The sequence below is a fragment of the Cryptomeria japonica genome, chromosome 5 (genome assembly GCF_030272615.1).
Source record: "Cryptomeria japonica chromosome 5, Sugi_1.0, whole genome shotgun sequence".
Taxonomy (NCBI): domain Eukaryota; kingdom Viridiplantae; phylum Streptophyta; class Pinopsida; order Cupressales; family Cupressaceae; genus Cryptomeria; species Cryptomeria japonica.
In genome coordinates this window covers 36062234-36189141 of record NC_081409.1, presented here as the reverse complement: position 1 = coordinate 36189141, position 126908 = coordinate 36062234, and the positions used below count along the sequence as shown (strand labels likewise).

Sequence of the window (126908 nt, the reverse complement as noted above, 5' to 3'; positions counted from 1 at the left end):
TGGCAATAGAATTTGCAGTAAATCGTGTTAGTCCTTATGGAGGCCACCAGTTGCCCTTCCTTGCCGAATGGTCCTTATGGATTTCCAATGCCGATCTAGGGTTCCTTTGTTTCCCCGACCACTCAGTATCTACTACAACAGATGCAGAGATATCCTTATTTATTATAAATTTAGATTTATTTTGGCTGATTGGGGGGCCACTCAGAACCCTAGCCGCATCCTTGAAAATTTGATTCAGAGTAATCGGGATCGAATTTACTCCCGTAGCGCAGGATTGCAAAGATGAAAGGGTTTCAAATCTGTTCGTTGAACCCACCTTGTTTTTGTGGGCATTCTGAGAAAATGAATTACCTTGCCTTGGGGATACCCTCTTTGTCCCTTGGATATTTTTAGGGTGAAGGACAAACTTCGCAGCTGGATGCGATTTCTTGATCGCAGGATACTGTTTACCACTTGTCGTGGTTTGGACGAAATTTTGTAGAGCCATATCACGTTTTTCTTAATTTTAATTATTTCTAATACTTATTACTATTATTAATATGATAATGTTAAGTTAATTAAAATAAATTTACATTCTTAAATCAAAGGAAGATTAAATTAAATCGATAAATTAGTTATATGGTTGGAAAAACCAAATAGACATTTTAAAATACATGTAATTTGAATTTGAAATAAATAAATTAAATTAATAAATTTAATAGTACAATTTTTTTTTAAAAATATATAGTAACTTTCTGAAATGAAAACTCATCGATAACAAAAAATTTCCAAAAATAGAAAGTTTTTGGAAATAGAAAGTGTTCAAAATAGAAAATTTCCAAAAATAAAAAGCATTTAAAATAGAAACTTTTTGAAAATAGAAGCTTTTCAATGGAAACTTTCTAAAAACTTTTGCATAAATTCCCCAATCTCTAATTTTGACAAATTGACTGGCAATTTTAGGGTCCATGGGCCTCTTGAGCACGATGGTGACCTCTGTTTTGCTCCAATTTGCCCATAGCTAACCCCAAAATTTGCCTCGATTTTCATGCCCTTAACCAATTTCAACCTATTTTTCAACTGTTCGAATTTTGATGAAAAAACTGTCAATCTTAGGATTTTTTGACGTTGCAAATGCAATGGCAACCTTTATTTGATCTCAAAGTGCATAGAAAATTCACCCCAGGTTGGATCCCTCAAGCATGCAGATAGGAACTTAACAGATTTGATGCTCTCATACCGTGTAGAAGTAAAGATTGAGTTCTAAAAAAGTTGATGATCAACCATAGGAGCCAAGAATCATCTACAAGCAAAAAACCTATTACATGAAAGAGTTCAAACAGAGATTGTATGATCTATAACAACCAAAGAATCCTCCAATATTGTATCTCCAACCATTCATTGTGCAATATTACCAAATTATCTGGATGTTAGAGAGCATACAATCTTTGCTTTATCTCCTTTGTATGATAGGTGTTTTGCTTGCAAATGATGCTTGAATCCTATGGTTGATCGTCAACTTCTACAGAAAGACCTCTCTAGAGGTTAGTCTCAAGCATCAGAGCCCACACTTTATGAGACCATCCCATGTTTCAATAGGTAGATGAGTTGCTCAACACGGGTGCATACTTTGTTGATAACAACACCATTGCAAATGTTTGAGTAAATAAATGATTGAGAAGCAATAGCAAGAGGAACATAGTCAAATTTTCTCTAATGACCAATATTCAAGGAGTTTATGAACCATAAGCATTTGAGGAAGGTAAAAATGAAAACTTGAATGAGAAAAGGCTATGGCAACTAAACACAAATCATGAAAAAGTAAGATTTGGAACCTCACAAATCTTCCATCAGAGACCTTTTCTCCTATGGTAAAGATGAGCACCATTTAAGAAGCTCCTCTATCCATCAAATTGATGTAAAGAGCCTTTCTCAATGAGAATTTGGAGGAAGAAGTGTATGTGTTTCAACAATAAGGTTTTCATGTCACAAAATAGAGAATCTTGTATGTTGACTAAAGAAAGCTTTATATGGCCTAAAACAAGCATTCAAAGCATGGTACACCAAAATTGAAAAATATTTGATTCAAAGGGATTCTAGTGGAGTCTTTTAAATTCTAATTTGTATGTTAAAAATATAGGTAATGATATCATTTTACTAGTCATATATGTAGATGGCATCATTATTACAAAAAGTGAAGCAGTTTCTATTGAACAAATTAAATCTAATATGAGTAAAGCTTTTGACATGAGTAATATGGGCTTCTTACATTACTCCTTATGTGCAAAAGTTTAGCAAATAGGTGGAAATATTATTGTCTCATAATCCAAACACACTAAGAGTTTGCTTGATAGATTTAGAATGATAAATTATAAAATATCATCTAAACCTATAGAGAAAGGGTTTGAAGTTTATCCCAAAACCAACTCTAAGACAATTAATGAGAGCCTATAGGAAACTAGTGGGGACCCTAACATATCTTACTACCACTAGATTTGATTTGAACTATGCTATAAGTTTTATTTCTAAATTCATAATAGAACCAAAGATAAAACATTGGACTACAATAGAGTGTTGAGATATGTGAAAGAGAACTTTGGCAATTTGTACAATTAAAGAAAAAATCCTAAACTATATAGATTTACAAATTTAAATTGGGCAAGTTTTGTGGATGATTTAAAATCCATTTGAATATTTTTTCAACCTTGGTGTGGATAGTCACATGGACCAACAACAAGTAGCATGCAATAGCTCTCTCCTTGATTGAATTGAAATATCGAGTAATAAATACATCATGAGGTAATTTCGTTAAAAAGAATACTTTCAAGCATGAAGATGCTACAAATTGAGCCTAAATCCTTGTTCTATAACAATCAAGGGGTGCTCAAATCGGCCAAGAACCCAACATTCCACAAGCATATAAAAAATATGGAAATACATTGTCATTTCATCAATCAACTTGTAGAAAACAAAGAAATAATATGTTGCAATATTCTCTACTAGAGGATCAAACTATGACATTCTTTTGAATGTCTTTGGGTCTTTGCAAATTTGTAAAATTTGAGGATAAGCTTAGTGTAATTAATAGATTAACTATTATGGGAGGGCATTAAAATTATTTTTATTTCGTAAGGGTCTTTAGTTGTTAGTTGTAAGCTCCGATATAGTTGTTTCAACTTTAAGATACACTGAATGTTTTATTTCCTTTTAGTATGTTTTTTATATGACCCACATTTATAATGTAGTTTCTCATTCTTCATTGTAATCCTATATAAGAAAGCTTTTGTTTCTTAATTAATTAATAAATATCTTGGCCATTTTTATCTACTTAATTTTCATAATATTGCACACATATTTCTAGACACACAATTTCCAGTGTATTCCACCCATATTTGGTCTAAGTCAAGTCCATAGTCACAAGGTGGACCCAAAACATTTAAACTTGATCCTTTCAACTTCAATTTTTTGGCTAGCCCTTGCCTATAGCCTTACTACGTATGGTTGATTAAACACAAAAATATGTGATATGTTATGTACTTATATTTAGAAGCATCTAATGCATTCATTTCTTCATTAAATATCTACGATAATTCATACTATAGCATTTGGATTTGGTGAAGAATCAAGATCTACATGAACATCCTAAAAAGCATATAGATGACTAATGAATGTTGTTTTTCACTTTGTATACACATTTCTATAGGTTGACCCATGCTAACATGTCTCTTTATGACACAATGATAGTCCTAATAAAATAATTATAGATGCCACCAGCCCTCAGATATTAGATTAAGTGGTAGACACTAAGGCAATTCATTCTAACTGAAAATCAAAGTTTTGCCATTTACTAAATCAAGGCTACAAGTCAAGGACAAATTGATTTTTTTGGACTCAACCTTTATCCTCAAAATTCTTGTTACTTGGAGGAAAACAAATATTGTAATCTCAAACATATTAGATTGCCATTTATCATTCTTAAACCTGAAATGAATATCACTTTAACATATATTGTTCTTGATTTTTAGACTTCAAAGATTCAAAACATTTATTTGGATCACCCTTTTGACAATAGAGCTAAGTATTATCATTTATTACAATTTGTATTCTATAAGATAACAATTACAAATTATCAAGTTGCCAATCCTGACTAGCATTCATTAATTGGTCTAGATTAATTGTACTCATATGAATGCATGTTATTGAATTAACCTAGGCTAAACATAAGAACACTTTATTTTCCTTTGTAATTATAGATACACTTCTCTCAAACTTGGTTTGAAATCCACCCACCAAAGCAGCTTGCAAATTGATTAGGTAGACTTTAATTGCTCTAAACATTAAAATATTGTTACTAGTTGGCATGTGAATATCACAAGCATGCATTTCCAATAGGAAAGGCATCAGTAGCATTGAACTCAAAAGTAGTATATTTATTTACAACTATCAACAATTGTGAATCATGTTAATATTAAAATATAATCATTTTTTCCAAGTTGTTGAATAGAGCTATGCGCTTAATTAAACTTGGTAGTGCTTAGCATGACTTTACTCATTTCTTATAACGTCACCTTTTACAAGTAAACTAATCACACAAGCAAATTTATTGAATTTCCAATCATTAAAATTTATGGTGTTTTCACTTGGAATAAGTCTATTTTCTCATGCAATTAGTATACTTGACATGTCATTGAAATTAAGGGTGATTTTTTTCATCTATGCGAGCATCACCAAATGTAATGAATGTTAAGTGGACCATTCATTCTCATTAGAGATGGATTCCTGTGAACCACTACTCATGAAATATAGGGGAGAGAGACCAATAGGTGATAGGGGTACCAATAAATGTTATAGTACATGGACACTTTTAGATCAATAGTAGTGCCTTAAAAATGTCATGTCGATGCTTATCGCCAAAAAAGCACCTCTAAAATTTTTTTAAAAAAACAATGATATGATGTCACATTAGCGCACAAGTAAACATGACTTAGTGCACACCTATAGGTCTTATGACAATTTAGGACCATTTTGAACACCTTCACAAAAATGCATGCTGATGTGAGATCATATTTGACCATGTGGGCTTGAAATTATGTTTTTAAGTAGGGGACTTACAAGTAAGTAGTTGTGTAAATTTTTTATTTTTTTTTGAAATGTTCACAAATGATTTAGAGAAGTGTGAAGTTACGGTGAGCATGTAAATGATTTAGAGAAGTGTGAAGTTACGGTGAGCATGTACTGGCTCCTCTCCTCTAAATCAATGAATTCAACTAAAAAACTATGCAATTGAATCCTAATAAAAAACATCATAATTTAACACACTGCTAAAACACCTCCTACTAATCAATTGAAATAGTTTATTATCTATGTGAACATAAAGAGAGATAGTCTGCAATCAGGGTTTTCTTGGTTTTGTATGGATTGCATTTACGCAGATCAATTTATTTTAATGTATAATGATTAAAATAAAAGCTAGATAAACTATATGAATCTGCAAAATTCAATAACAAAATAATATAAAAAAATCACAATTGACAGTGGATTATATTCAGAATTACGACTTCGTGACTAAACTATTTGTATGGATTGCAATTTCGCAGATCAATTTGTTTTAGTGCATAATGAAAAAAATAAAAGCTAGTTGAACTATATGAATCTGCAAAATTCAATAACAAAATAATATGAAAAACCACAATTGATAGTGATTATATTCCAAATTATGACTTCCTGACTGATGCCCTACAAATTTCTCATGCCTTCTTTACACACTCATATCATACTTCCCAATGGGTGGTATGATAACGACGATAGAGTTGTGTCCTGTTTTCGTTTCTAAAATAGTTTCAGTACTTCCGCTTCTTTTAACTGCTTAGAAACATGCAATTGGTGATGATCTAAAACCGATAAAAAGAGCGGACATATATTCCAAAAATATCTCTGAAAAGAATATACATATAATTATGATGTAACATATCACATTGAAACATCCTTTACACAAATTTCATTTTGGAAAGAATGCAGCCGTATTAATGCTACAACTCGAATCTGATTCTTCAAGGCATTTGCAAAAACCATCTCCATCAATAGGTAAAGCCATTGGTAGTGGTTGATCTGGAATCACTCCCACCTAGGGCATAAGAAAACATTTTAAATAATTGATACAACATAACCAAAACAAACATGTAAGAACTTTAAAAAACACATGAAATTAGCAACTACGCTTTAGAAGTTTTTGTCTACAACCTCACAAAGTATCGCCCAATATGCAAAGTTTTCAGATCTTACGACATTGGAAATATTTTGCAATTCTTTAAGAAAGGAAATGAAGCATTTCTAATCCATTATGAAAGAATAAAAGTGTACGTACTTTATCAATGTTGATATGTGCAGGAGTTTCATAGCGAGCAACAGTAACGGCCATGCCTGAGCCATCGGATAGCTCAAATACTGATTGTATCTTCCTGGGAAAGCACAAACATATTAAATCTATCAATGAGTGCATTAAACAAAAAGACAACAGTAAAATTTATATTTTTCTGATGTATTTACTGCTACAATTCCAAAGAACATGTCTAATGGACCCTTACATGGGTTACACAGATAGCCCCGATAGCTATTAATTATCTGGCCAATGAGAGGGAAGTCAATAGGCATTGATTTCCTTCTGCAAGGATTTTTCAAAGTTGTTAATTATTGCATTAGTGGGTAAATTATAGCATTGTGATTCTCAGAGGGCTTATTATGTAGAAAAATTTATAGATGATGCGATGTATTAATGCATGATCAAATGCATCTATTATGATTTGGTGATACACTGTTCACCACTGATCTTTGTTTTGCTGCTTCTTTATAATTGGCACTCTCATGAATCCGCATAGAGCAGAGACTAAAATGGCATGAGCAGGAGAAATAAATACGCCCTATGGCAATGTGTGACACTAAGGCTATCTTATAAAAAAGTGATGTACAGATTGGAAGAAGGTCTATCTGCAACAGGCAACAAATTGACGGTTATTGGGTTGGATAGGCTCAACTTTTAAAAAAAGAATTAAATTTTGCACAGCTATTTAATATTATTGGTGCTCCGAAGTGCAGGTTCGCACAGCTTTTAAGTGGCTGTATCCTCTAGACCATGGTAAAGAGAATAAGCTTGAAGCACCAGCCACTCATAACAATGATGCTTAGTTTCTTTTAACCACACAAATTTTTAAGGAAGCATGCAGTTTTAGAAGTTAAGAAATCCTGTCGTAACTTTTTTCAATGTTGAAATCTCAGTAAATAAGTTTGGTGATATTCCTAAATTATTTTCCCAGGTTCTTGGAGGTTAAAATGTTGGTGAATTCTTCCACCTCACCTCTCCAACAAGAAAAGGAAACTATTTCCAAAAATTCACGTGAATCATCATTTTCAAATGATGAAAATCTTTGGAAAATATTTGACAACAGTCACTGATTGAGTATAGCCACTAAAATTTGGCCTAATTCTAACAGTGAACGAGGGTTAGACTATGATATTGTTCATGCATATGGTAAGACTAAAGAAAAGGCTGAGGATTGGAGACAAGAGCAAAGGGCATGACAGCAAGTAAGTAGCGGCAGAATGAACAAACAGGAGCAAATAACAACAAGATCATGAGGGCATAGAAGGAAGATGGGCAAGGGTGATGGAAAGATTCAAAAGCATGAAAAGACTCAGGGAGATAGTAACAATAGCCAGGGAGCTTGGGAGTGAAAATTTCCAAAAGAACAACTCAATGCATAAGTAAAAATGTAAATAGAAAATCAGGATCAGGAACAAATCAAAAACCTTATGGAACAACAGGGCAGAATGATTCATGGAAATCAAAGAGAAAGAACCAGAGATGTTGGCATCTAGGGCTTTCAGAGGCAAGTATGAAGGATTATCACTGGCAATGAGAACAGTAGCAGATTGCTTAAGAGAGGCTTGGAGAGATTATAACCCAATGCAATGAAGTTTCTCTCAAAGGGCTTCTCCACTGTCATTTTTCCCATCCATGGAAGACTTAAAAAATTGGTGATATAATTGGATGGCCCATGGAAACTAGGAATGATAGGCCTAAACTGAAACGGTGAAGCCCTAATTTCAACCCATAAAGAAATTGTAGAATTATACCCCAGCCTGTGTACGTTTTCACATACTACCAACAGAACATTGGGATACGTCTTGGGAGAATTTATGGCAAACTTAATAGATTGAATTTGAAGATGCAACTCTTTCTGTCAAGAAAGTTGACAAAACAGTTGTATACCTAGTTGTATATAAGGATGCTTTGTTCATAACAATCAATAATGAAAAATACACCACAAAAGTGAAAGGAAAACTATTGAAAGGTTTTGGAAGGATAAATTCGGGTCATCTTTATTAGTATTTGGCTATTGAAGTGATTCAAAAATCCAAGTACATTTTCATCACACTACAGAAGAATATTGGTGAAAATTTGAGCAAATTTGGAATGGTAGATTATAAATCACTTAGCACACCCATGGAACAAAATCTGAAATTGACATCAGACAAATTATAGGGTTTGAAGAAGTGACTAAGTACAAACAATTCATTGGAAGATTGATCTATTTAACCACAACTAGACCAAACATTTCATTTGCTGATGGTGTTCTTTCTAAATTCATGCAAAAGTCAAGAGAAAGTCACTGGCTAGTAGCGAAGCGGCTTCTTTGATATCTGAATGGAACTCAAAATTTTGGGCTTCATTACTCAAGGTTAATAGATTTCAAACTATTTGGATATTAACATTCAAGCTATGCAAGGGATTTTGAAAATGGAATATCTACTTTAGGGTTCTTGATGAATTTAGGATCAGCAGTCATCAGTTGGAGGTTTGCCATTCAATCTATTAATGTTATTGTATGTAACACCTGGCTTATCATTGTCATACATTAAGTAATTGTGATATTCATTTCCCTTTGACATCAATTATAATCTTGGCATTCGATCTTGACTATTCACTTTGACATCAATGACAACATTTCCCACATAGTCTTGTTTATGATTGGTACTTCTAGAAATTATTTGATGTATGATACCGTTACATTGAATATTAATCAGGATTCAATGACTTCTACAAAATTTTGTACTATTCACATTTCATTAAATTCTATATTTATTCAAGATATAATATCGACTAGAATTTGACTACAGACTTGAGTAATGTAATCATATTTCATTAACAAATCAAAATGGCTGCTCACTTGTTAAGTCATAAGGTACACCTAAAAAAGCAATGATATTAATAAATTAAGTTATCAGCTTTGCCTCCATCCATTTTATGAACATTGAATAGTCTCTTGCTGTAATGACATAAGGCTTCCACCCACTTTGCCCTTTCTAGGCAACATTCGACATATTATGTTTTTTTTCCTAACAGTTGGTTGTTTGCTATTAATAGGCATAAGTAAATCAATGATAACTAATGACATGTTCACATTACAAAATAGAAGAGACACCCTTTATTTCACTTCAAATTTTTCAAATGTATTTCCTTTTAAACCTAGTGGCATTCACTATCAAAACACACATATTTGTATTTCTTTGAAATATATTAGTAAGAGCTTAGTATGACGATTCACAGTCACAACTCACACATATTCATTGACTTACATACCCCTCATGGCATTTGAAGACTGATATGGTAAGTTTAAACCCTCATGATGCCTGAAAGACTGAAACAACTTGCAGTCATGACATCTAAAATGGTCAAACTGTCAATAGTTAATATCTAAAGCATGTGAAGGTTAAATGATGAAATTGTGTCACATTTATTTAGTTTTTTTTAGGTGAGTCAAATACTGATTCAAGTTTTTGATAAGTTTCCACAATTTTTCGCCTGGAGTCACAAGTTTTTGCAATAATTCAAGGTTGAGTTTTCTTGTGAGCCCAATTTTCACTCACAACTACTCATGAGTCCTATGAGCAATCATAGAGTTTTTAATATATGGTTCAAGGTGACCTGATGTTACTGTTGAAATTATAGCTAGCTCGGATTATGTTTCAAATTTAAATGTTGCATAAATGCAATTCAATTTTGGTGTATAACTTGTGCGATTAAATTACTATTGGGCTGGGCCCAAAATCACACCATGTAACTTGTGATTAAGTTAAATGTAAGGGAGACTCATAATGTAACTTGTAATTGAGTCCAGCCCCAAATGAAACGTGTGATATGCAATTATTTATATAACCTGTAATCAAATTATTGGGTTGGGCCCAATTGGAAAATGTAACTTGATTTGGGCGCCAAACTTGTCAAAAGGAAAATAATATGAAGAAGTCGGCCTAATGAGGCTAGGCCGACCTATGTAAGAGGATTACAAGACTCAATCATGGCAATCAGAGATATACATTCAATCAATCATTCCTAGCAATCAAATATTCTGCCCTAGCGAATATCCTCTATGCTCTTCTTTAGCAAATTGGTCTTCACAAAATCAACGAATTGCTTCATAACAGCTGGGCGAATTTGTATGCCAGACCAGGCTGTAGATCTCCTTCACATATGTGCTAAATATTGTGCATGTCAAGCTCCATTCCAGTTCGGATATGTGCATCTTCAGGTAGCAGACTTATTGGCAAATTTGTTGGGTGATATCAAGCTGTGACAATCATCTACCTTACAGCCGAAACCCTGCCTGTGCATCTTTAGATTAGGGTCTGCACATAAAGGAATTCATATTGACAAAGCACTGCCCTAGATTGGGAGTCTTATCAGATAAGTGATCTGATCGTTATTGTAATTGTAATTTGCTCATACTAAAGGGTTTTGATTTGGATCTTTGATGCTGGGTTTTTCCTCCAAGAGGGAGGTTTTCCCAGGGTATATTGTGTTTTGTGTCTCGTGTGTTTACATTTAAGTTAATTTCAGAGTTTACTTAATCTAATCACTAAAATTAACATGGTATCATAGCCAGGTTCCTTCTATAAGGCCTAACAGCTTGAAGAAAGAACATGTACTTATTCTTTTGCAGATTAGGGTTGAAGAAGTCTACGGTGAATCAGAGAGTTCAACAACAATGTCTGCTTGACAAATTGAAGGCATCAATGGGACGATAGCAAGAATAAGATTTCGGGTGTTCTCAGTCCTCTATTCTCAATTGTAGGGTCCACTTGGTTTGGAGATTTGCATCTGATTGCCTTATTGTTATTGGTGTCTTAACTAGTGCACAAGGTTCTCTTGCTTGTTAACTACTTCATCTGAGGGTGCTTTCATATGTCGGTTTGTGCACTTGTTTTCAGATCTTAGTATTCCTTTAAGAGCTGCATAACTATCTTCCTAGGGTTTGTAACAATCACCCTAGTTCGAGCTTTGTTCTTGTGTTAAGAATTTGTTCTAATCCAATTCGAATTATTGAAGTTAGTATTTGGTTATGCCCTATTCTCTATTTTGAGTATGTTTATCTCTCAACCTATTTGATGTGGTTTGCTATGAATATGTAATTATCCGGATTGATGCATTGATCTAAATACATCCTTGGCACTTAAGATTTCAACATCAGTATTCAAATATAAAACTAGGAGTATTATGATGGATATAACAGCAAGCACAAATAGGAAGATTGAAAGATGAATAAATTTATAGGAGATTCAGAAATATGGAACTTTAGTTGAAAACATATAGTGTCCTCTAATCATTGGTGTGGTAGGTATGTAAAGGTAAGATGCCTTAGTCATCCTATTTAGTATCTATGCCCAATGATGACCTTACTATCTTCTTCTGATGATACTTGTTGCATACAACTAATGCATCATATTCTATCTAAATCTTGAAATGCTTAATAGTCTTGCTGCTCTAGCATTACATACTATCTCGGTGTGTCTCCTAACATCATACGGACTGTATTCTCTGTTCTATAATAAGGTTGGCATGTAGGACTGGGACTGAGTAACACTTGGTTCTCTTTAGCTCTTCATAAAAGCTCTCATGTTCTTTGTTATACATTTATTATAACCTTGCTCTGCTCCTCGTGTAGAGGATTGCCTTTAGCTCTAATGCATTTCCAGTTATGGCTTTCACTATCCTCACATAATATTCATTGTGATATTATCTCTTCAATTTGAGCATACTCTGCCTATTACATTTTTTGAAGTATTCTCTTGATGATCAAACCTAAGATGAATGAGGTATCTAACTTATTGAAGTTGTCTTTTGATCATACGCTTGTACTCAACTACAATGTGTATCCTTTTGAGTGGTTGATACTCATATCTGATTTTACGCATTGGCTCGAAAGACAATTTGGCTTATATACCTTGCTTATGGATTTTGTAAAATGTTAAGGTTTTTTGAAGTCATACACTTGCCTTAGTTTTCTGATATGATCAGGCACAACTAACTCTCTGTTATTCAACTATGGAAAACAATTTTACATTTAAAGAATGTTGTGTAGCTTTACACTATGATTGAAGTTGATCATAGACTGGCAATATCCTTTAAAGCAATCTTGGCATATGTTGTCAATGGTGGAAGTCTAGTCAATAAAGAGATAAGTTATTTTACATGTTAATTCATTCTATTTGGATATTTAATCATGTTGATGTTTCTCTTCAAGATATTCTTGAATTACCATGCCTTCAAGCTTAAGAGGGAGTTTGGTTTCTTCATTTGAAGGCATGCCATGATCATAATGATTGTGCTATGGGTCCATTTTGTAAAAGTGAAGTAAGGAAAAGATTGGCATTTCTCATCTTTGATTTATGGTAACTTATGTTCGATGCCTTCCTTGATTGATTCTTATATTATGCAATCTTCATGAGACTTGGTTACCACAATTTTATATTAAGAATCAAGAGGGAGTTCCATATGGAAGTTTTTGAGAAAATATGAAGCTAGATGTGTAGCTCATAGTTACAAGGAAACATTTGCTCTTGCTACTAGATATACTAATATTAGAACCATTATACCTAATGCTGCAGGCTGGAAATTGGATATAAAGATTGTTTTCTTAATGTTGTCTATACTGAAAAACTAGAAGGTTATGAGATTCAAAATAGAGAATCTCATGTGTGCAAATTAAAGAAAAGCTCTTTACGGCCTCAAGCAAGCTTCTTGAGCTTGGTATGAGAAGATTGACAAGAATTTGATTAGTTTAGGATCTTGCAAGAATGATGCTGATTCTAGCCTTTACTTTAAAAGTATTTTTCGGTGAAATGCTAATTCTAGATGATTTATTTCTAACTGGTGAAAATAGTCTCATCTCTACATGATGAAGAAAGAATTAGCTTCAGAGTTTGAAATGAAGGACTTAGGCTTAATGCATTACTTTCCAGGGTTAGAAGTATGGCAAGATCTAATGAAATTATTCTAAGTCAAGGAAGTACACTAAATAGATTTGGAATGATGGATTGCGAACCTATGTCTACTCCTATGGAAACTAACTTGAAGAAACTGAGTTCATTTTTGCAGATCCATCAGAGTACAGACAGTTGATTGGATCCTTGATGCATTTGTTATCAGCTAGTTTATGAACAAACCAAAGCATGTTCATCTTGTTGCAGCCAAGCATATTCTGAGTTCTTTGCCAGGAACAGTTGGCTACAGACTGAAATATCCAATCAACACTGTCATCACCCTAGAAGGCTACCCAGATTCTGATTGGGCAGGAAGTGTTAGAACACTTCAGGAATTTGCTTCAACTTGAGTTCTGCTTTAATCTCTTGGGCCACCAGGAATCAATCCTCAGTTGCATTGAGCACTGCTGAAGCTGAGTACATTGTGAAGCAGTGTGGCTTCACAAAGCTTCTTGCTAGGTTGTTTGGGCAAGCTTGGGAACCCTCACTCATTAATTGTAACAATTAGAATTGTATTGAGATGTTTGTCAATCTTGTGTTTCATGACAGGCCAAAACATGTGAAAACTCATTATCACTATCTTCATGATATGGTACAGAAAGGTGCCATTCAGCTGAATATGTCAGCACTGCTGAGCAAATTGTAGTTGTTCTCGCCAAGCCTCGTGTTCGAGTGAAGTTTGTGTGCTTCAAAAAGAGACTTGGAATTGTGGAGAACACAGCCTTGCCTGAGAGGGAGCCTCAGTCCTATGATGCATTAAGTTGCATCTTCCACCCTGTGCGGACAATGCAAGGTGACATTGGATCCTTCTCTGGGAGAAGGTTGAGGTGAAAGACCTCCTCCACCCTTTGTGGGCAATGCAAGGTGGAACAACCCTCTGCGAAAAGCAAGGTGGCAGGTTATTCTTCTCAGTAGAGAAGTTTTGAGGTGTAAGACCTCCTCTCACCCTCTACGGGCAACGCAAGGTGGATCCATCCTCTGTGGGCAATGCAAGATGGATATCATGAATGAAGTTCATGATATATATTTGTATATTCTTCTTGCAAGTGTGCACTCATCCTCTGCAGGCAATGTAAGATGAATTTCATAGAAAAGTCCATGATGCATGACTACACTACGACTTGAATAGTTGGTTGAATCCTCCCTAGCTAAGAGGGAATGTTGAAATTATAGCTAGCTCGGATTATGTTTCAAATTTAAATGTTGCAAAAATGCAATTCAAATTTGGTGTAAAACTTGTGCGATTAAATTACTATTGGGCTGGGCCCAAAATCACACCATGTAACTTGTGATTAAGTTAAATGTAAGGGAGACTCATAATGTAACTTGTAATTGAGTCCAACCCCAAATGAAACGTGTGATATGCAATTATTTATATAACCTGTAATGAAATTATTGGGTTGGGCCCAATTGGAAAATGTAACTTGATTTGGGTGCCAAACTTGTCAAAAGGAAAATAATATGAAGAAAGTCGGCCTAATGAGGCTAGGTCGACCTATGTAAGAGGATTCAATCATGGCAATCAAGGATATACATTCAATCAATCATTCCTAGCAATCAAATATTCTGCCCTAGCAAATATCCTCTCTGCTCTTCTTTAGCAAATTGGTCTTCACAAAATCAACGAATTGCTTCATAACAGCTGGGCGAATTTGTATGCCAGACCAGGCTGTAGATCTCTTTCACATATGTTCTAAATATTGTGCATGTCAAGCTCCATTCCAGTTCGGATTTGTGCATCTTCAGGTAGCAGACTTATTGGTAGATTTGTTGGGTGATATCAAGCTGTGACAATCATCTACCTTACAGTCGAAACCGTGCCTATGCATCTTTAGATTAGGGTCTACACATAAAAGAATTCATATTGACAAAGCATTGCCCTAGATTGGGAGTCTTATCAGATAAGTAATCTAATCCTTATTGTAATTGTAATTTGCTCATACTAAAGGGTTTTGATCTGTATCTTTGATGCTGGGTTTTTCCTTCAAGAGGGAGGTTTACCCAGGGTATATTGTGTTTTGTGTCTCATGTGTTTACATTTAAGTTGGTTTCAGAGTTTACTTAAATTTGATCACTAAAATTAACAGTTACAATGATTGGATAATCGAGGTTTAATATTCATTTCCTCATATGGATGAAAAACTCTTAATGAGTAGGAATTGATCAAAGGAATAATTTGATAATTAATATTTCATCTTTAAAAGTTATTATTAGTTAAGATTTGACTAACCAATTTCTTTCATGCAAACAAGTGGATAAAAGATGCGCCCTACCCTCGGAAGGGACAGAGAGTATCATCAAGGAGAGGGTTGCAAATATTAAAAATGAGCATTGCCAATTAGTCTTGGGTCCAGATAATTGGACGTACATCTTGAGCATCTTGGCCTAGGTAGAGTAAGGTCCGTCTCACCTTACTGATGTCAACCCTGAGTCAATTTGTCACCCTTGTTTCGTTAGGTAGTCAGATATCCTAGTCTGAGTTTATTCTTTTGATGTGATGGATATTTTATTAATGTCTCTCTCTTTTGATTATGGCTTAGGGTTTAGGGTTTAGGGTTTGTGAGAGAAAAGAACAGGAAGACATGTCAAAATAACTTGTAATAGGGAAATAAAATCCCCTTTACAAGTTTTAATGACTTAACTTAAAAAAAAGAACTTGCCATAGGGAAATAAAATTCCCTTTACAAGTAACTAAAAACATTAAAACATGTAATAGGGAAATAAAATCCCTATTACATCTCAAAATTACTTGAGTAGGAACTTTTGAAAGAGATTACAAGTTCTTTTTAACTTATAATTTTAAATCCACTTGTAATTTGTCCAAACAGTTCCTACAACTTAAAAGACATAAAAAGAAAGGGGCAAATAAAAAGTAAGTTACAAGTTTTAAATAAAGTGCACTTGTAATTGTTTTAAAATTTCCCTACAACACTAAGACGAGAAAAATAAAACTTGAAATCGTAGTCAAAACGAAAAACCCGAAATTGAAGAAAAAACATAGCAAACGAACTCAGAATGCGATGGAATTTGAAATGTGGATCTAGGATGCACTAAGGATTAAGCCACTCCAAGGGTGAAGGAAATTTTGCCTCGGGAAGCATGCATTAGAGTAAAATTTTCATTTTTTAACAAAAAATTTAAAGAGGTTGTCTATTTTTGTGAATACAAAAATACCGACAAGAGCTAGCTTTGACTAGGGAATTCATTTCACTTACTGTGAAAGAATAGAAACTAGATCTGTAAGTGCCTTCCTCCTTATCCATTGGGCCTTCCTCCTTATCCATTGGGCCACAAAGTCAATCAAAGCGAAAAACAAAAACAAAATTAAGAAAAAGACTTGAACATTATTTACAAAAGTTCAACTCGAACCTTATTCGAAGTAATGCTTCAGGTGCTGGCCACTATAGGGCAGCACAAATGGTGTACCATCATGATAAGCCAAGATAAAGCTATCTTCTCCACCAACACGGTGAATGGTGAAAGGTCCACACCATAGAGAATCAAATTTACCATGCAAGCCTTTAGGTTCTTTGCGCTTATCCCAAAGCAACACACGATCACCAACTCGAAATCCTCTTTGCTTAGCTTTTTTTGTCAAAAAGGATTTTGACTTGTTTCTAATGCTGAGCAATTCGGTCTACCATTTGTGTCCTTTGCTCTTCCAGCTGGGAAAGATACATGATTCTTTTGTCTAAAGCACTCTCAAAGGTCTCATCTTCAATCACTTTAGCCAATTTAAGAGCAGGAAGTTCTAAAGTGATGGGTATTTCTACATTTATTGCATAAAGAAGCTAAAATGGTGACATACCAATAGCTCTTTTGGGTGTAATTTTGTCTGCCCATAAAGCATCATAAAGAGCCTTATGCCAAGACCTTTGATTTTCCTCAACAAGCTTGCGTATGATAGTAATCAAGTTCTTATTACTTGATTCTGCCTGATCATTACCCTGAGGATAATAGTCAGATGAATGAGCCAATAAGATACCATATTCAAAACAAAATTGTGTTATCTCAAAAGAAGAGAATGTGGCTACATTATCAATCACAATCTTGTGTGGAACACCAAACCTGGAGATGATGTTCTCCTTTAGAAATCTGCATACCACCTCAGAAGTAGCATGTTTCATTGGTACTACCTCCACCCACTTGGTGAAGTAATCTGTTGTCGTGAGAACATATGAATGACCTGCACTTGAAGAAGGATTGATAACACCAATGAAATCAATACCCCATTGCCGGAAAGGTTCTTCAACAATCACAGGTTTTAATGGCAAAGCTGAAAGCTTTTGTTTGCCCACAAACTATTGACAATGAACACACTTTCGCACCCATCTGAAAGCATCATGGAACAATGTTGGCCAATAATATTTATCTCGCAAAATCTTATGAGCAATTACTGGTGCGGAGAAATGCCCACCACGGGCCTGATTATGGAAAGATTCTAACAATCTAACTTGTTGCGCCTTATTAACACAACGAAGGAAAGTTCCATCAATAGCTCACTTGTACAAACTGCTATCTTAAAGAACAAAGTTTGCAGACTTGAGCATGACATTCCTCTTTTCTTTAAATGGTAAATGTGCTGGACATTCACCATAAGTCAGAAAATAGGCCAAATCTGAATACCATTCGTCAATTGTATTGACGAACAAACTCTAGGGAGATCTTCTGAATCATCATTTTCCTGATTATCAAAACCATTTTCAGCTATAAGCTGACAAAGACCCTTACCACGAACAAGTTTGGTAGGCTTAATCTCTAAATCATATTCCCGAATATTTGCAATCCAATTACCTCTCTTCGTACCAAACTCTTGCTGAGTCAAGATTGATTTAACTGCTATATCTGGAACCAGAACTACGGTATGAAAATTCAGAATACTATAGCATAAGCATTCTTCTCAACTAAGGAGTATTTAAGTTCATGAACCTTCAACGGATAGCTCATGAAAGCAATGGGAGATTCAACTCCCTCTGAGTTTTTCTGCATTAGAATGGCAGACAGAGTATGCTCAGAAGCATAATTGTACATGATAAAATCCTTGGTTTAATTTGGACAAACCAGCACAGGTGCATGAGCAATGGCTTCCTTAATCTCATTGAATGCAGCATTTCCTTCCGAATTCCAACGAAAAAACGGTTTTTCCTTTCATCATATCAACAATATGACTAGTCTTTTCTACAAAATCAAGTATGAACCGACGTAGAAAATTAACTTTGCCAAAGAAAGAATGGACAATTGTCTTACTGGCAGGCATAGAAAGAGACTGAATTGACTTCACTCTTTCTGGGTCGATCTTAATACCTTCTTTGGAGACAACATGACCAAGAAGCTTTCCCCCAGTCACTCCAAAGACTAATTTCTTAGGATTAAGAGAAATGTCGTGCTTGCGGCATCTTTCTAATACATCTTGCAAGTGAAAAAGATGATTCTCACGGTCTTTTGAAAAAACGGTGAGATCATCAAGATATACCACAATATACCTTCCCAAAATACCACGAAAGGCTAAATCCATGGCTCTTTAAAAGGTAGGTCCTGCATTGATTGAACCAAAAGGCATCCTACGGTACGCAAAAGTACCCAAAGGAGTAGTAAATGCAGTTTTATGTTGATCAGATTCCCTTACCTCAATTTGGTTATACCCCGAAAATCCATCTAACATGGACATCATCTGGGCACCTATCACTGTTTGCAACACCTAGTCCATTATCAACAGAGGATAATTATCTTTCAACAACAACTAATTAAGGTTTTGAAAATCTACATAGATACGTATTTCTCCATTCTTCTTACGCACCGGAACTATATTTGCTACCCACGTTGAATGGTGGATAGCAAAGATAATCCGAGCATTTAGCATTTTCTGAATCTCGGAGTGGATTGTATCTGAAATTTTTGGATTGTATTGACACCGCTTTTGACAGAAAGGTGTTACGCCAAGCTTCAAAGGAATATCATGTTACATCTCCTTTGGAGGAAAAGATTTAAGGTCACCATAGGAATAAGCCAATACATCCATGTATTGACGCAAAAGCTGAATGAACTGCTCTTTCTCTTCTGGAGTGCAATTATTGCCAATATTGACAAATTTAGGATCTTTTTTTGAACCAATATTGTACTTTTCAAATCCCCTAGAAGATTCTGAATTTTCTTGTTGTTCCTTCTTGATAAAGCGATCATGCTTATCAAAGAGTTTCTTAAGAGAAACCAGTCCTTTTGGAATTCTATTTCCTTTTAATTGATGAATTTCATCATCTGCTTCAGACAATGCATCTGACATTGAATTTAAAGAGGAAGAAGAAGATGAGTTGCTTTCTTCAAAATACAGATTGTTAAAATTGTCTTCAATCTGAAAAAAATTTATAATCTGCTTATCATCATTGAAAATTTGCCAATGATCCCAATTGTCAGGCACACTAGGTCTGCAAATTAACTCAATAGTGTATCTATCTTGACCAAAATCAAGATGTGGAATCAGTAAAGTAGCTGTGAGACTGCGAGAGAATCAGCTCTATCATTGAATTCACGGGGTACAACAGAAACACTGAAAGCATCATAACTTTCAATATTATCACATACTAGATTCCGAGAATGCTTGAGCCGGTCGATCCTTGTCTGATAAATATTTCGGACTTGACAGACCACCAATTCTGCATCACCTTGAGCATGTAGATTCTTAATTCCTCTTTTGTGAGCAACATCCATACCCAACAAAAGTGACTCATATTCAGCCGTATTGTTGGTATTAGTGAACTGCAACTTAAAGGAATAAGGGAAGATCTCTCCCTTGGGAGAAATGAGCACAACACCAACTCCGGGTCCATTTGCAGCACAGCTACCATCAAACTCAAGAGTCCAGACGTCATTTGAACTACTGGTGTCATCAGAGTGGCTAGTACTACCCTCATCAAGGACGGGTGCATTATGAAAAGAAAAAGTATCATCTTTATCAATAGAAGAAGATGAAATTTCTTCTTTAATAGGAGAAGACTGAAATTTTCCTTCTTGAACAAGTAGTTGAGTATTTTCATCAGCAACAAAAGATGAAGCATCTTCCACCATAATGTATGAATCGGAAGAACCTACTTTTGACGCTTGATCTTCTTCAACATCGGCAAACCTTTCACTGGCTGAAAGTAGCGAGGCATCGGAACCACTGCTTATCTTCAGCAAATTTAGAGACTTCATCTATATGGAGATAATAATTCCCAAAACCAACAGATTCAAAAAGAATTTGGGCATGGGGATCATTTGACTTAACAACGGTATATTTGATCTTTTCAGGAACTAATTTCTGCACAACACCTTAAACAGGTATCCTGGCTTCAGTCATATCCATATTAAGCTCACCGCCTACGTCCTTGCAGAAGTTACGGCCAAGCAACATTCCATAAGAGGCAGAAACATCAGCTACCAAGACAGTCATCTTTATTTTCTTTGTTGGAAAAGCTGCAAATGCAAATTGAGCATCTTTGATTTGCCCAATAAGAGGCACTTGTTTGTTCTCCATGGAGTAACAATGACCAAAAGTATTGGTCAAGGTCAGCCCTAAGGATTGAGCTACCTTAGCAAGCATGACATTATCAAAGGCACGAGAATCCAAGACACAATTGCTCAGCTGAAAACCATTAATTAGCAAGGAAATATAAAAAGGTTCTATCTTTCCTAGGACAGCAGATGGGATGGTCACTAGATGATTGGGCAAATTCTTGGGTTCTTGAGGAATAGTATTTTCAAGTATAGGATGAGTGTCCTTACTCTTAATAAAGCTAGCTAACCTATCAAATTGATCAGAATTAGCTTGTAAATATTCAACTTTAGACATTTGAATCTTCATTTTCCTAGCATGGTCAATAATATCAAAAGCTTGAAATGAACCAGCTAGAGACGGATCAACATTGTTTGACTGAGATTTAAGGCTAGGCACACTGATCTTAGGCTCATTGGAAGGAATAATAGGAGGATTATGATCACTTGATTCTTTGTTGTGTTCGTAGGAAGAGTAGGCAGCAGTGTTCCTCTTTTAGCAATAGTAACAGGCGAATGAACATCACCTACCACTTTTGCTGCTTCTTCTTGTTGAGCCAACCTTGTCTGGGATCGTGTCATAACAACATATGCATGACTATGACTTCTTTTCGGCAGTTGTTGAGTCATCATAATGCATGTACCTTATAGTAGAGTCACCAACCACTTCTTTTTCAGGATGGAGAAAAGCAACTTCTTCGGGTTGATAATCAAATGACGAATCATTTGGATCAGCTTCATAATATCGAACTATTGCATTTTGTGGTGGTGGTTCAAGAGCAAGCCTCTCAGGCAAAGGAGGCAACTTCAACTGATTTTTAGCAGCATAACCGGATGTAGAATTAGGATATGTCCGCCTTGGAATATCCTTATATGGTGCAGCAAACGAATTTTGGGAAATTTGTTTCTTCAAAGAAATGATTTCATTTGCCAACTTTTGCACCATAGGCTCTGTAGTGCCTGAGGTAGACACTTCAAAAGATGAATTCCCTTAGACTGATTAGAGTCTTTTGATTTTACTAGCCAAGATCAAATCATCTTCAATCTCAGTGGCCATTGTCTGAGTAGCAGCTAGGTCCGTTGGAGAAGCTCTTCTCAGAAGAAACTAACCTCAGGAAGCTGAGTGTTTATGAAGAAACACTTGAGGTTCTCAGGAGTAGGCTGAGAATTTGTAGGAATTTTGTTTGCAAGTTTATTAAACTTAGCAATGAATTCACTTATGCCTTCATGCGTGTCCTTCTTCATTTGTGTCAATTGAGCTAGCAAGGCATGCTCATCTTTTGTGGGCTTGAAACGTTCCTCAAACTTATCTTTCAATGAAGCCCATGATACGATTGAACCAGTAGTAAGGTTATAAAACCAATCAGCTGCAATACCCTAAAGTGTTTCCACGAACAGCCGGACAACAACATCTTGATGTTCTACTCCAAGAACACCACAAGCCATGTAAAAAGACTTGATATGTTCATCGGGATGCTACTTGCCATCTCCATAAATTTAGGAAGATTTTTGCGGGATCCTTGTGGAAGAGGATGAAGCGGTGGTGTTAAAGCCAAAGGACCAAAGGCTGCCCCCCCAAGGACCAACAAGAGGAGGACGAACATTACCAACCACGCTAGAAGAGGAAAATATCAACGGTTTGAAAAAGAAAGGAGAATTTTCACTTGGGACAAACTTCTTTTTCTTGGATGGCGAATAGCTTGTGGTTCGTGAAAGGGAGGATGTACTAGTGAGCAATTGAAACCTGGCTTGTTCACCAAGAGATATTTCTTGAGAACTTTCACCCTTCTTACGACGAATGTAGAAACGAATTCCTTCCAGCTTAGAGAAATAAGAAAAACCCAAACAAAGATATTCTAAAAAATGGGTAAGACACTAGACTTCAAATGAAAGCGTGAGGCCCTTGAATGCGTTCGATTCCCCAGCAGAGTCGCCAAAAAACTGTTGGTTGAAAATTTTGTACACCTGGGGAATGTACAAAATTGTGGTTTCAGCCACAGCGTGTGAGTATGATACTCTCCTAATTAAGCCAAGGCTCCCCCTACCTATAAACTATTTTTAAACTAAAAACAGATGAGACAACAGTTTTTTCTTCTTCCTTTAAGAAAAACTATATCCTTTTCTCTTCACAGAAAAGTGATAGCAATTGAAAATAACAGCAGTAACAACTTATAAAACAAAGTGAGAGAAAGGAAATGAAGTTTCCTGAAAGAACAAAGACTTTCGTCACTTCCTTCGAGACGGGACAGCAATATTAAGCTCAAAGTCTTGAATATGTGAAATCCTATCTACCATTTTCTATATTAATGATAACAAGAACAAAGTATGGCAGCACAAAGTCTAAAATATCTTATTCTTCTCTACATAAAACAACAAGAACCAGTGTGAGCTCAAAGTCTCCCAACTATTTCTTATCACAGAATCTACTTCTACTTTCTCTCAAGAACAAGTGTAGACACAAAGTCCTACAGCTTCTCTCAACAAAATATCTACTGTAACTGATATTAGTCTCCAATACTTGCAACACAAAGTCTGCAAATCAAATTTGATTAAGCTCTTATAGAAACACTAGCAAGAAAGATAATATTGAACACGCTCAAGATATTTAGCATAAAGTCTCAATCCTTGAGCAATCTTCTTCTATTTCTTTCAACTTCAATTTACATTTAAAAAGCACAAAGTCTTTCTTGCTATAAATTTTAGTAGAGTTTACTTGCTTCCTTTTCAAAAGATAAAGATTACAATAGACCCCCTCAAGTATTTATAGGAGAGGAGTCTTGAGAAAAAGGTGGGAGGATGTCAACTAACTTGAGAAATTCTCTCAACCACCATGACTTATTCAACTACTAAGACTTATTCAAAATTACAAGTCCTATTCTAATTTGACTTGTAATTACAAAAATGCAAGTTATGACTTAGCTTGCAATTTACAAAATTGCTTTTACAAGTAAGCTTGTCAACAAGAAAACTACAATACTGAAATTACAAATTTGAGACTACATAGGTAATTCTAAAGGAATCTGAGGGGGAACTTCATGAGGTGACTCCGAAATGGGTGACTCGGGAGCATTATCTAATTGTAGTTCCTCCTCTAGATCTTCACCATCAATTTACATGAATATGAAGCTGAGGCTTTTCTATCCCTCCAACTGTCACTTCTTCATGAGGAAGTACCATTGCTCTGCTAACCCTCAACTTGATTCTCGTGCTCGAAGATGATGCACCTTCCTTGTTGTCTACTTTGATTTCAAACTTGAGTTCGACAGGTCCTGTAGAATCATCTTCTTTTCCAATCTTGATCTTGATGAGTCTAACACTGTTACCCTTGAGCCAAGTATTGGTATTGGCTAAGATAGGCTGAAATCTATCAAGAATGGAAGTACATTCCTTATGTGACCATTGAATTGATGGAAGTGGTGCTTCATCAACTCTCTTAGGAATGTTTACCAAGTTCAGGTCAACAATCTGCTCAAGGGTGAGTCTGCAATAATCCATCTTACGAACCTCCTTTTCTGTACGGAGATCAACCCAAATGTCTTCTATCCAATGCACATGCGTGAAGGACTTTTTGATCTTCTCCTTCATGCCTTGGTAATAAAAATCTACTCTTGGCTTGAATCTTTTGAGCTTTATTTCCTGCATTTCGATCTCCATGGCCTTGGCTTTGGTCGATGTAATGAGGGAATAATGGCCAATTTTCAATGGGTTATTTGTAGAAATTCTCATTCCAACCTTATGCTTAACAGATTGATGTGCATGAACAGCTATGATCTGTCTTCCCAACTCCATAAGAATGATCTTATTAGTTGGATATCTAGGAAGAATATATGGCTGGCCGCTATAACATTCAACTCTCATGTAAGTGAAAGTTGGGAATTGAAGGAATAACCAGCCATATTCATTCACCTTCTCCCATGTGGCAACTAACACTCTTATGTTTTTCAATGTCTTATCAAACAAGCACATATAATGACCAAAGAAGGCATCCTGGACCCTCCCGAAGTGCAATCTGCTGGGTCTCAAAGGCAATTGGTCATAGTAATCCCACACTGGTATAAGCGAGTGATCACCCTTGGTAGAAAGACCGAGGAAGTGTCTGAGTGATGCTGCTATATACACCAAATATGAATTCATGTAGAACGTCATAGTGGAAGGAACTGCTACAAGTTGTTCACAAAGGGTATCACTGATGATTTCGCCCCAAGAGATGTGTTGAGACTGCCTTATGAGCATGATGAACTTATACATCCATGGTTCAAAAATATTAGAATGTTCCAAACCCATCATCCTGCTGAGAAGAATGATTGTCTCCGATTTCCCAATTGAAATCACTACGGTACAACTTTGCCCACCTTGTAAAAGCAGCCAATGGCTCACAGATCCATCTATTGATATGGTGTTTGCAATCTTTTTCTCTTGAAGCATAGTACTCAGCTACACTATCTTTGGAGATCTCTATGTACACAGGGGTTGGTGGTGAAAACCTTCACAATAGTGTCTGCATCAAGACGGATTATCACTTCCCCATCATCATTCCTGATAGCTCTTGTCTCTTTGTCAAAATGATTGGCACAAGCAAGAAGGAACTCAAGTTCTAGGGCAGCCACTGGAAAGGAAGAAGCATGATGAATGTGGCTGTCCAACAGGCACTACATATTGCTATCCTTGGGATCCTCCACCCGTTAACGAATTCTGACATGTCAACATGCTCTATTTCCATATCTTTGATGTACTCATGGGAGTGGAAACTTGGGATGGAGAGATCTCATTTTGGTACTTATCATATTTATATTTCATCTTCTTTTGAGAGGAAGATGACGATAAATCAGTCATTGAACAAGAACCTGGCGCGCTGTGACGAAGATCTAGAAGTGTCAAAGCAACATCAACATCAGCCGAATCAAACATATCTCTTCTTTTCAATGGGAAAAAACTCTATCCCTTTTAAGAGGGAAATGGTGAATAAATAGGAATACTTGAAACTTGGCTTTTGGTCAATTTCGGATCTTGGGAGATGTGTTACAAGTATGCAAGTGGTGTAGAACATATTCGCAATTGGGTTTGTAAAACCCGAATGCAAGTATACTTGTAATAAGAAAAATGGAAGGATGTGTGAAAAATGGAATTTTGACATGGAAAAGATAATGGGAATGGAAAGTGTGAACAAGGGTAATGAATGCAGATGAATAACGAAAGAATTTTGGATGATCATCTTCATTTTAACCTCAAGGGAAAGGGAAAAACCTTCACTTGTAATCAGGTCTTTAAAACCCGAAATGGGAAAGACAGGTCTTTTACTACTTTGAAACTTGAACTTTTGGCAAAAGATGATGAAGTCTTTTCAGCCAAAGGGGAAAAACTCACTTTTTCATCTTACTTGCAATCAAATTTTAAAAACTCGTAGGCAAGTAAAGAGGGAAAAATGGAAGGGGAAAGACAATGCAATTCTTAAATTACATTCAAGACTTGGTTAGAAATGGGAAGATCTCTCTCAAACCCAAATTGAAACAAAAACAAAACAAACAACTATCATGATCAATCAAGGAATTTCTAAACAACAAAAATAAAATAAAGACAAAATTAAAAACAAAACATACCTTGCTTGATCAAGATGCCCTCCAAAGAGATGGAATAACTTTGAAAGAAACAATCAGCTCCTTAAATAGAAGGCAAAACCAAAACGTTGAAACCCTAGCCACGTTTTTAACAAACTCGGATTTCAACAAAAATCACCAAAAAACGGCATTCAAGGAGGAGGAATGAGTCAAATCGCCTAGAAGACCACGTGTTGAAGCAAGGAGAAGAAACGTTTAAGTTAATGAGACCAAAACGACTCCTTAAAAGCTGCAAAAACGGTCATGAAGGGGAAAAACGTGGCTCCAAAACCAGCAAAAAAGGGAAATGTGTGGCACATAAACCAGCAAAAGAGGGATAAGAATCACCACGCCTCCTTTATGAATGCATTCTCCCACAAAAATCGGTTTGCAATTCCTCTAAAATTCGAACCTCTTGGAGAAAAACCAAGTCGGGTTCTTGGAGAGAAGGAGTAAGTTTAAAATACAAGGAAAAGGCATGAAATCGGGTTTTCAAATCCCCTTTACAAGTTTTAATTTGCTTCACTTTTAAACTCATAAGGCAAAATCGGGTTTGTGAGAGAAAAGAACAAGAAGACATGTCAAAATAACTTGTAATAGGGAAATAAAATCCCCTTTACAAGTTTTAATGACTTACTTAAAAAAAAAAGAACTTGCCATAGGGAAATAAAATTCCCTTTACAAGTGACTAAAAACATTAAAACATGTAATAGGGAAATAAAATCCCTATTACATCTCAAAATCACTTAAGTAGGAACTTTTGAAAGAAATTACAAGTTCTTTTTCACTTATAATTTTAAATCCACTTGTAATTTGTCCAAAAAGTTCCTACAACTTAAAAGACAAAAAAAGAAAGGGGGAAATAAAAAGTAAGTTACAAGTTTTAAATAAAGTGCACTTGTAATTGTTTTAAAATTTCCCTACAACACTAAAACAAGAGAAATATAAAACTTGTAATCAAAGGAACATTTTCCACCTGCAGTCAGGAAGAAAAAACCCAAAATTGAAGAAACAACATAGCAAACGAACTCAGAATGCGATGAAATTTGAAATGTGGATCGAGGATGGACTAAGAATTAAGCCACTCCAAGGGCGAAGCAAAATTATGCCTCGGGAAGCATGCCTTAGAGTAAAGTTTTCATTTTTTTACAAAAAATTTAAAGGGGTTGTCTATTTTTGTGAATACAAAAATATGGACAACACATTGCGGTTAAGTTGATTGCGATGTTGAGCTCCAATCCTTTGTTTTGAGATTGAGTAATGTATTCTTTGTTAAGCTGCATTGTTTTCCTTTAACTGATTATAGAACGAATCAGACAGTGTTCTTGGGATGTCCCCTTCGAGTTGACATCAGATATTTAGTAAGTTTAGCCTATCATGCTGACCCTCGTAGGCTAATGTGTTGGATAGAGGGTCTTCTAGGGGTTGCATCTTCTCCAGGGCTCAGTACGCTCCGATCTGGTTCTCATTTGGCTTCATTTGCTATACTTACTATTTATAGTAAGTCAGTAGTCATCGAGAAGGACCCCTTTCTATTCTTAGTTGAGCATTTGGTCACATGGGGATTTGCAATGTTCGCTCCCATTTCAGACGGCAATGCGAGATGTTAAGTATTTATGGAGATATTATTGTTATAATGGCCCATATTATAATTAAATAATAAAAGGAGTCATTATAATGTTATAGCTCAACTTTATGATGAACGGTCAACTCATCATTGAAAAGGGGGCCAAATGATTAATTATGTTGAGCGCTTATCCCAAGGTATTTAAAGTAAAAATATTTGAGATGCAAGTAATAACATTTAAATGTTATTAAATGCATTAATTGGGAGAAATCGACCCCTTAGTGGGAAAGTATAAATGCTTGCCTTGGAAAACTCGAACCATTCTATTGTGCATATTTCTTTCATGATATCTCTCTGCAAGCAGACACCAAGGGTTTCAGCAAGCAATCCGCCATTGGAGAACGTGCAAATCTTCAGTGTGCAGCTGCATTGAAGTGGTGAAATATCTACTGAATTGTGGGGTCTAGAGGAAGCTTCATTCAAAAGTTCTGGTTGAGCAAATTGAACAAGAATTCGAAGGTATTTGTGCTGATTACAGGGACACATCTGCAGATTGGAGGGACGATTTAGTGCAGGCCACTTCTCTCACATTTTGGCATCAAATTCAAGGCAGCCGTACAGTTGCATTGATTACCGACGGCTCCGAGTAAGCTCTAGTCCCAAGAGAGGGTGATTTTGGCCTTGGAACCCACAATAAATTCTGAAAAAAATCATTGAAGCGGCGTTGGGGTGTTAGAAGGTCAGACGCATCATTAGAGGACAGGAAGCTCTCCTTCCAAGGCAATTATACCATTCCCTATGCTGGCCATACACCCTACAGCAGCTGCCATATTCTGAAAATACAAGCAATTAATGCTCCAATCTTCCGGGTATGATGTAATATGAAGTTAATTGCCAATAATTGAATAAGTTAATTGTTATTTGCTGCTGTTCATTTTCAGTCATTGCTGGTTTCAAGATTAATTTTCTGCCTGGATCAATCACATATAAAAACCCTAGAAAACAAAACAATACATTTCAAAACACCGCATTTGCAAAACAAAAACTTTCATCAGTGGAAAAACAAGAGTTTCTACAGTGGTATCAGAGCGGGTTCCTGCCATCCTTTGGGTCAGATCACATTGTTAATGCAACCCAATGATAGGGAAAGAAGGTACTATCAGAGGGAATACCGTAAGACTTGGCAGCCACCACCAGAATCGGAAGGAAAAACAGTATCAGGATTATAAGGTACACAGGGAACTTCTTCAAGGAGTTCTGAACAAGGTGCAAATATGGGAGATACAAGAGGAAACAGTCCACCACATGATGATGCTAGAGAAGTAAGGGATACTTTGAGGGGTATACCGACCACACAGAAGCAGGTAGCTAATGCATTGCAGCAATTGACCGCAGCAATACAACAGATGAACAATCCTAGGGGACAAAATCATGATCATGGTGATAATAGGAGTGCAATTGGGTCTCCCAGAGTACATAGAGCACCTACTCGTACCATCGACAGGCCTACACAGCCCGTCTTGAGGAATGAACAGGAGGAAGGGGGAAATGAAGATATTATATTTGCTGATAATGTTATGGCAGCACATGGAGAGTGGAGTTTACTACCCCCTGAGGTTAATGAGCATATGAGCTTTGACCGCTATGTGATTCAAAGGAGGGAGCACGCTAGAGCTATACAGGACAAGAGACCAAGGAATCAAAATAGGGACCTTGAGTATGCTTCCAGCAAACTCACTTTACCACTGTTTGATGGTAGTGGGAAGGTTACAACACGGTCATGGATACACAAGTTGGACACATACTTCAATTTACGACCTATGACAGAGGGAAATGCAATCAGATTTGCCGCCTTGCATTTAGATGGAGTGGCTCATGATTGGTGGCACAATAAGATGATTACGTTGCAGCATAACCTCATTACTTCATATCAGGAGTTTGCTGATCGGTTGGTTGACCACTTTGATAAGAAGGATCTAGAATCATATTTCAGGGACCTTGCTCAGCTTAAACAGGTTGGGAGTCTAGACAATTATATTGCAGACTTTCAAAGGCTTTCAGTCATGGTTTACGACATCTCTGAGCAGAGATTAGTACTGCTATTTGTGGAGGTCCTTTTGGAACCTTTGAGGGGATGGATCAAGGCTTTTGACCCACCATCATTACAGGAGGCAATGAGGAAGGCAAGAAGTATGGAACATGCAGCTCCGCACAACAGATTGCGTCAAAGGGGTCCTCTCTTCATCAAAGGAAAGCAAGCTCTTCCCTAAGAAACAAGGAAAATCAAAATCTAAGGACGACCAAAAAGGAAAAGTTACAGCACCTCTTGATCGCGAAACACTCAATGATATGCGGAAGAAAAAGTTGTGTTTTTATTGTAAGGGCCCCTATGATTTTAATCATGACTATCCCTTGAGGCCTAAGGGCAAGGCAAACCGTGTTATGTGGGCTTTTTATGAGGGATCTGAATCTGAAAATTCAGACCAGCAATCTGATCATGAGGATTCTGAGCCTGAAAAGAATGTAAATGAGCCTGAAAAGTTAGAGAAATTGAGTGTGCATGAAGACGAAGCAAAACTACAGGAGGCACGTCTCAGTACCATTCAGCAAGAGGGTTTGTTCAGGATGCATGGGGTGTTGGCTGGTCAAAAGGTCATCACCTTATTGGATATAGGTGCCACTCATAATTTCATCAATGCTAGATTGGTTGAGAGGCGTAGGATATAGACTGAGGAATTTGGAGGTATTAGGGTGAGAGGTGCAGATGGTTACACTCTCAAGTGTGACAAGATGATTACAGGTCTCCCTTTGCACCTAAATAACTATGAGTTTAAGGCAGATTTCTATGTGGTGAGTATGGGTGACGCAGATGTAGTTTTGGGAATGAGATGGCTACATGACATAGGTAAGTTTACCCTGGACCTTCATGAGATGGAGATGAAATTTAAGGTTAATGGGAAGACTCATGTGTTGAAGGCAATCAAAGATAGTAATTTCAAGATAATATCTTTCAAAAGAATGGAGAGACTCATATGCCATGACGGGGTTGAGTGGGCAGCAGAGTGTATGATGATGCCATCACAGGAGGGGCAGCAAAAGCCAGTTTATCATCTTGACATACAGGCATTGACGATTAAACACGGGAAGGTCTTCAATGATATTCCACCAGGTAGGTCTTCTAACAGGGGCAGTGATCACATCATAGAGTTAGAAGACGATGCGAAACCTGTAATGATCACTCCATACAAGCACCCAAAGTGGTTGAAAGATGAGATTGAAAAAACAATTACGGAGCTGCTTGCCATGGGTCACATTAGGCCAAATAAGTCACCATTTGCTTCATCAGTAGTGTTGGTGAAGAAAAAAGATGGAACCCTTTGTATCTACATTGACTACAGGGTCCTGAATAAGAGGACCATTAAGAATAGGTACACCATACCACGGATCGACGAGCTGATTGACGAGCTTCATGGTGCTTGCTTCTTTTCAAAGATAGATTTGAGATCTGGTTATCATCAGATCAAGGTCAGAGAGCAAGACATTGAGAAGACAGCATTTAGATGTCATTGTGGACACTACGAGTTTGTGGTTATGCCATCTAGGCTAACCAACGCTCCTGCCACGTTTCAGTCCACTATGAACAGGGTTTTTCAGTCACAACTAAGGAGGTTTGTGCTAGTCTTATTCGATGATATTTTGGTATACAGCAGCACATGGGAGGATCACCTTGGTCATTTGGATACAGTATTGGGAATTCTTGACAGGGAGTCCTTTTATGCCAAGGAATCCAAACGTGATTTAGGAATGACAGAGTTGATGTACTTAGGTCACATTATCAATGTCGAGGGTGTGTGGATGGATCCTGACAAGATCTGAGCTATTGTAGATTGGCCTACTCCTGAGAACCTTACACAACTATGTGGTTTCCTAGGATCGTGTGGCTTCGATTGCAGATTTGTTAGTGGCCATTCACGTCATGCAACCCCACTTACAGATTTGATGAATGGGGTGTTTATTTGGACTTCTGAGGCACATGAGTGTTTTGAAAAATTTAAACATTTGATGACTACTTGCCTAGTCCTTGCATTACCTGACTTCACAAAGCCCTTTGAGCTACAAGGTGACGACTCTAGAGAGGGTATTGGTGTTGTGCTTATGCAAGATAAGCACTATTGCGTTTGAGAGCAAGAAGCTCAAAGGACCTGAGAGGAGTTTTAGTATCTATGACAATGAAATGTTGGCCATCATGCATGCATTGGCCAAGTCCAGGCAGTACCTTGTAGGCAGCGAGACCTCAATGATTGTTAGCAGAAATGGGTCAGTAAGCTACAATCATATGACTTTGACATTGTTTATGTCAAATGTCAAAGGGACGCATAATGTTGTTGTCGACGCTTTATCTCGCCGGCCATATCTGAGCTCCATGGTTGAGATTTCTGAGGACTGGAGACATTTGATTATAGCAGAGTATGTCAAAGACACTTTGGCAGCAGGCATAGTTGATGGGTCAATTAAGGACAGCAAGTATATAGTTGTAAATGGTCTTATCATTTACAAAGGCAGAAATTTCTTGACCCCTAGATCACTAATGAAGGACAGAATATTTAGGACTTTCCGTGACATGCCTATGGAAGGTCATCCTGGCTATTTTAAGACCTATAAGTAGATACGGAGCGTTTCACTTAGAAGGGTCTTAAGTCAAATGTCCTCCGATATGTGAGGGAGTGTCCTGTTCGCCAACAAAATAAACAGGAGCACACATACCTTGCAGGATTACATCAGCCACTTCCAATCCTTGACAAGAAGTGGGAATGTTTGTCCATGGATTTCATTACGGGCTTGCCGAGAGCCCAAGGCAGAGACTACGTATATGTAGTGGTTGACAAGCTTACTAAGTATGGCTATTTCTTTCCAATCACTACTACATACACAGTTTTTCAGGTAGCAGAGTTGTTTTTCCACGAGGTATTCAGGTTACATGGCTTACCTCGGAGAATTGTCAACAATAGGGATAGTCAGTTCATGAGTCACTTTTGGCAGGAATTATTCAGACTTTGCGGAACCGAGCTTACTCTGAGTACTAGCTACCATCCACAGACAAATGGTCAGACAGAGATTGTGAATAAATGGGTGGAAGGATGCCTCAAAAACTATATAGCTAGACAACAGAAAGCTTGGGTGCGATGGATTTACCTTTGTGAGTATTGTTACAACACTACTCACCACATGTCCATCCAGATCACACCATTCATGGCACTATATGGGTATGAGGCCCCTAGTTTTCTTGATTTACTGATGGGTGACAACAGAGTGCCTAGTGCTGGGGACCTTTTACAGGAGAACCAAGACAATATTAGAGCTCTCAAGGAGAATATTCAAAAGGCACAAAACCAGCAAAAGAGTATGCTGACCGGAGGAGGTCTGAGAGATCCTTTGAGGTTGGAAATATGGTATATCTGATGTTGCAACCCTACTGCCAGTCTACTCTCAAGAAGAGTGGTGCAGAGAAACTTAAGCCACGTCACTATGGACCTTTTAGGATTATCAGACAAGTGGGTGAGGTGGCTTATGAGTTGGATTTGTCGACTAACAGCAGAGTGCATAATGTTTTTCACGTGTCACGCCTCAAGAAGGCGTTAGGACATCATGTTGTCCCTTCTGCAATCTTATCGCCACTTGATGATGAGGGGAAATTGATCTTAGTTCCTGAGGCCATCTTGGACGTTAGAGTGATACAGTTGCGGAGATGACTAATCAGGGAATACTTGGTTACGTGGAAAGACTTACCAGTTGAGGATGCCACTTGGGAGAGTGAGGATATCTTGCAGCATCAGGAGTTGAGATTGCATGAGGACAAGTAATTTTAGGGAGGACGGACTATGATGCCCCCTTCAAGTTGACATCAAATATTCAGTAAGTTTAGCCTATCATGCTGACCCTCGTAGGCTAATGTGTTGGATAGAGGGTCTTTCGCGGGTTGCATCTTCTCCAGGATTCAATATGCTCTAATCTGGTTCTCGTTTGGCTTCATTTGGACTTCATTCGCTATACTTACTATTTATAGTAAGTCAGTAGTCATTGAGAAGGACCCCTTTCTATTCTTAGCTGAGCATTTGGTCACATGGGGATTTACAATGTTGGCTCCCATTTCAGACGACAATGCGAGATGTTAAGTATTTATGGAGACATTAATGTTATAATGGCCCATATTATAATTAAATAATAAAAGGGGTCATTATAATGTTATAACTCAACTTTATAATGAAGGGTCAACTCATCATTGAAAAGGGAGCCAAATGATTAATTATGTTGAGCACTTATCCCAAGGTATTTAAAGTTAAAATATTTGAGATGCAAGTAATAACATTTAAATGTTATTAAATGCATTAATTGGGACAAATCGACCCCTTAGTGGGAAAATATAAATGCTTGCCTTGGGAAAATTCAAACCATTCTATTGTGCATATTTCTTTCATGATATCTCTCTGCAAACAGAAACCAAGGGTTTCAGCAAGCAATCCGCCATTGGAGAACATGCAAATCTTCAGTGTGAAGCTGCATTTAAGTTGTGAAATATCTACTGAATTGTGGCATCTAGAGGGAGCTTCATTCAAAACTTCTGGTTGAGCAAATTGGAGAAGAATTTGAAGGTATTTGTGCTGATTATAGGGACACATCTAAAGATTGGAGGGACGATTTAGTGCAGGCTACTTCTCTCACATTTTGGCATCAAATTCAAGGCAGCCGTACAGTTGCATTGATTACCTACGGCTACAAGGAAGCGCTAGTCCCAAGAAAGGGCATTTATGACCTTGGAACCTGTTGGTGTACAGTTTATAATATACCGAACATTAGAATAAAAAATCCAAGGGTACTCTATCCTCTCCTGAACAAAATCACTACTTGTGACAAGATTGCGAGAAAGACCACAAGGCGACTCCAAGGTCTATATGTGCAAATGAGCGACTTTATGTGGGATAGCTTCCTTGGTTATGTATGCTGAAATACAAAGGGGACTTACGCTTGGCTTGTTCAATTCACAATGAAGATCTATCGTTTTGGGTTTTGGATGATGGACTTCAAGAAAGCTGAAAAGGAGATAAAGTTTAGAAACTCTAATCTATTCCTAAGAATTCAAGAGATGGTAAAGACTGGGTGAAACTAATAACAACACTTTGTTTTGCCACACTTAGGACAACTACGCAAAGCATGTGCAATCTTCTACGGTTGTGCTCAAGATTTTCACACTTATGAAAAATACCAACAATTGAACAACATTACTCAAAGTAGAAGTTAAGCATCCACATCAAAGCTCAGGCTAACTTTACACATTGAATGAAAATCATCCATCCAACAAAAGTATGAGCAAAAGTTTCACCAATCTAAACTATCAAATCCTTCATTCATCTAACATACATGACATAAAATCTAAACTATGATGAGGGAAAAGAACCATGCCAACTCCAAAATAAGAGACGTAATCACCATCAATTCGAACAATGTATTACTTATTACTTTGGTAGTTGTAAGCAACAATTATTTATCTCAACATGTTTTGCAACATGCTCCCATTATTTACAAATGAGGAGGTGAGCTCAATTTATAGGATCCCTAATTAAAATTCAATGGCCAGGATTGATTTCAGATCAACAGTCGAGATTACAAAATAAAACCCTAATTAGGGTTTGTTACAACTAACTACCCTTCGACCAATGAGAAAATTACATTTGAGGACACTTGTCCCTCTTGCTAAATATAAACCAATAATAAAATAGAAGGTTGTTACATTGTGAAGTGTGCCTTCTAGAAGCTTCTGGGTAAGTCAAGTTCATTGAGCTTGGACATCTTGATCTTGATTGTTGAATATCCTTCTTGAATTCTGCAATTGGTGCCGAAAAATTGCCTAAGTATGGAAATTTGTTTGGAATAGTCTTCTTGCCACTATCTGGTCTTGATTGGGAGTTTGTCTTTGACTCTTCAAAAGATGAAATCCTTCAAGAAGTCTGGAATTTACGCCAAGCCTAGAGACTTTTCTTTCTTGAGTTTTGGAAGCTCTTTCAATTGTCTTGAATTTTGGAGAAGAATTATTTTGTGCCTTCACCACAATGGAGGAAGCTGGAACTTTTTTTGTGAAGTCTTTCACTTACTTTAGCCAAATTTTGGCTAGTCAATTTTATTTTGTGGCATCTTCATGTGGATCCCTCAACACCTAGCCAAGATTTTGATAATTTCTTTGCTCAAACACAATTTGCTTGTGGATTTGCCTTACATTCTAGATCTGGCTTGTGCTGAGTAGAACAAACTCCTCCTTTGGACAATAATCTCCTTATTTTCCTCTTTGTTCTTCTTCTTTCTTCCTGTTTCCTCTCCAATACTTAGTCAAAATTTGATTCTTTTGGAAAATTCCATACTTAGCCATTTTTCATGTGTCAAACTTTTATTTTCCAACCCATTCGTTGATTGCCCCTTGATTTCACGTGCAATTTTGTCAAATTTGTTTTTCCCTTTAGCAATTTTCTCTCTTTGGCATGGCAAATCGATTGTCTTCATGTCTTATCCTTGAGCCATAGGCAAACTTTTTTTATTTCTTGCTTAGGCATCTTCACATATTCCATTTATGCCTAGGCCAACTTGGAAGTTCTAAAATTTTGTCTAAAATTCGTAATTCCTTCTTCGAAGTGGACTTCCAAATTACTTGGACAATTCTCTTCTTAGTCTTTGCCATGCCTTGGCAAATCTTTCTTATCTTTTCCTTAGCCTAGGCGGACTTCATGAGAGTTTGGACATATTCCACTAGTTGCTAGGCGGACTTTACTTCATTCTTGACATATTCCACTAGCTGTTGGGCGGACATTGTTCCAGATAAAACTTGACATGAACATGGCCGATCGAGTATAAAGTCAAGCATGGAGATGGCACATAGCAATCCAAGTTGAAATTCGCTCATGATAAGGGAAGAAGGTTTGATTAGCTTGGAATCATGTCCAGGCCTAAGCACATTCAAGAATGGCACATAGACTTCCAAGTCCGCCAAGGTCAAGAAGGATGGCAAAGGCAGCATGAAGTGGAAGCATGTCCACGACACATCAAGGTCTGCCTTGTCTAAGATGGCTAAGACTCTTCAAAGTCCACCTTGGCATGGAGTCTTCCAAGTTGGCATGACAAAGAGATGATGAATTCCTTCCAAGCATCTTCCAAGTCCGCCTCATGCACAAGTGAAGTTGTCCAACACATGCCAAACTCCTACCTTCAGTCAACTAACTCATGGCGATGGTAAATCAAACTCCTACTTGAGGTTGAGACAAAGTTGAAGGGAAGAAATAAATCAAGGCAAGGAATGATTAAATTCCGCCTAGACACAAAGCGAAATTGGCAAGCACATGTTAAACTCTTACCATCAGTCAACTAACTCATGGCAAGAGTTAGTCATACTCCTACTCAAGGTTAAGCTACCAAATTGAAAGGAGAGAAATGAAACTAAGGCATGGAAAGTAAAGAAGGAGCAAAGCCAAATTTCAAAATTGGCAAGTCAAAATTCGCCTAGCATATGTCAAGGTTGGCAAAGCCTTTGTCAAGTCCGCCTAGGTAGAAGACATGGTACAAGGAAGATGAAGTCCGCCCTTGGATTGTCCAAGAAGGTTCAAATTCCGCCCTATGGAAGATGTCCTGACTTCATCAAAGTCCACCCTCTCTAGCAGATAGAAGGTGAACCCCGCCCAAGAGATAGAATGTCACAAGAACTTCAAAGTCCACCCTTAGCTAATGGACTCCTAGCTCCGCCCAAGCTTGGAAAAGCACATTAAAGTTAGAATAAAACTCATGAAGTCCACCCTCTAGGAGAAAGACAAGAAACGAAATAAAGCATGCCCTCCAAGCTTCAAGTCCGCCTTGGTATGGGCACCTCCAACTCCAACATGTGCAAGGAGGCCTCCAAGTCCGCCTTCTTAGCACTGTCCATCATGATGCAAAGTGCGACTTAGGCAAGAGAGGAATGGCAAAAAGTTGGCAAAGTCTGTCATGTCTAAGGTAAGTTCAAGTCAGCCCTTGGTCTAGCACTTCCCAACTCCGCCCTATAAAGAAGTTCCAACACAAGATAAAGTCAGCTTTGGAAGGATGAAGATCAAGGCAAAGTCTAAACACTTACCAAGTCTGCCTTGGCCAATGAAGAGCAAGGTCGGCCCAGCAGCTCAAAGATGAACTTGTCCAAACACTTGTCAAGTTTGCCTTCTCATGAAGACTTCCAAACTCAGCCTTGTCATAAGATGGGCAAATTTCGCCTACGAAAATGGCAAATAGAGCATGAAGTCCGCCCTGTCCAACAAGATATAAAGTCCGCCCTCTAGGAGAAAGACAAGAAACGAAATAAAGCATGGCACATAGTCTTTCAAGTCAGCCTAAGGAAGAGCAAGGCAAAAGTTGGAAAGAGATTGTCCAAGTCCGCACAAGGAAGGAAAGCAAGAGGTTTTGGCAAATAAAACACAAGCAAAGGATAAAAGAACATTATTTTCCAAACACCTTGAAAGTGTGATCAGACTTAAACGTTCCAGTTTGTCCGGGCATAAATGGAATATGTGAAGATTCCTAAGCCAGGCATAGGCATGAAAATTCGCCCAAAATTTGAAGATCAAACATAAAGATCAACTTGCCATGGTGAAAGATAAAAAAGGCTAAAGAAAAAATAATTTTGACAAAATTGGCACATGAAATCAAGGGTCAAACAAACGAACGGGTTGGAAAATAAAAGTTTGACACATGAAAAATGGCTTAGTGTGGAATTTTCCACAATCAAAAGAATCAAATTTTGACTAAGTGTTCGAAGAGAAACAGGAAGAAAGAAGAAGAATAAAGAGGAAAGGTAAAGAGATGATAAAATTATTGTCCAAAGGTGGAGTTTGTTCTATTTAGCACAAGCCAGATTCAGAAAAGAATCAAATTTTGACTAAGTGTTGAAAGAGAAACAGGAAGAAAGAAGAAGAATAAAGAGGAAAAGTAAAGAGATGAATAGAATTCTTGTCCAAACGTGGAATTTGTTCTATTTAGCACAAGCCAGATTCAGAATTGTAGGCTAAACCACAGGCAAAGTGTGTCTGAGCATAGAAATGGTCAAAATCTTGGCTAGCTGCTAGAGGATCCACATGAAGATGTCACAAAATAAAATTGACTAGCCAAAATTTGGCTAAGTATGGGATATAATTCATAGAAAAAGTTCCAATTTCCTTCATTGTGGCGAAGGCACAAGGGAATTCTTCTCCAAAATCCTAGGCAATTCAAAGAGTTTCCTAGCATCAAGAAAGAAAAGTCTTCAGACTTGGCAAAAATATGAAAAGAAATTCTGGATTTCTTGAAGTATTTCATCTCCTGAAGAGAAGCTCCCAATCAAGATCAGATGGCGACAAGAAGAGTATTCCAAACAAAAATCCATACTTAAACAATTTCTCGACACAATTTGGAGAATTCAAGGAGAACGTTCAACAATCAAATTGTTCCAAGTCAGCATGTCCAAGTTCAATGAACCTGACTTATCCAGAAGCTTCTAGAAGGCACACTTCACAATGCAACAACCTTCTACTTTAGTATTGGTTTATATTTAGCAAGAAGGACAAGTGTCCTCAAATATAATTTTCTCATTGGTCGAAGGGTAGTTAGTTGTGCCAAACCCTAATTAGGGTTTTATTTTGTAATCTCGACTGTTGATTTGAAATCAATCGTGGCCATTGAATTGTAATTGGGGAGCCTATAAATTGAGCTCACCTCTCATTTGTAAATCATGGGAGCATGTCACAAAACATGTTGAGATATGTAATTGTTGCTTACAACTGCCAAAGTAATAAGTAATGCATTGTTCGAATCGATGGTGATTTACCTCTCTTATTTTGCAGTTGGCATGATTCTTATCCCTCATCATAGTTTAGATTTTATTTCATGTATGTTAGAACAATGCAAGATTTGATAAGTATTGATTTATGGTGAATTTTCGCTCATACTTTTGATGAACAGATGATTTTTGATCATTGTGTAAAGTTAGTCTAAGCTTATTTTGTGAAGGTTTAACTTCTACTTTGAGTAATATTGTTCAACTGTTGGTATTATTCATAAGTATGAAAATCATAAGCACATCCCTTGAAGATCGCACTCACTTTGTGTAGTTGTCCTAAGTGTGGCAAAGCAAAGTGTTGTTATTGAAGTCACCTAGTCAATACTGTCTCTTGAATTCTTAGGAATAGATTAGAATTTCTAAACCTTAGCTCCTTTTTAGTTTTCTTGAAATCCATGATCCAAAACTCAAACGATAAATCTCCATTGTGAATTGAACAAGCCAAGCGTAAGTTCCCCTTGTATTTCAGCATACATAACCAAGGTAGCTATCCAACATAAAGTCGCCCGCCCGCTCGCACATATAGACCTTGGAGTCGCCTTGTGCTCTCGCTTGCAATCTTGGCACAAGTAGTGATTTTGCTCGAGAGAGGATAGAGTATCCTTGGATATTTTATTCTAATGTTCGGTATATGATAAAACAACACCAACAGAACGCTTATTGAACGATTTGCCTTTTTGATTACCAAAGCAAATAACATCCTCATGTGGTTTGGTTTTTCTTCCAAATGCCTTTTCTTTTTCATTCATCTTTTCAGCTAACTGATCAAATGTGAGTGCCTTTAGTTTATTGCTTGCTTGCAGTGACTCCAAGTAAATCGAATACGTGGGAAGAAAAACTTTTGTGAAGGCAGTCATATATATCAATTTTTACACAGCAGCATCTTCAACGCCATGCTTAATTGCTTGGATTTCTGAAGCAAGGCTCATTAAATCACTATTCTTCAACTCCAATTTGAACAACTTTAGCTGCAATCATATGTATATCAATTCTGAATAAGAATCCTACAAATCCTTCAGCTTGTTTAGTACTTCCCATCGTGTGTTGCACCCTTGAATGTGAAGGAAGACCTCTCCGTCAGTCAAGGCCCTTATTAAGGTCAAAGGCTTATAATTTTTATGTTTATGAATTTGCGTTTTTCACAACCATTGTTGGTTCAGTTGGTTGTGAGTTTCCATCACACCCATTGAATCACACTCATTAAAAATGAACACATTCTCAACTTTCATTAACCATTCTAACCATGTGTCTTTTCCAATTAGTGTTGTACCAAGTTACCAACAATGGATGTGATAGAATGCAATTTGTGTTAATGAGAGATGGATTCATTCATTATCACTCCAAAATGTTACCTTTTCTATATATCACTAGATTGACATCAAAGGTGCAGTCAATGGTGTTAATGATGCCAAGATATCCCAAAGGTTGCTGGAAGTTTAATCACTTCTAACATGTCACACATAACATCTAAAGGGCTCAGTCATGGATATACATGGATTATCATCATGTTCCGCTAAAGTTCAAGTGTCCGGAAGATACAGTAATGTTAATTATTGTCATGTCATGTCAGACCATTTATGATCTGGATGAACAGAGTCAAGCTTTGCTGGAAATATTTTTGAAGTATGTCATTAGTATCATCTTAATCATGTTTCAGTTGTTAGCAAAGATCCAGAAGTATACACCGGCAATGTGTTTTGTACTGCAGCAATGTTTCATGGCTTGCATTTCGAAAGATAAGGCTATACACAAATACAAATTTATTCAAGTTTCAAAGGTGAAAATCAAGAAGGAAAGTTACAGTCAACATTATCTTCACTGAGACCTGTTCTCAGTCTATTTCAGTATTCCAGATGTATGCACTAGAAGTATTGCACTATACACCAAATGGATGAAGCTAGTGGATGTTCATTGGGGCCAGTAGAGTGTATGTTGGGTAACGCATAGCGTGTCTCCACTTCTAGAATAACATGTCGGCTTTCAGACCTAGCAGACTACCTGTTTGATTGATGAATTTGCATGTGGCTGACTTGTGGATATTATTAAGTGTGATCCAAGCAGACATAAGGTGGTAATTATTATTGGGATGCATATATATTGCCAATCAAATTCATTCAAAGTAGTGGTGTAGGTGTGAGTAGAACTGATAACCGGCAAAAGTTGTGCAAAACTATCTTACTCAAGTCAGGGTCAATGTGCGAACTCAATTGAAGATCTTATGCACATTGTGAGAGTGTTTTGATGTTGAGGGTTCAGCCTTGAAGGTCCGCATAACATATCATTTGTATATCTTGATGTAATTAAGATCGGTGTCTCATATTCTGAGTTGATGCTCAAATCTTGGATTAGGGGATTGGAGTATCCTGTGGGTTGGTGCCAACAAATATATTTGGGGATTGGGTGTCTCCGGTAGGTTGGTGCCTACTAAATATTGTAAGTACTTCAAAATTTGATGTGATGCTGGATTGGGCAGTAGATCCAAGCAATTGTTCTCACCGTGGTTTTTCCAAATGGGTTTCCACGTAAAATTGGTGTTCTTTGTGTTGATGTGTGCCTGTTTCTTGCTTAGTTATTTCTATGATGCTTGGAGAAGCTACTCATGATAATTAATGTTGAATTAATTTGAAATTGGCAAAGCGAGGGTGGGGAGGATAGAGGGTGGGGGGTTGTTTGGGTGGCAAAGGTGGGTGAGAAGGAGATCAGGGTGGAGAAATTTTTCTAAAATGTCATGAACAATACAGCTACACACATAGTTGTAGGGCCATTAATTCAAGAGAGCCATCCCACAATTTTGAGCAATCCATGTTGCCTATTGTCTTGATTTAATGCTTGAGTACACTAGGAAGATAGAATAGATCAACAATGTAGTTAAAAATGCTAGAAACACTACAAAATTTATCTACCACCATACTTGGGTGCTTAGCTTGATAAGAGAGCACACCAAAGGCAAGGTACTTGTGTGATTAGAGGCAACATGATTTACCACATACTTTACCACCATGTAGCATTATAGGGACACCACATTCTTTCGTGCAAATGCTTGTGAGCATTGTATGATTGGAGTCTTCATATTCCAATGAGGCATAAGGGGAGGCCATGAGGACAATGTTGGATGAGGTGTTTGCTAAGAATGTAGAGGAGCTACTCAAGGTAAGTCATCTTAAAAGTCATGTTGACAACAGTGGTTTGGATGTTGACAACAATGTTTGCTAAGAATGTTGGATGAGGTGTTTACTAAGAATGTAGAGGAGCTACTCAAGGTAAGTCATGTTGACAACAGTGGTTTGGATGAAGAAAATTCTAAGAAGAGATCAAAGTGGTGGGAAAGCACCATTGGTGATGTTTGAGTAAGCCAAATGGTCGAGGGACTATCATCAAGAGGCAAGAGCAAGAAAAACATGATTTACTTTGCTCTAATGGCCTATATTTGGGGAGCTTAAGAGTCACAAGGATTCAAGGAGGCAAAAGGAAAACCTGAATGAGAAAAGGCCATGGAAATTGACCATGAGAATCTTCTGAAAAAAAAAAGGAAATGGTGTCTTTTAGATCTTCCACAAAGGAGAAAACCCATTGGCTACCAATGGGTGTACAAGGTAGATGGTTTATTAGACAAGTACAAAGCTCAGTTGGTTGCATGGGGGTTCTCAAAGAGACAAGACATTGACTACAAGGAGACCTTTGCTCCTACGGTAAAAATGAGCACCATGTGGTTAGTCCTAGCCATGGCAACTCAATTTGACTAGCCATCCATCAAATGGATGTGAAGAGTGCCTTCCTTAATAGAGATTTGGAGGAAGAGGTGTACATGTCTCAACCACTAGGTTTTTACATTATAGGGAAGAAGCACATTGTTTGTTGATTGAAGGAAGCTCTATATGACCTAAAATAGGCACCCAAGGCATGGATCATCAAAAATTGATAGGTATTTGATTGAACAAGGATTTTAGCAAAGTCCTTCAGATTCCAATATGTATGCCAAAACCATAGGTAATGATCCAATTCCACTAGTCATATATTATATTATGATATAATATAGGTAGATGAATAGATTAAATCTGAGATGAGTAAAGCTTTTGACATGACTGATCTAGGCCTCCTATAGCACTATCTAGATGTAGAAGTTTGGCAAATAGGTGGCAGTATTTTTGTTTCACAATCCATATGTGCCAAGAGTTTGCTTGATAAATTTAGAATGACAGGTTGCATAATCTTGTCCATGCCTATGGAGAAAAGGTTGAAGCTTTCAACCAAAATTTACTCTAAGGCAGTTAATGAGTTAGCCTACAAATAACTAGTGAGGAGCCTAATATATCTTATAGCCACTAGGCTTAATTTAAGCTATGTTATGAGTTTCATTTCAAGATTTATGACAACACCAATAGTAGTACATTAGATTAAAGCAAAGAGGGTGTTGAGATGTGTGCAAAAGACACTTGACTTTGGCATTTGTATAGCAGAAACAAAGACTCTAGGCTGTGTGGGTTTACAGACTTTGGGCAGGTTCTATATATGATAGAAATTCACTTTTGGATATGTTTTCATCCTTGCTATAGGTGTAGTCACATGAACTAGAAAGAAATATGCAATAGTTCTTTCCTCGACTGAAGCGAGATATCGAGGAGCAGTAAAAGCAGAGTGTGAGGTAGTTTTTCTTAAAAGGATACTATTTGACATGAAGATGCACAATCTAAGTCTACACCCTTGCTCTATGACAATCAAGGGGTGCTCAAACTTGCCAAGAATCCAATCTTCCACAAACATACCAAACATGTAGAACTACATTGTCATTTCATCAAACAATTTGTAGAAGATGGATCTGTTATGTCGTAGTATAGACCAACAAAGGACCACATTGCAAAAACTCTTACCAAGTCCTTGGGTCGTGACAAATTTGTAAAATTTCAGGATAAGATTGTTGTAGTTAGTAGATTGACCATTTAGGGTGGGAACTAAAGTAATTATTATTTAGTAGTGGTCAACTAACTTTTAGCTTTGGCTTTAATAAAGTCATTATGACTTTAGTTTAGTTGTTCTTATCCATATCGATTAAGTCTTTCATAATCTTATATAGGAATACTTTCGCTCATGTTATTAAGTTAAATGAATATCTAGGCAATCATTCTAGGCTCTATTTTTTGCAATAAAACATTCTCACATCCATTTACAAAGTGATGTCCAACCATTTCCCAAAGAAACAAATTCATTACTACTCTTATCTTCAACAAAACTTACTTACCAATCATTGAGACACCTATAGTGTTGATTACTACTCTTATCTTCAACAAAACTTACATACTAATATTTAAGACACGTATAGTGTTGAGATGCACCAATGTCAAAGTGGTGAGTATTATCTTGATCAAATACTACTCTTACACTCAAGAATTACAGCCTATGGAATCACAAAATCGTCACCAATTTTCAAATGAAAATCTCTTCTAGAATATAAAGTACGAAATCAAGGATATTTCTAAGGCAAGGAGAAAATATTTAGGAACCCATAAGTTTTGAACTTTATAAATTGTGATTTGACAAATCTTAAATCTTTATAAAGTTTTATATTCATATTAAATGGAAAAGAAAAAATAATCACTCATCCACAAAGGGTCTTCCCACAGCTCCTTTCTATCATCCTCCTGCCTTATGAATCTCACAAACTACAAGCTGACCTCCCACACCTCTATAATATATTGTGGATTATTTGGAGCTGTAAACTGTAAAGCCAAGCAAAGAATCATGGTAAAAAAAGAAAATGCCTCACTGTTGTCCCACTTACTGCAGTCCAATACTCTTATGGGCTTCCAAGCTAAAGCATAGGGAAATACAGCAAAATATTTGACAATCGACAGCTCCAATGCCTTTTCCTGCATCTAATTCACTCAGCTCCAAGTCCTTCCTACTGCTGCCCAGCAATTAGTTGCCTGGAACTCCTATTCTACAAAGATAATATAAATATTGCAGCTGATCTAGCACTAGAATTATTCACATATCTACCGATATGGCTCTGATGCCATATTATCATAATATTCTTGAGCCAATGAATATTACATCGTAGAATGACTTATTATATAAGCCAAAGAATGAAACAACCAATCCTCTTACTTAGGAACAAACTCCCAACAACCTACGTGAAACAAATTACAAAAATCTGCTAAGGATAGCACAATATAAAATATAAAACTCATCCCATAATGGTAAGATATATTCTACAATGCTAACATTATTTTCTATTACTCTAATGCCGTTGTACTAGGCAAAACATACAAAATTTACATCATAACAAAATAGCACTTACCCTTTTCCAAACGTAGGTTCCCCAAGTAGAACTGCCCGCTTATTGTCTTTCAGGGCAGCTGCTAAAATCTCACTTGCACTTGCAGTTCCCTTGTTTACCTTCAGAGAAAAATTTATTGGAAAACCATTATTATTAAAATAGTCACAGCAATAAGCTAAAGATTTTATACAATAATTTACGTTGGAGGGATTTCATATTAATGTAAAATGTATATGAATTTGTTCTACATGCAAGGCAACAGACTTTGGTTTAATAAAAACAAAGCTCTTATGTCATCTAACCATAGCCAATTTGCTTATTTCACAAGCCATCACATCAAAGAACATATCTGTTCGAAGTTGACAAAATAATAGAAGATGATTGTCTCGTATTATATGTCTTCTCTAAATCAGGGCTTGGTCATGGTATACGCATGAAGACTAGACCTCAATAAGATCCTTTTGATCAGATAATCTTTAAAACACACACTAATTCTTTAAGCCTTGGATAGCCATTGCATATATTCATGGTTAAATTCTTGTTGCAAGAATGAAATCAAGCTAAAAATGATCAAAGTAAGTTTTTTTCTCAAGTCTTAAGGGTTTCGAATTCTAAATGGAAGGCGAAAAGGATGCTCAAAAAACTGTTGGTATTTTTTTTGTTCTTTTGTCCAATTTAATGTACTGCAACCATCTTGCTCAAGCTGGAGTTTTTCCAAAGTTAACTTCTTGTCCTTCAAGAAAGGATTCTAGAAAACAACAGATTGCGTCTTACCAGCACTACCAATGGTTCTGATGTTGCAATTGCTTCGCTCCCATCTGTCTCATATATGTCACGAACACCCTTGCTATCACAGATATAGACTATCACACCTTTGTCCAACCTGAAATTAACACGAATATTCTTATCATCTATTTGTCCAACCTTATATCAAAATTAACTCTTACTTTTTGTAGTCAAGAGTATGAATAATTGTATGACATATTTGATCAATATTGCAACAGCTCTTGTTAAATCACAAATCAAAGCTAAATATTCACATGCTTTCTTTCTTGCATCAATTAAAAGCATAGACAAAAATGCCCCATCCCCAATATGTTTGTTGCAGAAAGACGATATTAAAGATAGATAGTATTGTGTTACATTTTAGATCTTAGCTATTTGATATTTTTTATTGAGAAAGTACCACTGAATTTCTCATTTTCTTATCCCTGCACCCTCTTGAATCTTATCCATTACACAAGGGTCCTCTTAGGATCTATTTATTTATTTCTGACAAATACATATATAAAAAAGGTGATAAAAGGTGGAATTGAAGACAACATATCAAAAATCATGGCTAAACATTCTTAAATACATTTCCTGATTAATTTTCTTATGTAAATTGATTTCATTGTTCCCAAGGATTTATTTTTCCCTTGTAGGCTAACCTTCGGCTTAGACAACACAACCAAGGGTTATCTCTTCTATTCAATCACCCACTAATTGGAGTTGGTGTCATCTGTCAGGATACAGCATACCAAGAAATGGATGTGGTACTTTAACCATTTCAACATTCAGTATGTCTACATGCCTTTGAGACTAGAACACAGGCCTCCATTATCATGCCCCAATGATTTACCATTCAAGTTCATCCCATTCGACATGGCTTCAAGGATACTCATTAGATATAATCCATCAGTTTCTTTACAAAAAATTCATCATTCTTAAGGATATTGATTATATTATTATTCATTTACTTAGCTTACAACCAATATATCAAGTTAATTAATTTGTATTGTGTAAGTTGCTGAATTACTTTCACAGGGAAAACAAAGTTAAAAAAATGTTTGATTACTTTGGCAAGGCAGATGAGTGCAATGGACAATAAATGTGAAAATAATTGTTCAAAATAATCACAAAAACTATACCAGATCTTTGCTATTTCAATCCCTTCAGGAAAAAGTCCGCCGCTGTGAACCATATCAGACCAAAGATTATGAACATAAAGTCAAATAACCAAAGAAAAATAATTAACTTACAGACAATGCCAAATAGAGTCACATACATCAAAACTATTTCAACATAGTTTCTCGGGATAATGAGGAAGAATATAGCAAATGAGTCAAAATAACCTGTTGTTCCGAAGATCTAGCACATAGGATGTTACTTTATTCTCCCGTAAGTTTTCAATGGCTTCCTTAACAGCTCCTGTGAGAAAAGAATAGGTATCAGACACCCATTTCAGAGCCCTCCCTTATCTATTCTCTGCACCTCTCCCATATTTTATCTTCATTTTCTTGAAACATTCACAGGGAATAAAATTTTCAGAGACATCAATTCCACTCAATAAATTACACAGTAAAATTGCAATAACATGCATCAAATTATTAGGACCCTTTACAACACGGGAACCCTTAACCTTTCAGATTGGCTAGCACCATGCCGATGCCTTTATCATAAATTATTCATAAAATTGTGGACTAGCTGGGTAATTGTCCAAGCCAATCAATCTTGTAATAAATTTCCTGATCACAGTTTACAGCTTTTGTTTTTTGATAGAGAAGTTGTGGGGTATGGACCCACTCCCAATAAAAGAACAAATTTAAAATAGAGAGAATTGCTTCAACAACACAGAGGGGAAGCACAATGACTAAAGAATGAAAACTCAGAGAGGAGAAAAAGCCTTGAGAAACCATCAAGAGACAACTAAAAGAAATTCAATGAGATATCCAAAGATAACGCAAAAAATCAGGAACTGTCCACAGTTAGACCTTCTTAGAGCTAGGCTCGACCATTAAGTCTTTTTTGCTAGGCCCTTCCTTCTGCTTCTGGTTAGAAGGGCAACCATGGTCCACTGAGAAACCTCCTCAAAAGCCTCCCTGCCTTCAGTCCAAAATCTCTGAGCCCCTGATTTTCGACCTTTCTTCTTTCCAGATAAGCCAATATTTGGTTTTGAGATGCAGCTAGTAGATTGAGCAATGGAACATTTCTAAATGGGAATGACAACATCTTTGTAGTCAAAGAAATCAAGACTCAGATCATCTAATTCATCCATCAAAGGAAAGGAACCCCCATCACAAGTGCTTTCATCCTCCTTATCAGATTGTAGATTAATAAAACAAAAATCAAATTTGGAGGGGCATGGGGATGGCAGAAAGACTGCAGAATTGATGCATCCACATGAGTCACAGTTTACAAAAGTAATTATGATAACATAAGATCAATTTAAAGCATACAAAATCTCGCTCATCCATTGTTACACAGTGTAATGAGCCACCCCCTTTCTGAATTTTCTGCAACTTCAGATTTTTTGCTTTGTTTTCTGATTTTCTCTTCTTTTTTTTTTGGTGTTTGTGTGAAATTTCTTATTTTTTTGTGGTTTCACAAATTTCTCATTTTTTTGAGTTTTTTGCTTGATTTTGCAATGAAAATGAAATACAACAGTAAACGAATGCTGAAAACAACAATACTACTAATCCATGCAACAATGGACAAATCTGTGGAATATTTTTGGATCAGATTAACAGTTACATACCAATTAAAATCAGGTCCAGGTCTGATTTGATTATCATATGCTGGGACAGCCCAATTAAGTCTGATTTTCACACAAAGAAAGTTTCCTCAGGGTCTGATGTGAATTATTAGACCTACCCCAGGCCTGATCTGCTGCTAGAAAGCCCAAAAAACTCATGCTACGATTTGGGTTTGCTGCCAAAACATCAAGGAAGGTACAGCAAGCTGAAGGAACTATAAATTTGCTGATGTATAATGTCAAACAGCCCAGATCTGCCCCCTAGCCTGAGAACAACAATCAAATTCTGCCAATAATGCTGAAGCAACCTGAAAATAACTCCTTCCTGCTGTTCTATCTGTGTGAAACAATTAATCAGACCCTTGGGAGGTCTTTCACTCTTGTAGGCCCTCTGAATTGGAGGGGTTTTCGTCCCTACAACCTGCAAATTTCTGCCCTCAATGTCAAGCTCTGAAAACCAAGTCTTCTCTTGTGAAAATGAAGCCTCTAATGTTGCTTAATTTCCTCCAAGCCCTAATCGAACCTTTGAGGGTGGCATCTTAAACTTTATTTGAATATTCTTGATTTATTATTCCATCTCCTTTCTCCTCCTTAGGTGAACTTCTTCAAGGGCGTTTATTACATATTATTTTCCCTTTCCCCCTTTTAAAAACAACTTGGCTTTACTAGGGAGGCATGCCATTGGACAGGGAGGCTCTTAATTTATTAATATTATAAAGTACTTAATAATAAGTCCTTTATTTTATTCAATTAAAAACATTAAAGTAAATATTATTCCTTATTTTGAAACCATCACCGGGCCATCTCAACTAAGAACTAATGATGCACCTGGTCCCTAGGTGATGTCTATGATTTGCAAGCCAACTCCAAATCTCCCCCTAAAAAATAGGAAACTATCATGAAACATTTGAAAAGGCTCACAAAGCCCCCTGCAAGGCTCCACAAGCTCCAGGTGGTCATCAGGTGAACTGCTAGTCTCCTAAAAAATAGGAAATTGGTTCTAAGCCCCTGAAATTCCTCGCAAACCTACCCAAAGGTTACCCGACCCCTTAAATGGGCTCCCTATCCACTATATTAGCCTATGAGAATCTTGATGATAGGCTAACCTGGCTAGGAACCATCTACTCTTAGGAGGGGGACATTATACACAATTATCTATCGTTCATCAATTCTTTGCCTTTAGGCCTTGTTTCTATGATAATCAAGGTTATCTAGTCTACTAACATTCTATTCATAGGTTGGTCAAAGGCTTTTCAATTCCTGGTGGAGACATTAGAAGAAAACAAATTTTATAATAGTTCCTCCTTACTCTCTAGATTGCTCTTCCAATACAGAAGCTAGTATAAATACAGACATCTAGTTCAACCATCATAGCAGAAGTCGTGATAAATCACTGCTTGTGGGGTCTGCCACTTTTGTCAACAAAAAAACTCGAATTTTTGGAAAAACTCAGATAACACTCTTTGTCTGAAAAAGTTGAGATAAAATCATTAATAAATAACGAGTTTTGTGATTTTATCAATCTAATCAAGCAATTTCTGTTTTTCATTCTGCTGCAAGTTTTGAAAAAACTGCTCACTGATTTTTAATTCTTTTCCAATGAATTGAAAAAATCTTTATCTTTTGGTTCATTGATTTATTCCCAAGAAAGATTTTTTCTGCAATAAATTTGACAATGCCCAAAAATTGAACAGAAAATAGCACCAGAGAAAGAAGAGACATCTCAGCAGATAATTGAATGTAAAAATATTTTGAGAGGTTCATCATGGAATATTTCTGCTGCAAAAGTAGCCAACTGAAAGGATTTTTGTGTTTCGGTTGATAAAGCAGTTCAACCAAAGAAAAAGGATTCCAAAAGAAAAACTTCAAAAAAAATTAGATATGCAGCAACAGTTCTCTCATTTGCAACAGAAAATGCAAGGAGAACTAGTTCAATATCCTTCACAATAGTGAGTGGATCCTCAATCAGAAAAGAATGTGGAGACGGAAAAAAACCCAAATCCTTCTCCCCATATATAATATTAGCTAAGGCACTGATTCAGGTTTGAGTCTGTAGGTACAGCCAAAAAAATTTGGGTTGGCTATGTCGATGAAAAAAAATATAAATTAATATATATGTGTGTGTGTTACATACTAAGTCACCACATTTGAATTAGAATTCGAGTTCGGCAACCATAAGATTCGGGTTAAGTCTGGCAAGGGCAAAAAAATTCGAAATTAAATTTGCCTTATATAATTTTTTATTTTTTTCAAATATAAGTAATATATCCAATAAATTACCAAATAGTTTATGATTGCAAAATAGAATTGAAATAATTATAAAAATATGTCACGTTTATAAAATATAAACCATAAGAAACATGTGAAATCACGATTGCTGAGATGTTTTCTTGTCAAAAAGATACAATCAAAAGTCGAGACTTTAGAACTTCAAAAAGGCTGCAAGAATTCAATAGTGCAAAGATGTCTTTTAGTCAAAAAGGTACAATCAAACGGAAAGATTATAGAACTTCAAAAAAGTTCCAAGTCATCAAGAGCACATGGCTGAGCTGTTGTAGCATCATCATTAGTATCACTACCCAATTCATCATCCAAAAAGTCAGGCTCATCTACAACTCCAGCTGCTATGTCTTCTAAAATTTGTTGTTGTGAGGATTGGAGTCATTTGCTGATCTGTTCATGAACAATTTTAGATTGCAGCGAATGTAGACAATATCTCCCAACTTTTCGGACATCAACTTGTTCCTCTTTTTGGAATGGATGTGGTCAAAGCAACTCCAATTTCTCTCACAAGCTGATGAACTTGCTCCCTAACTCAAAATTCAAATGGCAAAGCGTTGTAGTTCAAGAGTTTGTGCTCCATAGCTCATCCACCATCTATAGGCAAAAACCTCAGCTCACAACATATCATCTTGGGCTGCTTGTATTCCAAAAACCCTTTCTCCTCTCTTGTATTTCCAGATTGGTCTCTGATTAGAGTTGAAGTTGTTCAATCTCGTTCAAACCTGCTAATGGCTTCGTAAAGCCCTAACATAATTTCAAAATCACTTTGTCTATCAATATGAAATAACTTAGGCTCCAAATAGCAAGTTGTTGCATGTAAAGTTGTGTGCATCAATTTCCATCTGGAATCAACTGTCTCCCATATCTACATGTACTCTGCATCTACATTATTGAGTGTTTTCCAAATAGATTCCTTACAACGGTCCATGCTTTCATAAAGCATGCCAAGGCCAAGAGTGCCACCATCCCCCATGTGAAGAACATCAACAGTTGGCTCACATATATTCAAAACCTTTGCTCCACTTTCCCAAAAGCTATTGTTTAAAATGATTTGCTCTATGTTCTTTCCCTTAGAACTTTTAGAAAGCGCTGAACTTCCCCACTCATTGGAACAAAATACTAATCTCAAAGATGCTTTCTCTTCACCAACTCTTTTCAAAGTGATATAAAATGTAGCAAACCTTGTGTCACAAGGCCTCAACAACTCCCTAGTTGCATGTTGCCTGTACAGACTCAATGCGAGACAATGATTTCTAATAAAATTTGCAACTGCTCTCCCAGGATGAATTGCTTCATGTATCCATGGGAATTTGGCCAAGTCATGAAGCAAGAAATCTAGACAATGGGCTGCAGATGGGCTCCAATATATTTGTGGATACTTCTCTACAATCAGGCTCCCAGCTCCCACACAATTTGCTGCATTTTCAGTGACCACCTGAACCACATTTTCTGCCCCTACTTCAAGAATGGCTCCCTCTAATATTTGAAAAATATACCATGAAGTTTTCTTATGGTTCATGGTGTCAATCACTTTAAAAAACACAACACCTTCAAGGCAAGCTACTAAAACATTAATCAATGGCCTTTGACATATATCTGACCATCCATCACTCAATATAGTTCAACCTGTTATCTTCCAAGAGGCTTTGACCTGAGCTAATTTTGATGTCACTCTATCTTTTGACCTCTCTAAAAGAGGTGTCCTGAAAGCCTCTGTACCCTTTGGCAAACTCTGCAACTTTCTGGATTGCATTAGGAAAATGAGGATTTCTTGCCACATTGAATGGAATAGCACTTGAATAAAACAAATCAGCTAATGCATCATCCACCAGTTGAATTTCTACTAGTTTCCAAAAGTTGTACAGTGTTCTACTTTCTTTTGATGCACCTATGGCCTTGGAAAAATTGGAATAAGACATAATAGAAGTGAATTTTAACACATCCTCTTCAATTCTTTCCTTTTTTTGTGTCTTCTTCATCATTCCTACAATTGAAGAGGATTGTTCTCTCTCTAAAACAGCTCTTATTTCTTCCATCACATTTGGACATGCTTTAACACCTCCCCCTGGACCCCCAACAACACCAAGCAAGTGGTCCCTTGGCCTTGTTAAACTTCCAGTAAAAGGTTTCTTACACTTGATACAATAAAGATCAGTACCATTGCGGGTCACATATTTCCATACTTCGGAAACTGATTTTTTTGGAGCCATTAAATTATGATCTGCATGAGTCAATAAAAAATAATATTTAATATCTAAATCATTAACTACATTTTATTTAAAAAACATGAAAAATGAAATATATGAAATTTATATTTTTAACTCTAAAAAACAAATTAAATAATACATTCTTTTTTAATAAACATAAAAACAAAAATTTAATGAATTTTTATTAATAAATGAAAAAACAAAATAAATACTAATTTAATTTCAAACTTTCAAAATAAAAATACTAAATTTTAATAAAACATTTTTTAGTTTTTTTAAATTGCAGGAATCGAGTATAGCACCCCCCTATAAACTGCAATGCGTCGAGTAAACTTTTTAACGTGACCGATGATGGTGGTGCAACAGGTCCTCCGATACCACGTGGGTTGGGGGGACACTAGACCTCGTGACCTCGTGCTTGACCATTGGAAGCTCTTGCCAATCAAGCTAGGCCCCCAACCCAATTTTAATTAAACATTTATTAATATATTCATGTTTTAATAAAAAACAAAAAAATACTAATTTTAATTTTTGGATACTAAACTTTAAAAACAAAATAAAATTACTATACTACAATTTTCTTAAAATAAAATAAAAATATATTAATTTTTTTATTTTAACTTTTACAAAACAAATAAAAACTAAAAAGCTAAACAATATAATAAAAAACTATTAATATAATATTAAACAATATTATTTTTTATTTTGTGTATTAAATAAAAAACTAAAAACTAAACAATATAATAATAATATTAAATTGAATAGCAATATATTATGGTTTAATAAAACTTAAAAAAATAAATAAATAAAATTACAGGCAAAAGCTGCAAAACGCAAGTCTAGCTGGGCAAGTCGGGAGGACAAAGTGGCAGTAGAGGTGGGCAGAGCTTCAGTGATGAGCGGACAGAGCTTTGGCCAATGGCAGACAGAGCTTCGACCAATGGCGAACAGAGCTTCGGAGATGGCTTCAGTGACGGCTTTTGCTTTGGAGATGCAATGGCGAACAAAGCTTCCACAGAGTCGCAGACCAATGAGACCTTCAATGGCGAGTAGAGCTTCTGCGGACCAGCAAATCAACCTTAAAATGCAAATCGATTGTAAAACAAATCGATCAACTGATGTGCGTTCCTATAAAGTTTGGTGCGCTATTTATTAAAAAAATTATGAGGAAACCCTAAAAAGCACGAGATTAAAATATTATTTTTTGAAAGCACGTCATCTATTTTTTTCTGTACGAATGTGATCCGAATTTTTCCGAATTTCAAACACGTTTTTGAGGTTCAGCGAATTTCGAACCTGAAGGCAGATATTCGTCAAATGCGATGACTTAGTATACACATATATACACATGCACACACATATAAAAGCCCAAAGCACAAATTAAGTTTATATATCCACATAGCATTCATAAAATGAACTTAAGTTGCTGCTTTGGGTTACAGGTCTATTGGTAGGTTTGGGTTACTTAATACTTAAGTAACCTAAACCAGCAACTTTAAGGCCAGCCCAAAACACAAATTAAGTTTAGGCCAGTCCGAACCACTGGAGGCCACCAATGGGGGACCTCCTACCCACTCTTAACTCTATCCAATAAGGACTAACAATTTCAAACAATATCCACTAATAACCAGCATGTGGGGATACCATTTCATGATGCACTAGGTCACTAAGATGACGCTCTAAGGTATTCAAACCTAGATCTCCATTGTGAGAATCCTATGACCTTGCCATTGGAGCTCAACCCCTTTGACAAAAATATATTGTCAAAGAAATAATTTAATATTTAACTATATTATATTATATCAAATAATATAATATTAATATAAAAATAAATAAATGTTAAAAACATATTTAGTTATGATATATTATAATCCCCCATTTATGGGGTTGGCCAAGTAAATTCCAAAGATAAGAAAAGACACAAAAATGGCAACCACGCCCAAGTGGTTGGGCCAAACTAAACTTTGATGGAGCATCTATGGGAAATCCTGGACTACAAGGGGTTGATGGTATCATTAGAGACTCAAATGGGAATTTAATGGTTGTGACCTCATAGAAACTCAAAAAAGAAACAAATAATGAGGCAGAGGCATAGATGCTAGTGTTGGGTCTCCAAACATATCACCAATTTCGCTTAAAGAATGTCGAAATCGAATCTTACTTGATCCACAAATGAAAATTGAAAAATTGGAGAATCAACAATATATATTATAGGGTTAGTTGTGTATCATTTCTCTCAACATTGTTCAGCATGCTTACAGATAAGCCAATAAGCAACTGATACTCAGCAAATCCTGCCATCAATATGGCCAAGGACCAGAAAGTTAGCACAAATGATAATGCTATGAAAGAATCACATTCTATTATTCATATTAGGGGTAAAACTGATTCCAATCCTCATGAGGAAATGTCATAGGTGATTAAGGAGAATAATATAATGATTAATTGGCAAATTTAAAAACATCTAAGATGGAGAGAAACCTCCTAGCACACATAAGACAGTAAGCAAAGGTTAAAAGCCATTTGAATATTAACCCTCGTGACCATGAGAAGGAAAGGAGTAAGAGGAGAATTCTAGAAACAAATTGGTTATAAAACACACAACTATCCACTGCCAGCAGCGACAACAATATGGATACATGTTCATTTCACCAGTTATAACCATCAAATGGGTTCTCTTGATATCACTCCTGAATTGCAACTCAAAAAAATGTTTAAGCTTGTTCAAGCCTTCTGTTGTATGCCACTTAATGTCTATTAGGGGAGAAATTTCTGGTCACAAACCATAGGTATAAGGTGAATTCAAATGTCTTGTACATGTTCATAAGCATATTGCTAGACCTAAGCAATGGGGCAATGGGCTAGATGGCTAATTTGATGATGAAGAAATATTTGCTTGGTGGTCTCAATGAGATGCTCCAAATTGCTGCTCTAGGCCACGGACTACTGATAAGAAATGAGGAACTGAAGACCGCTGATTCCAGAATCATATATTGCAAGCCATTTATTAAAACTAACAACCCATTGATGTAACCGAGGAGGTGAAAGGCTAAAAGAGCAATGGACTTCTTGATGCAAACAATGGATCTTAATGAGGAGAGGGGAATGGAGTGGATGATTTCCCTAATTATAGATAGCTCTGGTAAAGTAATTAGATAATAGATTGTATAGCCTAGATATAGTGTAATGCTTCTGTAATTTGGGTGCATTTTACTTATAAGCCCATCAACCACTGGAAGTTAGGAATTTTTCTACAATCCAAAAAAGCTGGAAATGTAAATCTTTTTGTATTATATTTTAATGAAAACAAGCGTGATAGCCTAGACCACAGTTTTAAACACTCTTTGATAAAAAATCTTGCACAAAAGACTGATGTGAAGCTGTCCTTTAACATTTCATATAACTGACAACATCACTGATTTGGACCTAGCTGACCTCAGAAACTCACACTCTTTGATAAAAAATCTTGCACAAAAGACTGATGTGAAGCTGTCCTTTCACGTTTCATTAACTGACAACATCACACATTTGGGCCTGTCTGGCCTCAGAAACCCACACAATTAATACTCACTATTCTCCCACTCTTTAGGTGAAATCCTTTTAAATCACACCACTTGAGTGCAGATGGAAGGCATGTGCACAAATTATGAAAGTTGTATATAAATCACTCACAAGTCAAAAGTATTTATGCAGCAACAAAGAGTATAGAAATAAGACATGTAGTTTTTGTTTTATCTGCTGCAGACACATTTTTGTGGTTCCATCCATAGTTTTAAGCAAGCTTGAAAAACTCGGATTTTGCAATAACTCGGCAAGGCCAAAAAATTTTAAAAACTCGGGACTCGGCAAAAAACTCGCCAAAACTCGGCAACTTTATCGAACATTTGAAAATACATTTTTTTTTTATATATAATTCAAAAGCACACATTTACACCAAATTTGTATAACATATATGATTTCCATGATATATAAATCAAATTTTTTTGGTAATACATAGCAACAAATGCAAGTATCATAGCATAAACCAAAAACCAAGTGCAACATATGTATAAGAGTTCAATACATATCAACGTATCATAGTGACAGTCTCATAGAGTTATAGAGTCATAGACCACAAAACAAGAACCTCTGAAATTCTGATTACATATCAAGTTCAAAGTTTGGTATCAATGAAAATAAGAAATCATAAATTGCGTCTACGACTAAAGCTCAAAACAGATTGTGGCCGCTGGGTGGGTGTTGCTGAAGTAGTGGCAACATCCTCAACACTAACAGGTGCCTCTGCTGCATGATCAACCTCCTGCTCCTCCTCACGTGCTGCCACTTCCGCATCCCATTCCTCTCCTGCCCTCTCCAACTCACTCAGCTGCTCATTAGTAAGGAATGGATCCAAATCATTATCAACATCATCAGGAGAAGCAACCCATTCTGCTGCATATGGATCAATGTCATCCAAGTCAAGTGCTTCATGTGAATCTTGCCCTAGCACCTTCTTCTCATGTAATCGAATGTTGTACCGCACATAGACAAGATCATTCAAGCGTTGTTGAGTCAACCTATTGCGCTTTTTTGTGTGGATGTTCTCAAAAACACTCCAGTTGCGCTCACAACCAGAAGCACTACAAGGCTGTGATAATATGCGGATGGCAAGCTTTTGAAGATTAGGCGTTGTGGCACCATAATCTTCCCACCACAAATCTGCAAGGATACAAAATGTGATTTATAACTTGTAAAGATTTCAATAATCTTAAAGAGAGAAATAAATGGTAAAAATTAAACATATGTTTTTTTTTACCTGGTCGTAAGGTGGCTCTCCTACGTTTGCAATCAGGTGAAGAAAACAATTCCCCTAAGGCCTTCTTATAACTCTGCAACTCATCAAGTATCAGGTCTCGAAGGATCTCATCATCAACTAATCTCCGAATGCATGTGTCAAGGCCAATTCTAACCTCTGCATCTGCTCTGAAACTCGGAGAGTAAAAAAACTTGGGATTCAAGAAGTAGGCAGCAGCATGAATATGTTGGTGGAGTTGATGGTTCCACCTCCGATCAATTATGCGCCATATGGGTTCATACTTGGTCTTGTTTGACCCATACAAGTGTTGAATCGCCTCTTTGGCCTTATCCATGGCCTCATATAGATACCCCATGGAGTTATGATCCCCATCCACCATTCGTAGCACCCTCACCAACGGTTCCGACACCTAGATATAAAAAATCTAACAAAATCAGCAGATTGAAATATTAGAAAATTAAATAATAAATCATCAATTAAAGTTTCAAAACTTACATTGATGATCTCCTCCACTATCTTGGCAAAATTAGTATCAAAAATGGCAATCACAACCTTCTCTGCTTCAGGCTTTGTAGCATAAGGACTCCCCAACCATCTTTCACTCACGAACATCCGCTTCAGGTTGGGCAATGTAGCAAGTATGCTCTGCAAGGTGTGGAAATTGGTAGCAAAGCGTGTGACCCCCGACCGCACAAGATCCTTACCTTCAGTGTGCTCTCTCATAAGATTCAAGACCCATGTGTGATTGTAGATGTATTTGGTGATATTCCTTCCATCTTCAACCACTTTCTTTACCCACCTTAGTTTCCCTATGTCCTCAAGGAGCAAGTCAAGACAATGGGCAGCACAAGGGCTCCAAAATAATGTCGGATGTCTAGCCATTAGAAGTTTGCCGGCTGCCACATATGCAGCTGCATTATCAGTCACAACTTGGATGACATTCTGCACTCCCACATCCATCACCACTTCATCCAACATGTTGCACAAGGTCTCCGCATTCTTCACTTCATTGGAGGCATCAATTGATTTTAAAAATACTAACTGTCCTCCTGAAGCAACTAGAAAGTTGATGAGTGTCCTATTCCTACCATCTGTCCATCCATCGGAAAGAATGGTGCAGCCATTCTTTTCCCAAATAGTCCTTTGCTCTTCCACTAATGCATGAGTGTTTTGGACCTCATCCTGCAATAACGGTCCACTTACCTCGTAACGGCTTGGGGATTTGAACCCCTTACCTGCCACAGTCAACGCGGTGACCAATTGGTCCCAAGATGGACTAGAAATAGCATTGAACGGAACATCGTTGTAGATAAAAAATCTAGCACATGCCACCTTGGCTTGTTGGTGAGCCTCTTTATTCCATGCAGTGCCAAGCAATCCAGGTTGTGCACCAGGAGTGTTACGTGGAATAAAGAAGTTTTCCATGTTGCTGTCCAAAGTTCCCTTTGCTCGTATCCGTGGCCCAAGGGAAGAACCAGATGTCCCCACATCTGTATGTGACCCCATGGAACTCAAATCTGCCCTTGGGGCTGCCATTGCCTCTGCTGTTCTCTTTTTTGTTGCCTTCCTTTGATCATATGCTTCAAGCGTTGCTATTGCATATCTCGTAGCCTCTTCAGTACATTCCGTACAGCTTGTGGTATCTCGGCATTGAATTTTTGCAAGGTGATATTTGAACCTATTAATGCCACCTTTTACAATTTTTTTGCAATGGTTGCAAAAAACATCTCCTCGTTTTGGACCTGGTCTCCCATGTTTCCAACAAGGGTCTCTCTTTTTGCCACCAACTTTAACTGTAGAAGCTGAATCCATTTTCTTTCAAAAAGATGTGGAAAAGAACCTAGCAAAAGAGAGGCAACATTTAGAGATAAATAACATTGTTACCAAAAAAAATCACAAACATCCAAAAACTACAATGACTGTATAACTGTATTTTATTTACAGTCATCTATTAATAGATGACTCTCTAAAATTAAAATTTTTAATTGGTTGTGTATTTTTTTAAGTTTTTAACTTCAAATTTAAATTTAAATGAAATACTTTAATACACATTGACATTACACAGTTGACAGTCATTTCAAATGACTATGAGTATTTCACAATTGACTGTGTAATACACAGTCATTAATTACAATGTACATTAATGATTAATGTATTACACAGTCATCAGTCATTTGAAAATGACTATGTATTACACAGTCATTTCAAAATTTCAAATGACCGTGTATTACACAGTCATCAGTCATTTGAAATTTTGAAATGACTGTAATGACTGTGTATTACACAGTCATTTGAAAATGACTGTGTAATACACAGTCATTTCTCATTTGAAATGACTGTAATGACTGTGTATTACACAGTCATTTCAAATGACTAATGACTGTGTAATACACAGTCATTTGAAAATGAATGTGTATTACACAGTCATTTGAAATGACTGTGACTGTGTAATGATGACTGTGTAATACACAGTCATTTGAAATGACTGTGACTGTGTAATGATGACTGTGTAATACACAGTCATTTGAAAATTTGAAATGACTGTGTATTACACAGTCATTTGAAAATTGAAATGACTGTGACTGTGTAATACACAGTCATTTGAAATGACTGTGACTGTGTAATGATGACTGTGTAATACACAGTCATTTGAAAATTTGAAATGACTGTGTATTACACAGTCATTTGAAAATTGAAATGACTGTGATTGTGTAATGATGACTGTGTAATACACAGTCATTTGAAAATTTGAAATGACTGTGTATTACACAGTCATTTGAAATGACTGTGACTGTGTAATACACAGTCATTTTGAAATGACTGTGTATTACACAGTCATTTGAAATGACTGTGACTATGTAATACACAGTCATTTTCAAATGACTGTGTATTACACAGTCATTTCAAATGACTGATGACTGTGTAATACACAGTCATTTGAAATGACTGTAATTACTAATGATTGTGTATTACACAGTCATTTGAAATGACTGTGACTGTGTAATACACAGTCATTTGAAATGACTAAGACTGTAATACACAGTCATTTTCAAATGACTGTGTATTACACAGTCTTAGTCATTCGAAATAAAACAATACAAAAAGATACCTGGTCGTGCGTGCAAATGCAAACAATACACAGTCATTTTGACTGTGTAATACATAGTCATTTCAAATGACTGTGTATTACACAGTCAAAATGACTGTGTATTCGAAATAAAACAATACAAAAAGATCACGAATAAACAAGTAAAAACCTGGTCGCGCGTGCAAATGCAAACCCTATTGCAAATCGCGTGGCGTTTTTTGCCTTCCGGAGTCGCGCGAGCCGCGAAATGGAATAAAGACTTCGGTTTTTTTTTTTGCCTGCGACTTAAGTCGCGTTTTTCTCGCATTTTGTGCCGCGTTTCGGGCGGGTTTTGGCCATTAACGGCAAGTATTTGCCAAAAAAATCGCGGCGAGTATATAAAAAAATCGCCCCGAGTATTTCCGCGATTAACTCGCGCGGCATTATGGATCGCGATTACTCGCGAGTTTTTGAATTGCTCGCCGAGTTTTGCAAGTATGGTTTTAAGACTCGCCGGACTTGCCACGGACTCGCGAGTCCATTAGCAGGCCAAGTCGACTCGCCAAGGACTCGCGAACCGAGTCTTGGCAAGTCCAAATGAAAAACTCGCGAGTTTTTTTAATTGACTTGTGCGAGTTTTTTTCTTGGACTCGTGAGTTTTTTAGGCAGACTCACGTCGCCCAGTTAGCACGCCCAGCCACGGGTTAAAGAGGCTCTTTTTTTTCTTTTTTCAATCATTTGGCATTGTTGCTTGCCAAAAACAGGTTTGTAGAGTTTGAGGAAGGAGAGGAAACAAGATTAAAACAGCAAAAAGAGCTCTAAGTAAAGATTTTTCCTCTCTTTTTTCTACATTTCCATGTTTTGAAAATCAAAAAAATCTTGGAAAACAAGGGGATATGCTGCCAAAAAAAATTTGATTTCCCTTCCTAACTTATTTCCTTATATTTTTTTCTTGTTTTCGAATGCTATTTTTCCAAATGATTCATTATCATTTTTTTTGTTGATTTTCCACAAAACCCTGCTGATTTTTTTATTTTTTCATGTTAAACCAGCAATGGCAAGTTCAACTCCAAGGGCAACCCCAAGGCCAGGAAGACAAAAAGACAAAGCATGGAAGTATGGGATACTAGGAAACAAAAAGGGGGAGGTCACTTGCACCGAATGTACAAAATGGATGAGTGGTAGAATCAATAGATTAAAATACCACCTTGCACAAATACCTGGATATGGTGTGGAGATATGCCCCAAATCAACTCCAGAGATTATTAGAGAGATGAAGGCCCTTCTTGTTGAGCATGATATGCAAAAGGAAGTAAGGCAAAAAACAAAAGAAGTCATGGCAGCTGCAATGAATCCCACATTGTCCTCTTCAGGTCCCCTTGGTCACACTCGTGGTCGTGGAAACCCAAATTTACGTCAGTCACTTTCATCTTTTGGTGACAATGAGGGTGAGGCTAGTGGCACTCTTGTTAGAACAGACCCTAATTTTTTTGTTCCATGCAATGTTCCAGGAGCACAATCTTCACTTGAAGGTACAGGATGGAATAGAGAGAAGCATGAACAAGCAAGGATAGTAGCAGCAAACTTTTGGTTTTACAATAATATACCTTTCAATGGGGCAAACAATGTGTATTGGGAAGGTTTGGTTAATGCATTTACAGTTGCAGGTAAGGGGTTTAAGGCCCCAACAGGTCATGACTTCAATGGGCCATTCTAGAGGAAGCTGTAAGAAATACACAAGTTGTGGTTGATGATCAAAAAAAAATTTGGAGGAGAAAAGGATACAACATTTTAGCGGATGGATGGACAAATGGAAAGAATAGGACTCTTCTCAACTTCTTGGTGGCTTCAAATGGTTCAATGGTATTCCTAAAGTCTTTAGATGCCTCGAATGAAATTAAAAATGCAGAGATTTGGTGTAATCTATTGGATGGGGTGATTCAGGAAGTTGGAGTTGAGAATGTTGTCCAAATTATCACGGACAATGCAGATGCATATGTATCTGCAGGTAGAATGCTTATGGAGAGGCATCCTACAATTACATAGAATCCTTGTGCTACACATTGCCTGGACTTGTTGTTAGAGGACATTGGGAAGATTGGATGTGTGAAAAAGGTGGTTGAAGATGCAAAAAGTGTCACCAAATTCATCTACAGCCATACTTGGGTCCTTACTTTGATAAGAAAACACACAAATGGCAAGGACCTTGTGCGACCTCGAGTGACACAATTTGCTAGCCACTTCCTCACTTTGCAGAGCATTCTTGGTGCCATTCCCCATCTTAAGCAGATGTTTGTGACTGATGCTTGGTTGGAGTTTGCATACTCCAAAAGAACTGAAGCAGAGAAGATTGTAAGTATTGTTTGTGATGAAGGGTTTTGTTGATGTGTATTTTATACACGACCAAACACAGAATAAAATACCCAGAGGTATCTTATCCTCTCTTGAGTAAAGTTACCGAATGCTGAAGATATCGCAAAGAAGGATCAATCGGGGAAACTTCAAGGTTCTTTTATGTAGGTTCTCTACTCGTGGATAAGCACCAGTGGTCGTTGTGTTTACTGTTTTTCAAGGGGCCTTACGTACTTTCAGAGAAAGCTTGTTCATGTGACTACTTTTCAAATGAGGGAACAAGATTTTCCTAACGCTAATTGGTTTCAAAAAAAGATCAAAAGATAAAGGTTTCAAAGAGGTGAGACTAAATTAATCCTAAGAATGACTCAGTGATGATTGGTCTTGACGGGACTCTACCAATTTCAGTATTGCCAAGAGGTTACAACTCCACTGGAATTGGTGCGATCTTCTAAGGGGATTCAATGATTTTCAAATCACTAAAGGGGATAGATACTATCAGTAAGATACATATCAATACCTCCAACAATGATTGAACTCTTAAACAATCTCGATGTTTCTAGTTGACCACACAGGGCATTCTTACAATCAGTAAAAAGCTAGTGGTTTGGAATGTGAGTCTTATTAAGGATCAAGCACAACATTCGTCCTTCAAACTTAAAACTTAAATGCTATCTTTACTAAGAGTGATTCAAGAAGATAAATAACCATGCAAATAGCCACAAGGATTGCAATAAAACACCATAACTTCAATATTTTATTGATCTCATAGCCAAATAAAACAACAATTGTTCAAATTTCTCTCTTCACACCTTATTTCTCTGCTGCTGATATTAAACTTATTTCTCTAACTCTCTAACTTTTTTCTAACTCCTTAAAATGAAATGAGTGAGGGCTTATAGAGCACTCTCAAATACAATGAACGGCCTGGATCAAAAGAAGATCGATGGCTGAGATTCTGACACCTAAACACTAATTAGGGTTTGTTACAAAAAAGTCCCCATTTAGATAAACATTATCAATCCATAGCCAATAGGAATTGGCACAAATAACAAGGAGACATAGACCAATAGGAATTAAGTTGCCACATCATCTCATAACAACTTTTCATCTAGAATGTGACCGCCTCAATCTCAACAATGGGAATCTTAGGAAGATTCTTCATCCGTTCCTCCAAGTGAAGAACTTGATCAAAGGTAGTGAGAAGAGTTGTCTCCCATCCAAGCTACACCTCTTTTGTTTTCTCAATCAGGAACCTAGTAGCATGCATCTGATTTCGTTGCTCTTCGGTGACTGTGTTCTCCTCTTTGCAAAAGATGATCTTGATCTTGTCTTCCAATTCTTGGATGTCTACATCCGTTTCGATCTCAATTCTTCTGCCAAGGATCGTACATAATACCTCAAACACCTTGTCTTGAATAGGGTGGATGGTTTCCTCAACTCGGCAACATCTGGAACTGATATCTTCGAAAAGAACTTCCTTTATCTGGAGCAAAGTTGACCACTGCAGAAGGCTATGGGCTTCTCCATTCATTATCTTCTCTTGCGCTAGAATCTGTCTTGGAGTCCTTCTTATCACTTGAAAGACCAGGATGACAACATCTCTAGTGTGAGCAAATGCATCCACAGTTACCAATAGATTATGGATGATCTCAAGAACTTGGATAGCACGGTGGACCGTCTTCATCACCCTTTGTTGCAAATTCCATAGTTACCTTGTAAGATTCATCAATCCAAGAACTCATAAGTTGGACCAAGCTCTTTACCCTTTCCGCCTCATTTATTGATTCAAGAGGAAGTGCATGCAAAGGAGATATTGTTGGATCCTGTCATCTCAAAGGTTGATTAAGATGGCTAAAATAATTCCTCCAAGCACTGACCTCCTTTTCTAGTTTCTTATTCTTTTCCATTTCTTCTTTGAGTTTGTCATTAAGTGCTTTCAGTGAATCAGTTGCTTCTTCCATGGCTTGCACAGTGGTAAGTGGACCAAGATCAAATGTTTCCAGATTGTATTCTTCTGCTAGAATCTCATCTTCAAACTTGTCCACCACTGGTGTAGCTATCTGCACTTTTCTGGATCCTGTCTCATCTCTAATTACCTTTGACATCTTTGTGGCCTTCTTCTTTTCTATTTCTTCATGAAAATTTCCTATGACGCTTTCTAAGTCAAATACTTGTTCTTCCTCTTCGACCACAACTACCCTTGTCAACCTCTCTTTTAGCCAATCTAGAATGATAGATTTCCTTTCCCTCACTTGTATTTCTTTAGGCAGAGGTCTATCTTCCCTGAAAGGAGATGTTGCTTCATCATCATTCTTTTCTTCTTGTTGCTCATTAGCACCAACCTGGGAAGATTGATTCGATGAATGCTAAGGTGTCTGTCCTTTTCCTTGTTTATCATTTTGTACCATGGATTCCATAGACTCATCAATTTCATACACTATCTGCCTCTGATCTTCTCCTTGACTTGCTTCCTTTTCATGCCTAGAAGATGTGCTTGGTGGACGATCAGGATTCACTTTTTGCTTCTTCTTGGAAGGTTCTCTCTTCTCAGGTCCTTCTTTCCTCTTTGAACCTTTGGAATGAGAAGTATTCTCACTCACACTTGCCTCTCCTTCTTCTGGTCTTGTTTCCAAGGTGAATGTCATGGATACATTCTGCTCCTTCAACTTTTGATGTTGTACGTCCACCCATCTGCGAGTGCAAGATAAAACGGGAGCCATCAAAGCTCTTAGGTCTAAAACCTCGGGCTCATTCCAATCTACCTTCACTTCTTTATCTTCCTTCTCATAGGATGATTGTAGGTATCTACCACTATCCTGGGCTTGATCAGCTACTTTGTAAATTTTGCATTTCCTGATGAGATCCAAGGGTAATCTGGAATGCATCTTTCTTTTGACCTCTACATCATCCTAGACATTCATCCAAAAGTCCTCCACTTGAAACTCATGTTTGTACTTCTTCCCGACTGTCTCTTCTATATGACCATGAGGATCGAAATTCTCCCTTGAGGCAAAGGATGTGAATGAATATAGAGATAATTCTTTCTCTACATCCTCCGCGGCTTGAGTATTAGGACATACTTCAACTAAGTTCCCTAGTAGGATAGGTACGGGAATTCCATTTCCATGCTTGTGTCTTGATGCCTTTGCATAAGCTGCCAACTGTCTAGTCACCTCAAGTAGTATTATCCTGTCTGTAGGATATCTCGGCAACATGTAGGGAGGTGAAGGACATCCATGAACTCTGATGTATGTGAATTTTGGAAACTAAATGAACCAAGCACCATGCTTCTTCACGAGTTCTTGTGCGTCCAGAGACAGTCGATTGTGAATCCTCCCTTGCAATGTCGAGGTGATATACATCGTGAAGGTGTCATTGACTAGCTTGTAGTCACTCCTTGGCGGATGGTGCAATTGAACATAAGAATCACAAACTCTTATTTCTCCGGGTCCTCTCCCAACAACTCCTCTATGCGGTAACCTGTTGTGACGTATTCACACATCGCCCCATTGCAAATGGGGACCCCTGCTTTTTTTTGCTTTCTAGGATTTGCTTTCTAGGTCTTTTAGGGTTTTGTCTGTTAGCCTTTGGAGGATGAGTGTTGTCGAGGGGATAATTGAATGGCAGGCTCTACTTGAGCCAAGGTGAGTCCGCAGGGTCCCAGAATTAGGGTTTCCTTGAGAGTCTTCCTTAGGGCCTGGTTTTGCTCTTGTTGTTAATTGTGTCTTGCTTGGTGAGCGAGTATCATTCTTGAAGGTCCGAGCTAGGTCGAGTTGGTGAGTGATGGAGTCTGAAATGTCATCCTGATCTTCAAATGCCCTGAAATTTGGCTAAGTCTAGAATGTCCTGATCCTAAAATTTAGCTAAGTCTGGAATGTCCTGATCCTGAAATTTGACTAAGTCTGGAAAACTGAAGAATCCTCCAAAAACTAGATTTTGCAATATAACTCCTGGAGGTCTGAAACCACTCTCAAACATCCTGAGAGTATATATGGAATATAACTTAAAGTATAAGAAAAGAAGAAAGATATATGGAAATGTCACTTATACTTAAATTCCATAAAATGATCCTGACGAAGAGTTCAAAAGGTCAAATTTCGCTCCTGACCCTTCCAGAGGGTCCAAAGCGAAATTCTCCATAGGACATTCTACTTTGACCAAAACCTAGAACTAATGCATTCCCAGGCTTGAATGAAGGAAAAAACGCATGTTTGAATGAAGAAATGTGAAAATGAAGTCAGGATCTTGGTCAAGATTAGGAATTTCGCCCCTGACCCTTCCAAAGGGTCCAGAGCGAAATTCATCATGAACCTTGTTTGTTGCCTTGAGTGGACTAGAAACCTTGTTCCTAATGTGGATGATGATCTAATTTTGCCTTGTGAAGTGGTTTGAAACTTGAAAAATGAGCAATTTAGCCAAGAATGAGATTTTCGCTCCTGACCCTTCCAAAGGGTCCAGAGCGAAAATCTTCCCAAAGCACATTTCATCTTAAGTTTGGCTAATCTTTAACTTGCAGGGTACCTTGGAAGGAAGCAGGGACATTCTTATTGCCTTTGAAAGGTTTGAAAGCATTGAAAATGAAGGATTTTGAGCAAAAATGAAAATTTCGCTCCTGACCCTTCCAAAGGGTCCAGGGCAAAATTCCCAAAAGGCTCTTATTTTACAATGAAGAAGGTCAAGTTTTTGACATGAATGGAAGAAGAATAGCTTGTTTTTACCTCCTGAAGAAGTTTCAACTTTGAAGAATGAAGGATTTTGCTTAAAACCTAATTTTCGCTCCTGACCCTTCAAAAGGGTCCAGAGCGAAAATCTCTATGAGGGATATTTCTTGCCTTGTTTGGTCAAATTGAGGAGTCTAAGGCATCATGAAAGGAAGAATGAGCATACTCAAACCCTTAGGCATGTTTAGAAGTCATGAAATGAAGGATTCTGGCCAGGAAAGGCAATTTCGCTCCTGACCCTTCCAAAAGGTCCAGAGCGAAATTCCTTATAAACACATTTTTTAGCCTTTCTTGGACATGAAATTCTATTCCTAGAACAATGAAAGATGAAATCTCACTTGGCAAAGAGATTTCAAGGTGAAAAATGAAGGATTTTGGTCAAGATTGAGAATTTCGCTCCTGACCCTTCCAAAGGGTCTAGAGCGAAATTCCTAAAAGCACCTATTTTCTTTGCAAGGTCAAAACATTTTTTTGGTTTTTATGGCTTGGATGGGTGTGAGGAAGAGTGTTTTGCATTTTGAAGATAATTGAAATTGTCAAGAAGAAGCAATCAAGCCTAGAATATGATTTTCGCTCCTGACCCTTCCTAAAACCTATTTTTTCTTCCAAAGATTGGACTAGACCAAGCTTAGACATGGGTTTGAGAGGACTTTTGAATTGCCTTGAAGTAGAATTGGATTGCTAAGAATAAAAATTTTGAAGCCAAGAGGGAAATTCGCTCCTGACCCTTCCAAAGGGTCCAAGGCGAAATTTCCAAATTCTCCCTTTTTCTTGCAAATCTAGGACAAGATTTTGCTATTCATGACTTGGATGGGAGTGAGGCGTGATGTTCGATGCCTTGGAAATGATTCGAAGATGAAAGGATGAAGAAATTGCCCTAAAATAGAAAAATCGCTCCTGACCCTTCCAGAGGGTCCAGGGCGAAAATCCTAAAACCAACATGTTCCTTTCAAGTTTGTGCTAAGGCAAAACTAGGCCAAGGTGGAAAAGGCCTTTGAGACCACTGGTGATTAGATGTTTGTTTCAAAATTTGATAATTCTAGGTCAGATAAGGAAAATCGCTCCTGACCCTTCCAGAGGGTCCAGGGCGAAAATCTCAAAATCCCCTATTTTGCCTTGCAGGAACAAACCAAGCTTGGATGGAGTGAATGAAGAAGACCATTGCCTAGCCTTGAGGGGTGGATTCAAGACAAAATGATGAAGGAGTGAGCCTAAACAAGAAAAGTCGCTCCTGACCCTTCCAGAGGGTCCAGGGCGAAAAACCCTAAATTCACCTTTTTCTTCCAAATTTGAGTGAGACTAAGCCTAGACGATAAGGAAAGAACCTATTTGGAATGCCCTGAAGAGGTTTTGGACCTTCAAAAATGAGAATTTTGAGCTCAGGAGAGAATTTTGCTCCTGACCCTTCCAAAGGGTCCAGAGCGAAATTCCCAAAAAATGCAATATTTCCTTCAAAGTTTGATGAGCTAACCCAGTGATGGAGAGAAATGAACCCCGGAGATTGCCTTGGAAGAGTTTAACGATCAAACTAAGGTGAATTTTGACCTAATAAGCAAAAATCGCTCCTGACCCTTCCAGAGAGTCCAGGGCGAATTTCATATTTTCACCTAATTTCCTCATGAAAAATGATAAAATTTGAAATGCAAGACTTTGACTAGGTCAAAGCAAACATGAACTCGCCTTCCGGGAGATTTTGGAGTGAAGGGAATAAAGTATTCAAGTCTTAATTTGAAAAATCGCCCCTGACCCTTCCAAAGGGTCCAAGGCGAAACTCTTGAAAACACGTATTATTCACCTTGTTTAGGCTAAGTTGAAGGCAAAATGCAAAATTGTGATGGCAAACCTAGGTTGTGAAGATTTTGATTCATGAAGCAAACTAGCCTAGATGAGAATTCAAACAAGTCTTGAAATAATTTAGGCCTTCATCACTCTGGATATTTTAGTGCCTACAAAGCAAAGAGCCTTCATTAAGCTTTGATCAAACCTTGATATTCCTCAATGTTCACTAAATTAGCCAAATTCAAGACATTTGGGGAGTCTAAATCAAGTTCACATGAATTAAGGCATTTGCAATATAATTAATTAATTTCTAGGCCTTGAAATAATTGAAAAAATCCACCTTTGAGCTTTGGAATTAATTTAAAAAATTAAAAAATTATGCTTGAGCGCTCAAAAATCATTTTGTGCCTTTACAAACAAGTCGGCCATCTTTTGAGAGGAGTTTTATTTTATTTTATTCCCTATTTGCCAAGTCGGCCTTGAGGGAAATCAAGGTGAGCTCCCTATATAAGGGAGGTGTATTGTAGCATACTCAAATCATTCTTTCATTATCTCTCATGCAAACTTGAAGAGCATATTTGGAGGTGCAAAATTGAGCAAGTTGGAGGATAATTTCCAGATTTTGGAAGGTGTTTAAGGCGAATTTCCAGATTTTGAGAAGCAAGTGTGTTGTGCGTTGCACACGCTCCCTGTCGCCGACAGGGTCCCCCTTCCTGTTTTGAGCTTTTTGTCGTTGTCCTGCTAGGTTCCGAGTAGAGTTTCTCGCATCTCTTCGAGCGAGTTCGCGACCGATCCGTAAACTGATTAACGTTGAAGTAATGAGCCGATGAATCCTCCTGGCTAGTCTAGCTCTTGGGCATGGACGCCAAGAGCTTTGTTCGAAGTTTTGAGAATCGCCTTAGGTAGACGTAAGGTAGCAGGAATTGACGGAGCCCGCCAAGCAAGAGCAGTGCGCCTAAGGGTCGCACGAGGACCAAAGTCGCCATTTGTCGCACAACAGCTATGAGGCAGATTGCATAAGGTTTGTCACCCGATGTTTATGGGATTTGAACGAGAGATGTTTTTCGCCTGCCGATGAACGATCGGAGTGCCTGGCCCAAAATGCCTTAGAATTCTGAGGCCTCCTAAATCCAAGTTTGTGGAATCTGGCAAAAGGCTAGTAGGAGGTCCGACGTTTCGTACAAGTTTTCAAAGTTGCCTAAGGGGGTCCTAATTTCGGACCCTGGGGCGAGAATTTCGAAGTCTGATGTTTCCGACTTGGTCAGAAAATAATGCAGAAGTGCTTTTAAACATTGCAAAGGTAGCTCTAGGTCTGAAAATCATTTAAAAACGCTCAAATTCGAACCTTGGGGCGAAACTAGAGTTTGTGAGAAGCACGTTTTGGTCTGAAATTCGCCTTGAGTGTCCATTTTCGGACCCTGGGGTGTAAATGGGATAATGTATCAAGTTTGCAAGGTCGTCCCCTAGATCCGAGGTTTCTTTTAGAGCTCGCCAAACATGTCAAAATCCGAAAACCCTCAATGCGCCCATTTTCAGACCTTGGAATGATTTTTTTAAAAATAAAGATTAAAACACGAAACGTCCAAAAGGGCCTCGAGGGCCGAAATTGCTTAAAGTCATCAAATTCGGACCTTAGAGCGATTTTTTTTTTTAAAATAGAAAAGGTGCGAAATGTTTCCAAAGACGATAAGTAGTCCGAAATCACTTAAGTTCCTATCTTCGGACCTTAGCGCGAAAATGAAAGAAAGGTGAAATCGTAACATCTCCAAAAGTACTTAGACCTCCGAAATTCGCCTTCGACTTATATTTTCAGACCCAGGGAACGAGCGTGGAGAAAGTAAAAGCATTTAATTTTTTTTGCAAGGGACGCACTTGGTCCGAAAAACGCGAAAGTGCCCCCAAATCCGAAAACCCTTAAAGCGACATCATTTTTGGACCTTGGAGTGAGTTTTAAAAGTAGAGAAAATGTGCGAAATATTCAAAAGGGACGTGCTGGGTCCGAAATTCACCAAAGCGCCCTCCCAGCTCCGAAAGCTCTAAACACTCAAATTCGGGCCCTAGAAAGCAAATGAACAAAACATGAAATATTTGTGAGAAGCACGTTTGGTCCGAAAATCGCGAGAACGCCTCCAGCTCCGAAGTTTTATTTACGAATAGAGGCATCGTTATTTTCAAAATCACGCAAATGCTTCCAGGTCCGAAAGGCGTTTGAAATCACAAAGTCATCACTTTCGAACCTAGGTGCGAGAATTAGAAGGGAGTGTTATAAGTTGCGAGAAGGGCGTAAAAGTCCGAAAACTTCAGTTCGCTAGAAAGCCCCAAATTCGGACCTTTGCTCCGAAATTCCAAAGAGCTCCAAAATAGGCAAAACGCGTTCCTTAGCTCCGAAATTGCGACGAATACAAAGGATGAGTGCTCCGAAGTTTATTTGCAAAATACACTTCGAACGCCCAAGGCAACGTAGCGCTTGGAATCCGAAGTTCTCCATTCGAGCCCCGAAGTCATCGCGAAATACACTCCAAGGCACCAGAAGCTGCAGAAGGTCTAAAGTTTATCTGTAAATCACGAAAGGGAGTTCAAGGGCATTCAAAATTCCAAGATTTGCAAGATCGTCTTTCAGGTCCGAGGTTTTACTTGCAAACAATGTCGGTGCTCCGAAAACCACCAAACGCTCAAAGCCCCCAGCAGGTGGAGATCGCAAAGTTTCCAAGTTTGCAAAAGAGGAAGTGAAAGGTCCGAAATTCACCAAAAGTGGGTGAGACCTCCGAAATTCGCCAGAGGTGTGCAAATCGCGAAGTAGAAGACGCGAAATTTGCAAGACTCGCAAGGAGGAAAACGCAATTCAAAATTTGAAAACCATCCAGGTCCGAAAATAAGAAGGATCGTCCGTTCATTTCACACGACAAGGTTGGGTAATCTCTCGCCATCCGCTCCCGTCAGGTAAGTACGCTCTGTTGTGTATGATCATTTGAAGAATGCTTAAATCGAATGGGCAAATGTGTAAAATTTGATCGCACTGCTTGAATTCTTGAAATTTGCATCTCTTTCGCTTATAAACATTGTTCAAAGCGCTCGAAATTTAGAAATCCACTCTTAAGGCTTCACCAGAAATTGCATCTCTTTTCAAACTTAGGAAAATTTTCATGCTGTCTCTGTTGAAAGTTAATCCAAAATCCAGAAGTGATAAGTATAAATGTGTAGTCAGGAATCTTCATGAATATGCTGTGGTTAAAATTGATCGAGCTGTTAGCTAGAAATATTGGTCCATGTCCAAACTAAATTTTAAAATTAATCCCAGCATGCTCATGCTGGAGCATTTTCTTATCTAACCTGCATTACCTTTCTTGTATCACCTCGTAATCCGCGTCCGACTGTGCAGGATAAATGCCTTAATCGGCGGTGGAATCATCAAAAACGCCTGCTGCAGCCGAAACTTCACGAGCGTCCAAATCAGACATCCCGCGTAAGGTTGAAAAGATGAAGTATCAATATCAGAGGGGAGGATTGAGGGAGTCAAAAGTTCAAAGCGTCTGGGACAACATTGGTGATACTAACCTTGGCCATATCGATATTCAGGACTTCAGGAATCGGGTCTTCTCACCCAACGCATATGGCAGGCCTAGGCAGATGGTGGAAAGTGGCATCGCCCAAGCGGTAGGTTTTCCTCCAGCGATACAGAACTATGAATTAGTAGTGGAGGCTGCTCGGCATTATGAACCAAAGTCCAAACTAGTGCTTCTGGAGAATATGACTATTGCCGACTTCTCCCCTGAGGCTATTGATGATGCATTTGACATCCCCTTTCCAAATAATCCCACAGCTGCAACCATAGACGAAGCACAAGGGGCATATGATATGAATCCGGCCCGATGCAAAGCACTGATCAACGAAGAATGGTTCAAGGAGAAAAGGCCTTCGAGCACCAGGATTGTGAAAAAGACCCCCAGGAGTGATTTTCATAATGAACATGGGGATATGGTCACCATACTCAGCCGAGTCATGGGACTTCCTAAGTCCAGCTACTTTGAAGAATGGATGTTCTATTTTACAGAGTAGGTCTTCTCCGGAAAGTCTAAGTTTGACTGGGCGCAGATCATAAGCGATAACATCCACACTCAGCTGATTTAGCTCGAAACGAAGAAATACTTCACCATGACCTCTTATTTGGTCTATATGTTCGCCAAGAACCAGCCACTGCTAGGATTGATAATGAAAGGTGAAATCGGGAATGGGCCCGGTCCAGTGAAAGTCTATGATTGTTACCCACAGCTGCACTACCAGGATATAGCTCAGAGGGAAAAGAACAGCCCGGCTTATGCGGTTGGTCAGTATGAGCGCGTCAATGACGCCTTCACAATGCACCTGGTTAGGCCAATGCAGGGAGGGTTACACATAAGGCTCTCGGAGCAAGCTACTACTTTAGTGCAGAGGTATGGAGCTTGGTTCATTCAGTTCCCAAGGTTTTCCTACATCCAAATAGCTGGCTTCGATGGCGCTCCCCTCCGACTTCCACGGTATCCAACCAACAAAGTAATCCTTATGGAGGTTGCAAGGCAGTCACGCCCGGCCGGCATCTTACTCCGAGAGAGCAAGTAGGCTGGATTCGCATTTCCTATGATCATAGGCAGCCATGATGTCCACTTGAAGACCCCTACCCTAGCAGAGGAGTCCCTTGCGGAGCTGGCCTCTTATGGCCTACAAGACCATTTCCCAAGAAAATATTTTGATCACGATAATCTGGCTAAAAGAGCCTATGGTCGAAGGTACAGAGCAAAGGAGTTAGTTGAAGACTATTGGAAGAATTGCTCCGCTGACTACGAGGTCAAGCGACGGGAATATTCTAAGTTGAGTGTGCAGCAGATGCGACTCTTTGAATACCGTCGGGTCCCAGACCAGCTCACATACTCAGGAAATTGCCTCCAGGCCCAAGAATTTGAAGCAATAAGGCACCTCCTGCCAGGCGTTGATTGGTCCCAGGGCCCAATCACAGATTTCGAGGTAGTTATGGCAGCCCCAGCAAGGTACACAGATCAGTGGCTACATTAGCAGATCGAGAGGCTAGTCCATGAGGGAGTCCAGTTCACTTACCATTTGACGGGCAGTCTCGATTCTCAGTCTTCAGAAGACGAAGGAACATCTAGTGCACCCCGGGAAAGAACTGAAGAACCAGAGAAAAGAAAGAAGGCTAAGGCTTGCAGAGGAACTCGGACGTCCAAAAGAACAAGAAGGGAGAAGATTCCTATAAAGAGGTTGGAGGTCACTTCATCTTCAAAAGATCCTAGTTCGTCCGACAATGCCATAGAATTGGATTGTGTACCTGCTCCGCCCTCCCAAAGCGACATCGATGCATTTGAGGCCAATGATCCTCCTGCGCCTGATGTACTGGACACTGAGCTAAGAGCCCTCGAGTTGACCGAACTGGGTAATCAAATAGAAGAAGGAGAAATCCTATCCACCCAGGGGGTCAAAGTGCATGAACCTACCCAACAAAGCCATCACGAGTTGCTGCTCCTCAATGCAGCCAAAGACGACTCCACCGTCGAGGGAGAACAAAGGATAGACGAAACTCATGAGCTCGAGAGAACTGAAGAGCAACCTTCACATGAAGATGTCGAGCAATTGTTTAGCGAAATAGGGGAGAATTCAGCTGCAAGCAAAGAGCTTCACACCTCTTTCACTCCTCCGGTGGCAGGGCAGCTACGAATTTGTGGTCAGTTGGTTGAGAACGTGGGAGAACAGAATGCTAACTTGACCCTATCATCAACCCAGACAGTGCCTCAAGAGTGGCTGATTGCCAAAGCTCAACGCAGGGCCGCCACCAAAGCACCCATAGATCTAGAGGATATCTTCTTGCATATGGATCAAGCAAAAGCCAAAAGGAAGAAGAAACTAAGGGCATATTCTAGAGTGACCAAGGACGAGCAAAGGAACCGCACTCTTCATATTGCCACCCCGCCTGTAGATAAGCCAGCAGATCAGATAACACTGGCAGATTATAGCATCACAATTGTCCCCATCGGACGGGCTACCAAAGAGCAAGAAAAAGAAGAATTTAAGGATTCAGTGCAAAACATACTCAGACAGCTCGAAGAGATCACAGCGGAAAAGGATATGTATCGGGCTCGTGCCGAGCAAGCTGAGGAATACATCGATCGGCTCCTAAGGCCATTACACAACCCCTCCGAATCCCATATTCCCCCGACAGCGTTGGCGCAAAGGACCACAACTGAATTTGAAGGAATTCGGGATACCGCAAAGGCTGTCAAGGAGTGGATGCAAGACGTCAAGAAAAGGGGAGAATAGATCCTTAAGGAGGTGAAAGAAATGGCCCTTCATCGAGAGCTCACTCTAGTCAAGTTGTTAAGAGGTAAAGAAGGAATCCCTTCACATGCACGAAGTGGCAGCCTCTACCCTTCCCCTCATGAGAGCTCTTTTCTGGACACATTCCCAAATTCCCACATTGTCTACCATCCTAGATCCTCATAGCATCAGTGTTCTCAAGGAGTGGTACTGGACCATCAACATGAAGAACGACACCAAGGAAATTATTGACAAAGAAAGTGATGCATGTGAGGTAATTCTGGGGAACATGCAAGAACTAGGTAAGACCATCCTCCGATCAATGGTTTCAAGATGGATAAATGACCTGTCCGACAGTGCAATCCAGCCGGACTGGGAAGAAAGGTTGGGAACGGATAAGATTTCCTATTCCACTAAGGACTTGAGTTTTGCTGGTCAGTTCCATTCAAATATATTATGCTTTGAGCGTAATCGCTCCAACTGGAAGGACGGTTTAAAGCACGTGGACCAATATCTCGAGGGCATGCAGTACAAAATTCGCCACCCTCCCATGCCTCCATTCAGTCTGCTCTTCCAGTTGTGTATCAAATTCCAGGAATACGTTCGCGAGGAACGAGCAGCAGGTCGTGATTTATGGTGGGAATACCTGCATGGCGAGGATTAGTTTCTAGAGAGAGTGTGAGACCGAAATAGAGAAAGTAGTCTCTCAAAAGTGCTTTTTTCCCTCCAAATCTTAAAAATACACTTTTGCCCAAAAAGGTGACAGTTGACTTTTGGTCAACAATTGTAAAACTTTTTTATGCACCTTTTTGGATTATCCCTTTTTGGGTAGTTATTGCCCATTTTGGGGTAGTTGTTGATATTTGCCTCCCATTTATGGGTATGGGCAGCCATGCTTTATGGATGAATCTGGGCCACTTGTTTAGATTAAATCTAGGCCATTCATCCTTTTTGAGGCCTATTTAAGGGACTTGTTTTCCCTCTTTTTTGTAAGAAGTTCTTGGATTGTTGCGAAAGCTCTGGAGAAATTTACAGGAATTAATGCAATGAATTAAAACTATTTTCAAGTTTCCCTGTGAGTGCATGGTCTCCTTCTTCACCTAATTTAGAAAGCTTTCAGTTATGTCTATTTATTTTACATAGCAGTTTTTAATCAAGCATCTGATAGAATCTTTACAGTCCATACCATTAGAGAACAGCTGATTGCTTTTCTTTCCGCATGGTTAATCTGGACCCTTTCATGCTCAGTTCGGTTATCAAATACATACTATGAAGGTAGAAGTTCTAATATCGTACTTGATAATATGAAAATCTAGTTTCTCCTTTGAAGATTGCACTGGATTTATGCAAACATTGTGTCTGAATAGCTGATGATGTTTAATCTAGTTTCCTGGAGGTGTCTGTCTGCTTGACTAAATTTGCTATCTTAGTTAGAATTTACAGTTCATGTCTCTCTCTCCCTCTCTATCCTTCCCTTCTTTTTCCCCTTTTTATTTAGAAAATCTGCAGTCCTACAAAAACAGCATCAAATTAACCAATATCATCCGATGAAAAGATCGTAAAAGTTCCAGGGAACTTATCCATAAAATTGCCAGTTAAACGTAAGTCCCCCTTGTGTTTCCAACAAAAACACATCAAGCCACTAAGAGATCCCGCAGTCAAGACCTAACAAAAGAAACCTTGAGGTTGTCTCCTTTGATCAAACTTAGAAAACAGCATTGGAGACTTCCTTATCTCAAGAGAGAGTAGGATAATCAGTTGGCTATTCTATTCTGCGTTGGCCGTATGGAGTTTGTAGCAATGCGACTTCAGACACGTCAACAAAGTGGAAGGCGAAGCTTTTTGAAGGCTAATTGAGGCGTAATTCATCCAAAGGAAGACCACAATTCAATCCTTATCCAGCAAAATCTGATCTTCTTTCTTCATTTTTCAAGGTTCATAGTTAGGCTTTCAAAGGAGAAGGTATGAAGAATCTTTTTTGAAGTTCTTATTCAAGACTTGTTCTAATTTCATAGCAATCTTTTAAAGTCTAAGTCTTGAAAAATCTAATTTCTATTCATAATTAATTTGAAAATTTAGAATTCTTGAATTTATTTTGTCATTTTCAAATTAATGTCTAATATGTTCACTTGAAAGGTCTTAGATCCTATGCTATAAGATATTATACTCAAAGACTAACTTTAATCTTTTGTGTAGGCGTCAAATGACGACCCCAATGCCGAGGGATCAACTACTTGGCAGACCCTCATCAAAGAAGATCAAGTCAGGACAAGGACAATCTCCTCCAGTCCAGCATCATTAAGGACGACCTTCTCCATCTATCTTCCAGTCCAACATTTGAAGGAAGGCATCACCAAATTGGCATCAAGCAAGTGTTAGATAAGGTGGCATCCCAGTCATCACTCCTCCATTCGGATTGGTCCACCTCAGCATGTCCAGATTCAATGTACCTGGCTCATTAAAGATGGCACAAACTTCGATGTACCTACCCCGGCTATCCATTGGTCGAATATTCCAGAGAAGACATGTGTCCAAATAATGCAATTATTTCATTGGTCAGAATTAAGTTTGTTGTAACAAACCCTAATTAGGGTTTCATTGTAGAATCTTGGCCATTGATCTCAAGTTGATCTGAGCCATCAAATTGTATTAAGGGCGCTATATAAGCCCTAGCTCCTCATTTTGTAAAGGCTAATAGTTGGTCAGTAGTTAGAAGGTGAATAGTTAGCTAATAGTGAATAGTCAGTTGATAAAATAGCAATTAGAGTAGAATAGCAAGAGAAGGCAAAGATTGTTGCCAAGATATTGTTGTAAAAGACTTCGTAAAATTTCATTGAAGAAATGGTGAAATCTATGGGTCGATTCAACAATTTGCATGGTCTTTATACTTCTCAGATTTGATTTCTTGTTATTAGATGAGTGGAAGAAATGTGTTTGATTGATGGTGAAATTTGTATATCCATACTACTAGCAGTTTGTTGATTGCAGACTTGCCTTGTGTAGTCAACTGGAATCATTCAGCTTGAGCTTAACTTCAATTGTCGCTTCTTCATTGACATGCATCAGCCTGATGGTGTCTATGCCTGTAGTGATGATTTGAACATCATAAAGCTTTCCTCCGAAGATCGCACTAACCTTGTGGAGATGGTCCTGGGATGTCAAAACAAGACTTAGTTAGAATTTCACCAAAGGTTATTCATTGCTCCTACATTCTTAGTGTCAGAATTAGATCCTTTCCTCGCCCTCATCCTTTTCCTTTTTCTTTCAAAATCTAGACTAGTGAAATCCTGAGTTCCAGCAATATTCAAAGCAAATCAGACGTTCAGTCATCAAGTGTAAGTCCCCTTGTGATTCCAGCAAAATCACATCATACCACAGAGAGCTTATCCATGAGTAGAGAACCTACATACAAGAACCTTGGAGTTGCCTCGACTGATCCTTCGGCGATATCTTCAGCAGTCGGGAAACTTTACTCAAGAGAGGATAAGGTACCCTAGGTATTTTATTCTATGTTCGCATGTGCATAAAAAACACATCAACATAACCCTGCGTACTCAAAACTTCTGATCAAGGCATATATAACATATGAACTCATGTGAAATAACTTGGTAGGATTTAGCCTTCTCAACTGCACGTCTAGGTTGTTGCTAATGATTCTAGCCCAATTGAGCATTCCCTTTCCTTGGACAATCAGTTGTATGAAGAAGAACATCCACTTGTCGAAGAAGAAAGCTTGAGAGGCACCCGTGACCCGATTGAGCAAGGTAATCAAGTCCTTGAATTCTTCTTGGAAGTTGATTCTGTGCGGTGTATTGGGAATCTTGTTCAGGCGAGGTCTGCTCTTGAGCAACCAATTCTTGATGATGAAGTTCAGACAGGAATTAGGATCATCCTCATAGATAGACCTAGCTCCTTCCAAGCTCTTGTAGATCATGTCTTTATGCTCTGGGAGATGAAAAGCTTCGCTTATAGCTTCCTCTGAAAAGTAGGCTAAGATAGTTCCATCCTTGGCTATGATTGTCCTTGGGTGTGAATCATAGTGCCGGGCACACTCGATCATCAATTCATGACACTTGACTGCAGGAGGGAAACCTGCGGCCTTGATGATACCACTCTCAATTATCTTCTTTGCAACAGGTGACGGTTTGCCAATGTAGGGCGCTTCCCGAAACTTCTTCACATTGAAGTTTCCTAGATTGGTGTCTCTGATATTGCTCCACTTGGACACGATCTTGGTCTCCAATTCATCGTTCTTTTGATCCTCCTTGATGAGAGCCTGCCAAGTAGTGGATCCACCGGTCCTGGGGATCATCATTTGATACCTACACAAAAGCTTAAAGTTAGGGTTTGAGCATAATACCTTAAGGTATGGGATTCAAGTCTTTTCAAGGAATTAACTAAATATTAATTTGAAAATAATGTGATAAATCCTAGAATTATGAATTTTCAAATTAATATTAATGGAGAATTGAAATCAGATTGTACTTAGACTTTCAAAAGATTGCTATGGAAAATCAAACTAAATCTTAAATAAGCTTTCAGAAAACTGATTATAGTATTATACATACCTCTTCCTTGATTTTTAGCTATCAACCTTTGAAAAATGAATAAAGGAAAATGAGAATTTGCTGGACAAAGATGTTTGATCTAAATTTTAGACTCCTCCTTTGGATGAATTAACCTCCAATCAGCCTTCAAGCCTCCTTCAAAATCTGGAAATTCGCCTTCAATCAGCTTCTCAATCAGAAATTCGCCTTCAACTAGTCTTCAAATATCTTCCAAAATCTGGAAATTATCTTTCAATCTGCTCAATTTCACCTTCTTAATCAGAAATTCGCTTTCAATTAACCTTCAAGATCTGGAAATTTGCCTTCAACTAGTAAGAAATTCGCCTTATAGGTCTGCTCTTCAAGTTCGCATGAGAGAAAGTGAATGAATGATTTAAAATTTCAAAAGAACACCTTCCCTTTATAGGGCACTCACCCTATTTTGCCTCGAGGCCGACTTTGTAAAGGCTTAAATAAATTTAAAAAAACCCCTCCACAAGCTTGGCCGACTTGATAAATAAGTAAAAATAATAAATCATGGGCGCCAAAATGTGAATTTTTGATTTTTTTTAAATTAATTTCAAAGCTAAGGTGGATTCTTCATTTATTTCAAGGCTTAGAAAAATTAATTGATCAATTTATAAGTGCCTCAATTTATGCGAATTTGTCTTAGTCTCCCAAATGTGTTTAATTGGCAAATTCAATGAAAAGATATAGGCTAGCTTAACGAATGCTAAAGCTTGATCAAGGTTTGATGAATTTTCATTCTCCTTAGGCACTAGAATGTTCATAGTTTAGGTCTCTGCAAGGAGGCTTGTTTGAACCTTTTATCTAGGTTTGTTCGCTTCATTAATCAACATCCTTACAACCTAGATTTGCCATCTTTCATGTTTTGTCATCAAAATTTTGCAATTTGCTTTTGACTTAGTCTAACAAGGGTGAATAATAGGTGTCTTCAAGGATTTCGCCCTGGACCCTTTGGAAGGGTTAGGAGCGATTTTCTTGATTAGGCCTTAAATGCCCCATTTTTCTCCCCAAAATCCTCCGGAAGCTGAACATACGCTTGTTTTGGCTTAACAAAACCTAGGATTTCAACTTTTTACCCTTTCACATGGGTAAATTAGGTGAGAATGGGAATTTCGCTCTGGACCCTTTGGAAGGGTCAGGAGTGAAATTCACCCTTTAGGTCACAACTCACCTTTGTTAGATCAACAACCTTCTCCAAGGCAATCTCCAAGGTCCATTTACCTTGACCATTGACTTGGCTCAACACTATCGTGAAGGAAACATTGCATTTTGGGAATTTCACTCTGGACCCTTTGGAAGGGTCAAGAGCGAAATTCACCCTTTAGGCCTAATTTTCAATCTCCTTCATTTCAACTTATCTAGACTCCTTCATTTTGAATCCTCTTCTCAATTTGGCAATATTGGTTTGATCCTCACAAGGCCTAAAAGGTAAATTTTATTCAAAAACCTTGCCAAGGACAGGACCTATCTAGAATTTCGCTCTGGACCTTTTGGAAGGGTCAGGAGTGAAATTCCAATTTTAGCTCAAAATATGCATCTTTCATGGTCAAGAGTCTATCCAAGGCAATCCAAATGGTATCTATCACCCTTGTTTAGGCTTGACTTCACTCAAATCTTGAGGAAAAAGGTGGTTTTAGGGTTTTTTGCTCTAGACCCTTTGGAAGGGTCAGGAGCGAATTTCTTGTTTGTAGCTCACTTCTCCGTCATTTCAACTTTAAATCACTTCACAAGGCAAGGAAACCCCTCTCTTTTCTCATCCAACCCAAATTTAACTTGATTTTGCAAGGAAAAATAGGTGATTGAAGGATTTTCACCCTGGACCCTTTGGAAGGGTCAGGAGCGAATTTCTTCCTCTGGCCTAAAATCATCATTTCTGGAGACAACAATCAACTCAAGGGCAATCTCAAGGGCATCTTTCACCTTGGTCTAGGCATGGTTTAGCACAAATTTGAAAGGAATAGGTAGATTTTGGGATTTTCGCTCTGGACCCTTTGGAAGGGTTAGGAGCAAAAATCTTGTTTTAGGGCTATTTCTCCATCCTTTCAACTTGAAATCACCTCCAGGACTTAGGACACCTCGCCTCACTCCTTTCTAGGCCATAAAAATCAAAATTTTAACTTGTCTTGCAAGGAAAGTAGGTGGACTTGAAATTTTCGCTCTGGACCCTTTGGAAGGGTGAGGAACAAAAATCTTGACTTAGCTCAATTCCTTCAACTTCAAAGATTTCTAGCAACTTGAAGTCACTCTCAGGGGCATTCTCTCCTTGATTTTACCTTAGCCCACACTTGATCTAACGCAAAGTTGATAGCAAAGAGAGGTTTTGAGAAAATTCGCTCTGGACCCTTTGGAAGGGTCAGGAGCGAAAATCTCATCTTTGACCCAAAATCATCATTCTCTCAACTTGAAACTTCATTGCAAGGTAGAATCTCACCTTTCTTCGCCCTAGGAACAAGGTTTTAAGCCTAAGAAAGGTCAAAAGGTAGGCTTGTAAGGAATTTCGCTCTGAACCCTTTGGAAGGGTCAAGAGCAAAATTTCCTTTCTTGGCTAAAATCCTTCATTTTCATAGCTACCAAACACCCTCAAAGGCAGGGTCATGTTCATTCTCCTTCTCATCATGCCTTGGACATCAAATTTTCGCCAAATAAAGGAGGAGATGCATCCTAGGGAGATTTTCGCTCTAGACCTTTTGGAAGGGTCAGGAGCGAAAATCAAGATTTGGGCTAAATTCTTCATTTCTCCAATTCAAAACAACCTCAAGAGGCAAAGGCATGCTATCTCGCTTCCATTCACACCATAAGAAACCAAGGATTTGACCTCCAATGAAAAATAAGTGCTTTTAGGAATTTCACTCTGGACCCTTTGGAAGAGTGAGGAGCGAAATTCATCTTTTGGTCCAAAATCCTTCACATTTCAATGCTTCCAAACATTTCCAAAGGCTACAAGATGTCCATCCTTCCTTTCAAAATACCCTGCAAATCAAAATTTAGTCAAACTAGGGAGGAAATGAGCTTTAAGAGGATTTTCGCTCTGGACCCTTTGGAAGGGTTAGGAGCGAAAATCTCATTCTAGGCTTGATCACTCACTTTTCCAACTTCAAACCACATCCCGAAGCAAACTTAGATCATTTTCCACCTAAGGACAAGGTTTCAAGCTCAAACAAAGTAGCAAATGAAGTTTATGATGAATTTCGCTTTGGACCCTTTGGAAGTGTCAGGAGTGAAATTCTCCTTTAGGTCAAAATCTTGCTTTTCAAAATCAACCAATTCCATCTCAAGGCAAGAACATACAAATTCATCCTCAATCATGCCCTAGAAACCAACACTTAGCCAAAATTGGGAAGGAAATGTGGGCTACAAAGATTTTCGCTCTGGACCCTTTGGAAGGGTCAGGAGCGAAAATCAAGATTTGAGCTTGACTCTTGACCTTTTCAACTCCAATTCTCTTTGAGAGGCAAACATAGATCCTTCTTCACGCATCTCCATCAAGATTTTGACTTTAGCCAAGGGAAAAATGAGAGTTTTCAAGAATTTCGCTCTGGACCCTTTGGAAGGGTTAGGAGCGAAATTCATCTTCTTGACTAAAATCCTTCATCTTTCAATCTTGACAAGGCTAGAACATTCAAAAATACCTTCAATCATGCCTTAGGAACAAGAAATCTAGCCTTGATAAGTGAGAATTTGAGGTCCTCACGGATTTTCGCTCTGGACCCTTTGGAAGGGTCAAGAGCAAAATCCCTATTCTGGGCTAGTTTCTCACCTTGGTTCATCTCATTTTCTTCCAAATTTGATCAAATCATCTTCCTCCTTTCATAATCAAGACAATTCCTCATCCAACTTGGTCTAAGCAAGGTCCACCTAGGTTTTCAGGGCCAAAGGAAGGCAAGAAAGGAAGATTTCGCTCTGGACCCTTTGGAAGGGTCAGGAGCGAAAATCACCCCCCAGGCTGGCTTTCATCATTTCAAAGTCTAAAAACTCTTCTTCAAGGCAAAGAATGTATCAACTTCCCCAATTACGCCTCAAAAGTTAACAACCTTGATCATATCTTTTCAAAACTCCTTTAATCATTATCAAGTGCATTTGTTCATCAATTTCTGAAATCGCCACTTCCATCTCTCTCTGACCACCGACTCTGCTCAATCGACTCGAACATGGAGAAAATCAGGACTTTGACAAGAAAGCTATTAATCCAGACCTATCCTGTCCTGAGACCTATCCACCCTTTCGATCCACCTATCCATCTTTATTCCCCTGAAAGGAAAAGATCCACTAAGGCAAACCTAGGGCTCCAAGCAGACAACTAAGGACTTCCCAAGACCAGGCTCGACTCAACTTGAAAGAGACCCTAAGACGAGCTCTCAGAGAGAAACCCTAATCTACCCAGCCCAGGCGACCACTCACTTCACTCCAACACCAAGCAAGCAAAGAGAAAACCTAACCAAGGAAAGCAAAAACCCTAAGAAAAAGAGGGGTTCCCCATTCTAATGGGGCGATGTGTGAAATGGTCACAACAGGTTCACCAAAAGTGGAGAGGAGTTGATTGCGATAAGTACCAAACACAAAGATAAACTTTATACAAGATAATCTATTTGCTGAGTTTATTTTTTAGTGGTTAATTTTGTACAAATTTAAAATTTGTTTTCATTTTTTTAGGTGACAAAACCTTTGGTAAGGGATCTTTGTATGGTGGATGGAGAGGGCATACCAATGGGTTTCATTTATGAGGCCATGGATAGGGCCAAAGAGGACACTTCACATTACTATCGCGGAAATACAAGACAATGTGAAATCCTTTAGCGCATCATTGATCGTAGGTGGACAAACCAACTCCACCAACCAATACATGCCTTCACCTATTTCTTGAACCCGAAATTCCACTTCTTTGATTCATTTAGGGCTAATGAGGAGGTCATGGAAGGTGTTGTTGCATGCATTGATAAGATGGCACCTAATCCTGAGTTGAGAGACAAGGTTTTTGATGAGTTGGAGGTAAGATTTGACATTTGCGATATCTTTATTAAGGAATTTGGAAATGTTCATTATTGAGTTTGACACTTTGACTATATATTTATGAATTTGGAAATGTTCATTGTTCAAGATCTATAAGAGTGCAGAGAGGAGACTCTTCTCTTCACAAGAAATTGATAGGAGAGGAAAACAACAACCAGGTAAAAAATTTAGTTCAATACCGCAAGAAAAAAACAACAAACTTGATTGTTACATTTTTTTCTCAATTCTAATATTTCTAAATGTTTTTTGTAGATTTATGGTGGGAGAACTATTGGTGTTTGCATGCCTAATCTTCAAAAGATAGCCATCTATGTTTTGTCTCAGCCATGCACTGTTTCTGTGTGTGAATGGAATTGGTGTGTATTTGAGAGCATTCACACAAAGAAGATAAATAGATTGACACAAAAGCACCTCAATGATCTTGTCTTCATTCAGTACAAACTTTGCCTTCGAGTTAGAAGGGTGGAGGGTGTTTCACGAGGCCATTGACTCGGATGAAATTGATCCATATGGTGATTGGACCGTACAAATGCCCAACACTAAAAAAAAAATATAGTGAGAGCTGTACAAATGCCCAACACTAAAAAAAAAGTGAAAAAGCAGCATACAAACTTAAAACAGCAGCTGTGCTACAAGAATAACACCACCACCAAAACACCATCAGTTTTACGCACAGGCAACATACTCATCAGCTTCAGGCAAACATTGTTTCTGTGAAACAAGAGCAGCACAGATAACAATGTGAGGGCATTTTGAATTCTTATCACGAAACATGAAGATCAAAACAAAACTTAGAGAGAAGAAAAAGCAAAAAACCAAATTAAAATAAAGAAAAAATGAATTCAATCAACAAAGCCCATGTCCACACCCACCCGGACCAGGAACAAAGTGGGCCCAGATTGGGGGATTTTCATGTGTCAACCAGTAACATAGGATATTAGAACAAGGAAACTAAAGTCGGCCTTTTTTAGAAGAATGATCAAACATGTTGACTCAGGCAGGGAAGCTCATGATTTATGTAATGAAATCTTGATGACTCGCTTGGTTTTTATTTATTTTTATTTGGTTCCACTATTCCACAGTTCCAATAACCTTTTGTATTTTTAGTCTGTGGTTCTTGGCAATTTTGATCAATGGACGTTTAGTTCTCTGGTTGTGAGGTATGCATCCTTTCTGCCCAACATCTATTTATAATAAAGCTGTACCATATTGCCTTTTCTGGTAAGAAAAATGCTATTTTGCAATTAAATGAAAATGACTCCAGTCCAACCATTTGGATCCATCGATACAACTGATATCTACCATATACCCCATGAACACACATCCAGAAATCTTGGATCTCAAAATAATGTCTTTCAATATTAAGTTTCGTGACTACACACATACAACTGCCATCAATGGAGTCAATTTAAATGAAGCCAGGCAGAGCCTGTCATCTGGCCAATCTGCAATGACCATGCACTCCCATCTTTAGGAACTTTTTCTTGCATTTTCTTGTAATCAACTCTGATGTAGGGCATAGATGCCCCATGCCTTCCTCCGTTCATTCTCAATTATGTTGTACTATGTATGAATGTCAACAGATTGGTCATTGTCGACATTACCTTCAAATTTTTAACTGTTGTTTATTAGAAGAACAACTCAGTAACCATCTTACAGAATCTAATCACTAGGGACAAATCCCAACTCTATCCATTGTATTGAAGTTTATGTTAAACATTTAATCTACATTTACTTAGTCCACATGTTATCAAAGTTGAGCAGAAAGCCATTTGTTCTGCTTGCTGAATTCTTACAATCACAAGAGAAAAAGCCTCAGGAATATGTTATCTAACAGAATAGATATGCCAATTCACAAGCAGTTAATGTATATTCAAATAAAGCATATAAAGAAACATAACCATCAGCTTAGTTCAATTTACAGTGACCACAAAGCTATATACTACCCTATGTAATACATCTCCAAAATATATACAGATGAAAACATATATACAGAAAGTCCAGAAAAGCATTAGCAAAAATATATTAAAATTCTTGGTCCATACCATAGAAAGTCTAATGCAAGCACACGAACATACCAGATGCATTCTGGTTGAAAGTTGCAAGTCTGATGTACCCAATCCTTAAAGATTCTTTTCCATTTCTTGAGAGTTTGCATAGTCGCCAGCTGACAGGGTTCAGGGTAATTCTTTTCCGCCTGCAAGCCTTAATCAAAGTTCTTAAGTATGAACATACCTACTACAATTAGTAAATAGTTAAACTGAAACTAATATCAAGAACCATAAAAATGGACAAAAGGGTTGAATGTGTAAAAATTTCACATCATATTTAATATATGTTCATATATTGCCTTACAGGAACATAGAGCCCCATATAGCTTGAAGAACAATAAAGAATAAACTACACATAAGAATATCCAAACCAAGCTGCCTAACACTCACTTCAGAGAAATTGTCCTTGATTCAGAGTCTCCTTTATGGAGTGTTAGCTCCACGACCGTATCCTCAGGACCCCTGTTTTATCAACCCCAAAATAAAGCACAAGAAACAAAAGTATTTCTCAAATGCTCAATAAATGAATTTAAAAAACAAAAAGATACAAAGTAAACTTCATTACCATTCATATATAATCAAAACGTGTTGATGGCAACCAAGTGTCATCAATGAGCATTACCTGTACAAACTAGGATAATGAAAATTGCCCTTTAACCTAAAAAAAATGTGTAAAACAATGGTCCACAGAAATAAATCTGGGGAACCAGATATCTTTCAGTTGGCCTACAAGATGCAAACATCATCTACCAGTTATTCTCCCACAAGTTGCGGTGCGACGGTTGGCGCTCGCACCCCCTCGGTACCCTTTTATACTCCGGAATGTAACTTGTAACATACACTTATTATGAATAGAACATCTGATATACTTTGTCTGACATTTACGGCATTAGTCTGCGTTATGTTCTTTATGTCTTAAGTTATTCACCCGAGAGGGCAAACAAATATTGCTGGTTGAACAGAATTCTTCCAAGGGCTTTGTGAGGACAAAAACCTTCATAGAGCACATCTATTGCGAAAGTGAGAAATCTTTCCTAATGGATTTGTAGGTAATTTCATTCAGAAACTACATAGGAGCCTTATTTGCAGAGATTTTCAGTTTGAATCTTCGGGTTGTTTGAGAGAAGCACTTATTGATAATTTTATGAGAAGAAAGAGCAGATTGGTAGACATTGTTTGCAGCTCTTTCTTCATGCTTGCTGGCCGTACCATCTCCTTCGCTGGCCATACAACTTGAGGAGGGCCATAGGGAGTCTTGGAGCCAAACGCCTAATGTTTGGACAGATTTGGGGCATGGTTGGCAGAGCCTAGGGTTAGACAAGCCAAGGACATCAGCCATTGTGGGAGAAGTGCAGTTTGGAGGAGTTTGGAGCCATTATCAAAACCCTACCTTTCTGGTTCAGAGTTTTTTTTCAGACCTGTTATGCATTGCAGCTTTTGGGTATGTCTGTAATATTATTTTGAAGCTATTTAGCCTTCTGGGTATTGTTAGTTTCTTTGCTATTTCACTGTCCATACTCTAATAAATCTTAAAGTAATATTCAGCTTGTAGGTATTTAAAATAATGAGTATATTAGTGTTTATTTCCACTAAGCATTATTGCAAAAAAATATCTATCATTCCATCATTGCATTATCTCCAAAAACCTCACATTGAGCATTCAAAAAACAAACAAAACCAAAAAAAAAGAAAGTACGGTGCATACTACAACTTATTCACCTCTATTCCTTTTGTTTTGGGTGTCTATGGTTCCACTAATATATGTTTTGGAAACATTGTTTCATGTTTTGGCTCCTTAGTTGCTGGTAGCTTCTCTGTTGGCCTTGTTTTGGGTATTTTGTGCTGTCCATATAAATTGTTATGGCAATCTTAAACATTTACACTTGTTGTAATGTTTCAATTATGTTTTCTTTCTCAGGCAGTGGCCCCAATAGAATCCTCCACTAATTAATGCAACTTGATTTTGGATCGATGACATTGTAAAAACAATTAGCATATTTGTCACCCAATTAAAATTCAGCATAAACTCGTTAATTGAAATTGTACTTGCAAGTAGAGATCATCTCTCTTCATATTGGACTGCAAATTAACAATTATACATATTTTGTATACATCATCTTAATGTAATTGTTAATTCTGATATTGCTTAGGTTATTAAAACGTTTAAACTTTTCAATATTGATCCTGAATATCATTTCCACAGAAAACTAAATTCACAACAGAATATTATATTTTCCTATGCCACTGTTAAGATTTATATCTCTATCCATCATACACTACTCCCCATTGTTAATTAGCTATTCAAAACTCGGTCAGGGTTTGCTTTTCTATTATTCATCTTTTATCAATTTCAGTTGAAGTTGTATCTTCTACACTTCATGAAATTCGGCATTAATCAATCCTGGATCAATTTGCTTCTTTTATTAACTATGCCTTTTAGTGCCACTAATAAGCAGTTAATTAAAATGATATTTTATGCCAAATTTTGTGCTACCATAATAATTATATAAATTTTGAAAAGTATTAAAGAATTTGGAGTAAATCCAACATTATGACAAGATCAGATGTTGCATGCCATATGACCCTCCCTTAATTTTTTTTTCTGTAAAAGAATAAGTTAACAGAAGAATTCATCGTATGGCACCAAGAACAGAATACAAAATTTGTACAGTGAAAACCTCTACTCACTGTAGACGTTCAGCAGCATCATATAACCCCATGCCCTGGGTGCTTGTGCCATTAATGGCAGATATTATATCTCCAGGCATGATACCAGCACGATCTGCTGGCCCACCAGCTACAGGTGAAACGACCATAAGATTAGTTGAAGCTTCATCACCAGTCATGTCAAATCCCACCTCCAAACCGACTCCTGTCAGAGCGCCCTTAGTACCAGACTGACTTCATAGCCAATGGCAACATGTCTTAGTTTGATGCAATTTAGCACACACAACACAGTCCTAAATTTCTTGAGTTTCCCAATACATAACGGTTTACATTTGAGAAGTATAGTTTCATTAAAGTCCGATCAAAAATACCATGCAACATTGTTAAGTGTTTGAATAGAATATAAGAACTGTCCAATAACCACCTTAATATCTATGAAGATTAATAAATTGCTCCTATATTAGCAACGATATATCATATACATACAATAACAGCAAGAAGTGCAATACAGAGCACAAAACATAAAAGAGTTGAAAGAAATATACCCGCAAACTGTTGAACTTTTCCGTCTCCAAGAAACGTGTAAAAGGATCATTTAAAGTTGCAAGCATCTTTCGAATTGCTGCATCTGGACATATATTCAATAAGATCAAGATAGAGAATATTCTTCTGAGAAGAAGGTTCTAAAATTCACACAAGAAATGATCAGCAGGAAAATGTCAAAGAAAAATAGTGAACTTTTAGATAATAAAACAAGACAATTGACTCCTTTCTAGAAGGGGATTACACATTCATTTATTTGAAAAAAAAAATCATTTAAGATGAAAACTTGGTCATAAACTCAATAATCTGAGATCTTAACTTATGCATATAAATTAACTTTTAAATTCAATACAGCAATGTGATCCAAGCATAGAAAGAGAGAAAGAAAGTAAATCAACAAACCTTTTGCACCTCCACAAGTCAACATTACTAACATGGATTTTAGGAACACCTGTGTGTGTCAATATGTTTAGAAACAGCAAAATGACTTGATCAACTGTTTCTACTGCAATACAAAAATATCCGAGTCCATGCACAACATTGTGTCCAATAAATGAAACTCCTGGAAATATACTGTACAGAGAGCATACGTCGGCAGAACACTCTATTCTTAAGGGTAATAATTCTCAGTACAAGTTTGGATCAAATACAGCAATCTGAGAGTTAAACCTGAAATGAATCCCAATTTATATATTTAAATGGGGAATTTGGTTTGGAAAAAAAAAAAGTCTTAGACATGTAAGTCTGTTATTATGTTATATTGCTGAAGTCAACACATACACACCCCACTGCAAAAACCCACGTATTGACAATGCAATAAAGCTTATGTGTAATAGGAAGAGTCGGTGATATAATGAGGCTGCAAACAGTTGTCCAGCTGCTATGGCACTCAGTGTGGCCACAATGTTTTCTATCTCAAGTCCTGCCATTCAGTTTTGTCAGTTTGTTCCTGTTATAGTCATCCTTGTAGATACCATCCAAGGGACTCTTCCCATGCTGAACCACGCATCATGTATTCTTTCATCAAGTAATATAAAAGATTCATTATAGTATTGAATCAATGCCATTATTTTAATTTAGCATGCATCCTTATTTAGTCCCACCATTCATTTTTGTAAGTTTGTTCTGGTTAATAAACAGTCATCCTTGTAGATAGCATCCATGGGGATCTTCCCACACTGAACTGTGCATCATGTATTCTTTCATTGAGTAATATAAACGATTCATTGTAGTATTGCATGAGCATCATTGCCATTAATGTAATTTAGCATTCAACCTTATTTTCATTGAACTGTTGGGCCATTACACCTGAAGACCTATCAGATTATTGTCATTGTTCCCAATTCCGAAGGTTGTTACATAAAATGAGAAGTGCCAAATGGTAGGGCAAAGTTGTGAAAAAAATCTTGACCAGTACAAGTAAAGTAGACAACACCTCAACATTCTACATGACCTGCATCCAAGAGGGAGGTGTAGAAACCCTCACTTGTAGAGTTTGACCTAGATTGGATAATCAATAGGAGGCATATAAATCTATCAAAGAGATGGCATCCATACTGTTAGGTCCCACAACTGCAGGTCCACACTCCTAGAACATGCTTATCACACCTCCAAGGCCAGGGGTGTCTTTAAGAGGGTGAAATAGATGTTCATCAACAAATTGAGGGTAGTTGAAGGCCTACAACAAGAGTGGGTAAATTCTCCTACCCATTGAGCTCATCTTAAACCCAGAAGAGTGTTCCCAAAGGTAACCGAAATTCCATCACATCAATTGAGCACCGTAGCTGTCATGGCCTCTCAATAATCTTATTCCAACATGTTTTAAAATGGCAACATTGAAGAAGATAAAAGCACATGTACCTTAAATTTTTGATAACCAGAACATAAGTTAAGGGAAGATTGTATACATGTCTCTTCACGTGTATTCATGGGTTCATGGCGAAGTGCATCTTCTCTATAGCGAAACCATCTTTGACCATTGAATGTTTTGTCAACATATGCTCGATCAATGGTTCTCCATGCCTCCAGAAAGAGTAAATTTTCCTCAGTAAGTGCCCCTACATTTCAACTTAGAAATCAAATATATTGCTAAAATGATAAGGCAACAATAATGTTTCAGGGATAAAAATTTCTTTCAAGAAACTCAAACCCACAACGGTTTACATCTTGAATACCTGTAAAGCATTTTCCCATGACACGCACTTCAGAGTGGGAGAATAAATGCATAGATGATTGTTAGTGATGCCATTTTGCATATCTATTGCATTATAAGGATATTATTTCAAGTTTGTCCCTTCAGTAATATACTCCTTCGATTTTAATTGCAAAGATGAAAGATCTTGAAGATAAAATATATGCCCATGTTAGTGTGTACTCACATGATGGACTTCTGTTGATATTTATGGAGACTGACATCATCAATACAAGAGTTATGACCGATCCAACCAGGATAACAGAGCCCCTGTTTTTCTTACTTTTATGCCATCTTTGTGCTTTTGTAAACTTTTTTGGGTGAATATAACATTCCAAATAGTTTGAATATAATTGCATGCCTTGCTGAAAAAATATATAGGAATGCTTCAGAAATTCCTGAAACTGCAGGTTAATTTCTGGTAAGAGCCCATTTGTTAGCTTTGCCCCAATGCCATTTCTTTGCTGTAATCTGTTTGTTGTCTTGTCAAGTGAAAAATGGTTCTGTACATGTTTTCTCACTTCCCACTTCCAGTTCTTAGACTTTGGCAGCAAGATCTGAACAAATACGAAAGCATCCAACACAAGTATTAAGGATATGAAAAACAGAAGATATCAATCATATGTTGTCTTTCAGATCTATTCATTTAGCAAAAACCTTCAAACAGAAAAGCTAGTATCACTTGTAGTCTTGTTCATATAACCTCAAAATGTATTATTTGTGTTGAACAGCAATAAAATTTAATATAAGATAGAAATGTGATTTAACCCATGCATGATCTTCTAACTTGTATCAGATAGAAATTTCCATAGGTGCCTTGTCCAAGGGATGGGTAAGATGATAACATCCAAAATTGCATGATGTGTACTTTATGTACTGTAATGTCCCCACATTGAAATAGGATTTAATAATAAAATTAAAAAAGAATATAAATAAAATTTAAATTAAAATATAAAAGAATAAAATCAAATATAATTAAAATTTAATTAAGTTAATGAGTGGTCAAAAGGCATGAAATGAAAAGTTGTGACTCCTTTAAACATGAGATATAAAAGGGAGAACAGAACCTCATTTGAGAGGGGGACAAGGAGAAAGGAAGAAAGAAGGGAGCATGGGAACTAAGGAAGGATTAATGAAAGAAGAAAGGAATGGGAAGAAATGAGGAAGGGATACGACTATTTCAAAGGGAGGTAATTAAGAAAGGTTGTGACTCTTTCAAAAGACATAAATGATGAAGGGTTGTGACTCTTTTAAAAGGTGGTAATTATGAAAGGTTGACTCTTTCAAGGGGCATAAATAATGAAGGGTTGTGACTCTCTCAAAGGGTGGTAATTGTGAAAGGTTGTGACCATTACAAAGGTAGACATGATGAAGAGGTGTGACTCCCTCACATTGGAAGATATAAAGGGGAGATGGTTTTATTTAATGAGAACATCCAAGAGAGTTCAATTTGGAGAATAATTTATTATTATTCTCAGAGGCAGAAATGAAAAGTGATGACTCATTCTTATGAAGATGGTGACTCTTCCACCAATAGAGTGTAAAAGAGAGAAATAAAGAGCAAACCTGGCAGTCCAAGAGAGGCATCGAAGGATTCAGATCTGACATTTCATAAGATATCAATACTCAGCAGTTGCGTCTGGTCATTGCAGTTCGGTATGAATTTTCTGTGCAAACATAATAAGCACTGTAACAATATATATATATATATGTTTCTGCATATTCATGATTAACCATATACTGCTGATATGAGTGCTCATATACGTCATAATAATATCTGATTAGTGATAGTCTGCAGTTAATTTATTTCATGTCAAATGTATATCTTCACGTGTTTGGAGTGTTTTAAGCCATCATTGAGGAAGAAAGGATTACAAGTAAGGGAACACTGTTGGGGTCATCTTCTGGGTATGCCATTTCATGGTATATGACTGGGGAATCCCATGGGGCCAAAGGGGTACAAAGGGTACTGCCTTTGGGCTTAGAGAGGATGGACTTCCAGGGCACCCTATTGTGAATGCTCCTCATGCTCTCTACCATGGTAAATGAGTGCATTAAGAATGTTCAATCTTGGGAAGTAGGATAGAAGTATAGAACACCTCACTAGGTACTCCACCTCATATGGATGGCACAGATCACATGAGACCAAGGGAGAGATAAGGTCCACCCTTGGGCCTAGGGTAGAGGATCTCTAGAGCACCCTATCGAAACTCCCTTAGCTCTTCTATGGTTGAACCTTCTCAAAGTGATTTATACAATCTTGTGATTAGATCTATAATTCTAATTTATGTTTGATGATCTCTAATTAAAAGATCTATTTTATGAATTATGATGGCAAATGATTTCTAACTTGTTTGCAGGATCTCAATCAAAGTGAAAGGTACCTCTAACCCTACTTGTTTTTAAATAAAAATTGTGACCTTGTAATGTCCCCTACTAAGTTTTGGCCTAATTCTACCATAATTAATCCATCTCAACATATTTATGACTTAAACTAAGTTGATTAGGAGACAAAACTATCCTGACATGAATCTAATCAGTGATAACATAATGTATGTATGTATCTATGTATGTATCTATGTATGTATGTATGTAATCCTATATGTATATGTATATAATCTTATTGATATTACATCTGTTATCCTTATTCTGATCTATTAAATATCATTTCCATATTTATTAATTATTGGTTATATGAATTATTATATATTACTGCAGAGCAGTTTCTAAAGATACTATATTAATTATAATTATTATATTAATATTTATTATTATATCAATATCTATATTTATACCCATTATATTAATATCCATATTTATATTATTATTAAATTCTGCATACCATCACTATCGGGCTTCAAATCTTAATCATCATGATGAGCACATCACCGTGCATACTACCAAGAAAAAGATACTGCCTGTCACTTAAAAACAGTTCTATTCTGAGCTGTTAGATTCCCATTTTTTTCCAGCCCCCCCAAACTGGAGTAAAGAAAACCATATATATTCCCCAATTGTTAATCAGAGGGCTATGTCTTTTCCATGGTCACAAGCCTCCCAAGAGTGGCGTCTCTTTCTTATCGCTGTTGCCCCTTTAAATCGTGGCCGTCTGCCTTAAACCAATAATTATAATTATATCCCTTCTATAACCATGCCTCTTTACTTATGAGCATTCAACAGTTAGTGTTTATGTGGTGTTCGCAGCTTTTGCTTAATGATAATTATTTCTTAATTGTTACCTAAATCGTAGCATCATTAAATCATTGACTAAGGCAATGTTCAGTATATTAATGTTTATTGCTGCCTTTACTAATCGCTGATCCTCTGTTTTCTCATTTGTCTATTTCTATTTCCTTCTTCATGTTTTGTGTGTATTTATATGACTTCATGCCTTACACTTATTTATGCTTCATGCCTTAAGCCTTATGCGTATTTATGCATATGTTTCATCCCCTAAGTGTATTCATACTTGTCCGGATCCTGTATTTTGGTGTAATCGGAAGAATTCGCCTCCTGCACCGCCCCAAGTCGCGAATTTAATGACATGTTCGTCCAAAGGAATCAAATCTGTGGCACTTAAACCATCAGCCGTCACCTTCTGTGTGTTCGCTGTCTTACCAAGTCGCTTATTTGTTAGATGAAATGCACCGAAGATTTGGAATCAACGCCTTTGAATGTAGTCGTTGTGTCTTATATTAGAACCACCTCCCTTTCATGAATTTGCCATCAATCAATCATCGCCTTTGCAAACATGAATCGCTGTCACAATGATTTCGAAGGTCGCCTTTGTAAATGAAGGCAGGTTGGAAGTCGTTGCATACAGTCTTCCAAATTGCAGAGGTCCAAAGTTGTTGCCTCCGATACAACAGAATGGTGAAATTGCCGCCTTCAGCTGCAACAGAAGATGAGTTCGTTGAGGCTTAAGTTGAACACAAAGCAAATCGCCTTCCTTTAATGATCGATTCCCTGTTCTCTTCCATCAGATGTTGCTACTGTATCAGGACCTTTTCCCGGGTTTCGTTCCTGCTCTGATACCATGTTGAATTTATGGTGCTCGATTAACCACGGGCACTGATTTGCCCTCCCAGCCATAGACAATAAACGATTGTCTCCCCCGAGCACTGCTTATTCTTAATATAGCAGATTGTGTGTTGTATTTCTATCTCATTCAAGAGAGAAGATTAATCTTCCTTTATACCTTTTGTGGTGCCCCTTCACCAAGGGACGCCACTCTTCCAAGTGGAACCAATTATAATATTATTAATATAATGTAGTAATTATTATATTATCATATAACATAATAATTATACAATATAATTATATTATCACATAATAATATAATTATATTATCTCATAATAATAATATTGTCACAATAAATATAATTATATTATATTATCACAATATAATCACAATAATCATATAATAATTATATTGATAATATAATTATATTATCACAACCTTTATGTTGTCTATGTCGGTCTGAAGGAAACCGACCATAGCATCAACACTCCCTCTAAGCCGATTAGGTTGATTAGACCACTTACATATTTGTCTTCCTCAGGCTGGAAGTGATGACCGACACTGCCAATCTTCAACACCACCAACAGAGGGTAAAGGAGAGATATAAAGAGTAAACCCAACAGTCCAAGAGAGGCATCGAAGGATCATTGTAACTATATATATATATATATATACATGATTAATCATATACTGTTGATATGATTGCTCATATATGTCATAATAATATAAATCTGATTTGTGATACTCTGCAGTTAATTTATTTCATGTAAAATGTATATCTTCATGTGTTCTGAGAGTTTTCAGCCATGATAGAGGAAGCGAGGATTACAAGTAGGGGAACGGTATTGGGGTCATCTTCTAGGTACGCATGGGTTTATAACTCGTGATTTATTTAGGTGGGCAGATCGGTTAAGAAGGTGTGGAAATTCTTATGCAGATTTGGCAATGGATGGCTATATGTTGGTTGCTGAAAGACTGAGAGATGTGAATGAAAAGGCAGTGGTTCAAGGAATATTAGAGAAGCACCTCCGTGTAAAGATCGATATTGGGAAATTATACTAAAAGAATTCTACAGGATGGCAGGAGATTGTAAACCTGTCTATGTTATTTAACAGTTTGGAATTTAGGCAGAAATAAAGGTAAGAGCACATGTAAAATGATTATTCCAAGTTGAGAGTGAAATGGTTGTAAATGTTGAAGGAAATGATTAGATGCATTGTGCTTCTCTTTTTGTTTTAACGATATTATTCACGAGATAGGCCAAAAGAAAGGGAGTAAAAAAATGTTTTGATTGAAAGTGAAGAGAGTGAAATCAGAATAGAAAATAAAAGATTATTTTCAATTACAAGTGAAATGAGGAAGTGAGAATTAAGAAATATGAATAGTTATTTTCAGTTAGAAGGAGAAAGGCCAAGTGTCTGTTGCAGATTCTCCCTGAGTTTCCTCCTTTTCTATATATTCTCTTCTTCTTTTCATTGTAAAGGTTCTGAAACTTTGTATCAGGCAGGGGTAGAATAGGGAAGAGCTGAAATTAGGTTGTGGATGAAAATTTCCAGATTGTAAGAGCTTTCCTATGAGCAAATGATACCAGTTTGCAGTGTAAATAACAGAGTCATAAAACTGTCTCCATGTTATGTGTTTGATGTTATATGAATTCAATATATAAGGCATATCTGAGTTTGTCATTTCAGTTTCCCTGATCTTGTGTTATGTGATCTTTGCATTCTCTCAAGGAGTGAATTAAATTGTTTTGATCATATGACAATAACATTGAATGCATGATTTGGATTGGTAAGTAGAGTTTTATGAGACATAGGTGAGCTTGTTAATATAAGTTATTGACAAATATGAAATCCACTGGTATGCGTGAAATTGCTTGTAGGAACCTAGTGCAGCTCTGTGTTTGACTCAATGGCCCAAGAATAGGCACCAATCTGTTCCAGGAACTGATGCACTTTCAAAAACAATCTTCAAATCAAAATTTCTTTTACTTTGTTCTTTTGCTTTATCGTCTAAATTATTTCAATCCTAGTATCTCCATGGTGTTCAAAGAATAAAGAAGATGCATGTGAAAGAGTTTTATCTATCATTCTTCTACATGTGTGAGATGGAGAAGCTTAAATTATTTGTTCTCAATTAAATTCAATGCAATGGGATTATGCTTGAACCTGATAATTGCGAAACACCCATCATTCATGTGTCTGAGAACCATCCACATTCATAGGTCTGAAATTCATTGTTTAGCATATGTTTATCATTCAATCAGGCCTCCATTTAGGAATACCGTCCTGAGTCTTGTGGAGCTCAAAGTGCAGAAGGCTTTTAGAGCCTCGTTCGTTGGCTTTTCTTGTCCTTGATTTGTTGATACTACAGGTCCCATGTCCTAAATCCCTAATCCCATGGCTTAGGTATTGCGCACCTCCTTAGGATTGAAGATTGCAAGAAAAAACACCAGCACGGTCCCCCGGCCCAAACATTGCTTGTCCTCAAACAATTTTCTACTGCTCCACTAGGATCCCAAACTATCCATCTAAAAAATACTACATCATTCCGCTACTCCACTCTGATGCAACCCGCAATATTGAACCCTACAACTCTATTACTCTGGAAGCTTCCCACTATCAAGCTGACTAATGGATTCCAAATCATCACACTATCCCATTCAACAAAAATGAGGAGATAGAAGTATCCCGAGAAGCTATCAACGACAAATAACTCTCCAACTCCACATGATCTTCCATGGATGTGGAAAATACCCATCATAGGTGCATGAAAATACATATCAGCCCATCTCCTAGGCTGCTGGTGCAAACCCGAACAGCACCCATAAATCTGAAAATCAGACGCATGATGATGTAAGAAATGCTTCTAATGACCAATAAGGATAGTGCATCAATGCTATACCAAATGATAAAGAGATGATCCATGTCTCTCCAAAACACCCGAGCAGCTGCTGCCTTCGAAGTACTTCCAAGAAAATCCATGTTCGATGTAGAACAATTATTACTCAACAATATAGGTAGTACTAACCCATGAATTAAGGTTGGATGCCCTTATGCTCAGGTGTATACCATAGATCACAACCCAGCTGAAACACAAATATTTGCAACCCAAAACCAAGCATCTTCATGACAACTCCTCCATACTTTGGTTCATAGACCAGCTGTGACTTCACTTCTCCAAGTGCATACCAACCAAGAGCACGTATCTCCATGACATGTATCAAAAGTCTTGTAATTAGAGCAGTCTTAGACTTCATCAAAGAATCACCAATGCCCCCATCCATGTACACTCCTTCATAGAATGGCCCCAAAACAGTAAGTTCTACCATGTGAACTTCTAAAAGAGATAGCTCCTCATCTAACTCTCCATGAATAACCACAGACCCAGCCAAATTATTTATGCCTCCCTCTAAATGTGTAGATACAACACTAGTGACTGATCCACCAAATGTGTACTCAACTAACCCATCTTTCTCTATGATTTGAGCCTTCATTGGATTCTGTAAAAGAGGAAACTCATGAACCTTATGATGCAAAGTAGATATCCCCATAAAATTTTCTGAATCATACTTCTTCTCTAGATAACACTATTCAGAATGTTCTTCTTGTAAGTGTTGTCTTGCTTGGGAAGTCAACCACTTGGCCTTCCTATCTCTTTGTAGCCATCTGTCACATGTACCTTGTGACTTCCTTACATCTTCCCCACTGAAATACACAAACTCAGACCCATTGTGGCTGGGATCCATAACAAATGCCTCATGTTTGGCTCCCAATTCTTGAGTGCCAACATTGGAAATCTCCGTAACAATAGCATCTTCATGTATACAGGCTGCCAACTCATGATTCTTTAAAGATAAGGAGCTGTTGTTCCAAATCAGCAAATCAGCCTTTTCCTCATGCCTTGGTGTGATGTCATCATAGATCTTGATCACCTCTCCTTTGATGAGTGGATGGTCATCAACAAGTGCTGGTTCAAGAGATGTCTCTAACTGAAACTCACATGCTTCAAGCTTAATTCAAGCCTCCATCCTCTTCGCTGTCATGTTCACAAGTGTGCCATTGATTTTTGTTGTCCCAAAGTGTGTACCACACCAAAGACCATCCTCCAGAAGGTTGCCAACTGTCCTAACTGGAGCACTGCTGTCAACAATCAAAAAATCAGAATTTTCTAAGATTAAGACAGCATCGTGTTTAATCAAGAAACCACCCTCTTCACAGTGAGATGTCAAGACACAAGGAGATCTCTTCCATTCTGAATCAAGGATAATTTCTTACCTAATTGCACCACTATCATCCCTTGATGCCCCACAAAGAGTATAAACAATCTTTTCCCCTTTGATCAGAGTTTGAGCCTTCATTGCAACTTCTTCACTGGGAGGTTCAACAAAGGCTGATCCAAAAGAAGTATGCAACTGAAAAATATTATGGTTGCAAACTAAATCCTCTTCTCTATGAAGATCCTCCATTACTTGCTTAATTTCTACCCTTCTTGCATTAGTTTCCTCATTTACCTTCAATTGTCCTTTTAAATGATGTGACTCATGGGGCATATTATCTACAGACAACTTTTCTGATTTGTCTTCATAATAATGCCTCTTCAAATCAGCTTCCTCCATGACATGTTCTCCACAATATCTATGTTTGGAAGCTTGGTCACCATCATGCTCACTCAAGGGATCACCATCATAATAGTAAGAAGAATCATTTACATCATGCACCTTTTCAACTGCTATTACCAAATCAGACTGTGAGCAATCTGAATTTCCATACTTATCAAACCACTCTTGAGTGTCCTCAATGCAAGACTTATGAGATAACCAAGGACTGCTGGTCAAATTCAGAAAATTAGAAAGTTCACACCTCTTCAAAGTGTCTTCATTGACCTTTATCGCATCTTCTTCTAATATAAGTTGCTATTTCATTAGCGCTGGTCTATGAGAGGTCTCCAGCTGAAAGTGACACATCCCCCCTTAGTCCATACCTGCACCTCCTTAAATGTTATGTTTTTTGCCTTCAAGCAACAGCATGGTGATTTGTGACAAACCAAACATTATCAAACTAAAGGACCTTCATGTTAGACAATTTCTTAGTCTCTACAATCAGCTCTCTAAGACAATATGCCTCACATGATCTTAACAAGTATTCCTCCAATGCAATTATGTATGCAAAACAAGGGAAATCAATCTTACTCAGGGCTGCACATTGGATTGTTTCCTGCTTCTCCATATCCTCATATGGCTGAAGTAAACTTGTAAAGAAAGCTTCATCCTCTTTGGGGCTTTCATGTGTTTGGTTAGGAATCCAAACTTCTAGACATGCTGACTGAATTTTGTCTTTTTCATGATCAATTGTGGGCTGCAAATCACAAACAAGTGATTCCTCTTACTCTCCATCCTAACTTCAATAATTGCTTCTGAGTTTTGTTCTTCAAGGAATGTTTCCACTGGCTTCAGCTCTTCACTCCTCTTATTCATTTCGATTTCTCCATCCAACTTGTTACTAAGACAATACTCTGGTTCATCATACTTAGAATGTTTGTCTTTGGTAAGCTCCTCAAGATTTTTAACCTTTCCATGTCCACAAGCATCAACTCCCTCTTGACTAGACACAGTTTGACCTTCTTTTAGCTCTAATTAATTTTTTGATTTAGGATCCAATTCCTCTTTCCATTTTCTTATGTAGTATCTGTCAAAAGATTTAGTAGCTTTGACCTCCTCAAGTTCACTTAAGTAATCATCAAAAAAAATTGATAACCTCCTCGTACACAGGTATAGAAATCCTTGTCAAACTTTGATATTCCTGAAATGTTAGTAGGTCCTTCATCCTTTGATATTTGTTAAACCATTTGGCAATTTTAGAGGCTACTATTTCATATTTTCCCTCTCTTCCATTTTTGTAGTCATCCTTAGCATTCCACAGGCTGGCAAAAGTTTGGCTCTGATACCACTGGAATATCCCTAAATGGTAATAATAGAGAAATAACAAATTTCTTCAACAAATGACCCAGGTGAGTGTATTCAATCCGAAATTATAATAGATTCAATTCTATTGTTCCATTTGCTACAGATATTACATATATGACTTTCAGAGCTTGTGTACAAAATTGTGACTGAATCAGACAATTCAAAGCATAAATAACACAACAATTACAGCTCACTGCAGTCTCAATTCTTAACAATATAGAACATACCACACATGCCCTTTGTACAGGATTATCATTTGAAGGCCACTCCCTTTATCTTCGATGACTTACGATATATGGGTTTGCTTCAGCACTGGGAGGCACTTCAGCAAACAATTCCTACACTAGACTCCCGCCACTTATGGACAATGATCGCACCTGGACTAAAGCCTGATATCTTTGAGAAATGGGATTAATATTATTATTATATGCATATTGAGGAATTCCATGATATTATTTTGGGTTCTTCCTCGAGCCTCTACGATGAATATAAGCCTTCGACAGCTAGAACATCACAAATCATTTCCATCCACCTTTGAGATTGGAAGTACCACTTAAATGATGCAAGGAGTGTTTGGGTTCGCACCAAATACCAAATCTTTCTGCAGACTTCTGCTTGTTCTGTATTTTCACAAAAATCAGATCCGCCTAGCAATTATGGTTATAACCTTTGCTCCAATATGATGTATCTATCATCGCAAATATTAACTCAAAGCTTCCTCCACGATTTGCCACCTGTCATAGCACTCCACACAAATATTAAAATGAATCTTGGACTCCACAATTATAAGGTGCCTCTATAGCAGAGTCAGTCCACTAATATTAATTTTATCTGCGATGCTCCTCAGCCATGATTTCACATTATTAATTTGTCAATATAGTGCAATCGTCGATATAAGCTTAGAAATCAATAAACCTAATATTAGGGTTTAATAAAATATTTCCAGCCTTAACAACCCAGCAACAAATTTGTCTCCAATGGAGACTTCACAAATTTGGCACAAATGTAGACTCTGTCACGAATCCACCCCTTAGGGAAGAACCAAGTTTTCGTCCAACCCTTCTGACAAACTCCTAAAGGTTTTCATCTCCAAAGAATATCGTTTATCAAATCAAAAGCATGGTTTACTTCTCCCAGTGAGCCTCCTTATAAAGACCTCCAGAAACTTTCTAGAAGATAAGGCCGACTTGAACATTGGAAAACTTTATTTAATAAAGTGACATAATATTTTATTGTTTATTTAATTTAATTAATTAATATAAAGTCATCATTGGATATTTTATTTATTTTTGACAACTTAATAATAAATCTAATTACTTGTCACCTTACAAATTGGGGACATTACACTTTGCCCTCCTCCATGTTATCCATTTGTTCTCTCCCCATTCAATCCCTCACACTATCATCCTTAGTCCGCATATACCTTGTCCCCACGTCCACTTGCCTCATCCAAAGCCTTACAACCCCTTCTAATGTCTTTGTGATCCTTCTTTTCCATCCCCTTTGTGATCCTTCTTTTCCATCCCCTAGTGTGTTTCCTATCTCTTTGTTGAACCTAGTGTTGTATGACATCCTCCTAGGATTTTGTTTTATGATTATCCCTTACCATTACCATAGCCTAAGTCTAACCATTTTTGTTTGCCATGTGGATCTTGATAAAAAACCCACAAGGGAGTTGACGATGGCAGGCTCCCCTCTTACCATTTTGCAAGGTCTCTTTGTCAAGTTTGTTTGTAGGTTATTTATGGGAAAATCTGTGTATTTGATAGGTTAACCAAACCAGAAATGTGAGTAAAAGTTCAAAACAGAGCATCCCTAAAACTTTGGAGGCACTCAGAACACTGAACAAGCACGCCATTTCTACCTATCTAGAATCGCTGTCTACACGTCTATGCCATTTGCACTTGTCTAGCACCTCTATCTAGACATTTACACTATACATGGTACCACTTTGTCACATTTCAATAGTTGGAGATCCCAAATTTGGCTAGAAGCTTCCTCTAGTCTCCTAACCTCCAAAAAAATCTTCATTTCCAATCTTGATCAGGTGAATATGTTCCATCGTGTCTAATTTCTTTCTTCTCCTACAAGGTCAGCATAGGTTTTGCCTTCACTTCTATATTTTTGCGTATCACGTGTTCCTGATTCCAATTATACAGAGTAAAGACTATATACTTGACAAATCACCTTCAACAAAAATTTGAGCTCATTTGGAGCTAATCTATACACGGGTAAGTCTGTCCCATCCTTGCTGAACACCCAAACCATTTCCATTTCTCTTGCGCCCCTGTCTGGACACATACACCAGACAGAGCACCCATTTAACAAGGGACACCTTCTGCAACTCCAAGATTTGGACCACCAGTTCCTAAGTGTTTCCAAGCGTGTATGGTCACTAACATAGCTCTCCGAGTGCATCTTATTCCTGTATTTTACAATTTTGTTTCTCCTAGTCCTAGTTCATGTTTGCTTGTTTCCATTTTCCAAATCTATGCTTTCAAGTTGTGTATCTTGCCTTTTGTCAGTTTCTGCTCTGATATATGTTGGTTTAATTGCAAATTAAGCTAGATAGTTGAATCTACAAGGATTTAGTTTATTCCATTTTAACAAATATGCACAACAAATTTATATTGTTTCCTTCTCTGTCAGCTGGGGGGATGCTTGCAAATGTTGCAAATTTTGGCTAGAAACTTGCTAATTTCATTTGCTTAAAATTTCTAGGGCCTTTTTAACAAATCCGTGTGTGAATCCTGCAACTATACTAAGCCATCAGACCACATTTATTTTGAGGCATTTTGTGAAACAACTCACGAGCCTTGTATATACTTCACAATTCGGATACATTTCTACCAGGGCATTCACAACTGTATCATCTGAAAAAAAACAATATTCAATTATGTTTTGAGAGATACCCATACTATGTTCCAGAGTTCTTCTTTTACATGCGCTAAGAGGAATAATGATACGCAGCAGTTGTTTCACAAAATGTCCACCCAATATAGGGTTTTCTGAACTTTCTATGATTTGTGGATATTGCCACTGTAAACAGATGGAAGAGGCACTCCAACTTGAAATAGCCATGATTACACCTTCATCTTGCGCCAAATGCATTAACATGATGATAACAGCCAATCTAGCTAAAACTAAGAAACTCTTTGTGCATTCTAACTGATTTGTCATAAACCATAAAAAGTTCAAAAAAAAAATCTCAGAAACTAGCCCAGTTATTGAGGGACTCGAGTTTGATTCTTAAGGGAAGAAATCGATCAGATCAAACACATGGAATTGAACCTCAATTGCTGATATATAAACCACTTCATATTCAATAAAATTAGAGAACAATCAAAAGCAGCAGGCTATTGAGGGCAACAAAAGTTTTGAGATTAGGCACAACAAAACAATTAATATTACCAGTTGGACAAAAGCACATATAGATGCATCAACTAGTGTCACCTCAAAGCACTTACCAGAAAATTCAAAACATTATGGCTGCTATCAAAATAGAAGAAAAGTTATGAACCAAAAAAGTTGCTGGGGAGAGCAATGCGGCCACCAAAGAGAGATTTGCAGTTTTGCAAAGAATGAGCTAAGGAGAGCCAAAGTGTTTTTTAAACTTGTGAATCAGCAATGTGCCTAAGAGTCGAAATACAAACAAAGTGGGCACCAAGCCCACTTTTCCAACAAGATAAATCTGCGACATACGCCATCATGAACATTTATGAAATTGTAATATCTTTAACAAATTTTAATATAAAATATTTATCGAAGATTACCAAGATTCTGTGAGGGCAAGGTGAAAGCATACTGTGAGTAAATATTATTATTCACCATTTTGTCATCATCCAGATCTCGTGAAAATGAGTGGATGCATAATGATTTTAGATACATGAAAACTACTTTCTTGAAACCAATTATTGTTATATAATACCTTTATATAATATAAGGCTAAACCTTATATTAAAGTAACTTCATATTTTTATGTTTATATTGCTACTTGGTCCAGTTAAGCTTGTGTCCTTATATGTTTACTAAGTTCTAATATGGGTTTGTTTTTGCACTCACTTTGTAAAGCAATACTTCAGACCCGCTGAACCATTTCGTTATTTGTTGAGATTAATCTAATCTACTTTGTTTCTGGAAAGTGATCCAAAAGTCTTGGAAATTTACCCTAATTAAAGCAAAATTTTATTATCCTTTTTATCGACAGACTTGAAGACAGGATAATTCAATTTCGAACCATTCAAACTAAGCTTGGATATGGGGTTCATCAAAAGTTCAACTACAATAACATAGACCTACCAATAACAGGCTTTGAAATTCGAAGATATCAGAAATTATTTCAAACCACTCCTTACGGACCATTGCGCCAGAACAATCTGCTGACTAAAACCAATTTTGTCTTTTTGAGCAAAATGGGTATATGGAAAGAAATCAATTTTCTCTTCTTGAAAACCCCAGCTGGGTATTTAGTTTTATAACAGGTTTTAAAACATAGAGGCCAAATACGGTCATAAATTATTTCAAACACTCCTTACAGACCATTGTGTCAGAGCAATCTACTGACTTAAACCTCTCCGAAGCGCAATTCAACTCAATGCAAAATGGGTATATGGAAGGAAATCATTTTCCTTTTCCTTTGGATGACGACACCAGTTGGGTACTAAGATTTTAGGCCTTATTGGCAAATGCATAGCAAATCCAGTTAGTATCATTGTTTTAAGCATTGAACGCGAATGGATTCATGCAATTTAATTTTCCTTTCCTGAAGACAAACGCAATTGGCTTATCCTTTGCTGAAGACAAATCCAGTTGGGTATTATGGTTTGAGCCATATTTTCAAATGGATGCATTAAAGGACACTAATTTTCTTTTCTTGATACGGACACTGTTTAGCTACAATGACTTTGGAACTTGTTTCTAGATGGATGCATGAAAGGACACCTTTCCCTGATTACAAAATCCGTTTGGGGTGATGGCTTTATGCCTTATCCAGAAATGGGTGTCCACAATCCATGTCACAGTATAAAATATAAATTGAAAAAATTAATTACAGAGTTTTTAAGAAAGCATTTTCCTGACAGCAGCTTTCTAATTAGCTATAATAAACTGTGGATATATCAAATAATAATGTACGTGTCAAAACATATTTACCTCTTGAAAATCTGCAACTTTGGTCTTGTGCTTCCCATAATATCCAGTTATAAGACATCTATTGACAGCAATCGTGACCGAAGGTACAGGGACATAAAGGGAGGATAAAGTATAGAAACAATAGCATCCTCCCATCTCTACTCAGCGCCCAATAGTGCCCATACAAAATTTCGCTGGCCTTTGTATTAAGATTGCCCTTTTTAAACTAACTGCCGCAGTGTTCAAAACCCTGAACTTTAGTGTAGTCAAGCTTCATATCTTTATTTTTCACCAAATTTAGATTTACTTATGTGATTTAACATTATTTTTAAAACGACAGTAAAGCTTACACATCATTCATCCACCCTCCCAAGCCATTTGGGATGAAATTAATTGGCAGTTTAATCGTCTTCTATTAGCAATTGCACCAACACTTGGCATCAATTTAGGTGTAATGGTTATGTCTATAGTGAAAATATAGTTTTATATTTTGTTAATATGTCTTAATTATATGTTTAATTTTTTATAAAAAAATTTCAACTATTTGTATAATTTTTTTCTAAATAATTTTTTTTTACATATATCCAAATTATTATAGAATGAAAAAAAAAAATTATAAAAACAATGATATTTAAAAAACAGTTAAGACTCAATCATGCAAGCGTGAAATATACCTTCCAAATGGGAAGAATGAAGTAAAATCTTGTCAAACAAATGACTAAAACATGGATAAAATACACCTATCTATAAAATGTTAGCAAACCATTATTTTCTTTATGGGAAGTTATTTTAATTGTTGATATAAATGTATTTTACTCTAGTCTGATTTTTTTTTACTTTTCAACCTTTTGAAAAGTAAAAATTACATTATTACATTATTTATTCGAGAATTATTATTATTTACAATGATTTTATTCACTTAAAAATTATGTTTCTTACTATTTTATGTATTTAAATTAACTTTCTAACAAATAATAATGAAAATATATTCTAATAATGTAAATAATATAATGGCCCGTGAATGGGCTTAGTCGGGTGGATTTGATGTGTGGCAGTAGGCAAAAGGAAGAATGGTGTAAACCGGAGGAAAGATGCGTAAAAATAAACTTCGACAGAGCCTCAAAAGGCAATCTGGGGCCTTCAGGGATTGGATTTGTTGCTCGCGATTGGTGGGGTGATATTTTGGCACTTGGGGCTCAAAGAATTGAAAATGGTACAAATAATTATGCGGAAGGAATGGCGGCATTAATGGCAATCCACTTTGCCAAATCCTTGGGTTTATCCAAAATTCATATTGAAGGTGGCTCTTTGATAATTAGGGATGAGTTTGCAGATGTTTAATGCTTCTGGGTTGATCATGTTCGGAGGTCAGCAAATCACGTGGCTGATACTCTGTCAAAATGGGTAGTTGGGTTTAACGAAATTGGTGAAGCTCGTGTGGAAATTTGTATCGTGGTTATGGAGGATTTCTGAATTGGCACTTTTTTTCATTATGATGCATTTATGAATTAGTAGGGGCTTGCGTTTAAGTGATGAGATAGCACATGTCGGATGATCAATAAATCGACAGTCGGTGGATTTTGTGGCATTCATTTTTATTTCTTCTCTTGGCAACAATTTGAGGTGGTTGGCGAGGATGGAGGCGAATTTCCCTCTTTATTCTGATAGGTCGCGGGTTGCTTTTTTTGGCCTTGTCTCGTCACTCATAATGAAGCCTTTATTCAAGGTTAAGGATGATGAATTCATCCGCATTATGGAGTTACTATTTGGAGAGGTGTTTCTGGAGGCGAAACACAAGTTTTGTTTGAATATGGACGTGGTGACTATGGTGGTGGTGTGGGAGCTTGAGTTGGGTGACTCCACAGAAAATGTGGAATGGGTTGTGCGGACAATACTAGATGATGAGTGGTTGGTGGGTCTGCACCCAATTCTGGAGTGGGTTATTCCAGGTGCAGGCTTCGATGTTAGTGAGTGTTTTGCAGACCAAAGGATAGCAGGCCTCCATGAATTGGTTCCCTTCTTTCATTAGTCAACCGGCTTCAATAGAGTTGAACGAATGGTGGAAGCGGTGCTTGTGTGGGACTCTCTGAAGAACCTTCTGCGACAGAGGATGGTTGTGGGTGGCGGAGTGTTGGTTCTAGAGGTAAATGTGGGTGGTAGGCACGCAAATGATGGTCGTGGTTGAGATCGGCATCAAGCAAGAGTGCGTGGGGTCAGTAATGGACCATGCTACTTGGGTGGCAGTAAGAAATTTATGTTGCTTCGGCTCTCTGCTGACAAAAATAGAAAAAGTTTTTCTCTTTCTTGGTACAAATTTTGCTATGGCAATGTTTAGTGGATTCCTCTGTACATGGAAAGGTTTTTGTGTAAATGTGTAGTAATGATATTGTGATTATGGGGTAGGGTCTGTATTTTGGGCTGGTGGTCTAGGATTTTTCAGTTTTTTGTGTGGAGGCCCAAACATTGAATATGTTACAGTTACGAACATAGTGTAGCTTTATAGTTCGGAATCAGAGATGGGTATGCCATTTGAACCTTGGGAATTTTGTAAAGGGAATATGGTGGTGTTTTAATGTCTATGGGGGTTTGGTTAATATCTGGTATTCAAGCTCTGGTTGTTTTCTTCACTGAGTTAATGATGGGTGTAAATGAAGCAGTGTAATACTCTACTTTTTTAAATAATTATAAAATAGCACTTTACCGATCAAAAAAAAATGTAAATAATATAATGATAAAAATGACTCTATTGTAATATGAAAAAAAAACATTAATATTTAATTTTTAATTATTGTAGTTCAAATTATTATAAAAAATAGATAAGCACTTAGAAAGATGGCTCGCACAAGGCAAAGCGAGAGGCAGAATCGCAGGAAAGCAGGGATTGCAGCATCATCAAAAAATCCTACAAACCCTCGTATGTTGATTAGGAAGGATTTAGATGGTAGTGTAGAAGAATCCTATGAAGAATCTAACCTGCAAACTATAGATATCTCAGAGGAAGTTGAAGCAGACTTAGCATTCCTAAAAGATTAGGCCATAATCTGTAAGTTTATTAAGCTACGAATGGAGTGGGAGAAGATCCGCAAAGGGATAAAAGAAAATTGGCAAACTGAAGAAATCACCAAATTTCTCCCTAAAGGTTTCTTTGTGGTCATCTTTGGAAGCAAAGATATTAGAGACCGAATTTTGCAAGAAGGTTTGTGGATGATGGATGGTCCTCCTCTCTACATACAAAAATGGCATGTGAATTTCATCTCGGCATCCCTTTGCCCATATGAGCGACCTATATGGATAAGAATATACAATTTGCCAATCAAATTCTGGGCTGAAGAAAGTTTGGAGAAAATGAGGAGATCGCTTGGAACCCTCATGGAAATTCATGTTGATATTGTCAATGGTGATTCATATTTATATGCAAGGATGCAATTGGATAAGGTTAGTAAAATCCCCTCCAAAATCAAACTTAGGGCAAAACACAATTTTTTAATTCAAGAGGTCGAAATCAAAGAGGAAAGGTTATTCTACTGTAGATGTTCGAGTATGGATCATAACACTAGCAATCGTCGCCTTCCTACAAAGAAAGTGGAAAATTGGATTCCTGAGACACATGTTACGTTGGCCAATCCTGGTGAGAAAAATGATGGTAGGCTTTTAAGCATAAAAGGGGCTCCTGAGGCAGAGGATTCTATTCCCATCATTCTGAATACACTGAGTCAACCTATTGAAGAATCAAGCCCTATTTGGACTATGCCCACAGAAGAAACTAACAAAGAAGTGGTGTCATCTAATGGTGAATGGCATTCAGATAGCAACAACTCAAATGATGATGAACTTGATATACTTGACCGTAGATGTCTTAGTCAGTCTGCATCTAAACTCTTGGGCATAACCAAGTTTGGTGGGGGTTGAAAAAGAAACAAAAAAAACAGAAAGGATGAGGCTATCAAAAAGGGGTGGCTCGACATTGCTAATTTTCTAAAACAAGGAACAACCTCTCTTGGGAAGTAATGAAAATCATATCATGGAATATCGGGGGCCTCTCGACCCCTGACAAACAGCGCCTATTTAGGCATCAAATCAATCTTACCCAAAGTGATGTGGTTCTTATACAAGAGACAAAAATCAACAAGGAGGAAGGGATAAAGTTAAAAAAATATTACAGGAATTGGGATGGGATCCCCATTGATGCAAATGGGACCTCTGGAGGGTTGGGCATCCTATGGAACCCGAATACATGCAATTCTCGTCTAAGGGATGGTGGTGTCGGATGGGCTCTGTTTGAAATTCAGAATGGGATCAATGGAGTCATATATCAATTTTTTAATGTTTATGGGCCTATTGGTACAGTGGAAAAGGTTGCATTATGTGAAGAATTAAGAGAATAAATCAGAAAATTTTAAAATGAAATTTATTTTGGGAGGTGATTTTAATGCAATTTTAAATATCTCAGAGAAGAGTGGAGGTCTAACCAAAATCAATAGACTCATGATGGAATTTAGACTGTTCATGTAGAAGATATAGACACAATGGATTGTATTCCTAAAAAATAGTAATTACACATGGACAAATCAAAGAACTGGTTTTACCAATATTTATGAAAGATTGGATCATTTCTTCATAGGACCTGGGTGGATTAGGGAGGACATCTGTCTAAGCTCTTTAATTCTCCCTATTTCAATATTTGATCACTTCTCAGTCCAATTGGAGATTGCACAAGAGTCAAAGTTTGGGCATGGTTATTTTAAATTTGAAAGTATGTGGTGGTAGGATTCATCTTTGCTTGGCCTTCTAGAGGATTGGTGGAGGGAGAGTAATCGATTTCAGGGCACAGTGAGTTAAATTGTTTTATCAAAGTGTTACAATTTCTCAAAACAAAACTTAAAGTATAGAATAAGGAGGTTTTTAAAAACATTTTCACAAAAAAGATAGAGGTGGAGGAGAAATTAGAAATGCTAAATGAGAAAGTCATTCGATATGGCATGTTTGAGGAGGACTTCCTAGAAGAAAGACAGTTAAAAGAGAGGATAATAGATCTTCTAACCAGAGAAGAATCGTTATGGCGAGACAAGGCCAGGGAGTGGTGGGTCAAGGAGGGTCACCTTAACACCAAGTTTTTCCATGTCATGGCGAAAAATCATAGGAACAACAATACAATTGATGAAATTAGAATAGTAGAGGGCAAATGTTTAAATGATATTAGACAAATTGGGGATGTGATGGTCGCTCATTTTCAATCTTTGCTTGGGGGACTTGTTTCGGAGTATCTAATCGATGAAGATTTCCTAAATGTCATTCCCAAACTAATCACTGAGAATAACAATTGCATGTTGTTGGCCCCTTTCTCATTGGATGAAATCAAGACAGCCACCTTCAAGCTTCATCCTGATAAAGCACCCAACTCTGACGACCTTCTTGCAAAAAAAATTCAAAATTGTTGGATTTTTATTGGGAATGATGTTCTTAAATTGGTGAAGGATTTTAGGAAGCAGGGCAAATTTGTAAATGAGATCAACAATACTGTCATAGTATTAATTCTTAAGAAAAATGATAGCACATCCTTGAATGATTTTAGGCCCATATCTCTATGACCTTGTACAAACCAAAGCAATTTCCAACAAGATTAAGAAAGTGTTGGCCAGAACAATTTTTGATGAACAAAATAGTTTTGTTATAGGCAGAGAGATTGTGGATAGTATTTTATTTGTTGTTGAAACAATTCAATTTGTTTCATCCCAAAATATGAAAGGGTTAGCTCTCAAACTAGACATCTCCAAAGCATATGATAAAGTTCGCTGGAATTTCTTATTCTATATGCTAGAGAAATTTGGTTTTGTTGTGAAGTGGATAAAACTTATTCAACCATGTGTATCTACTGTCAAATTTTCAATCATGGTGAACGGTGTTGTATTTGGCTTCTTCAATTCTACCAACAACATTAGGCAATGCAACCCCATTTTGCACTTTCTCTTTGTGCTCATGGCGGAGACTCCGGATAGGCAAACCCACAAACTTAAAATGGAGTGAGTTTAGAATGGTATTCAGATTGATGATGATTTACCTCCAATTACTCATTCACAATTTATGAATGACACCATCTTATTCAAGAGGGCAACTATGAATGAAGCTGAGGTCATTAAGGCCACATTGAACAGTTGCACCAAGGCATCAAGGTAGATTGTAAACAAAGACAAATCAACATTATTCCTCTTCAATACCAAAAGGGTGAATCAAAAGAAAATTGAAGAAATATTGGGAATTAAGGTGGTGTGCCTACCCTCCAAATATTTGGGAGTGCTCATGTTCATTGGCAATACCAAAGTAGACTACTAGAAAGACACCATTGACAAGTTTAGCACCAAATATGGAGCATGGTCAAATAAATGGTTGTCTCGAGCAGGTAGAATCATAGTGATTAAATATGTTATAGCTGCACTGCCTATTAATGCTATGTCCTATTCCAAGATGCCAAGGAAAGTGTTATATGCTCTTGAAGGCTTTGTGAAAATATTTTCATGGGAAGGAGCAAATGAAGCAAGGAGAATTCATATAATTCATTGGGATGTGGCATGCCTCCCAAAAGAGGATGGGCGGTTGGTTTGAGACAGATGGAATTACAAAACATGGCCCTCGGAGCAAAACTATCTCGAAAAATATTTAAATATCCAGAGAAGCCTTGGTGTAAGATAACGAGGAAAAAGTACCTGGACAATGATGAACCTGAGAGAATGCTCACAATGACAAATTCCAATGGGCGCTTGGCTTCATGGAAGTTCCTATAGGAGTGCAGGAAAATCATTACTGGGCGTATCTCCTTGTGGATTGGGGATGGAAGAAAGGCAAAGTTTTGGACTGACTCTTGGGATGGAGAAAAATCCATCTCTTACGCATTTGAGGATGTTGGATGGATCAAATAATGATTTATACGTAAGAGATTACGTACTGATAACAGACAGCTATCCATATGTAAGGTGGAAACCAATGGAAATACTAAATATTCTCAATTGGGTTCTATATAAATTAAAAGAAATCCTTGGTAATAGAATAATTGTGATCACTAAAGAAGAAGACTCAATCTTTTGGTGTGTGGCCAAATCTGGCAAATACTCTGTCAGACTAGGTTATGTGTTGCAAAAAAAAAGAAAATTGAGAGTAAGCAATGGCTTGCAAGATTATGTTGGTATCAGTGTGTCGCTCCTAGAGCTGGGGATTTTTTGTGGATTGTTCTTCATGGTAGAGTGCTTGCGAGGGAGGGACTCGAGAAGTATGGGATAATTGGCCCAAGTATATGCTTGCTTTTTTGTTCTAAGGAAGAATCCATTGATCATTTGTTTCTTTGGTGTCAATATGCCTCCCAATGTTGGGAATAACTTGTTGAGTCTTTAAATTGGTTTGAGGTTAGGAATGATTCGATATACAAATTCATCACTAGTTGGCCCTGGAAGGCAAGCAAATCTTTGTGGCGTGATATTTGGTTGATTTTTCCATCTATGATTTTATGGCAACTATGGAAGGAAGGAAACAGGTGAGTTTTCAATGATAAAGGCACTCACGGTTAATCAATTCATTGGTAAATTGCAACAAAGCATTTGTGAAGTGGTAAATGAAAAGGTCAAAGGAAAAAAAGATTGAATATGTAGGCAATTGGGATGAAAAGCTGAACCAAAAATGGACTAAATTGAAACATCCTTTGGAAGATTTTATTAGGAATGTGTGGTGCCGAAATTTAATAACATGGAGTGTCCCCATGCCTAGCAGATTCAAGCTAAATTTTGATGGGGCTTCTAAAGGCAATCCTGGGAAGGCTAGCAGTGGAGGAATCATTAGAGATTTCAGGGGTAATTGCATTTGGGCATATTATAAATCATCTAGAGTTACCACCTATATACCTAAAATGTGGTGTTAGTGGTCAATTAAGAGAAACATAACAAGTATACCAATGAAACATTACATATGAAGGATCAAATGAGTAAAACAAGTTAAACCAACAAATCCTCTCAAAATCATTCCTTTGTTCTCTATCTCCAAGTATTCTTCAAGTCAATGGTTGCTCTCAAATCATTGAGCAACTAACCTTTAGAATGACAACCTAAAGAACAAGTGATATGTGATGAAAATGATCTATATGCTATGCATCTAAGATCTATATGATGATAAATAATGCTTGCTATGATATTGATTTTATGCTATGATAATGAAACTAACATGCTAGGATAATGAAACTAGGCATACTATGATAAATGAAATACTATACTAACATGATATGACATGCTAATGATAAAAATGTTTCTAAAATTGATAGAGGCAAAATCTGGATTCTAAGATAGACAATAACCTAGATGCATAAAAACTTGGATGATGATAATGAAGAAATGAGACCTATTTATAGAAGAAATGGGAAATTGGATGGTCAAGATCGAATAATCTTAACATGGGTTAGGATTGAAGGATAATCAATTCATGTGAGACTTTCAACCCAATCCCATGTTGACAAGTGTCATCATGAGGAGGCTTGAGAGGAGAGATAAGGAGCATTAAATGCTTGAGGGGACATGATGATTACCCTAGGGGGTTAGGTTAGGGCTAGGTTAATGGATATTCCTTTTATCCAAGGGATAAATGAATGTGCAAGGGTTAAATGGTTACCTTAGTCAAAGCAATAAATGCTTTGAAAAGACCCATGAGTTAAAAGGATGGTTAAGTTAGAGGAGAGTCTCTAACCAAAGATCAAAGGTGAGTTAACCATAAATGGTTATGTAAGAGTCTTTAATGGTTTGGAAGACTTTAGAGGTTAACCATTTGAAGACATAAAGCCTTTAATGGTTATTGAAGACTTTGGGGTTTTTTTAGAAGTGACCTTTTTCTTAAGGAATGTGCAAATGATTATGAGGGGGATTAGGATAAATTGGAAGTGATTAGAAGAATCTAGAAGGGGTTTAGACATGCAAGTAGATTTTGTAGGAGAATGCAAGTGGGATGATTTTTAGGATTTAATTAAAATAAAATTGATTTATTTCAATTATTGGTTGCAACTTGCATTTGATAGATTTAAATAAATATTGATTTATTTAAATGTAAATGTAAATTTTGGATTTTATTTAAATGAGAAAAAGGAGGATAAAGCATTAATGGTTTGGAGACTTTGAGGGAAACCATTAAAGGCTTAAGAAGACTCTAGAAGTAAGTCATTAAAGCCTTAAAAGAATTTAAGGGAAACCATTAAAGGCTTGAGAAGACTCTAGAAGGAAGCCATTAAAGCTTAAAGACTTTAAGGGTTAACTTGCAATTTGTATTTTCTAGAAAGTGCAAGTGGCGGGGGGATTTTAGGAATTTAAATAAATAATTCATTTATTTAAAATAATAGTGCAACTTGCCTTTTGAATAGATATTTAAATAAATAATAATTTATTTAAATGTGAGAAGGATTTAATTAAATGTGAATTTAATTAAACATGGAAAGGGAATTTAATCAAATAAATATGATTTATTTAATTAATAGTATGAATTTTGCCAGATGAATTAAATCAAATAATTTGAAAATTTTATTTAATTAATAGAAGAAAAGGGTGAATTAATTAAATATTAATTTAATTAATAATTGGAAAATGGATGATAGATTAATTAAATGTAAATTTAATTAATAGCTAGATGGAGGATAATTAAATAAATATAAAATTCTTTTAATCAGGTGGACAGAAATAGGTCTCTACGCCACCAATAATGAAGCTAAGCTTGAAGCTTTTGATTGTGGATTAGCTTTGTGTATAAGTAAGGGGATCCACAACTTATATATAGAATGTGATCATCCTGTTGTTATCAATGGCATTAACAGGGAGCTCGTTAATAACTGGAAATTATCATGATGGATCAAGGTTATCAAAGACAAGCTTGGTAAAATTGAGAACTAAAGATATCACATGTTTACAGAGAGGCCAATATGGTTGTTGATTTTATGGCTAACCTTCGAGTATGTGTTGATTGGGAGATAGTGGTTGATAATACCTCTAAGTGGTCGGATTTGGTTAAGTGTATCAAATTTGATCGATTAGATGGATTTCCTCAGGGCCAGTTTGGTGTTGGATAAAGAGGTTATGTTCAAAGATTCGATCGGACATATTGGGATGAGGTGGCTTGGCTAATAGGAGAAAACCGTGAGTTTTTAAGTACTCCAATTTAGTGGGAAGAATTTTTTTTGATCTTTTTGGCATTTCTATCATATACAATTTGGTAAGGTCGTCATATGCAATTACATTTGGAATATTGTTCCCACGACCCTCCTCGTGATCACCAATTCAGTTTAGAAACTTCTAGAGGATGGCAGGATTATATATCCCCTTGATTTTGAGTTGAATGTTGTGTCTTCAGTCATTGTTGATCGGAAGAAGCTTAGTGGTGTCAAGTGCAATATTATGTGTTGGATGTTGGATGATGGGCACAAAGAGGTTTGGTGTCTCTTGTGAGTGTTGTGATGAAAGAATTGATTAACAAAAAAGGCGTTCATCCCTGATTCAGCGAGACCACCTTCTACTCGCCATCAAGAGTGTTCTCAGGTCAAGGGATACTCCACAAAATCATCACTATAATGTAGTGCTCCTGGTAATTTTCTATGAGAATGTGGTTCAGGCAACCAAAATCAACTACAAGGCCTCTTGCTTTGCCAACAAGATTTTGAAGGAGGATATCCATCATGCTATTATTACGTCTTTAGTAAAAATAAAAACAAATCCAAAGAAAAGCTTCGTTGCCGATTTTTTTTATGCTGAAGCTGTTGCTAAAAAGGTAAAGATGGAGGAAGCCCTCAAATTGTATCATGAAGGGCTAGAAAACTATAATATGAATTTATTTGGTAATTATATCAGTTTGTATGGGGACTTTCTATCAACCTCTTAGCCGAAGAGAGCTAATGTGTTGGTTGAAGGGATCATCACCCTTGCCCGCTAGATGTATTGAACTTTACCCCCCTAATGGGTAGAACGAACTTTAAAAAAAATTTATTGTAGCTCAAATTTATTGGTTCTAGTGATAAAACCTTTGTTTTATTTAATTTTAATAAAATTATTATTTAACTACTATATTTCATAACATCAATTACCAATGACATTTGCAAATTTTCTAATATATTTGAACTTATAATATTTGTTTTGTATGATTTGTATTTGATATGATTGAAACATAAAGTAAAAATATTTTACATAATTTAATAGCTTCATATTATTCATGGAGCCTAAAATTTTGAACTTTCAATCCTTTGATGATTTTAATAGTAAAATGTACTTAGCAAGAAGCAGATATTCCAAAAACATTAAAGATGTCATGCTATCACACTTCTTTCTATGTGTTTATTATAAGCTCAATGTCAAGTTTAGCTATAATGTAAACTTCAACATGAACGTTATAATCAAATGGTCAAATGATGCATATTTAGCTGGCTTTGGCTATTCTCCACACAAAATGGCATGGCCATGGCATGTGGAGACTGCATGACGTGGCATGGAAGGCCCACAAAGAAGAGGCATGTGGTGGTGGTGGTGAGAAGACAGCGAACGCATGCTGGTGGGAATTTGTGACCGACGGTAATGAGTTTTCGACAGGGTCATCGAATGATGAGATAATTTTTTTTGAAATGCACGAATGCGCTAAAGAAAAGCGACGACCAAAAGAGGAGGGATAAATAAGTGGTGTGTGGTCTTTTTGCATGAATTCCACTTGCTTAGGGATTTTTTGCATTCAGAAGCTTTATATCGTGGTTGCTGGCGGCTGGAGAGTCTTTAGACAATTGGACTTTAAATTTTTTTCTAGCGTCTTTAAATATTATTTGCAAAATTTTCCCGAGTCTTTAGGTAATCTTTAGAATCTTTTTCAGAGTCTATAGAAACCTACAATAAATGTGGAAAATCATTGATTAATGGCGGTAATTTTTTTTTTTGCCGCATTAGCTTGCCTTTCTTTATCTCTAATTCTGCGATTGTTTTATATTGTTCTCAGTGTACGCAAGCAAATGGGCATCGAGGTTTTGGAGGCTAAGTCGTGGATATTTTAGGAGAGGTCGAGTCTTGATAGGTATGTATGTTTTTTAATATGTTTTGCCATTTTTTCATGTTGTTAGGGACTATGGAAGAGGAATGTTTGGTTCTCTAACGTTTCTAGGATTTATAATAAATTTGGAGAGCGGACTCGGGTTTGCAAAAGACTATAAAAATTTTGAAATTTTAATTTTGCTCAGTCTGTATGTCTATTTTGCATGGACGCTTTTTTTGAACCACTTGTCGAGATTGGGAATGTTAAAGGACACAAAAGTTTTTCACAGTGTAGTATTTGGCGTGGGTTGTTAAAAATCATGACAGTTTTTGTAATGTTTCAGAATGTTTCTAGGGATTTTAATAAATTTGGGAAGCGAACTAAGGTTTTGAAAAGACTGTAAGTAAAAATTTGGAAATTTTGAATTCTACCAAGTCTGTATGTCTGTTTTGTGTATACACATTTTTTGAACCACCTATCAAACTGGGAATGTTAAAAGACATGGAAGTTTTGCATGGTGTAGTATCCTGTGAGTTGGTAAAAACTCGTGATGTTTTTGTATACATTCGTACTATCTTGGCAAGAATCACAAGTGTTTTGCACACATTCAGTCTAGCCATGTGCAAAACACAATAGTTTTTTGTTGTATTACCACATAATGACCATATAGATAACACGAAAGATTTGAACATTGTGAAATAAGTGTTTTGCACTTACTTAAATTGACAAGAGGTTCTGCATAATGATTATGAAATGTAATGATTAATAATTTATCAACTTTGTTTCCTTATATCATTGTCTAATTAATAAGTAGGTAGTATGATTCACAATTTATCAACTTATTAGTTAATAATGTGATTAAGAAGCAAATAATTTTTTAATGATTAATAATTATTATAATGATTAATTTGATAATAATTATCCAGCATTATCAATAACAAGTCTAGTTTCAAGTTGGGCATTCTTACATTGTAAAAGCGGTCCCTCTACATTTTGAAATTAAAAATGGATGTCTTGGCATCCAAGTCATCATCATTACATGTCACATCATTTTGTGTGGTGGTATGTAGAGTCAATGGGTTGTATTTCAACTCTAAGCATCATGAATTTATGTGTACACACAGAACCTCTTGTCAATTTAAATAAGTGCAGTCACCGGATAAATGTGTATAAATCCACGCATTCCATAGATATGATTTTGAAGGATAAAGGCCACTAAGAACACTGTTGAATTGTTAGTGTGTAAAGTTGGTACCATTGGTTGCTGAATAAAGGAAAATACTCTATTATCAATTGAAGGTAGATATGTTTTTTAATGGGTTATGCTTTTCTACAAAAAGGTAAGATTGTAGATTCCTCTAATCATGTTGAGTAGAAGAATTTGAAATGAATTAGGTATGTTTATAAATGATTTTAGCATGTTTACCATTTGCGGGTAGTAAAAATAAACCCTTTAAATAAGACATAAAAAACAATTATATGAGCATAATATATCAAAGATGAACATAGTTTCGACCTGCAAGCAAACGGGGTGAACATATAAAGTTTTGTAAAATTTTATTAATGGAGTCATAGTAATGAATCTTGGAAACTATATAACATCTGTAGCCATGTATTCAACATATTTTCACTTTATTTCAAGATATGTGCAAATGGGCTTAAGCTAGAATTAGCTTCATTTGTAGCCACATATCCAACTGATGCATATTTTTGTAATTGTATGCTATTTTGTGGAGAGAATAGTCACTTCTAGATTGATGATTGGAAAAAGATGGTTATGAATATATCATATATGCCCCCTTGAATCGGGTTTTTTTTCTTCAAATTCTATTGGAGAATTTCTTATCCACTTGGTTTAGTCTTTTTGAAGATACCCGGATCCCACATCAATCATACAAATACTTTGAATTTCTGTAATGATGTAATGTATTTCATTAAATGCGTATGTGTTGCTAAGTCATCCTGATGTGGTTTGTCAACAACCTTATCTTGCTTGTAATCAAACAACTTTACTTGACTATTCATATTTCCCTACAAAGGTTCTAAATCATACCCAACTTTACTAATTTCCATCTTAGTAACTTCTTTCTTGAGGGTTTCTTTTTAATAAAAAACCATTTCAGCAATTATCTCAATGGGCAAATCTATTTGCACCTATGTCAAAAAGTAGGTTATTTTCAATCCTACTTCACACAGTTGCAAAAATGATTGTTTTGCTCCTTCATGCGTTTGCAAAAATGCCTCTTCTCTCCTTCACTGTTGGACCGCTCCAAATTCCATGTTTTTTTTTCCAAAATGACACACCCCTATTTCCTTTTCACTGTTGCAACCACTCCAAACCCCCTGTGGTTTTTCCAAAATGACACCTATAAAAATCCCTATTTCCTTTTCACTATTGCAACTGCTCCAAACATTGTGTGTTTTTTCCAAAATGACACCCACCTACGTTGAAATCCTAGTGTATTCCACACGCCACAATTGTTCCATTGTATTACTCTTATATTATCACTATTTTAAGTAAGAAAAGTCTCTACCTCCATTTCACAAATTGGATTATCTTAGTGGGCAAATCTATTTGCATCCATATCAAAAAAAGTAGGTTATTTGCAACCTAGTTGGAAAACTAAAAATTATTCTTATTATAAAATTGAAAATCAATTTCCCATTCACACCATTGACATTGGCTTGATTTTGAACAGTGGTCCTCTAAATCCATTATTTGTAATTCTCAATCACTGTCAACATTTTGAAATTCCTTATCATTAGTTGTTCATCTAAGAATTCTAGCAAACTCAAAACCAATGATAGTAATTTCTAAAACCTTGTCTTCAACTTGTGGCTCTAGTGTGCTAATTTCCTTGTAGCCCAATAGACATGTAAGAATTATATTGAAAGCCTGCCCATGCACTCCTGCACTGCAACCAAAAGTCTGCCCATGTATACAACCACGTATGTATGCAGATGTATGAAATTTGTACGTGCCTGCTATTTTGTGTGGAGAATAGCCGCTTCCACATTGGCTAATGCTAAATATGCAATAACATTGCTCTTGTACCATCCAAGTCATTCCCTAGCATGGCATGCCTTGATGGTTTATAAACACGACGGTTTTACAAATTTCATTAAACAATTGTTGACATTGTGTAAAATGCATGTACTACTACAATCAACCATGTATTGCATGCACAAATTAAAGTATCTTTTAATTGCAATTGTCAAAATTCTATACATGTCCTGGATGTTGTTATTACCTTTCTGCAATCAACCATTCCTATATATGTGTCATTCTTTGAAACCAATAACTGATCAAGGTGCCTGTCCTAGATGCATTTATTTCCTTTGTAATCTAAATTAAAGTAACTTTTAATTTTAATTATCATAATTCTATACATACTTCACACATCAAATGCAAATCATGAGGGGAGATGAGCCAATACATGCATGGGATCGTAAACATGTACATAACACTGAGCTAATATCAAAAACAATGAGGACATGCTATTATTTGAAACCTTTGTACTGATGAATTATGTTGCACTGAAACATTCAAATTGAATGGACAGTGCAACACAACTCACAAGTACAAAGGTCTTCAAATGGTAGTGTGTTTTCATTGTATTTGAAACCTCCTATCAATACTTGTAAGATGGAAAGCATGTTTTTGGATTGACACCTTAACTTGTAGGGTCCCTTGTTGAGTACATTATGGGGTGAAAGCATTCAAATAGTCCACAAAATGGCATGGTCATGGCCTATGGAGACTTCATCACGTGGCATGGCGGGCCCACGGGGAAGAGGCATGAGGTGGCGACGATTACAAGACAGTGAACCACGTTGTGGTGGGGATTCGTGGCTAGCGGTATGCTTTCAAATGGACTTTCATGTGGTATGCTTTGATTGGTAGCTTGAGTGTGATTGTTTTGAATGCACTTTGACATTGACAGTTAAATTTATTTGAAATTACATACAATGGAGTTGTGTGAATCCCAAATAGTGGGTGTTGTTATCTACACAAAATAACATTATTGGGCATATATGTATATGTATATATATGGCACCTCGTATTTATCCCTCCTCTTTTGGTCGTGGCTTTTCTTTAGCCCATTCACGAGTTCCAAAAAAAAATATTGCTTTTTCCAAATTTAGTCAAGGCTATTCTCTACAAAAAAATAGCACTATCAAACATATATGTATGACAATGTGTGTATGTATAATGTATGTATGTATGTATGTATAAATACATACATACATACATATATCATTTTGTGTGTATATATATACATACATATACATACATATATATACAATATATATGTATATATATGTGTGTGTGTGTGTACATATATACATACACATACACATACACATATACATATACTTATACATATACATAAACATATATGTATATGTATATGTATATGTGTATATGTATATTTATATATGTATGTGTATATATATGTACATACAAATACATATACATATAAGTATATGTATTTGTATATATGTATACACACACATATACATACACATATATGTATGTGTATATGCATATGTGTATATATATATACATACATATATACACGTATACACACATATACATATGCATATACATATATGTATATGTATATGTATATGTGTGTATATATATGTGTATATATATATATATATATATATATATATATATATATATATATATATATATATACATATGGATTCATATATATATATATATATATATATATACACACATACACACACACACACATACATACATACATATAGACATATATATACATCTACATATGTACATGTATATATGTATAGGTATATATATGTATACATATATACATATGTACCTATACATATATACATGTACATATGTATACACACACACACACACACACACACACACACACACACACACACACACACATATATATATATGTATATATATGTATACATATATGTACATATATGTATATGTGTGTGTGTGTGTGTGTGTGTGTGTGTGTGTGTGTGTGTGTGTGTGTGTGTGTGTGTGTGTGTAGCTATACATATAGAAGTGAAAAGACTTTATTGGAACCTGGCTATAGAAGGCACAAAACATGGCACTGTAGGTGATTTTCGAGTCAGTGCCAGATTAAGGAATTTTCCTCATGTTGGAGGACTGGCAAGACATTAAGTTGGGGGGAAAATCATGAGCTAAAATAATAGCTCTTTTATTTCTATGACTGATAAGTTTTTCCTATGTTTTAAGTTGCATATTGAGATAATGTTAAGGTCATGTGATGTATCAGAGTTTTGATTATGTGCATTTTGAATGATAGCTAAACCCGCTAAACCCTGTATTGTTTTGACTTAGTATTCCTATAGCTATGTGGATTATTATGGTAATATCATGCGTGAATGTATAAATGTTGTGATATATATATATATATATATATATATATATATATATATATATATATATATATATATATATATATATATATATATATATATATATATGCTTGTATGTTCTAACCTTTAATGCAGGAGTAAAAAAGTTGTTGTAGAAGTTATTGTGTGAAGCCAGATGGAGAATCACGCC

The 126908-nt window shown here is 37.1% G+C and overlaps 1 protein-coding gene across 4 annotated transcripts; it reads right to left on the bottom strand.

The window, feature by feature from the left end:
* Positions 1-5656: 5656 nt before the first annotated feature.
* Positions 5657-109560, bottom strand: LOC131057368 (carboxyl-terminal-processing peptidase 2, chloroplastic). 4 transcript variants are annotated; one of them, XM_057991514.2, is made up of 14 exons: positions 109325-109560; positions 94375-94744; positions 94171-94197; positions 93904-94053; positions 91999-92075; positions 91475-91683; positions 89177-89248; positions 88814-88932; positions 48248-48323; positions 48044-48085; positions 46908-47016; positions 46155-46252; positions 6344-6437; positions 5657-6103 (listed from the first exon to the last, which is right to left on the bottom strand). In XM_057991514.2, the coding sequence occupies exons 1-14, from the start codon at positions 109457-109459 to the stop codon at positions 5978-5980; spliced, it is 1704 nt and encodes a 567-aa protein (XP_057847497.2). In that variant the 5' UTR covers positions 109460-109560; the 3' UTR covers positions 5657-5977. The 4 variants fall into 4 exon arrangements, with proteins under 4 accessions (XP_057847497.2, XP_057847496.2, XP_057847498.2 ...); XM_057991513.2 differs by having other exon boundaries at positions 91999-92081; positions 109325-109559; XM_057991515.2 differs by lacking the exon at positions 94171-94197 and having other exon boundaries at positions 91999-92081; positions 109325-109558.
* Positions 109561-126908: the final 17348 nt, after the last annotated feature.

Excerpts from the sequence above, each read along its gene's own strand:
- LOC131057368 (XM_057991513.2), bottom strand. The coding sequence starts at position 109,459 with ATGGGAGGATGCTATTGTTTCTATACTTTATCCTCCCTTTATGTCCCT. Across the intron at positions 88,933-89,176 it reads TCAAGGACAATTTCTCTGAA|GCGGAAAAGAATTACCCTGA; the intron begins GTGAGTGTTAGG and ends TAAGGCTTGCAG. Across the intron at positions 6,438-46,154 it reads GAACCTACGTTTGGAAAAGG|GAAGATACAATCAGTATTTG; the intron begins GTAAGTGCTATT and ends GTGCTTTCCCAG.